The sequence below is a fragment of the Pithys albifrons genome, chromosome 16, assembly GCF_047495875.1.
Source record: "Pithys albifrons albifrons isolate INPA30051 chromosome 16, PitAlb_v1, whole genome shotgun sequence".
NCBI lineage: Eukaryota > Metazoa > Chordata > Aves > Passeriformes > Thamnophilidae > Pithys > Pithys albifrons.
Window position 1 is genome coordinate 1,873,389 of NC_092473.1, and position 136,221 is coordinate 2,009,609.

At 53.8% G+C, this 136,221-nt stretch overlaps 7 protein-coding genes across 13 annotated transcripts in view; 6 read left to right on the top strand and 1 right to left on the bottom strand.

Moving 5' to 3' along the window:
- The window catches only part of ATP6V0C (ATPase H+ transporting V0 subunit c), an 11,987-nt gene extending 6,247 nt beyond the window's left edge, over positions 1-5,740 (top strand). The window contains exons 2-3 of the mRNA XM_071571268.1: positions 3,362-3,545; positions 4,898-5,740. Coding sequence (XP_071427369.1) covers positions 3,362-3,545; positions 4,898-5,102 — 389 coding nt within the window. The 3' untranslated portion in view covers positions 5,103-5,740. The remainder of the gene's footprint in view (positions 1-3,361; positions 3,546-4,897) is intronic.
- A 6,954-nt stretch (positions 5,741-12,694) lies between these two features.
- On the top strand, positions 12,695-23,660 carry AMDHD2 (amidohydrolase domain containing 2). Its single transcript, XM_071570907.1, has 11 exons — positions 12,695-12,891; positions 13,911-14,047; positions 14,731-14,870; positions 15,212-15,266; positions 15,890-16,102; positions 18,297-18,385; positions 19,402-19,546; positions 20,061-20,168; positions 20,950-21,018; positions 21,435-21,536; positions 22,028-23,660. The coding sequence occupies exons 1-11, from the start codon at positions 12,809-12,811 to the stop codon at positions 22,114-22,116; spliced, it is 1,230 nt and encodes a 409-aa protein (XP_071427008.1). The 5' UTR covers positions 12,695-12,808; the 3' UTR covers positions 22,117-23,660.
- Positions 23,661-24,891: 1,231 nt separating this feature from the next.
- Positions 24,892-34,307, top strand: C16H8orf33 (chromosome 16 C8orf33 homolog). 2 transcript variants are annotated; one of them, XM_071571452.1, is made up of 7 exons: positions 24,892-24,949; positions 26,487-26,574; positions 29,198-29,335; positions 29,514-30,139; positions 31,548-31,635; positions 31,735-31,881; positions 32,715-34,307. In XM_071571452.1, the coding sequence occupies exons 1-7, from the start codon at positions 24,932-24,934 to the stop codon at positions 32,909-32,911; spliced, it is 1,302 nt and encodes a 433-aa protein (XP_071427553.1). In that variant the 5' UTR covers positions 24,892-24,931; the 3' UTR covers positions 32,912-34,307. The 2 variants fall into 2 exon arrangements, with proteins under 2 accessions (XP_071427553.1, XP_071427554.1); XM_071571453.1 differs by lacking the exons at positions 24,892-24,949; positions 26,487-26,574 and adding an exon at positions 26,633-27,998.
- Positions 34,308-59,046: 24,739 nt separating this feature from the next.
- On the top strand, positions 59,047-84,580 carry LOC139679424 (uncharacterized). Of its 3 annotated transcripts, none has more exons than XM_071571170.1 (14): positions 59,047-59,245; positions 61,279-62,625; positions 67,122-67,338; positions 69,590-69,747; positions 70,083-70,184; positions 70,886-71,083; positions 71,808-72,367; positions 73,772-74,045; positions 74,715-74,925; positions 75,298-75,434; positions 76,460-76,573; positions 77,341-77,544; positions 78,375-78,468; positions 79,397-84,580. In XM_071571170.1, the coding sequence occupies exons 2-14, from the start codon at positions 61,755-61,757 to the stop codon at positions 79,458-79,460; spliced, it is 3,204 nt and encodes a 1,067-aa protein (XP_071427271.1). In that variant the 5' UTR covers positions 59,047-59,245; positions 61,279-61,754; the 3' UTR covers positions 79,461-84,580. The 3 variants fall into 3 exon arrangements, with proteins under 3 accessions (XP_071427271.1, XP_071427270.1, XP_071427272.1); XM_071571169.1 differs by having other exon boundaries at positions 61,512-62,625; XM_071571171.1 differs by having other exon boundaries at positions 59,227-59,245; positions 61,634-62,625.
- LOC139679425 (uncharacterized) lies at positions 80,496-90,787 on the bottom strand. 4 transcript variants are annotated; one of them, XM_071571172.1, is made up of 5 exons: positions 90,638-90,787; positions 84,382-85,369; positions 83,997-84,248; positions 82,785-82,945; positions 80,496-81,345 (listed from the first exon to the last, which is right to left on the bottom strand). In XM_071571172.1, exons 2-5 carry the CDS (start codon positions 84,788-84,790, stop codon positions 80,968-80,970), a joined length of 1,200 nt encoding a protein of 399 aa, XP_071427273.1. In that variant the 5' UTR covers positions 84,791-85,369; positions 90,638-90,787; the 3' UTR covers positions 80,496-80,967. The 4 variants fall into 4 exon arrangements, with proteins under 4 accessions (XP_071427273.1, XP_071427275.1, XP_071427274.1 ...); XM_071571174.1 differs by lacking the exon at positions 90,638-90,787 and adding an exon at positions 90,384-90,631; XM_071571173.1 differs by lacking the exon at positions 90,638-90,787 and adding an exon at positions 90,353-90,631.
- A 4,901-nt stretch (positions 90,788-95,688) lies between these two features.
- On the top strand, positions 95,689-111,796 carry RNPS1 (RNA binding protein with serine rich domain 1). The gene is made up of 7 exons (XM_071571333.1): positions 95,689-95,744; positions 100,604-100,759; positions 101,781-101,972; positions 103,123-103,225; positions 104,164-104,317; positions 105,834-105,975; positions 111,593-111,796. Coding segments are annotated over exons 1-7 (855 nt in total). The 5' UTR covers positions 95,689-95,742; the 3' UTR covers positions 111,699-111,796.
- A 1,851-nt stretch (positions 111,797-113,647) lies between these two features.
- On the top strand, positions 113,648-134,952 carry TELO2 (telomere maintenance 2). Its single transcript, XM_071571520.1, has 20 exons — positions 113,648-113,979; positions 114,446-114,720; positions 115,259-115,327; positions 116,463-116,610; positions 118,220-118,322; positions 119,075-119,143; positions 119,982-120,123; positions 121,620-121,756; positions 122,497-122,585; positions 123,825-123,935; positions 124,525-124,610; positions 125,148-125,239; positions 126,118-126,234; positions 127,580-127,651; positions 127,734-127,904; positions 128,600-128,691; positions 129,434-129,533; positions 130,037-130,101; positions 130,691-130,806; positions 134,348-134,952. The coding sequence occupies exons 1-20, from the start codon at positions 113,648-113,650 to the stop codon at positions 134,449-134,451; spliced, it is 2,490 nt and encodes an 829-aa protein (XP_071427621.1). The 3' UTR covers positions 134,452-134,952.
- The last annotated feature ends 1,269 nt before the right edge of the window (positions 134,953-136,221 follow it).

Consider the following 136,221-nt stretch of genomic DNA (forward strand, 5'->3'; position numbering starts at 1 on the left):
TCCCTCAGCTGCAAAAGGCTGATTCTGATGCTGGGACTGGCACTTGATGTGAAGAACAAGCTGCTCCAGTGCTGATTGAGTGTTGGAGGCAGAGCCCTACTGGAAGTCCTGGCAGTGGCAAGACCATGACTAGTCCTCAGTCTTTGACACTGCAGTCTACATGGCAAGGGACTTTCTACTTCCTCCTTGACCCTGGAGCTGCACAGCCTCACTCCCTCTGCCACCACTTTGGGCTATGAAGCCACAGCTGTGCTGAGGTGCCAGGCAGCATCTCCCCAGCCCTGAGGGAGGGTGAGTTGCCCCCAGGAACAGTACTAAGTCAGGTCTGGCTTGTGAGTTCAAGGAATAACTCAGGGTATTTCAAAATGCTGTTAACTTCTGAAACAGGGTTACTGGGAGTAAGTCTTGAATGGTGTGTAAAGCAACTTCTGTGTTGTACCACCACTGAACTTCTAAATGGCACAGTGTCTGGTTAGAGACCAGCATGGATTCCCTCTCTGGTGAGCTAAGGTAGGCAGGTAGATGTTCTGACAGTTCTCTGGCAGCTCTACCCTTTAAAGGTGGTGTTGGAGCTGGATGGTGTGTATGGGACAGCTTAGGGAGCTGCATAGTCTGCCACAGAACGTGGAGTCCAGGTGTGTAGCAGTGGTACAGCTCTTGTCCCATTTCCATGGCCTGCCACAGATCTCCTCAAACCCTGCCCACAGATGTTGGAAAACGTGTCCTCCCAGAGCATCAGGGATATTTAAATGTACCCTATGAAGCACATGAGCTTCAGATGTTCAGAGCTGCCACAGGGTACAACTGAAGGTGTGCATGAACATTGTCCTGAGTGCCCATAGCCCAGAACTGGGGCTGTGCCACTGGAGGCTGGGTCAGACTGGGAAGCAGGGGCTGCCTTTGCCACCTGGGCTGTAACACTGAGATACTGCCAGAGGTGCAAGGAGAACTTGTCAGGGTGGTGAAGGGCAGGTAAAGCTGCCTTGTCAGACCAGCAGGCTGGAGGTGCCTGTTGGTCAGGGTGCTGGTGAGGCTTCCTCGGGAGCAGGTGTACCAACCCAGCTCCGTGTGTGCCACTGGTGACTGTCCCAGCTTCAGTGACACCTGTTATGTGAAAACTGGCACACATGGCTTTCTCTGTAACTGTCTAGACCAAGTTCAAGGCATAAGGTCCTGCCTGTTCCTGGGGTTTTAACTGGGAACTGACAAGCTCCTGTTGCTCTGCCCTTCCACAAAGCTTGGTCAGGCTGACTTTCTGTAAATGGGGTTACAAAATCACCTTCTGTAATCCATCACTGCATTCATTGCAACACCTTGGAGTGGCTTCAGGCTTGGAGGAAGTAATGGCTTTTCCAATTTTAAATGAAGTTCCCTCATGAGCCTCTACTTTGCTGGAGAGGTTTGTAAATGATTACAGAGAGGGGAAGTGGCTTCTGCAAAATGCTGTGGCCAGGGGAGATAGTGGAACCAGGATCCAGCTTCATCCAGCAGAAAGGGTTCCTAATTCAAGAGAGTGATTTCTTTCTAGACTTCCTAAGGGCCAGACCTTAAACAGAGCCACCACTGAAATGGCTGGTTAAATCCATGTGATGGTTCCCAGGCTCAGCTTATGTTTGCAGGTAAAACCTGCTCCTGGCTCAGGCTTTCTAAGCTGAGTTCAAGTTCTGAATTGCCCTCAGCAGCCCCTGACAAGTCAAAGTTCAAGAGCTTTGCTAGTACAGAACAAATTAATATTTGATAACGAGGCTTTCCCTTCAGGTTTTTGAAACTAAAACTCAGCTTCCTTCTGAGGATGAACTTTATGTTATGAATGGTGTGGAGATTCAGTGCCAAGCAGGAGGGTGACTTCTCAGAGACAAAATTTATGGGAAGGCTGAGCAGGAGAGCACATATATCCAAATACCTCCCAGCAACTCTGGGACAAGATGCACCACTTGGATGCTGGTGTAAGGCAGCTACAGATCTTTGTAGAGAAATCAGCTCTCCCTTGGAGAAACCTTAGGTTTTATATGGCAGGAGCAAACTCGACTAGTGAGTCTCAGAACAGTATGAAGATTTTAAATCCCGATGGTTTAAAGACTCTACAGGAGCCTCTTAGAGAAGGCAAGAGTGTTATGTTGCTAAATAGGACTGTTAATTCTGACTGGTGTCAGAAAATGAGAGCGTCTCCCCTTCCAGTGCCCTGCCCTGCTGCTCCAGGGCCTTGCTCCTGGCTGGCAGCTGAGCTGCATTGCTGTCCCCGGGGTGATGGTGAGTGCAGTCTGAGGTTACAGAGTTCCCAGGGTACTCCCCAGTAGGGCTGGAAGGAAAGAGGTCTTTTCAAGTACTGCAGAATCAAGGAATGAGGTATTCATGGAAGCTTTTGTGAGACTCAGACAAAGCTTTTAAGGCAGAAGTTAGTTTTCGGAGTAGTGCAGGTGCAGGTGATAAGCCCGTGCTCTGCTTTGGATCCTGTGTGGGTCTCTACATGCTCAGGTGTTGGGACAGGTGATGAAGAAACCTTTGGGGTAAGGTGGTTGTGGTCTTCTATAACCCACAAACCAAACTGTACTTTGTGGTTCCAGTGGTTGGATTGACAAGTGTTTGGACCTGAATCCTTCACAGGTGAGGTTCTGGCTGAGGGCACCTTTCTCCAAGCAATGACATGGAGCAGCAGTGGTTTAGTTTGTTGCTTATCTCAGTGTGTCTGAGGAAGCTGCAGTGGCACATTTAACCCCAAGGCTGAAGTGTAGGCAAAGGGATTCTGGGGGAGAAGAGGCCCCATGACTGACATTAGCTCAGCTGGTTAAAACTTGGCTGTAATAATGCCAAGGTCATGGGTTCAATCCCCTGTGTGGGCCATTGACTGAAGAGCTGGACTTGATGATCCTTGTGGGTCCCTTGCAGCTCAGAATAGTCTGGGATTCTGTGATGAAGGTGACTTGTGCATCTGAACTCAGCTCAGGTGTGTCAGAGCTCTGCAAAGCCCAGCTCTGAGCTGTGTTCTGCTGGGACAGACAGCTCTGCTTGGCTGAGCCTTGCAGTGTAGAGCCTGGGAGGGCACAGTGAGTGACTTTGGACCTTGGGGTTTGGTCCCTCAGCAGGGATGTCTGACTGCTGGGGGTGTGCCCTGCTGTGGAGCTGGCCTGGAAAGGCTGCTCAGTTATCAGTAGTGTTTGAACAGCACCTTCTTGGTGCTCTTGCTTTGATCTAGGATAGGTCACTTCCTCATCCCTTAGGCAAGTATTCCTGGCTGTCAAGTGACCGGGGATAATTTTGCACAATCCTTCCTTGTGCTGGCTCAGCTGTTCTCACACCACAGCCTAGTGAAGGAAGTGGTATTTCAGGATGTGCCTAATGCATTTCTTTTTTTCTCTTCCAGCCTTGGGAGCTGCATATGGAACAGCAAAGAGTGGCACAGGTATTGCAGCCATGTCTGTCATGAGGCCTGAGCTGATCATGAAGTCCATCATCCCCGTGGTCATGGCGGGGATTATAGCGATCTATGGCCTCGTAGTGGCAGTGCTCATTGCCAACGCCCTCTCGCCCACCATCACGCTATTCAAGTAAGTTGCTGCACGTGGCACTTCTGTTTCAGGTGGTCCTGCCCCCGTGCTGGTGCCCTGAGTGTGGGTGGGCTTGGCTGGAGGTCCCTGGAGGGGCTGTCCGTGCGCAGTGCTGGGCTCAGGAGCGCGGGCTGCGTTCCAGCTGTGCTGCCTCAGCCCGGAGCGCTCCCGGCACAGTTGGCTGTGCTGGCTGGCACAGATCGATCGGGCTGCAGCTCCTGCCGGGGGCTGAGAGAAGCCACGGACAGGCAGCACTGGAACAGGAGGCAAAGCCTGTGTCACTGTGCCAGACTCCAGACCTGGAGTGCGTAGGCAGGACTGTCCGAGTTCTGCTGTTGCCTGGGAGATGCAAGTGAATAATTAATATTGCTTCTGCTTTATGTGATGGTAAATCAATCCTTCAGCTATACACTGGGCCTTACAGCAGGTACAGTCTGAAACTCAATCTGCTCCTGGCTTCAGAGAGTAGCTGGAACTGGCTTGGTTGAGACTTCTTGGAATAAAATGGTGCTGCTGAGATGTGACAGAGATCTGTGTTGCTGTACATGATGAGCAGTGTGCTTGTCTGAAACAGCAGGTACAAATGCTCCTTTGCAGTTGCCAGGTGGGCAGATACTGATAGAGGGACTGCTCCTCAGGTATCCTACCTGGAAAACCATTCTTGCCCAACTACTGCAGAGCAAGACACCTGATAATGACCTGGATGTGCTGTGGCTGTATGTAAGGTTGCTAAAGATTGGAGATGAGCAGCTGCTATCAGGCCACACAGCACTGTGGGATGGGCATTGCTGGAAGTGTTAGTGCTGCTCTGACAGCACACTGAGCCTGCACTGGCCACAAACAGGCTGATGAGTGGCCATGTGTACTCCAGGCCGAGTAGATTAGCGTGGAGTATGAGTCACACCTGAATAGCAGGTGAAGATCCTCCACTGCTGCCCATTTATAGAATCATAGAATTGATTGGGTTGGAAAAGACCTCCGAGATCATCAAGTCTGACCCTTGGTCCAACTCCAGTCCCTTTACCAGATCATGGCACTCAGTGCCACGGCCAAGCTCAGTTGAAAAACATCCAGGGATGGGGAATCCACCCCCTCTCTGGACAGCCCATTCCAATGCCTGAGCACTCTCTCTGCAAAGAAGTTGTTTCTGCTCTCCAACTTCAATTTCCCCTGGCAGAGCTTGAGCCCATCGTGCCCCCTTGTCCTATTGCTGAGTGCCTTATGAAGTGTCAGAGCAGGGAGTGTCAGGAAGCACCTGCTTTGACAGGCACACCGGGCTTGTTGGAAGAGCCAAGAGCTTACGGCTGCATGTCCTGTTCTTGCCACTGAAAGTGTGCCCCTCTGTCCCACAGGAGCTTCCTTCAGCTGGGTGCTGGCCTGAGCGTGGGCCTCAGTGGGCTGGCTGCTGGCTTTGCCATCGGCATCGTGGGCGATGCGGGTGTCCGGGGAACAGCACAGCAGCCCAGGTTATTTGTGGGCATGATCCTCATCCTGATCTTCGCTGAAGTCTTGGGTCTCTACGGCCTCATCGTTGCCCTTATCCTCTCCACGAAGTAAATGTTGCGGTATGATGTAAAGAGATGTAACAAATCCACCTTTAACAAAACAAAAAAGCTCCAGAATGAAAATGGTCTCTCCAATGTGTACAGTTGTCCCAATTTGGTAGTTGATCTCTTGTAAATGCGCAATGTATGTTAGTGACTCGTCTGTCCTGTGTGTACTTCAATATTAACTTGGATGGGCTGCTCCAAGCCTGCTGCATGGCTTGGGGTGGCCCGTGTGCAATTTTCCACCCATTGCTGTTAGTATTTTATGTATAAATATGAACTAGAAATGTAATTTTTTCTCTTCACTGGATGTTTATTTATAAAAGACTTGACATGTTCATACATCTATGGAGCAAGGATTTTCAATTTCCCATGCTATATATATTAATCTTATATATAGGTAGATTACACTGTGGGGTCAATTGTAAGTGCAGAGAATTCCTTGGATGTAACTTTGATTCTAAAGGTTGCTGTAGTGTCCTGGTATTGGAGTATGAGAATTTCGTGTTTTATTACAGCAATTGTCCGAAACACTCCCGTGTTTCAGTAGTAACTGCGTATGCTCCGGCATCAGAGTCGTGCACCCAGTGTTGGGTTACAAACTTCTACCATGTTTCCAAATAAAACTTCCTCACTACATTGCTGTAACGAGTCCTCTGGCTCTGATTTCAGGCTGTGGCTGCTCCTTTGGGAAGAGGAGGAGGGGTTCCTGGGAGGGGACACAGGTGCCTGGAGTGACTGAACCCTTTAGGAGAGGTGCTGCCAGCACTGCCACTCCTTCCCTTTCTCCTGGGCGGTGCAGTTCCTTTCCCAGCTCCTGCTGTGGGCTGCACTCCTGGTGAGCAGGGATGCAGGGCTGTGTTCACCCTGATCAGCACATCCGGCTCCTGGTAATGCTCTGTCAGAGCCTGCAGGGAGGGTCAGGGTGTGAGGGTGCAGACTCCAGCCTGAGGCAAGGAAAGGAGCTGCCTTGTCCCACCCTCGTGCTGGCCCTGCAGAAGCTGAGCTGGTTGGAAGCTGGCTCTGAGCAGTAATTGCCTCTGAAGTACCTCAACAATAGTCTCATCAACAAAATGGCTTCAGTCAAGAACTTGTATTTTTAACTCAGTCAGGACCATTTGAGTTGGGATGTTCTGCTGCTGCAGCTACGGAGTGCTGGAGCAGCCTTCTCTGTCCTGAGAGTTTGAGTACTGCAAAGCTTCTGTGGGAAATAGGTGTTGGACCCTTCCCCTGGGGAGCACTTCACCCTAATCCCACAGGTACAGCTTGGAGAACAGGCCAAGCTCTACCTTGTTTAAGCCAAAGTGTTCCTATTGCACAGATGCCCAGTGTTGGCAGGGCCTTTGTGGGCAAACTGAGTTGCTGACTGTGGAGGGGTCTCCCACCCTGGGTGGAAATCGAGGTGTGCTGTACATGAGTTTCATCCAGTGAGTGGTGCAAGTACCATGAAGAGCTGTGGCCAGAGCATAAGGAATTCACTGTAGCTTTGGAACTGGGGTGTTCCACAGGGCTGGGAGCACCTCGTGCAGCTTCTGGTTCTCCAAATGGGACCACTCAGGAACCTGGCTCTGAGCCAATCATTCTACTGGGATGTATTTTCACAGACTTTGGTGAAGGTGTAGTGTTAACAGTTGTTGATTAACAATAGTTATTAAGAAATGCATTAACTTATTTGCTAAAGCATTGATCTCTGCAGTCACCTGCCAGCTGCCCAGCTCTGGGGTGGGCTGGGCTGGAGTTGCTTGGGAAGAGCTTTTGCCTCATGGCAGTGTGAGCAGAGATGATGCTGGGGCTGTACCAGAGGCATAAGCTGACCAAAGGAAAATCCTGGATGATGCTGAAGCAGGGCCAGGAATAAGGGGAATTCCCCAGTTGCCATGGTGTTGGTCATTCTTCAGCAAAAGGAGTAGACTCTGAACCTCTGATTTAGGCTTTCCCCAGGAGTCATAAACATTTATGGAATCTGCAGCTTACTTGTGTCTCACTCAGTGCAGTGGGGGCAGTTGTGGGGAGAATCCTGAATCCAGGCCCTCTGGAGAGTGTGCCAGGTACAGCTTTGGTCCTGGTGAGAGGAATTGCATTTGGTTTGTTCAGCAGGACAGGAGAGGGTCCCGGCTGGGGCTGCAAATACGCTTAACTTGTGGGTTTACCTCCTCTAGGGGAGCCTGGTGCCAGTCTCTCTGCCAGCTTAGAAGGACTGGGGTGAGCTGCATTTAGGAGAGCAGCTGAATGCTGGTGGTAGCTCTCACCTCCGAGGGCACCAAGCAATTGAAAGGCCCCGTTGTAGGCTGGTGACACGGTGCAGAGGCAGTTAATGGGCTCAGGAGGGCGATGGGCACTGAGGGAACCAACCTCATGTGGGGACAATCCCTTCAGTGGCATTTTGCTTCATGCCTTTGCCATTCCTATACAAATCCACGCAAGAACAGAGCTGGGGGGAGCATGGGTGGGGAGGATCACTTTGTGCCAAGGACCTGCAAATACACCCGGAATCAAATTAACAGTCTGCACAAACTGCCTTTGCCAGGCATTTTCTGACAGCCTGACAGCGATGCTCTGGATCCTCTGTGATGACTCCCAGCTGAAAACTCGAATTTCAAGTCCTTCCCTGGTGCTATTGCATCAGCAAATTTCTCAAGTGATTCGAGGCATTAATAAAATGAGGGACCTTTTGGGTTTTCGGAATTCCTTCACTGCCAGGAGCAGGGGAGCTCGGAGCACAGAGCCAGGTGGCAGGGAGGGACTCGTGTTTGGTTTGGCCGAGGGGAACGGGCAGCCTCGGAGCCTGGAATGGCTGTGAGGAGGGAGGGAGGGTGGTGTGAGCTGGCACATCCATCGCTCCGTGGTGCTCCGTGCCGGGAGCGCTGCGGAGCGAGTGAGTCAGCCCTGCGGAGGGAGAGCAGAGCGAGGAGGGCTCTGCAGCAGCAGCGACAGCAGCGCAGGGACGGGGCCAGCAGCGCTCGGTGCGGGCTCGGGGCTCCGCTGCCAGCACAGACAATGCCTCCACACAGCCTGCTGACCTTGCTCTTTGTTAACTCTTTCACGCTGAGGTTGCGGTTTTTTGGTGGTGGTTTTTTTTTTCAAAGGCTGCAGATTTTTTTTTCTTTTTTTCCCCCCAATATGTTGGAATCATAGAATGGATTGGGTTGGAAAAGACCTCGCAGATCATCAAGTCCAACCCTTGGTCCAACTCCAGTCCCTTTACCAGATCATGGCACTCAGTGCCACGTTCAGTGTCACCTTAAACACCTCCAGGGATGGGGAATCCACCCCCTCTCTGGGCAGCCCATTCCAATGCCTGAGCACTCTCTCTGCAAAGAATTTGGAAATGGAGAAGCATTATTAAGTATTGGGATTTTATCTGGTTCCCCAGGGATTGGCTTTCCTAGGGAGATCTGGCTTACAGAGAAGGACAGTAACCTGGAAAAGTAAATAAGCTTTGGGGAAAACGTCCTTATGAGAAACTGATCCCAGAAACCAAGTTGCTGTTTTCAGCTACAGAGTAACAGCAGAGCTAATGACCCGGAGCTCTCAGTAACCCTTGTTTCCTTCCCAAGCTGACATGGGGATACTGATTTTAGGGCATTCTGCTGTTTCCATCCAGCCTTACTATCCAAACCATTGCTGTGCTCAGGTGAGAGATGATTGTCTCTGCCACACAGGACTGGCCACCTCTGCCCTTAATTCTACAGCTATTGACCACCTTGGCATAATTAAACCAAACCCAGAGTAAATTTTCCCAAAGCCACTTACCCCAGAGTGGGAATTTTCTGTTTCAGGGTCAAAGGGGTTTGCCATTATGTCCCAAAAAGCTTCTCCATTTTTGTTCCTGTTCCAGCTAATGAATGCTGTTCCTCTCTCTGCAAGCCACGCTTCAGTGAGCTCTGACAGCCACAGCCTTGCAGCTCCAATCACGGGGTTTCTGCTGAGCTGGTTCCTGTGTCACGACACCAGAGCACAAAGGGAAGAATCCTGCCCTGACCTTACAGGGCTGAGGCTTCCCGGAGGCCACAAGGGACCTGCAGACCCCTGACAGCTCTCACTGACCCGAGAGAGCATGAGCTGGGCAGCTCCTGGAGAACCAGTGGCTCCTGTTTGGCATTTTCCTGTTGCTGAGGGGACAATATGCCCTCTCCACAGGCTCAAGTCTGGCCCTTCTGGATTGACCAAGGGGCCTCCAGGGGCTGTTTCAGTCCTGGAGCCTTTTTTGGCACTTCAAACAGCCCTGTCCATGCTGCTACACTTGTGCTTTCCTCCTTTGCCTTCTGGGGAGGGAAAAGGAGTGGCTTAAGTGGCAGAGGGAGAGTTCAGCCACCTGCCCCTCCTGGCTTTGCTGAGGTAAGCTGAGGACAAATCTTGGGAAGTCGTGTGTATTCCCAAGACTGGCAGTGTGTTCTGAGCCTCCCCAGCTCTTGTGCCTTGGAACAATTTCTTAGACCTCCTTGTCAATGCCTGTGAAAATCAGAAGCCAAGGCTGCATTTCACCAGCCCCCAGTGCTCCCTGTGGACACCCAGCCCTGCTCCCACAGCTGCTCCATTCACTCCCCTGCTCCTCCCAAGAGTGCAGGTACAACTGCTCCTGCTGCCAGGCAGTGAACCTGATCTGGGAATTGGGCCAGGTTAAAAATAACTCAACCTGGAGAGAAAAAAAGCCACATTTGCTAAAGAAAATGCAAGTGAAACTACAGCCTGTGATTCCCTCAGCCTGTTACTGGGGCAGTGGAGAGAATGACAGAATGACAGAATGGATTGGGTTGGAAAAGACCTCTGAGATCATCAAGTCCAACCCTTGGGCCAACTCCAGTCCCTTTACCAGATCATGGCACTCAGTGCCACGGCCAAGCTCAGCTGAAAAACCTCCAGGGATGGGGAATCCACCCCCTCTCTGGACAGCCCATTCCAATGCCTGAGCACTCTCTCTGCAAAGAATTTCTTCCTGATCTCCAATTTCAATTTCCCCTGGCAGAGCTTGAGCCCATCGTGCCCCCTTGTCCTATTGCTGAGTGCCTGGGAGAAGAGACCAACCCCCACCTGGCCAGAACTTCCCTTCAGGGAGTTCCAGACAGTGCTGAGGTCACCTCTGAGCCTCCTCTTCTCCAGGCTAAACACCCCCAGCTCCCTCAGCCTCTCCCCATGAAAGAACATGGAATTCTTATTAGAGAAATGTGCAGTATTGGCAATGCAAGACAGGGTTTATTTAATGCTGAGAAATAAAAGAACATCCAGAGGGGTCAGGCAGGACAGGTACACGACACAGGTGGGGCTGGGTGACGTACCTGCAGCCTCCATGAGCAGATTCCCATCCCTTTCCCTCCTGGCACAGGCTGTTCTGCTCTCCCAGCAGTGCAGAGGGAGGGCTGGGCTGGTTTCCAGTGCTCTGATCCAGGGCCTGGCTGGGTGCTGGCAGGCTGGAGCAGTGTTGGATCTGTGGCTGCAGGAGCTGTCCCTGGGGTGGGCCCAGGGCGGGCGGTGCTGTCTGTGCAGTCAGAGTTTGCCTTTCCCTCGGTGTCCCCTCCACTGCCAAATAAATTACTGTCACAGCACTGTGTGTTCCTGTGGAAAGGCCCTGTTTTGGCCACAGGCATTCTGGGTGCCATATGTGCCTTTTGACATCCAAATTCAGTTTAGCAGCTTGGACAGGTCCTTCCATCCTCACTCACAAGTAAGACAGAGATGCCTTCAGCACTCATTTCCTAAATTATAGTTTGGAGTCTCCTCAGTTCCACATGTACGAAGCTACAAATCATTCCACCAATACCATCCTGGGTGTCCCAGATGTGTGTAATTTAATGAGGAAAACCTTAAAGTCCATCTCATTCCACCCCTGCCATGGGCAGGGACACTTCCCACCAGCCCAAGTTGCTCCAAGCCCCGTCCAACCTGGCCTTGGACACTCCCAGGGATGGGGCAGCCACAGCTTCTCTGGGGACCTGTGCCAGGGCCTGCCCACCCTCTCAGCCAGGAATTTCATCCCAATATCCCATCTATCCCTGCCCTCTGGCAGTGGGAAGCCATTCCCCTTGTCCTGTCCTTCCATGCCTTGTCCCAGGTCCCTCTCCAGCTCTCCTGGAGCCCCTTTAGGCACTGGAAGGGGCTCTCAGGTCTCCCTGGAGCCTTCTCTCCTCCTGGCTGAACACCCTGGAGCATCTGCATGGCCTGAAGTCATTCTTAGCCTGAAATTCCCAAAAGGATGCTGCACATGCTTTTCCTGACCTCATCCAGCATCATTCCCATCTCTGCCTTCCAGGGCCCTTTCCCGGCATCCTGTGACAGTGAGAGCAGCTGGTAGTGTTGGATGAGCTCTGACATCATGGGAACGACCAGCACGGCACAAAACCTCATCACAATCCACTCGCTGGCCAGATGGGATGTTGCATTCCTGCACAGTGACATTCCCCTCATTTGTCTTTCCTGGGAGTGATTCATCAGCGGAGCCACCTCAGCCCAGCTCCCTGGAACCTCCTCGGGCATGAGGAGGGCAGAGACCCACCCGGGTGGGCAGGATGGGGGTCCCGGGATGGGGGTCCCAGGATGGGGGTGCCGGGATGGGGGTCCCGGGATGAGGGTGCCGGGATGGGTGTCCCAGGATGGGGGTCTTGGGATGGGGGTCCCAGGATGGGGGTCCCGGGATGGGGGTCCCAGGATGGGGGTCCCGGGATGGGGGTCCCAGGATGGGGGTCTCAGGACAGAGGTGGCAGGACGGGGGTGGCAGGATGGGGGTGTCAGTTTGGGGGTCTCAGGACGGGGATCTCAGGATGGGGGTCTCAGTCCGGGAGTCTCGGGACAGGGATCTCAGGACAGGGGTCTCAGGATGAGGGCAGCAGGCCGGGGGTGAAAGGCCGGGGGTGACAGCAGGGGTGTGCAGGGTGGGGGTAGCAGGATGGAGGGCCCAAAATGGGAGTCTCAGGATGGGGGTCCCAGGATGGTGGCAGGATGGGGGTCGTAGGAAGGGGGTTTCAGGATCGGGGGGGGTCTCAGTTTGGGGGACTCATTTCGGGTGTCTAAGGACGGGGGTCCCAGGGCGGCGGTCTCAGCTGGGGGGTCTCAGGATGGCGGTCTCAGATCGGGGGTGACAGAACGGGGGTCTCAGTTTGGGGATCTCAGGATGGCGGTCTCAGATCGGGGGTGACAGGACGGGGGTCCCAGGACGGGAGTCTCAGGGGTCTCAGGATGGCGGTCTCAGATCGGGGGTGACAGGACGGGGGTCTCAGTTCGGGGGTCCCAGGACGGGGGTCCCGGCACAGCACAGGGAGGGAATCCCCGCCGACCTTCCCAAGATGGCGGCGCGGCGGGGCCGGTCACGTGGGACGGGGCGGGGCGGGCAGTCCCGGCGCGTGTCCGAGCGCGCTCACGTGACCGGGAGGGGCGTGGCCATGGCTCCCGGCCCCGCCCAAGCCCCGCCCCCGTGTGGCCGGGCCGGGGTCGCTGCTCCGCCCCGGGACCCCCGGCGGGGCTGAGCGGGGCTGAGCGGGGACCGTGCGGGGTCCGTGCGGGGCCTGTGTCCCACAGCGCCGGCCCGCAGCGCCGGGAACTCCCCCGCCGCCTGCCCCCGGGCGGGGCTCCGCTGCCCCCGCCCCTCAGCGGCTCTCGGTCCCGCAGCACCGCCGGCCCCGGGGCCGCGGCCTGGCCCCGCTCCGCCACGCCCGGGCCCCGCCCCGGCCCCGCCCCGGCCCCGGACACCGCCGCGGTCGCTGCTGCTGCCGCTGCTGCCCCGCGATGCCGTCCAACAAATCCGTGTCGGACGCGCCCATCGTGCAGTTCACGAACTGCCGCATCCTGAGGGACCACCGGCTGCAGAGGTGAGCACGGGGTACCGGGGCTACGGGGGTAGCGGGGCCGTGGGGTGCCGGAGTTATTGGGGTACCATGGCTGTGAGGGTACCAGGGCTATGGAGTACCAGGGTTATGGGGTACTGGCTCTCTGGGGATGCTGGGACTATGGGGGTACCAGGGTGGTGGGGTACAGGGGTTATGGGGATACCGGGGCCGTGGGGTACCGGGGCTGTGGGGTATCAGAGTTACAGGGTACTGAGGCCATGGGATACTGGGGCTATGGGGGTACCAGGGTTGGGGGGGTACCGGGGCTATGGGGGGTACCGGGGCTATGGGGGGTACCAGGTCTATGGGGGTACCAGGGCTATGGGGCTACCGGGGCTATGGGGGTACCAGTGCCATGGGAGGTACCAGGTCTATGGGGGTACCGGTGCTTTGGGGGTACTGGGGCTATGGGGGGTACCGAGGTTATGGGGGTACCAGGGCTATGGGGGTACCAGGGGTGTGGGGGTACCAGGGCAATGGGGGTACCAGGGCTCCAGGGTCTCTGAGCTTAGCCGGGGTGTGGGTTCCCAGATGGGTCACAGGGCTGACCTGGCACCTGCAGTGCCCAAGGGGCTGTCACCACGTCCCCGTGTCACCAGCTGCCCCATCACTGGGTCCCCCAGCTGGCCCTCACCCCCGTGCCCTCCATGCCACAGTCCCCTGCCTGCTCTCAGAGGGAGATGAGCTGTGTGTGGGGCATGGCCCCCTCTGCTCCCCTCTCCCTTTGCCTCCCCTGCCACCCCATGACCCTTCGGCCATCGCCACCACCTTGGAGAGGCAGCCCCAGAAAATCCCGTTCCTGCAGGTTTTATAAAGCCAGAGGTCAGGCAGAGAGTGCCATGACCCAGCTGGAAGAGCAGCTGTGCCCTGGAAGACACCTGAGAGCCCCTGGAAGGAGGTGCCCGTGGGTTCTGCTCTGCCCAGGGCCACTGTCACCAGGGCCACAGCCACCTGCTCTGAGTGACAGCACCAGAGCTTGCTGTGTGTGGTTGTCCCTTCAGGGAGGACCTGTGGGTGCGAGAGGGGAAGATCCTCAACCCCGAGAAACTCTTCTTTGATGAGAAGGGCTCTGCTGATGTCCAGCTGGACTGCAAGGGCAGCATCATCGCCCCCGGCTTCATCGACGTCCAGATCAATGGTACGGGGAAGCCACGTGTGCTCACACAGGGGGCTCCTGGCTCTGTCCATCCCTGTCCCCCAGGCTCCTCTGTGGGTGTCCTGCCCATGGCCAAGGGTGTTTCAGCTGCTCGAGGGACATGTGAGTCACCCAGCTAAGGACAAAGAACTATTTTGCCCCTGGTTGCTGCTGTCGTGTAACTGATGCCCTTTGGCTGGGTGAGAGTTTCCTCTGAACCTCACTTTTATCATTTTTCTTATCCTGCCCCTGCACTGGCAGGATGCCCACACTGCCCTTTCCAGGATGTGGGAGGACAGAGCAGGACTTCCCAAGGGAACAAACATTACCTGCAATAGCTCTCTCCCAAGGGAGAGAAGGGCTCATTCTGTGGTGCCTGAAGTTGGAGGTCAGATCCCTCTTCAGCTGGGAATCCTCACATTTTGCCCTGCAGCAAAATAAAAAGGTTGTGTTTGCAAAATGCTGGGGTGCTGTGGGGAAGAGCACTTCATGGGGGCACTGATGGTGGGACTGGGACTTGTGGAGCCTTGGAATGTAGGACTGAAGTGCTGGTGGAGCCCTTTGTGTCAGTGCCTTACAAACAGAACGTCTCCATCCAGGCACACAAAATGGTTTTTTGGCATTTCTGAGTGGGAAACATCCCCTGGGGAAACTGTGGTTTCACCTCTGTTTTGTTGGTGGTGCAGGAGGCTTTGGGGTGGACTTCTCCCTGGCTACTGATGACTTCAAATCAGGGATTGACCTGGTCAGTCAGAAAATCCTCTCCCATGGAGTGACCTCCTTCTGTCCCACCCTGGTGACTTCTCCTCCATCTGTGTACCACCAGGTAAGGGACCTTGTCCCCTCCCACCCGCTGGGTGATCAGGGCTGAGGTTGGTACCAGGAGGTGGGAGAGCCAAGGCTGGGCCTCCCAAAACTGGAGGCATAGGCATGAGGAGCTGGACTCTACCCCAGGTTTTTTGCCCTCAACCTTTAGACTGCTGTGGCAGCCACGTCTCCCAGGCAAGCTCTGCACAGCTGGGCTTGCAGAAGGCTTCTTCTCTGTGGGCTGTGATGGTTCCAAGTGGCCCAGCTACAAATCTCCCTTCAGACCCAACATTTGAGTCTGATTTGGCAGGCAGGGGGGCTGTGTCTGGGGTGCCATGTCTGACAAACCTCTTTCTGTAGGTGCTCCCTCAGATCAGTGTAAGAAATGGTGGAGCCCATGGAGCAGGTATCCTGGGTAAGTGGATTTGCCCCTCTTTGGTGGGCAATTATCTCGTTTGTTGTTGAGAGGAAAGGAGTTACTGAGAGGCAGCACAAATAGGGGCTGGAGCTCTCTCGATGGGAGGGATGCACAGGTGGGCACAGACCCACCTTGCCCCTCAGCCTGTGCCTGACCTTTGCTGTGGTCTCTGCCATTGTACACACACTGCTCCAACCCTTTTGAGCCCCCTGAATCACAGAATCATAGAATCAATTGGGTTGGAAAAGACCTCTGAGATCATCAAGTCCAACCCTTGGGCCAACTCCAGTCCCTTTACCAGATCATGGCACTCAGTGCCACGGCCAAGCTCAGTTGAAAAACCTCCAGGGATGGGGAATCCACCCCCTCTCTGGGCAGCCCATTCCAATGCCTGAGCACTCTCTCTGATTGCTCTCCCTGGGCCAAAGGCAGTGGGATGGTTTGGCCTGCCCAGTGCCCAGCAGTGCATCTCCCACTGTGCTGAGCTCAGAGGTACCTGAGCCAGGTGTTTTGCTGCAGAAAAATGGCGAGAGCTCGACTGGAGCGGAGTAGACAGAGCAGGTTTCTTGGTCCCTGGTGGGGAGAGGAAGAGTCATGGCTATTTGTTGCTGTTTGGACAGGGGCCCATCTGGAAGGGCCGTTCATCAGCAGGGAGAAGAAAGGGGCCCACCCTGAGCACTGCCTGCGCACCTTCGAGGCCGGGGCCTTCCAGGACCTGCTGGCCACCTACGGCTCCCTGGACTGTGTGCGGATAGTCACGCTGGCCCCCGAGATGGAGCGGAGCAGCGAGGTGATCCAGGAGCTCACCAAGAGGGGCATCTGCGTCTCGCTGGGTGAGGGCTGGGGGGCCCTGGCAGTGCCTCTCTGGGGCCTTGGGGGCCCTGGCAGTGCCTCTCTGGGGCCTTGGGGGCCCTGGCAGCGCCTGTCTGGGGGCTGGAGGGCCATGGCACCTCCTCTCTGGGGACTGGGGGGCCCTGGCAGCGCCTGTCTGGGGGCTGGGGGGCTCTGGCAGCGCCTCTCTGGGGGCTGGGGGGCCCTGGGAGTGCCTCTCTGGGGGCTGGGGGGCCCTGGCAGCGCCTCTCTGGGGGCTGGAGGGCTCTGGCAGCGCCTCTCTGGGGGCTGGGAGGCCATGGCACCTCCTCTCTGGGGGCTGGGGGGCTCTGGCAGCGCCTGTCTGGGGGCTGGGGGGCTCTGGCAGCACCTCTCTGGGAGCTGGGGGGCCCTGGGAGCGCCTCTCTGGGAGCTGGGGGGCCCTGGCAGCACCTCTCTGGGGGCTGGAGGGCTCTGGCAGCGCCTCTCTGGGGGCTGGGGGAGCCTGGCAGCACCTCTCTGGGGGCTGGGGGGCTCTGGCAGTGCCTCTCTGGGGGCTGGGGGGCTCTGGCAGTGCCTCTCTGGGGGCTGGGGGAGCCTGGCAGCACCTCTCTGGGGGCTGGGGGGCCCTGGCAGTGCCTGTCTGGGGGCTGGGGGGCTCTGGCAGCGCCTCTCTGGGGGCTGGGGGGCCCTGGCAGTGCCTGTCTGGGGGCTGGGGGGCCCTGGCAGTGCCTGTCTGGGGACTGGGGGGCCCTGGCAGTGCCTGTCTGGGGGCTGGGGGGCCCTGGCAGTGCCTGTCTGGGGGCTGGGGGGCTCTGGCAGCGCCTCTCTGGGGGCTGGGGGGCTCTGGCAGCGCCTCTCTGGGGGCTGGGGGGCTCTGGCAGCGCCTCTCTGGGGGCTGGGGGGCTCTGGCAGTGCCTCTCTGGGGGCTGGGGGACTCTGGCAGCGCCTCTCTGGGGGCTGGGGGGCTCTGGCAGTGCCTCTCTGGGGAGTGGGGGGCCCTGGCAGTGCCTCTCTGGGGAGTGGGGGGCCCTGGCGGCACCTCTCTGGGGGCTGGGGGGCCCTGGCAGTGCCTCTCTGGGGGCTGGGGGGCCCTGGCAGTGCCTCTCTGGGGGCTGGGGGGCTCTGGCAGTGCCTCTCTGGGGGCTGGGGGGCCCTGGCAGTGCCTCTGGGGGGTGGGGTGGGCTCTGGCAGCGCCTCTGGGGGGTGGGGGGGGCCCTGGCAGTGCCTCTCTGGGGAGTGGGGGGCCCTGGCAGTGCCTCTCTGGGGGCTGCAGTGTCTCTAACAGTGTCTCAGCGGGGCTGGACAGGGTGGGATTTTCTTTTGCCTGGTCTGTATGGAGGTGACAGACCTGTCACAAGTGGGGACTTCACTTGTTGCTGTGAATTTGTCATGGCAAGGGCTAATTTTGTATTAATTATGGGGCCCCTACAGCAAACATAAGGTGCTGTTTGAACATAGGGAAGTCTTACTTGAGGAGTTGGTGACGTGGAAGGTTCAAACTCTGAAGTTCCATTGCTTTAGACCTTATTTGACAGGAGAAATCATTTTCCAAAGGTTACTGTTGGTTTGATAACTCTGTTTTTCAACCAGATGTGCTGTAGGAACCTCTCCCTCCAATATCTGGCTGGTCACTGAGTTAAAAGTACCTGCATTTTTCTTTTTCTTTGGTTCACAAAATCTTCTTTGCCTCAGATCATTGAGGAAATCTTTTTTTTTTTTTTTAAGGGGAGGAAATTATTCAGGGTAAAACACAACCTCAAGTGAGCATTCTCTTATCCCACAGCCATAAAGAACTCCAGAAAGGCAAGGTTTGTCCACAGAGCACAGGAGCTGCTGTCCTGTTGAAGAAACAGAATTTTCTTTCTGCATAATTTCTTTCCTGGCAAAATCCCCACTGTCTCTACTCCCCTGATCCCTCTCTACAAAACCTTAAAGGAGAAAGCAGAAAGGCATGTCCTTGGACCTCAGACCCAGCCTGAAGGCAACCCTTTGTGAGCAAGACAGCATTTGTGGCAGTTGTGATGTGAGCAGCAAAGGTGTTCAGGTGAAACACCCAGCCCAGAGTCCTACAGGTCGTGGCCAGACAGTTCCGTGCCGAGGCTGCCCCTCAGGCCTCAGCCCAGCGTGGGGATCAGAGCAGAGTCTGGTGACGGAGTGTCTTAACCTCTGTGGGGAAATAATGGGCAGAGCAGTCATGGTTGTCTGTGCTCCCAGGTCACTCGGTGGCCAATCTGTCCCAGGCAGAGGAGGCTGTGCAGAACGGTGCCACCTTCATCACTCACCTCTTCAATGCCATGCTGCCGGTGAGTCCCTGCAGGCACCTGCCCTGCACCTGCCTGGGGTTTGGGCTTTCTCTCCTGCATGAAGGTTGTGTTTGGGTTTTCTCTCCCACTCTTTTGGGTGTTCTCCTCAGCTGGTTTCATACCAGGCTTTGTAGTGAGGTTTCAGCACTGAACCTCAGGCTTCATGTTGCTACTGCTGGGTGTGAAAGGGAGGCTGTAACAGATTCTTGAAACTCACTGCCAAGAAGGACTGGGGGTGCTGGACATGCCCAGGCCGTGTGCACTGGCACCCAGAAACCCTGAAGTGATCCCACAGTGTGGGCAGCAGGGCAGGGGGGCATTCTGCCCCTCTGCCCCCTCAGGTGAGACCCACCTGCAGAGCTGTCTCCAGCTCTGGGGTCCCAGCAAAGGACCCCATGGAGCTGCTGGAGAGAGTCCAAAGGAGGCTGCAGAGATGCTCCAAGAGCTGGAGCCCCTCTGCTCTGGAGCCAGGCTGAGCGAGCTGGAGGTGTTCATCTGGAGAGGAGAAGGTTCCAGGGAGACCTGGGAGCCCCTTCCAGAGCCTAAAGGGGCTCCAGGAGAGCTGGAGAAGGACTTGGGACAAGGGCCTGGAGCAACAGGACAAGGAGGAATGGCTTTACCCTGACAGGGGATGGGTTAGTTGGGATATTGGGAGGGAATTCTTGGCTGTGAGGGTGGGCAGGCCCTGGCACAGGTTGGGCAGAGAAGCTGTGGCTGCCTCATCCCTGGGAGTGTTCATGGCCAGGTTGGACAGGGCTTGGAGCAACCTGGGCTGGTGGAAGGTGTCCCTGCCCATGGCAGGGGGATTGGAACAAGATGAATTTTAAGGTCCTTTCCAACTCAAACCATCCTGTGACTGATTCAAGGCAATGCCCAGATTGGCCCAGTAAGGCTCTCAGGCACTGTGTGATAGAGGTGGCAGCTGCATCCCCTGAGGGGAAGGGTCCCAGCCAAGGAGTTGCTGCACAGCTCCCTGGTGTTGCTCCCCAGCTTGTCCCCTCTCTCCCCTTGGGCAGTTCCACCACCGTGACCCTGGCATTGTGGGGCTGCTGACCAGTGACAAGATTCCTGCTGGGCGGAGGGTCTTCTACGGCATGATCTCCGATGGCATCCACACCAACCCCGCTGCCCTGCGGATCGCCCACCGAGCCCACCCCAAAGGTGAGCCACGCCAGTGCCACCAGCCCCTGCCAGCACTGCCACCTCCCACAGGACACTCGTGCTGCCCTCACTGCCCAGAAGGGCACAGCCACTCTGCCACCTCCCACAGGACACTCGTGCTGCCCTCACTGCCCAGAAGGGCACAGCCACTCTGCCACCTCCCACAGGACACTCGTGCTGCCCTCACTGCCCAGAAGGGCACAGCCACTCTGCCACCTCCCACAGGACACTCGTGCTGCCCTCACTGCCCAGAAGGGCACAGCCACTCTGCCACCTCCCACAGGACACTCGTGCTGCCCTCACTGCCCAGAAGGGCACAGCCACTCTGCCACCTCCCACAGGACACTCGTGCTGCCCTCACTGCCCGGAAGGGCACAGCCACGTGTGCTGATCCCCTCCCTTTGATGGGATGTGTCTGGGCACACTGTGGCCCCTCTCAGGGAGGGCACAGTGCCCTGAGCTGCAGCACAGTGAGCTGCAGAGCTGACAGGGCCCCTTTGCTCGTGTTCCTCAGGGCTGGTGCTGGTGACGGATGCGATCGCGGGCATGGGGTTGGCACCGGGGCGGCACACGCTGGGGCAGCAGGTGGTGGAGATCGATGGGCTGAACACCTACATTGCAGGTAAGGGCTTCTGGCTGGAGGGCTGGTGACAGCACTGCCACTGGTGCCCATTCCTGGACAGCTCAGCACACCTGGCTGGTCCTGTCGGTGCCACCCTCGGGTTTTGGTGCCTGCTGGATCTGCAGTGACTTGGCCCTGGGGGGAATGAAGCACCTGGTAAAGAGGGGAAGTGCCCCATCTCTGTGGAGTGAGGAGGAATCTGTCCATTTGTAGCTGTCTGCAACACCTTTGAAAGCCTCTTTGCTCAGTGTCATGATGTCATGGGTGCCAGAGGTTCCAGCAGGGCCAGAAAGGACAGAGAAATCTTAAGAGAGATTTATTGTCCCTTTTTTTATTGTATCACTACCACTTCTTGCTAACTAAATTACTGAAGTTTCAAGTTCCCAAGCAGTTGGAGTTGGAAATACCTGGGAAGGTATTTCAGAGAAGGATCATTTCTTTCTCCATTGCCTTCCTCTGACAGCAGATACCTGTGCTGTGAGCTGGTTTCACCCAGTCCAGCTGGTCAGTGGGTGGAGCTGGGGGGTGACACCCCAGTACCTCTCCCTGCCCTGCCAGCACCTCTCCCTTGCCTCAGTCTGTCCCTTGGGAGCAGTGGCTGTGGGCCCTTCAGCTTGCTCCTCCTACCACCCAGGAATTCTGCCCTTCTGGTCCCATTGTGCTTCCCCACCGCCCCCCTTCTCCTTGCTGTGAGCTGTGGGAGCTGCTCAGTGCCATGCTCAGTGCCATGCTCTGTGCCATGCTCAGTGCCATGCTCAGTGCCATGCTGTTCCTCTCCCAGGCACAAAGACCCTCAGCGGCAGCGTGGCGACCATGGACACGTGTGTGCGACACTTCCAAGAAGCCACAGGTAAGGGAGCCTTGTCCACAAGCTGGTGCTCCCTGCGTTGACATTGCTATTGCCAGCTGAGTCCGTTCCACCAGGAGCATTCCCTCTCACCTGAGGCATGAGAGGGACCAGGATCAGTGGCCTCAGATGAGCATCTTTTTGAGTGGAGGTGTCACTTTAACCCACAGCTCTACTGAGAGGTGAACTCTCCTGCTCCTTCCTCACAAAGCTGAATGCTTTTCCCTGCCCCATACCCTGGGTGTTCAATTCTCCTATTCCCACTGTCTCCTGTAGGGATGTTTCCCTTCCCAGCATCATCTGGCTGTGATGAGGGTGTTCCAGCTCGGGTCTGTGCCTGTCTGACAGTTGCCTTGGCCAGGGCTGCTCTGGTAATGGGGCTGTGGCTGCCCTAACGTCTCCCCAATTCTCTGTGCAAGGGTGCTCGGTGGAGATGGCGTTGGAGGCAGCATCTCTGCATCCTGCCCAGCTCTTGGGGATTGAACACAGCAAGGGGACCCTGAATTATGACTCTGATGCAGGTACTGGTATGGGGACAAGAAGGTGTTGGTGTGGGGACAGGGAGGTGTTGATGTGGGGACAGGAGGTGTTCGTGTTGGGACAGGAGATACTCATATGGGGACAAGAAGGTGTTGGTGTGGGGACAGGAGGTACTGGTATGGGGACAATGGTGTCAGAGCTCCCAAGTGCTGGAACAAAGCAGGGGCTGCTGTACATCTTCAGCCCCTGTTTCAGTGGGAGCCGCAGGGAGACTCGCTCTGCCTGGGATTTGCTCTGGGATTTTGCTCCAGTGGTTTTTCTCTGGGATGCTGGTGGTGTTTGGGAAACACTCTGGAGTGCCCCCCACACCTCAGCCAAGCATGGAGCAGAGCTGCCATAACCAGGATGGCACTGCACTGCCATCCCACTGCTGTGTTTGGGGTGGGGAGAAGCTCTTCCTTCCTGAGCTCAGCTCTCCCCAGGCAGCTCCATTCCTCTGACAGCTGCCTCCTTTCTCTCTTGTCCAACACAGATTTCCTAATGCTGAATGACAGCCTGTATGTGCAAGCCACGTACATCGCTGGCCAGGAAGTTTGGCGACAGGACACATCGGGCATGTGACACTGGACTGTCCCGGTGCCCTCCGAGGCTCCCTGGCACTGTGGTTAGCAGCTCTGGTAACCACCCCACTCCTCTCGTTTTTTGTTTTAATTCCCAAGTCCTTCCTGCAACACCCTTGAAGGAGCCTCATACCAAAGAGCTGCGTTTTCCAGCTTCCAGTTACAGCCATGCCTGCCACAAATTTGTAGGTGCTTAGTTGGTGGTGTGGGGAAAGCAGGCAGCTCTGTGCAGTCCTGGAGTGACCTGAGGGACTGCATGGCTGTCCTGCCCCCAGACAGGTGCTCCTGTCACCATCTGACAGCAGTGAGGAGCTGTCCCAGCCTTTGCACTGTTTATCAGCACACACTGACCTGCCCCATGCCCAAGGCAGGCTCAAGCCATTCCCATTCCTCTGCCTGCTCTTTGCCTCGCTCCTGGGCAGCCATGGCTTGTTGGACATCATCTTCCACCAGCCCAGCTCGCAGCTCTTGCCGTGACAAGGTTCCTGTTGTGTCAGCAGAAGCTGAGGATCACGTTCAGGTGTCGCGACAGGCGCTCTGTCGTGTGTCCTCGGAGCAGGGCTGGCACCACTCGCCGACTCGGTGCCGGTGTGGGACTGAATCCTCAGGGCAGAGATCAAACCCAGGAAAACCAAGGCATCGCTGGTCCTTTGTGCCTTTTCCCTGCATGGGCATTGAGTCCACAGCACTGGAGACACGGACAGCATCCTGCCACAGAAAGCAATGCTCCTTTCACCCCTTGCTCTGGCTGGATGGGTCCTGTGCCAGCCATGTCTAGTACAGCCTGTGCATCACGGATGGATTTGTGCATTCCTCAGGCCACGGACAGGAAGATTTGCTTTAGGGGATGCATCCAGACTGGTGGTGATGGGCTCATGAACCCTTGGTCCAGCTCAAGGACTGAGGGAGAGCAGGACTGCGGTGGGATGCTGGCCTTTCAGGACAGTTGTGGCAGCTCATTATTCAGTGCTCATTATTCTCCAATACTTGACTGTCAGCTCTTTTCCTGACACTTGGACACTTGTATGCGAGGAGTGATGCTGATTTCAAACCTACCACAGTCAGAAAAAGCCTTGAGATAAGTCTTAGACAATCTCTGATAAGGCTCAAACCAACAGGATGGATTTGTAGTGAGGGGAGGGCTTAGACAATGGCTGAGTCTCTGCAAGGGTGGAGGTTGTAAGAAATCTGGTCGGGATTGGCACAAGTGTGCTGATTTTTCCAGTACCATTTTATAACCTTTAACAGCAACATGTGGAAGTGCTTTCCCAGCACTTCAGAGCCCTGCTGGAATCGCTGGCAGCCTTGGAGAATGCGTAACATCAGCTGCCAATGTCAGCAGAAATTATAACCTCCCCTGTTTGAAGCATTGAGAGAGACATCAGCCCGTGCTGTGACACGCGCCAGCTGCTGTGCCACCAACCTCAGCAGGATCTGGAAACGGTCCAAGGGGAAAAAATGCACATGAAACAAGGTGTCTAACTTTTTATTTACAAAATTAAGTGATCAAAACGAAATCTAAAATAGAAACAGGATGAGACAGTACCTGTGGGTGTGTTTTGACCTTTTTTGTCCACTGGCAGCAAGCTGTGCCCTGCCCGCCGAGGTGGGAGGGGCAGGGGCTGGCGGGGGTGCTCCTGTTGGGATTTGTCCCAGGAAGGGGGATTTGTCCCAGGGAGGGAGACACTGCTGGGCATGTCGTGAGGAGCATCAGGCCCAGCATGGCCGAGCCAGGGAGGGGATTGTCCCGCTCTGCTCTGCACTGGGTCAGCATCACCTGCAATGGGGGGACAGTTTGGGGGGACACAATGGAAGAAAGACATTAAACCATTAGAGAGAGTCCAAAGAAGGGCAATGAAGATGGTTCAGGGCCTGGAGGGGCAGCGTGTGAGGACACTGAGGGCCCTTGGTGTGTTCAGCTGCACAAGAGGAGACTGAGAGGAGACCTCATTGCAGGTCCAACTTCCTCGGGAGGGGCAGAGGAGGGGCAGGCACTGAGCTCTGTCCTGCGGGGACCAGGGACAGCACCCAGGGAATGGCTGGAGCTGTGTCAGGGCAGGGACAGCACCCAGGGAATGGCTGGAGCTGTGCCAGGGCAGGGACAGCACCCAGGGAATGGCTGGAGCTGTGTCAGGGCAGGGACAGCACCCAGGGAATGGCTGGAGCTGTGTCAGGGCAGGGACAGCACCCAGGGAATGGCTGGAGCTGTGCCAGGGCAGGGACAGCACCCAGGGAATGGCTGGAGCTGTGTCAGGGCAGGGACAGCACCCAGGGAATGGCTGGAGCTGTGCCAGGGCAGGGACAGCACCCAGGGAATGGCTGGACCTGTGTCAGGGCAGGGACAGCACCCAGGGAATGGCTGGAGCTGTGCCAGGGCAGGGTCAGGTTGGATTTCAGGAAAAGGCTCTTCCCCCAGAGGGTGGTGGGCACTGACCAGGCTCCCCAGGGCAGTGGGCACAGCCCCAAGGCTGCCAGAGCTCCAGGAGCGTTTGGATGATGCTCTGGGGCACAGGGTGTGACTGTAGGGGCTGGGCCTGTGCAGGGTTGAGGGTTGGACCGGATGGTCCTGTGGGTCCCTTCCAGCTTGCCACACTCTGCGATTCCCGGGGCAGCAGCGGCCCGGCAGCACACACGGGTGTCCCACAGGGCCCCGCGGGGGCTCCGGGCAGCGGGACAGACCCCAGTGGAACTACCTGCCCCTCCTACCCCTCCGGGCCGGGGCCGCTCCCTCCGGCCGGGCCGGGCGGGCCCACACGAGGCCCTGCCCCGGAGGTGGGCGGTGCGACCGGGCCGCTTCCTGCGCGGCATGGAGGGACATGGAGCGGCGTGGAGAGGTACTGAGGGGCATGGAGTGGCAGGGAGTGGTATTGAGCGGCAGGGAGCGGCACGAAGCGGTATTGAGAGGCTCGGAGCGACGCGGAAGGCCATGGAGCGGCTGAGGGCCCCGCGCCTCCCGAAGGCCCTCCCGGGGGCAGCACCGGGGCCTGCCCGGTCCGTCCTGGCTCCTCACCCTCAGCCTCCCTTCCTGCTCCCTCCTCACCCTCAGCCTCCCTTCCTGCTCCCTCCTCACCCTCAGCATCCCTTCCTGCTCCCTCCTCACCCTCAGCATCCCTTCCTGCTCCCTCCTCACCCTCAGCATCCCCTCCCTGCTCCCTCCTCACCCTCAGCATCCCCTCCTGCCCTGCTCCCTCCTCACCCTCAGCATCCCCTCCCCTCTCCCTCCTCACCCTCAGCATCCCCTCCCTGCTCCCTCCTCACCCTCAGCATCCCCTCCTGCCCTGCTCCCTCCTCACCCTCAGCATCCCCTCCCCTCTCCCTCCTCACCCTCAGCATCCCCTTCCTGCTCCCTCCTCACCCTCAGCCTCCCTTCCTGCTCCCTCCTCACCCTCAGCATCCCTTCCTGCTCCCTCCTCACCCTCAGCATCCCTTCCTGCTCCCTTCTCACCCTCAGCATCCCCTCCCTGCTCCCTCCTCACCCTCAGCATCTCCTCCTGCCCTGCTCCCTCCTCACCCTCAGCATCCCCTCCCCTCTCCCTCCTCACCCTCAGCATCCCCTTCCTGCTCCCTCCTCACCCTCAGCCTCCCTTCCTGCTCCCTCCTCACCCTCAGCCTCCCTTCCTGCTCCCTCCTCAGCATCCCTTCCTGCTCCCTCCTCACCCTCAGCATCCCCTCTCTGGTCCCTCCTTCCCCCTCAGCATCCCCTCCCTGCTCCCTCCTCACCCTCAGCACCCCTTCCTGCCCTGCTCCCTTCTCCCCCTCAGCATCCACTCCCCTCTCCCTCCTCACCCTCAGCATCCCCTCCCTGCTCCCTCCTCACCCTCAGCATCCCCTCCCTGCCCCTGCCCTGTCCCCAGTGAGACACAACGGGAGACTTCCACCCTCTCAGCAGGAGGAGGCAGGGTGGAAACACAGCCCAGGGTGTGCCAGGGCTGGTGTTCAGCCTAAAGGCAAATGCTGTGAGTTGCCAAGGCCGTGCTAAAGGGGAATTTCTTCCTCTGGAGACATTATGCCATAATGAGCTTCAGGAAAAAGGAGGAATTTGGAGGGGCCTTTAAAAAGGGGCAGGAGGGGAAAAAAAGGCAAAAAGTCTGGGAAGTGCTGGCTTGCCACGAGTAGGGGTTCCTGCCAGTAAGAGTTTGTTGCTGGTCATTGCAGAGGGCTGGTTTGATGTTCTCCAGGCAGGACAGGTGTCCCTGTGCTGTGCTGGTTTGGGGTGTAAAATAAGTTACACAGCCCACCTCCAGTGCACAGCCAGGTCTGATCTCCTGTGAGAGGGGACAGGGCTTCAGGACACTCTGGTGTGCAATCAGTTTGGGGGTGAGAGATTTGTGCTGCTTTTAAACATTCTGCTTTCCCTACCCCATGTCCAAGGCTCCCCAGGGTGTGTTCCAGGAGGAGCTGCAGTGGTGCATCTCTCAGCTGGAGGCAGATCTCCACCTCATCCCACCTCCAAAACCAGGTACTTTCCTCTTTCCCAGCCCACACATCCCATATTCCAGCCTTGGGTCTGATTTAGCAGATCTGGACATTTTTCTGTTTCTTCTCTCTCTTCTGTTCACTGTTGTTTTGTTATTTGGGATTTATTCTAAACACAAAGCAACTTAAAGCATTAACCTTTAAGGACTGTCTGTCTGCAAGCAGCTTTATCTTTCATTCCTGTTTTCTGTATTCTTTCTTATTTTCCTGTCTAATGGCTTGTTTGGTCCTGCTACAGCTCTGCCTTTCTTTTCCTTCTTAAGCAAATACTGTGCTGTGTCTGGCCCTTAAATACCAGCAGGTTTATTTTGGTGAAGCTCGTTCCAGGGAGAAATTACATGGAAGATAAAATCCTATTAAATGCTTTTCATAAGGTCACAGTTTGATCTCATCAGTCCAGCTTGTAAAGCAGTGCAGACACATGTCCTGCTCCTGCTCCTGGCCACTACTAAAGCTGTAGAGGAGGGGTGTGAACCCTCTGTAAGGTGCCCAGGGAGTGTTTCAGGGGCACCTGAACATGTATCAGTAACTAATGTGTGCCCACACAAGGTACTTGAGCATCAGGCTCTGGGATGAATTATGGCTGGGGGAGCTGGGATTGGTCAGCCTGGGAGAAGAGAAGGCTCTGGAGAGATCCGAGAGCCCTTTCCAATGTCTAAAGGGGCTCCAAGAGAGCTGGAGAGGACTTTGGAGACAGGTCTGGAGGGACAGGACAAGGGGGAATGGATTCCCACTGCCAGAGGGCAGGGTTAGATGGGATATTGGAAAGGAATTCTTGGCTATGAGGGTGGGCAGGCCCTGGCACAGGTTGGGCAGAGAAGCTGTGGCTGCCCCACCTCTGGAAGTGTCCAAGGCCAGGCTGGATGGGGCTTGGAGCAACCTGGGCTGGTGGGAGGTGTCCCTGCCCATGGCAGGGTCTGTATGAACTTTAAAGTCCCATTCAACCCAAACTATTCTATGATCAGACCATTTTGTTACAGCTGTGTCCTGGGCTGGTTCCTGGTGCTGAATCACAGACTTCAGACCATTCTGAGCTGGAAGGGACCCACAAGGATCATCGAGTCCAACTCTTCAGTCAATGGCCCACACAGGGGATTGAACCCATGACCTTGGCATTATTAGAGCCAAGTTTGAACCAACTGAGCTGGTCTCAGTGATCTGGCTCAGCAGGTCCTGGAGAGGAGGCAGCAGCCAAGGCAGCAGAAACAGTGGCCTGGCCAGAAAAGAGCCCCTTTGCACAGTAGCTGAGCCAGGAGAGCAGGGCAGGCCTGCTGGTGGTCCCCAGGCTCTGCCTGGAGTCCCAGTTCCTGGAGAGGTCTGCAGTGAGGAGGCAGATCCAGGCTCTAGCCAGGAATTTGGGGTCTGGATCAATGAGTTTTGTGGCTGCTTGAGATCCTTGGCTCACAGGTGAGGGAGGTGGCCCCCCTGGAGCTCTGCTTTGTGAGCCTGCAGGCCTGGACTGCAGCCAGCCCAGCCCCTTGAAACAGGGGGACACATGTGCTTGAGACCCTGAGACTCACGTACTGTGAGGAGACGTCCCACTTGTGTCCCACCATGTCCTGGGGGGCATCAGGTCCAGCATTGCTGGCTGAGTGAGGGAGGGGATTGTCCTGCTCTGCTCTGCTCTGCTCTGCTCTGCTCTGCTCTGCTCTGGGGCAGCCTCACCTCCAGTGCTGGGTGCAGTTTTGGGTGCCACAATGTAAAAAAGATCTAACGCTATTAGAAAGCATCCAAAGGAGGGACACGAGGGTGGTGAAAGGTCTGAAGAGGTCTGAGCTCCAGCCACAGCAGGAGCTGCTGAGGGCACTTGGCTTGTTCAGTTGGAGGAGACTGAGGTCAGACCTCCACAGGGTCTGTGGCTTCCTCAGGAGGGGCAGCTCCAATCTCTGTTCTGTGTGACCAGTGACAGGACCCAAGGGAATGGCTGGAGCTGTGTCAGGGCAGGATTAGGCTGGATATTAGGGAAAGGTTCTTCCCCCAGAGGGTGGTTGGACACGGCAGCCTGGAGAGGTGGGATGTGTCCATTCCATAGCACTAGTGCAGTACATCAGGCTGTTCTGTGGCTTGAAATCAGTGAGACAAATGCTTAGGGTTCCCAAACTGAGGTCTTGGGGGCCACTGGCACAGAACAATTGTGCTTTTGAGAGAATTTGCTCTGACACAAAAAATTTTGATTCCTCTTGTGGTCAGGCTGGTTTTAATAAGAGTCAAGCAAGAGTCCTGCTTTTCAGGATGTGCTCTCTACTCAAGATTTTTTCCAGAGAAGAGACACAGAGCTGGGCTCTGGGATTTGTCTTTGCCTTGAGGGGAGATTTGCTGAGCCTGTGTAACTTCTGTGCCATTAGCAGTGCACTTACTGCAGTATAAGATTCTGACTGTATGTAATAAGCAGATTTTTTTCCTCCCTCTAAGAACATTTCACAGTATTTCAGCTTCCAGAAGCACTTGGAGTTCCCTTTCAACCGAGTGCCAGTTGTGGATTAGTCAGAGGTTGTATGAGCACAGACCACATTCAGAGAAGACTCAGTCATCAGCATCCCACAGTGGGGGTTTTGAGGCCCAGCATAACCTGTTTCTTGTCTCTCTTGCTGTTTTCCCGAGTGCAGCAGAGGAGACCCAGCACATTCTCAGGGTCCTGCGCTCCCCTGAGACTCCTCTTGCAAAGAAGCAACGAGTGATGAGTGATGTGTTTGGGGATTACCATCTCAGGATGGCTGAGGGTCAGGAGAGCGTGGAGAAAGCAGGTGAGCTTGAGCTGTCCCTCAGGGCATGGTGAGATTTGATTCTTTTCTGTACATTTCTTAGGCTGCAATTTTTGATTGAGTCACCTCTGTGGGCTTTGCCTTGCAGAGGGAGCTGCAGTGGCACCCCCATGGTGGAAACTGGTGTATTGACAGAAACAATACTCTTTTTCTTCTCTAGGCATGGAACCCAGTGTTGTGGCAGTGCAGCCAAGCAGTGGGCAGAGTGCAGATGGTGTGGGGCAGTCTGACCCAAGCCCTGAGGCAAAGCCAGAGCTGTTCACATCATCTGGCAGCAGCTTCCGATTTGACTTCACGCTTTCCGAGACCGACCCGGGAGCAGCCCCTGGTGATGGCAGAGCTGAGCAGGAGAGCTGGAATGGAGCCTTGAGCTTTGCTGCCTCTGGACAAGAACCCACGTTTGCTTTCAACTTTGCCATCCCAGATAAAGACTGTCCTCAGCCTCAGGTACTTCCTTCAAGCCAACATACAGAGCATACACTGCCTGCTGAACCAGCGGCCTTGCAGGAGCCTGGGGGGACTCAAACCACAAAGAGTGCACCCAACAAGGATAGAGAACCTGTCAGAGCAAAGATCCCCCAACCAGAGACTGCTCCTGCAGATGAGGCAGTGACAGAGAAATCAGCAGGAGATGGAGCTGCCCAGAAGAAGAAAAAGAAGAAGAAACAAAAAACACCCGTCAGTAAAAAGGAGACAGAAGAAACTCAGACCAGCAGGAAGGCAAAGGCAGAAGCAAAGAGCTATCAAAATACAGATGCTTCCCAACAAGCTGAGAAGGCCTCTCAGGTAGTTAAATATTGATGGGACCCCATAATTTATAAACCCCTAAGCTAAAGAGGCACTTTATCTCTTTGCACAGATGAACAATTAACATACTGCCTTGAGATGAAAGCCAAAGAGCCAGCATTGCTGCTCACTGCTCCCAGCAGCTGTTTGCTTTCCCTGCTCCACAGCTGAGGAACCTGACTAGTGCAGTGGGAGTTAGTGCTCCTTCAGACTTGGGCTGAAACATTTCATGCTTAGGCTTGTGACAGCTCATCCTGGGGAGCTGAATGCCATGTTTTCTTAAGAAAATGTAAATAAGAAATGCAGGTAACTGCCCTCAGTCAGTGCCAAGCTGGTGCCTGTGGGTGCTGAACCAGGCCCTGCACCTGTTCCCAGGCAGGATGAATTGTTCACACAGTGCATGTGGCAAAGCCAAGCCACAGAGCTGGTGTAGCCAAAGGTCTGGGGCAAAGCTTAAGGTGTTTCCCAAAAGGTTTCCAGTGTAGGGCATGGCCCACAAATCCACTGAAGTTGCAGGTTATGTGTCAACACACCATTAAGGCACACCCTGAGGTTTTCTGTTCTGCTGAGGGTTCAGGTCTTCATTTTATGTTATTTCTCAGCACTGGTGTAGGTATTGTTAACAAACAGTGCCAGCTGAGCAATACTGGAATTGAACAAACCCTTTCTTTGGAAAGAAAGGAAATTGCACTGTGTTCTCCTGCCTCTGGAACATTATACAATAAACACTGCTGAGTACAGGAGAGATAGGAGGATTTGAAGGTGAGGTAAAGCCCTCCCAGTCCTTTAGAAGGAGGATGTTGTAGGTGAAAGGAGACAGTGTGAGGGCTGTTGTGTTTACATGTACATAACAGTTAGGAATTGCTGCAGTCCCAGTGTCCCTGTGTCCCTGTCCCAGTGCTGAGGTAGCCAGCTGGCTCTGCTCAATGGGACTTGGCTTCCTCCATCTCCATGGTCTTCAGCTTCCTTCTCCTCCTGCATTTCTGGTTTAGAAGCACACAGGAGCTGAGAAAAAAGACTCAGCTTCTGACTTTGTCCATTGTTTCTTTTTTTGATTTTATGCAGGTTTGGGGATAGGGTTTTTTTGTGGGTAGTGCTTCTTTCTCCCATCTTTTTGACAGCTTCTTTCAGAGGAAAGGCACTGAACAGCTTTCCAGAAAATATCCTCTAAATGGCAGCCACATATTAAGTCCATCAAATAGGGACAATGAGTTGCAGCTAAACATTCGTGCTGTGCTTTTAGTTTATCCAGTGAAAAACATTAGAGGGAAGATGTCATGGAGTCTGTAAACTGATCACCACAATATGGTGTTGGGAACAGCCCTGACTTTATCTTGGGTAGCAACTGCTGCTTTAATTTTTGGGTGACTTGTTTCCTCTTGCTCCCTGTGCCCCATGTTGATGGCAGTCAGATGAGCAGCTGCGGAAGGAGCTGGACTGGTGTGTGCAACAGCTGGAACTTGGCTTGAAGACACAGAAACCCACTCCAAAGCAGGGTAGGCATTCAAGTCAAGGAGAGCTCTGTCCTGTGGGCAGGGCTGGCAGGAATGCAGGGGCAGAGCCTTAACCTGGGTGTTGTTTCTCCTCTGCTGCAGCTGAGGAGGCTCTCCGGGCCATCAGGACACTGCGCAGTGACAAAGCTGCTCTGGTGAAGAAGCGTCAGCTCATGAGAGCCATGTTTGGAGACTACAGGAGGAAGATGCAGGAGGAGCTGTGCAGAGAGCTGAAGCTCATGGAAACAGGTGGGGGAACTTCTCTTGGTGAGGAGAAGGAGAAGAAAGGGATTCCCTCCTGCCCTGCCTGTTGCTGTGCAGAGTGGGGTGTAATAGGGTGGGTTCTACAATTGCTGGAAAAAAAATGAGGCTGAGCACCACAGAGAGTTTGAAAAAAAAAAGCCCCAGTATTTAAAAGTCCCAGTATTTTTATTAACAAGAGTAACCAAACAGCAAGAACCCAAAGAGAAGAGAGAAAGAGGGAGACTAAAAACAGTAAGCCCAAACATGCAAGCACTCCAGTCACCAAAGAGTTACTCACATAAGCTTGTCCCACCAACTCCAGACACTCCCCCAAAGGCAGGGGCTACATCTTCCAAGCATTGGCAGACAGCAGGCATCCCTGCTGGGGTTTTTTGGGGAAAGAACTACCAACACAAAGAACATGAGCTCTCTCACCTTTTTTACTGAGCCCCCTGGAGGTGTCTGCCTGGGGGGATGAGGCCTCTGCCCCACCCCGGGAAGAAGTCACAGACTCTGCTGCTGCTCTCACTCACTTTTTCTCTCTTTCTCTCTTTTCCTCTTTGCTCCCTCTCCCCACTACCTCTCTCCTCCCAGGGCAGTCCATCCAATAGGAGAGACTCAAGTAACTGTAGTTTATGCAACGTCTCTCTTCAAGGATGAAATTTTCACTTTATCAGCTTTTGTTCCCTAGAACTTGGCAGGAAAAGGATAAATCTTTTCACAGGTGGCAATGGCAAAACCACAGACCAAAATGTCAACAATTGTAATTCCTGATACATGTGGCCTCACTGTGTGAGATGACCAAACATCCCTCATGGCTCTTTTCTCCCACCTTCAAGCTGCCAGGTCTGCCAGGATCGTGGAGGTGCCAGGAAGCGTCTGCAGGAAGCATGGCCAGTTCATCCGGAAGAGCTCGGGAGCCTGCAGGGAAAGCCAAGGCTCAGAGGGATCCCCTTCAGAGCCACCCAGGACACTCTACAGAGGCCTATTCAATGACACACCTTCCAAAGAAGAATTTCGCTTTAATTTCTTCTAGGAAAGCCTCTTAGACTAAAACTGTGGCATAAAACCCCTGGGCCAGATCTCCTGTAAACTGCAGAGTGATGCAGACATGCTGTGCAGTAGGACATGAATCTTTGGATCCTGTTCCAGAGTGCCTTATCTGGAGGTTTCAGCCAGATCTGCCTTACACCATGTGACCCCAAGGCTCAGCCTGCATGGTGCTCCTCTGTGCTCACACTGTAGAGAGGCACCTTTGAAAGGGTCAGCAGTGCAGGGATCTGGTTTTCTTCCTGTAGAATTGACATGAACTGTAAAATCTGACTTTTATACCACGAGATTTTCCCATTCTCCTGTTGATTTTAAATAGAGCAGAGCTTTCCCAGCAGCTGAGGTGGCCATGCATACAGAGGGGAGTGAAGAACCTGCTTCAGTGAAGATCCAGGAGAGGATATTTGGATGCTTCCACTCCCTGAGTGTGTGAATGCAGCTTCTGGCACCCAGCAGACACCAGCAGTGTGTCATCACTGCCATGGAGGGAGTGGAGCTCGGGGTGTGGGGGTGGAGTGACTGAGAACCATTTCTGCTGATTCACCTCTTTCAGTAACAGGTACAGGCTTAGAATAAAACTGCAAACTGATTTATTCCAGCCTGGGGATGTCAGGTCAGTTGTTTCCAGACAGGGAAAGGTTTCTGTTGCTGAAAGAGGGTTCTGGCCAGCTGGGAAGGGCGTACAGTCAGTTCTTAAATAAAGTTTACTTTGTAAGTAATCCAGTTACAACCACCAGTGACTCAGAGGTAAAATGCCAACCTTGGGTGGTGGTAAAATGAACTGTCAGCCCAAAGATTCCCTTCCACTTGATTTGTATTAAAGTTTGACATTTTGAATGTGTGTCTCCAGTGTTTCCATATTGCTTCAATCACTGAAGCACCTCCTACACTGGTGCAGAAAATCCTCCCCACCAAGCCTGGAGAAGCTGAAGGAAGAGAAGTGCTGTAAAAGGCTGTGTGGTGTCAGGTGTCCCTGGGGAGCAGTGCTGGCCTCCCTTTTATAGTCCAGCCAGCCTGTGTGAGAAGTGAGGAATGGGAGAGTGGGCAGATTCCAGGGAGTGCTGAGAGCAGCTGAGAGGTGGTGGAAAACACTGACTGGCAAAGACTTTAAAAAACCTGATGTTGGCTCAAAAAAATTCATGTTGTTACTGATGGAGGCAGTTGCATCCGAGAATGGGTTTTTTTTATTTTAAATATTTTAAAAGAATATTTTAAAGAGTTCCTGTCTGGGCATAAGGAGAAACTGAACCTGGGTAACATCTATGACAGGGAAAAATACACAGAGATCACTTTGTGTCTTCTCGAAGTCAGTGGGGGAAAACTGGAGATCAGGGTTGGCACATTATTGTTTTATTTGCCACAGAGCACAGCTTTGACTGTATGGAACAACCTAATACAGTTTTTTTTTAGTTTTGATTTCCATAATTTTATATTAAACATTCAAAAGCTGAGCCTTTGTCAAACTTTTGGAGTTTTCATGCCATTTACTGAGATTGAGGAGCATCTTGTACGTGACCTTGGAACTAGAGCTATTTGTTTTCCTGGCTGGTTATGCAGCAGTTATCTGGGAAATGGTTATTATTTTTGTCCTTTTTCGTGTCTCAGGTAAAGCTAAAGCTGCTAAAATGTTCTAAAATCCTTGCTGTGGAAGTCTGCAGGAGTATTCTGGGAAGCCTTTTACATAATTGCCTCCTGCTTATGCTGTTCGTTGGGCATTCACAATGGGAATAAAGAAAGCAGTGAGGTGTGTGTTTGGTGTAACCTGATCCAGCAGTTTATCTTCAGATAAAAGGAGGTCAGAGAAAAATACATCCTGATATGAGAACAGCTCCTGTGTATTTCCAAGGCCTGGATAATGCTGACCTGCAAAGGCAGCCCACATTCTTTTTCCTGTGCTTTGTGAGGTCTTACAATATATGTGTATATGGGAAGGCAAATGTTCATTGATGTGACTCCTCATATCCCTGAGTGTCAGTTCCACAAGTCACCCATGGGGATCTTGGACAAGCAATTTGCCTTTCTCTGTCCATTCCCTGTTTTCATACTCAAGGTGATGCCTCCTGAGTTTCTGACAGATGTGCCCAAGTTTCTTCCTTAGTGATTGTGTGTTGAAGAGCCAACACTGTGGTGTTGTGCATCTGAACCTGCAGCAGTCTGTGCTTGACTTTGAAGCTTTGCAATGCTTGAAGTATCTCTGCTGTGCTAGATTTGTTTGAAAGGAAACAGGCAATGTCATTAGGAGTTAGGAAGTGCTGTGGGCTGCTCCATCCATCCTTCCATCCATCCATCCATCCATCCATCCATCCCTCCCTCCCTCCCTCCCTCCATCCCTCCCTCCCTCCCTCCCTCCCTCCCTCCATCCCTCCCTCCCTCCCTCCCTCCATCCATCCCTCCCTCCATCCATCCCTCCATCCATCCCTCCCTCCATCTCTCCCTCCCTCCCTCCCTCCCTCCCTCCCTCCCTCCCTCCCTCCCTCCCTCCCTCCCTCCCTCCCTCCCTCCCTCCATCTCTCCCTCCATCCCTCCATCCATCTCTCCATCCATCTCTCCATCCATCTCTCCATCCATCCATCCATCCATCCATCCATCCATCCATCCATCCATCCATCCATCTCTCCCTCCATCCATCCATCCATCCATCCATCCATCCATCCATCCATCCATCCATCTCTCCCTCCCTCCATCCATCCATCCCTCCCTCCCTCCCTCCCTCCCTCCCTCCCTCCATCCATCCATCCATCCATCCATCCATCCATCCATCCGTCCATCCCTCTTTCCCCTTCAGAAGAGCCACAGTGCAGTCTTAGTGACATTTTTGTGAATTGTGTTTTCCCATTTTAGCACTCCCTTTAGGATTTCAGTGCTGATTAGTGTTTCAGTGATCTCTTTTATTGCAGCAGTGGCAGATTTGGGTCAGGGCTTTGCTCTGCCAGTGACTGTAGTACCTGTGGCTGAGGTTTGGTCCATTCCCCGGGGCATTAATGTTGTGCAGCAGTGAGGGAGAAGGGACATTCCCTTCTGCCCGGACATCTCTGTCCCACTGTTGTTGCTTTAAGGAAATGTAGCTCAGTTTTGATAGAAAACAGCTCAGTTCTGACCTGCCTGTCTCTGCATCCTTTCCTCAGCTTTGTGCCTGGCATTGGAGTTTGGTGCCAGCGGTGTGACTGGATTTGGGATGCTGGATGTCTTTGGTGACTGCTCCCCTAAATGTAGGGCAGCAGTGCCAGGCCCAGGATTCAGGCAGCAAACAGGAGATTCCAGCAGGGCTGTGACGTCGGGAATGAGTTGAGGACAAGGCAGAAGGGAATGTGAAGTACCACAGTGCCTCTAGAGCCAAACTTGCTTCATAGCATCGATCCTGAGAGACTAAAGGATCAGCTTCCAAAGTGAGTAATGGGATAAAGGAACGCTGTAACCTGGCTCAGGCCGTTCCCTGTAGTAAAGCAGGGGAAAGGTCTCACTTTTGGGAACAAAGTGAAGAATTTTGGGGTTATTTCTGTGGCACGGTGAGACCAGGAATGTTCCCACACAGGCAGCAGAAACCTGGGTGTGATCTCTGCTGCTTTTGGGCTTGGCACCCTCCTCTGTAAACAGATCCCCCAAGCAAAGGGTAGGAAAAGCAATCCTGTTCCAGACAGACCCTGCCTCCAGTTGGAGAGAGCAGGGGCTGGCCAGCCTCCCCCTGCCATCCCTGCTGGCACTTTGGCCGGTAGCCTGGATGCTGGGCAGGATCAGTACATTTGTCCAGCCCCTTCTCCTGGGCTGGGTCAGTTGAAATGTATCCATTGGTCCTTGGGCTGCCCATCTTTGAGTAGTTGGGGGCAGAGTTACCAAGGAGCAGCCCACAAAGGATCTTTAAGGGATCCCCACAAAGTTCAGCTGGAATTACCTCCAGAGTCCCAGCAGGCAGTTCTAGGAGGACTCCCTCTCCAAGACCACCAAAGACAGAAGTCAACAAACTGGTCCTACTGAACCTGTCACTCAGGTGACTGATACTACCTTGTCTCACTTAGATCTTTAGGAGTGCTGAGGGTGGACTGTGGACTCAGCACCTAATAACCCCCAAAGGATAAAATATTATCTTCATTTGGGGAGAGAAACCCCAACCCTAACCTGTCTTTCCTTTGAAATAGAAAGAAGAAAAGCTTGGTACTTCAAGCAAGGCAACAACTGGAACACTGTAACAGAAGGCTGAAGAGTGAGGAGCACTGAACCTGCAGCTCCATAGCAAAAAAAGAGGAGATGCTGCTACTTTAAGATCACATGAAGCCGTGACAGATGACCTGGTATCTTCCTGCTGCCTGACTCTTTTTTTGCTGCTCAGTTTGTGCTGCTTTTCATGTTTAGAACTGCAGAAGGTTTGTAAGACACACTGCTTTAGAAAATCCAGCTGTGACAGCCGCTCCCACAGTGGGTTGGTTACTGGCACCAGTGGGCACTGCCAGCTGGGCAGTGCTGGCCACTGGCTGGGTTTGGGCCATTTGACTCCCTCCCTGTGAGTGCATCACCAGGCACAACCAGCTCCTGATACCTCACCACCAAGATGGAAGAAATCTGGGCTGTGTATCTCTGCCTGATCTTGATGATCATCGTGCTTGTTCTGATGAAGCAAAACCCACATGTGGAAGAGGCCAGGAAGGACAGGGAAAGCAAACCCACCCCAGCATCCCCTTCCTTTTACCCCAGTAATGCTGGCAAACAACTGGAGTACACTCAGGAAGAGCTGGATAAATGTCTGGAGAGGCTAAACCAAGTCTTGTTTGACACAAAAGCCAGGGAAGGGGGTGACCACCATGAGCAGAAGTCCCACCATCACAGAAATGCCCATGTTGTGTCAGAAACTGAGGAGCACTCGGAAAAGGAGGAAAGACACTCTCAGCATCTGTCAGGCTGCACAAAAGTCCAGGTATGAGCCTTAGAAAGACTGTCAGACTCAGCCAGACTTAGAGGTAGTGAATCCTGATGATTGCATGAACTTGGATGGGGAAGAGGTGGGGGGAAGTCTTGCTGTTTTGGAGGTAATACAGTCCTGGTTTTGCACTGTTTATTTCAACATTAAGCAGTCATCCAGAGACAGCTCTCTGTGACAGCTGTGGTATGTATGTTACCTATGAAAGATGTAAATGTTGGCATTGGCATCTCTGCATCTGTGTGTCTGTTATGTAAATTATTCCTTCCTATAGAAATAGGCATCATTTTTCACTTCAAGAAATGATTGTGCAGCTCTTCAGCTGTTACAAGTCTCCCACTTTCTCCACATCCAGCAGCATTTTGCCAGTTTGCCCAGCGAAGGGTCTGGCCCAGGAGGGTACAGGAGCTCTGCAGACTCCTATCTAGATATCACTGCTTGGTGCTGAGCCATGGGAAATACTTCTGGAATTTTATTTCTGTGCATGATGATCATGCACAGTGTACTATGTGAACATGAAAGTTACCATTGACAACCTGCAAAAATTCCCTTGCCTTGGCCAAGGCCCTTTTTTGGGGGCTGAAATGATGCAGACCTTTATATTTTTATCATTAACCTCATTGCAATACATCAGATTTTGCCCTTGAGTTGACAGCTCTCATGGCAGCTCTGCAAGGCTGTGTCACTTCATGCTGGCAGCTGTTTGTGTTCTTCATTCCTGGGACATGGACCTCCCAGTGCCACGTCCTGGCTCCGGGTGGGAGCTCATGGACATCCCAGTGCCACGTCCTGGCTCCTGGTGGGAGCTCATGGACATCCCAGTGCCACGTCCTGGCTCCAGGTGGGAGCTCATGGACCTCTCAGTGCCACATTCTGGCTCCGGGTGGGAGCTCATGGACATCCCAATGCCACGTCCTGGCTCCGGGTGGGAACTCATGGACATCCCAGTGCCACATTCTGGCTCCGGGTGGGAGCTCATGGACATCCCAATGCCACGTCCTGGCTCTGGGTGGGAACTCATGGACATCCCAGTGCCACGTCCTGGCTCCAGGTGGGAGCTCCAGCACGAGGGGAGGAGACCCAAGTCACTAATGGTGCCCTGCCCAAGAACCAGAAGAGATTCCTTGGTGAGGAGGGCACTGCTGTGAACAACCTTTGCAGTGAGCCAGGGCATTGTAACTGCTGAATTCTTCTGGAGCTGCCTGAGCTGTCTGAGGGAATCATTTCAGGCAGGTGAAGGCAGAGGGGCAAAATGTGACACTTGTTCAGAGCACATGGGTGGGAGGAGTAATTCAAGTTTACTTAGTACCTGCAGTTTATTTAGTGGCCAATTTCATTTACTGCAGATCAAACAGTAGCAATGAATTTTCACTAAGGAGATGAATCATGTTGCACAACAGCAGTGTTGGCTTATTTTTCTGCTGTGGTTGATGGTGGCTGTGTGGCAGAATGCAGACTGGGGAGAAAAGGTGCAGTGGTCACTGTTTTTACACAGTTTAATTTAATGATTGTTACCTTCAGGGAACTTGCTCACCAGTGTGCCCAGGTGGCCAAGAAGGCCAATGGGATCCTGGCTTGGATCCAAACTAGCGTGGCCAGCAGGCCCAGGGCAGTGACCCTTCCCCTGGACTCTGCCCTGGGGAGGCCACACCTTGAGTGTTGTGTTCAGTTCTGGGCCCCTCAGTTGAGGAAAGAGATTGAGGGGCTGGAGCAGGGCCAGAGAAGAGCAACGAGGCTGGAGAAGGGACTGGATGTGGCTCTGAGTGTCCTCTTAAACACCTCCAGGGATAGAGAATCCACCATGTCTTAATCCAACCCCACTGTGATCACCAGCCCGGGGCACTCTGTGCCATGGGCTGGTGATCACAGTAGGGTTGAATCAAGGTTTGGACTTGATGATCTCGGAGGTTTCTTCCAATCCAACTGAGAAGGGAAGAGCAACGAGGCTGGAGAAGGGACTGGAGCACAAGTGCTGTGGGGAGAGGCTGAGGGAGCTGGGGGTGTTCAGCCTGGAGAAGAGGAGGCTCAGAGGTGACCTCAGCACTGTCTGGAACTGCCTGAAGGGAAGTTCTGGCCAGGTGGGGGTTGGTCTCTTCTCCCAGGCACTCAGCAATAGGACAAGGGGGCACGATGGGCTCAAGCTCTGCCAGGGGAAATTGAAGTTGGAGAGCAGAAAAAACTTTTTTGCAGAGAGAGTGCTCAGGGATTGGAATGGGCTGCCCAGAGAGGGGGTGGATTCCCCATCCCTGGAGGTTTTTCAACTGAGCTTGGCTGTGGCACTGAGTGCCATGATCTGGTAAAGGGACTGGAGCTGGACCAAGGGTTGGACTTGATGATCTCACAGGTCTTTTCCAATCCAATTGATTCTATGATTCTATGAAAGGGGAGGACACTTTTCACACACAGAATCACCAAATTGTTCAGGTTGGAAGGGACCACAGAGTGGGGCATCTCATCCAACCTCCCTGCTCAAGCAGGAGCATCCCAGAGCACATGGCACAGGATTGTGTCCAGACAGTTCTGGAATATCCCCTGTGAGGGAGACTCCACACCCTCCCTGGGCAATCTGTTCCAGTGCACAGGAAAGTTCTTCCTCATGTCCAGGTGGAACTCCTTGGGCATCAGTTCCTGCCTGTTCCTCCTGTCCCATTGCTGGGACCCCCAAGCAGAGCCTGGTCCATCCTCTGCCCCTCCCTGCAGACACTGATGGACATGGGGAGGTCCCCTCTCAGTGTCTCCTCTGGAGGCTGAACAGCCCCAGCTCCCTCAGCCTTTCCTCATAAGAGAGATGTTCCAGTGCCCTCACCATCTTTGCCATGAAAACAGATGTTTAGAAGGAGACAGGGATTTTCCAATCACTTGTTGCACTCATCTCAGCTTTACCTAGTAGTGTAGAACCCATATTTTCTTAAGAATTCCTATTTGTTGCTATACATTATGACCTAAAAATGATTTCTAGATTTCCCCCCGTTTCCCACTTACTCTCTGTTCCCATGGAAATGGGCAGTCCACTCATTACAGCCAAAACAGGAGGAAATGAATGGATTCAGAAGAGCAGGAGGGGTAAGATGGGTGAAGACAACGGGTGTGACAGAGCAGGGAGAAGATTATTGGGAAAAATGCACTCAGAGGGTTCCCTCCTTCATGAAATTCAGTCAGAGCAGGGTTATTTTTCAGGTTGTTTCCAGGAGCAACGAGAAGTGATTGGTGGCAGATGGCAGAGAGGTGTGAGCCTCCCACACGCTGAAAAGGAGTTTGCCAGCCAGGCTGTGGGACAGGACATGGGTGGCACAGCTTGTGGGGCTGTTGGGGCAGGGTACAGGGTGGCAGCCCTTCATGTGGCCATGGTTTTAGAACACTGTGCTGGTTTAAAGGGAAACCGGCAGGAGAAACGAACCCAAGACAAAAGAGATTATAAGTCAGAGTTACAATTTAATAACAATATTACAATAAATGCAATGGCACAAACAGAAATTGGGTTTAACCCACAAACCCAGCAGTCTAACCCAGCCCCCTGGGGCACAAACACAGGGGGGTTTGGTGGCCCCTGTGCTGAGCCCCACGTGGTTCCTCTGAGTCCAAAGGAAAAGGAAGGGACAAACCTGTTGGTGCAGATGAAGGCACAGTCTGGTGGAGAGTGGTGGGCTCCTCCTGGCCAGGGTCTGCTCCTCCTCTGGATCCAGTGAGTGGTCCCAGAAGTCCCCAAACCCCAAGATTCTCTCCCCTCAAGTGCAGGTGGGAGCACCCAGTGCCTCCCCCAGGGCAGGGAGTTCCACACTGGGGGATCTGACTCTGGCAGTCACGGGGGATTTTGGAATCGTTGCTGGCCCCTGAGCAGAGCTGAGCCCTCAGGTGGGTGTGGAGGTGCCAAGGACTCCCTGCAGGGCAGTTCTCCCAGCTCCTCTGCCAGGCTTCTTTCCCAGCCAGCTCCCAGCCTGAGGGCTCAGCTGTGCCCTGGGCAGCTGCTGCAAATGGTCCATTGGGAACAGTTGCTGGGCAATGGCCCAGAGGGTTTAGAATGCACAGCTTTGGTCACACCCACACAGGGATAAACTGGTCCCACCTGCTGAACTGGGACAAACACCCTCAGTGCCAGCTCTGAGCCCAGCTGGGGGAAGGTCAGTGCGTTGCCCCAGCTAAGGGTGAGTCAGGAGTCCTTTCCAAAGGGTGTGTGTCCTGTGGCAGCAAGGATTGGAGTTCAGAGGGAGCATGCCAGGAGTGTCTGTCATCAGGGACTGGGATAGACCCACTGGGAAAATTGATGGTGGCTCACCCAGATCTGATGGACTTGTAATTGGATATGCAGAGTCTGACACAGGACAGGAGTGCCTCTGCTGGAAGTGTTCCCATAGTCAGCAATCTCCAGGGATGTCCCTAACCTTATTCAGTCACAGAGTCACAGCACAGCTTGGGCTGAAGGGGACATTAAACCTCATCCAGTTCCACCCCCTGCCATGGGCAGGGACACCTTCCACCAGCCCAGGTTGCTCCAGGCTCTGTCCAACCTGCCCTTGGACACTTCCAGGGATGGGGCAGCCACAGGTTCTTTGAGTTGTCCCCATGGGAATCCTTGTGGTGACATATTGGTGGTAGCACAGCCATGACTCATGTGAGTGCAGCAGAACAGGCAGAGCTGTGGGGAAGAGTAGTGGTTACTCCCTCACTCACACAAGGTTGGCTCCTGTGGTGTGGTACTGGGCCTCCTCACTTCCCCAGATCTGACATGAACAGCAGGCTTCCTGCAGGGCATTCCTGGTGGATTTGGGGTGGTTTTATTTATGCTGCAAGAGCCTTTACACCTTCAGTCCATCACCTGGTTCAGTCTGCTCCCTCAGCCCACCACAGGCCCTGGAAGTACAGAGTGGCTAAGACAGTCATAGGATCAAATCTCTGTGGATCTCCTGCTGCAGTGACAGACACCTTGAATGCCATTACCTGAGACACTGTTGGGGTGTCCCTCTCCAGCTCTCCTGGAATCCCTTTACACACTGGAAGGGGCTCTCAGGTCTCCCTGAAGTCTTCTCCTCTCCAGGTGAATCCCCCCAGCTTTCCCAGCCTGGCTCCAGCCTTTGGAGCATCTCCCTGACCTCCTTCCTGGCTGCTCTTGTTCATCTTCTGCCCTCAAGCCATGGCCATCCCCTCTGAATGGTGTTCCCAGGAAACCCACAGCTCTTGTTTGGAAAAATCTTGGAAAACGTGTGTTGTTTGAAACCTGTCTCTGTCCAAGCATCACCCTTTTGTTGCTGCTCCCTGCCCTCTGCCAGGGGTGTTCCTGGGTCCCACCTTCCAGCAGGAGCCATGGGCTTGGATCCTGCTCCTGAGGGAGGATTGCTGCAGGAGATGGAGTGCTGACCTGCAGGGTTGAGTTACAGTCAGCCCCCCCCAGGAATGCAGGACTCTGCCAGTAGGACCAGTTCAGCAATCCCAGCTGAGAGCAGGAGCTCTTTACAGCAGAGAGGTCAAATTAATGTCACAGCACACCTTTGTCAGAAGGAAAGCTCCTGAATGTGCAGTCTGGGAGATAACTGGATATGATTTGCCCATCTGTTCTGTATTTTTCCATTCCTTTGTTTGCTCCCTCTCACCAATCAGGCCTAACCTGCTGAAAGGATCATGGTTTGGATGCCAGGGGATGGCAGTGAAGCCTTTCCCTGGGGTGGCTCCGGTGGTTTCCTGGGGTGATTTCAAGCCCTTGGATGGGTGGTGCAGTTCAAGTACACCCCTGGAGGGCAGGCAGCCCTCAGCAAAGAGCCCGTGGAGCAGGTCCACAGCAGGGCTTGCCTTCAGAGAGGTTTGCACCCTGACCAGTTTCCTCAGCTGAAAGATGAGGTCCTGTCCAACTGCTTGGACTGGCCATTCCAGTATGAAACACAAACCCTTCCTCCAGCTCATGTGAGCCACAGGAGCTCCTCTGAGTTCCTTTACAGGTGGATGAGAAGGGATTCCAAGGGCACCTGCTCACAGGAAAGCCTTGTCTGTGAGGTGACCTGAAACGCAAACCAGCTGTTGGCAGCACCAGTGACCAGGCACAGCATGAGAATCACAGAAGGGTTTGGGTTGGGAGCAACCTTAAAGCTCACCTCCTTCCATGACCCAGTTGTGTCCTGCCCCATGGACAGGGTCACCTTCCACTATCCCAGGTTGCTCCAAGCTCCATCCAACCTGGTCCCAGGGATGGGGCAGCCACAGCTTCTCTGGGCAACATGTGCCAGGGCCTGCCCACCCTCACAGCCAAGAACAGACAGCACAGGGCACAGCAGGCAGCACAGGGCACGACAGACAGTGGCAGCAGGGGCTTGGCACAGCACGGGACTGCAAGTGGCATCTTTCCCCTGAGTCAAATCAAGCCAGAGCTTTTTAAATTTCCCCTTATGGCCATTAAAAGGGTTCTTTATTATGATTTGTTTAAAGCTTCTTTTTTTTTCTCTAACTTTTTTTTCTTAGTATTTAAGATCCAGTGCTGCTTCATGGACTCTGTGATGTGATTTCCTTTGTTGTCCCAAATATAAGAAAGCACCCATGGGATCAATGTAGTCAGTGTTTCACTGATATTCTCTGAACCTCTAAGGAAATTCATAACGTCATCTCAACCTATTTCCTTTACTCATTCCCTTCTTTCTGGGCAGACTGGGGCTGCTGAGTTGAATAGATTAGAAAATGCCATCACGTTTGAGGTATTTACATTCATCATTCAGGGGAGTTAGGAAAGCCTGATCAGGCATTACAGGTCCAAGTGAGCAGGTTCCTGGCTCTGTTCTTTGGGTGTAGGGAGGTGACATCCAGCTCCTGATGTTTAGCCTGGAGAAGAGGAGTCTCAGAGGTGACCTCAGCACTGTCTGGAAGTTCCTGAAGGGAAGTTCTGGCCAGGTGGGGGTTGGTCTCTTCTCCCAGGCACTCAGCAATAGGACAAGGGGGCACGATGGGCTCAAGCTCTGCCAGGGGAAATTGAAGTTGGAGAGCAGAAAGAAATTCTTTGCAGAGAGAGTGCTCAGGCATTGGAATGGGCTGCCCAGAGAGGGGGTGGATTCCCCATCCCTGGAGGGTTTTCAGCTGAGCTTGGCCGTGGCACTGAGTGCCATGATCTAGTAAAGGGACTGGAGTTGGCACAAGGGTTGGACTTGATGATCTCAGAGGTCTTTTCCAACCCAACTGATTCCACAAGGACCTGAATGTGTCCTCAGGCAGCACTGGTGGAGCTGCAGGGGGTCAGTGTGTGTTTAACTGGGTTTGAGTGCCAGTGGTTGTGTGTTGTGAGAGTTTAGTCCTTTTATATACACAAATCTCTAATGTTTGCTTATTCTAAACATACCACTTGCAACTTCTCCTTTCCAGGTTTGGGGGCAGCATTGCCCTTTGTCTTTTCTCTGTTGCATGTCAGTCACTCAGGGTTGTTTGTCAGGAGGATGATGGGGCTGCTCTTGCTCTTCTTCCCAAACTCTGCAGCAAACAGTGCCAGTTTGCATAGTTATCTTTTAAGGAAAGTTATCTATTTTAATTAAAGGGAAAGAACATCCTGAGGAGAGGAACTCAGTTCTTGAGGTGGTTTCACAGCAGCATGACTGCAGGACTTGGGGTGGGTGGGATGGACACTGTGCCACAGGGAGGGGTGGCTGAGGACAGCCCTGATGGTGCTGAGGGCAGGAGGGTGGCAGTTCTGTCCCTTTGGGGCTGGAGTCACTCCCAAGAAAGCCCCAGAATCACAGATTCATAGAATGTAGAATCACTAAAGTTGGAAAAGACCTTTAAGACCATCAAGTCCAACCACTCCCCCAGCACTGCCAAGGCCACCATGTCCCCAAGTGCCACATCCACAGGTCTTTTAAGTCCCTCCAGGGATGGGGACTCCCCCACTGCCCTGGGCAGCTGTGCCAGGGCCTGACCACCCTTTCCATGAAATTTTCACAATATCCAACCTGGCACAGCTTGGGGCTCCCTGGGAGCAGAGCCAAGACAGAGCTCTTGGATCCCCACCCCAGCTCCCCACTCTTGTCACCCTTCTGAGCAAAAAGGTCCCCCCCTGAGCCTCCTTTTCTCCAGACTGAGTCCCCCCAGCTCCCTCAGCCCCTCCTGCTGCTCCAGCCCCTTCCCAGCTCCATTCCCTACCCTGGACATGCTCCAGCCCCTCCAGGTCTTTCTTCTTCCTCTCTGAGAGCCCCAGGGCATGTTGAGGAACATCCACCTGAGGTGGTTTTTGTTTTCTTGTTTTGTTTCTGCACAGGAGAAAACCAGTCCTCCTGGAAGCACTGAGAGTATTGTGGAAGAGATTGGTGAGTTGAGCCAAAGTGGGAGTTCTGGCTGCAGAAATCTCCCTCTCCCATGCAGGCATTTGCTTTTGCCACTTCAGCCCAGACTGATGGGAACAGTGCTCCAACTTTGCCATCTCATGCATGACTATCCCAACCCAGTATTCTGTGTTCTTCTCAGCACCCAGAGCCCAGCTCTGAGCTCTCAGTATCACCTGTCAGGCCAGGTGGGCATCTCCCTGTGGCTGCTTTTTGTAGGAAGCAAATCTACAGAGAAATCCCTCCAGGACCTGTCTTTGGGCACTGGTTTCATGAGGGACAATGCCCAGGGATTGTTCTCCTCAACAGTGTCTGCAGAGCCCTGAAAAGCAGTCAGGAAGCTGAAGCTGCTCCCACTGGCCTGGCAGATAATCCTGGGGTGGTGTGGCTGGCACGCTTGGCATGTGGCACCATGGGGGTCCATGGGATGCTCTCTGGCTGTGTCGGGGGTCACAGACAAAAAGGAAAGAGGTGGTGCTTCTCATCCTGAGCCACCAGGAACTCCCGAGGCTACAGATGCTCCTGGTCTTGCCTTCCCTTTCCTCCTGTCAGTCTCCTCCAGCCCAGCCCACTCCCCACACTCTGGATCCCTTCCCGAAGCTTTCGCTGCTCAGTCTGATTTGCAAATATCAGTGACTTTAAAATCAGATATAACGTTCTCCCCTTACAATCTGCCCTTCCTCCACAGCCCAGAAGTTCAGCTCCAAAACTGCCCTCCACAAACCATCACTGCCAATTACTCCTGTTGGAAGCTTTTGGAAGCTTTTACCACTTCTATCCACAACCACGACAAGCATTTTTGACCAAAAAACCCCAAAATTAAATCCATGCTTTGTTTTGCCACACACACATTGCCAAAACCTGATTTGATCAGCCACAGAGTATTGTGTGCTGAAGGGAAGAAACCTTCCTAATTTTAGTCTCCTCTGTTACATCACACCCAGGTAAAGCTGCTTTACCAACTTCCTCATCCTGCAGATTGAAGTTTGGAAAGCTCAGCCTATTTATATCCCACAGCTTATTTATATCCCTCCTGCTGCTGCTAAATGCACATATATTTAGGCTCATCACTGTGTTCCCAGTGGGCCCTGAGACACAGAGAGATCCAGGCCAGCATTCCAGCTGCACCAGCTGCATGGGAGGGACTGAGCAGCAACAGGATGAAGCCAATTCTCCAGATGGGAAGGGATTTGGGGGTTGGCCATTTGGGTTTGTGCTCTTCTGAGCTGTCTGAACCTGCCTGAGAAAGGCAGCAGGTGATGATGTGCTTCCCATGAAAGGTATGGGATGCCAATGCACTGCCTTCCTGAGGTGTAAAGGCAGCCCTGTCTGCCAGCCTGGAGAAGAGGGAGGTCCAGGGGGTGTCCATGAAGTCACTGGGGGCCATTGTTCAAGGTTTGTGCTGGAAAGCAGTGACTGCCTTGTGCTGGTTTAAAGGGAAACCGGCAGGAGAAATGAACGTAACACTAAAGATATTTTAAGTCAGAGTTACAATTTGATAACAATATTACAATAAATGCAATGGCACAAACAGAAATTGGTTTTGCCCCCCAAACCCCAGCAGTGTAACCCACCCCCTGGGGCACAAACACAGGGGGATTTGTTGGCCCCTGTGCTGAGCCCCCCATGGTTCCCACGAGCCCAAAGGAAAAGTCTGAAATGGAAAACTCGTTGGTGCAGCTGAGAGTTGCAGTGTGGTGGAGAGTGGTGGGCTCCTCCTATTGAGGTTCTGCTGCTCCTCTCAATCCGACGAGTGACCCCTGAGGTCCCAAACCCCATGATTTCATCCCCTCAGGTTTGGGTGGGAGCCCCCAGTGCCTCCCCCAGGGCAGGGACTTCCACACTGGGGGATCTGACTCTGGGAGTCAGGGGGGATTTTGGACTCGTTGCTGGCCCCTGAGCAGAGCTGAGCCCTCAGGTGGGTGTGGAGGTGCCAAGGAGTCCCTGCAGGGCAGTTCTCCCAGCTCCTCTGCCAGGCTTCTTTCCCAGCCAGCTCCCAGCCTGAGGGCTCAGCTGTGCCCTGGGCAGCTGCTGCCAATGGGCCATTGGGAACAGTTCTTGGGAAATGGGCCAGAGGGTTTAGAATGCACAGCTTTGGTCACACCCACACAGGGATAAACTGGTCCCAGCTGCTGAACTGGGACACTGCCTTATGCTGGTTGTGTGGGCCAGTGTGAGCCCTGGCTGGGAGGTCCCTCCTGCATCCTCAGAGGACACTGATGGTCCCTGGCACTGCAGCAGTTGGGACCTTCAGGAGCTCACTGTGCTGGGTTTCTGTCACGACACTGATCTCCACAGACTCAGTTCTCAATTGAGCCTCTTGGGGCTTTTCAGGGGCTGCAACCCCAATCGTTAAATAAATCACTTGACTGCATCTCATTTTATGTGGGTTTCTGGTAGTTTATTTCTTGTTCCCCTTCATCACGAGTTACAGAAGTGGTGGAGAGAAGGGAAGAGGAGCAGAGAAGGAAAAAAGGGGGAAGGGTGCAAGGGTGCAACTGTGTTTACATAAACAATATTTAAACTAAACTTGCACAAGGAAATTCAAGTTTCAGGAGGGACTGTATTCAGAACTACTTTTTCACACAGTTACACAGAATCTTAAAACCCACACACACCATGCAAACCATCCAACATCACACAGCCATAACTGACCATTAAGTAATACATATTTCCTAAAAATTGCTAGATCTAAACAGTCTCAGTGCAACTTACTTTAACTTTATAAAAGAGCTCTTTTAATGTTACTCCAGGGAATTTCTGGAGGCTTCATTTCTCACTTCTGCACCAGCTCAAGGTCTCTGGACAAATTCCATTCTTATCTTCGCAGCACCTGCAAATTTCTCTTTGGTTTGCCAGCCTGAAAATGTAGGAATCCCAACAGGTTTCCATACACACCACCCAAAAAAGGCACCAAACTGAAGCAGCTCTATCAGGCATTTTCAGCTGAGGAAGGGAGGTGGGAGGCAGCACAGGTGCTCTGGAGCACTGCACCAGCTCCAGGGCTTGGGAATGCCATCCTGACAGCCCACCAGGGCTTGAAATGACATCCTGACTGTCCACCAAGGCTTGGGAATGCCACTCCTGATGGCCCACCAGCTCCAGGGCTTGGGAATGCCACTCCTGACTGCCCACCAGGGCTTGGGAATGCCCCTCCTGACTGCCCACCAGCTCCAGGGCTTGGGAATGCCATCCTGACTGCCCACCAGGGTTTGGGAATGCCCCTCCTGACTGCCCACCAGCTCCAGGGCTTGGGAATGCCACTCCTGACTGCCCACTGTGCCCAGCCCCACCAGCAGCTGCTGCCCAGCAGCCTCCTCAGGGCTTCTCACATCTACAAGGAGCTTGTCCTTGAGGTGCAGCTCTCTCTGTTCTCCTTCCAGAGCAAGTGGTTGAGGAGACAGTGGACACAGAGCTGCATGAGAGGAGAAGACAGCGCCAGTTTGGGTCCAGGAGACACCACGAGGGTCACTGGTAAGAGCTGCTCCCCAAGGGCATCTTGTCCTGCCTGTTGCTCTCCTTGCCTTCTTTTTCCTGTCCTTCCCTGCACCTCTGGGCTGTCTCTGCTAAGCTCAGCCATGTCCGTAACGGGCTGGGGTGACAGGACAACTGCTGGCAGCTCCTCATAGTGTTGGTGGCTCCCCATGGGAGGTGTCTGTGGGGCAGCAGTGGGGTGGGGATGGGAAGCTGTGGAGATAGGGATGTGAAGGACCACAAGATGGTTCTGGGATATTTTCCGTGCTAGTGTGGGGCAGGAGCTCTGGCCATGTGGAGAAGAGCTGAGGAAGAGGTGGCAGCATTTCCTCCCTGTTTGAAGGGGGTGTCTCATGAGTGCTCTGAACTGTTTGGTGTGTTGGCAAAGCAGCTTCCATCACACACCTGGTGTCTGTCTGAGGGATGGGAGCATGGCTTGTCTTAGGAACCTCCATGGAAATGGGGAGCCTGTCCCCAGTGTGTGGTCCTGGGGTGGCAGTGGAGCTCTTGGGTGGAGCCCAGGGCCTGTCCAGCACCCCAGTACCCTGCAGCAGCTGTGCCAGGCAGGACCTGGAGGCAGCACTGCAGCATTGCCTGAGCTGCCCTCAGGCACTGTGCAGGGACTCTGGGGTGAGGAGAAAGGTTTTATTTCTGTTGCTGAGCCACTTGGCAGCAGGCTCAGACCCAGAATGAGCCATGCTGATGGAGCAGAGCCCAACAGCCATGGCACTGTGGGCTCAGCCAGCTCCAAAGTTCACTGTGACCTAAGTGACAGGAAAGGGAGAAATGGCACCTCTGAAAACTCAGTGTGAGGTCCTGCTGCCAGGCAAGGAGGAGGAAAAGAGGAAAACAAGGGGGGTCTAGGGTTTATGGAAAAAGAAAGGGGTTTATGTTCTTTGGCCATAAAAGAGCACCTGCTTTGGATTTTATTTCTTTTTCATTTCAGTGGTGGATACTCACACAGTCTGAGAGTGGGCCTGAAATCCGTGGCTTGTAGGAGCTTGTTTCACACCTTGTAGCAGCACTCTGTGCCCAGCAGGATGCACAGTGCAGGGAGGAATGGATGTGCACATATAGATCTCTGTGTGTGCATTTATCTCAAGCCCCCTCTGCCCATTCCCACCTTCTCCAGCACAGGTCTAACATTTGTGCTGGTTTCATGGAATCAGGCACAGCTGAAGAAGTACCTTTACTCTGTTATTTATTCTGTATGTGCTGACATGGTTTAATCTTGCTTTGGCTGTGAGGGAGGCCTGCCAAGTGCTCTGTCACAGCAATTTAAAGCTGACCTGGGGTCCCCAAGCATCAGGTTTTGTTGACACATGAAATAACCCCCTCAGGCATGTGAAGCATCTGCTGGTTTATAACTGGAGCCCTCTCCTTGGCAGCTGAGGTTCAGAGGAAAATGGAGAGCAGGGAGGAGGGATGTCCCTGCCTTGTGGACCCTGGTGAAGCCCATCAGCTCCTGCCCACCACAGCAGGGAGAGGCTGGATCAGTAGGACCCACTTCTCCAGAGCACAACTGCTGGCAAAGCCATGTCCTGAGGCTCAACAGGGACTCAGGGCCCAGCCCAGCCTCTCCATGGGAGATTCTCAGCGGTGTTCAGGGCCAGGCACCTTCCCCTGTTTGCCCTGAGCACAGAGTGGAGGAGGGAAGTAGGTTCAGAGTCCACCTCCCAGGAGCTGCTGAGCAGGGAGGAAGGTGTTCTCTTCTGTCAGGGCCACAGGCAGCTGAATATTGGGGTCCCCAGGTGTAGGGGTAAGCCCCTTAATCCCGAGCAGGGGCACAGCGTGGATGGTGGTCAGAAGAGCTCAGGCACAGCAGCATCAGAAGGCTTGATCAGAAGGCTCACAACTTAGAGAGTTTATTCAAGATAGATAACAGACAGATCCTCATAGCTCATAGTAGTAGTAGATAGTTCTGAGAAGTTTCTATTACACCATCTCTCTCCTAGTAGATCTAACTCTCACTCAGTAACATGCACACTTCTTATACCCTCTCACATCCAACATGCCACTACATAATTGGTTAACCAATTCACCTTACACACACCACAGCCTCTCACTGGCTACAAGCCACACACACACCCCACAGGTAGCTCTCATCTCTTTAAAGTGCACTCCAAACAGCTTTCCTTAAGGGATGCACTCACTGTTACCCCCCACAGCTGAAAGCAGGAATGCTTCGTGCTTCCTGGTGCCAAGGATTCTGTGCATGTGTCACCCCCCTTTGGAGTCTGTTCAAGCACTCAGTGGGAAGGCTCAGCCTTTCCTAGCTGGGATGTCCCTCAGCAGTGGGCACCAGGCCCTGTGTGCTGGAAGGGCCTCAGACAACTGATCTGCAGCTGCTGCTCACCCATCAGTGCTGTCAGTGCTCACTGCTGTGACCTCCAGCTTAGGGCACTGAAGCCTTTTGGGCTTTGCATCAGTGCAAAGATGAGCATTTGGGCTGGAGCCAGAAGTGTGCAAAGCACTCTGTGACTGGCTTGTCCCAGACTTTGCTCCCCATTCCTTGGTCTGATCTGCTGCATCCTCAGCCCATGAGCAGCCTCTGAGGTCCCACCAGGCTGAGAGCACTGCTCTGTCCCACTGAGTGTCCCTCCCTCCAAGGGTGACACCACTGCAGGTGCTCCTTTCTTCAGGTTGTGGCTGTGACTCCCACTGACAGACTGCTTTGGTTTGGTTCTTTTCTTGCAGGCCTGAGGCGTTCCAGCCTGAGACTGATGCTGCTTAGAGCAGTGGCTGGTGAGTGTCCCTCCAGCACCTGTTTTATGTGGCTCCATCAGCTGAAGGAGTGAGGTGGCCACAGCCAGTGACACCCGTGTGCTGACAGTCCTGTCCATCCACCTGTCCATGGATCAAGGAACTGCAGAGCATGAGGGCTGGGCTGATGTCCTGAACCTCAGGCTGTGCTTTGCATTCCACTGTATGTCCTGGTGGGTTGGAGTCCCATCCCATGCCTCTTCCTGCCCAGCTTGTCCCTGCCTGGAGGTGCCAGAGGACAGGCTGGACCCCCCTGCCTGCACTGCCCACCCACAGGGGTCCATCCCACCCCAGCCCTGGTTTGGGAGGCTCTGTGGGTTTGACCTGTCCACCAGCTTGAGACCCTCGTGGTGCTGCCAGGTCACAGCCTGGAGCTCTGTGAGAGCTGCAGGGCTGGCAGAGGCTTTGCTGAGCTCAGGGCTTTCTGAAGCCACTTGGACCAGCATTCCAGAAGTAGTCTGTGCCACCACTGTTGTCCTCTGCCTTGAAGTGACACTGGCACTGAGTAGCCATGGCCTGTCAGGGCTTATTGCTGCTCCTCCTCCTCCCAGAGTCACTGCCTACATCCCACTCCTGCAGTCTTCAGACAGACCTCACTCCCTTTTCCTTGAGTCTCATCCCTTTTTCTTTCTGTTCCCTGACAGCTCCAGCTCCCAGTGTGGCAGCAGCACTTGCAGCACCAGTGCCATGGCATCCTCCTGGAGGGGACCTGGAGTGACCCAAGGGGTTTGCTGGGGTGGGGTGGGGTGGGATGGTTATTGGGGTGTCTTTAGGGGCTCCCATACCCGTGGGTAAAGGGAGCACTTGGTGTTGCAGTTCTGTTGTGGCCAAAGCAAAAAGCTTTCCCTGTGCCCAGGCCAGGCCAGGTACCTTTGCTGCTTCTTGAGGAGAATCATCTCTGGTTTTTAGGACAGCTGCAGTCCTCAGCCAGCCAGGCCCTCTCTAGCTGGAGACAGACATGTGCTCAGCAAGCCCTTCCCTGCTCTTCCTGGCAGCCATGTGGCCCTGGCAGCCTCCCACAGCACTGAGAGAAGACACAATGCCAAAAAAGAGGATGTAGCATCTCAGGAAACACCAAACCTCTGGGCTGCCTGGTCTCTTTGGCCACATCAGCACAGTGGTTGCCCATCCTAGGCCACTCCAAAGCTATTCCATGGCCTGGGACTGCTGGTATTGATAGCTGGGGGCTGCCTGGCTTGGCCTTTCTGGCCAAGGGGACACAGGGGTTGTGTGAGCACTGGTGGAACCAGGGGCTGGATGGGCTTCCCGCTGTTGGGGTCCAGCCCAAGGCTGTCCCCTGTAGTTCAGTTCCTGCCTGTGAACAGAGAGCACAGCCAGAGTGTGCTGGGGCTGAGCACTGCTGCACATCCTCCCTGTTCAGTGGCTTTCCAAAGCCCCCTCCCACATGGCAGCACGTGGCAGTCAGGGGGGCTGGCTGTGAGGCAGGGGCAGGGGCTGAGTGGGGCAGAAGAGCCAATGCAGATGGTAGAAGTGTTCTGGGCTGCTGATCCACCCCATCCCACCTGCTGAACCCCAAGTGCCACATCTACACGTTTTTGAACACTTCCAGGGATGGGGACTCCTCCACTGCCCTGGGCAGCTGTGCCAATGCTTTATAACCCTTTCAGTGCAGAAATTTTCCCCAGTATCCAATCTAAAGCTCCCACAGTGCAACTTAAGGCCATTTCCTCTTGTCCTGTCCCTCATTCCCTGGGAGCAGAGCCCGGCTCCCACCTGGCTCCATCCTCCTGTCAGGGAGTTCTGGAGAGGGAGAAAGTCCCCCCTGAGCCTCTTTTAATCCAGGCTGAGCTGCCCCAGCTGCCTCAGCTGCTCCTCATCACACTTGTGCTCCAGGCCCTTCTCCAGCTCTGCTGCCCTTCTCTGGACATGTTCCAGCCCCTTGAGTTCTTTCATTACAGAATCACAGACTATTCTGAGCTGGAAAGGACCCACAAGGACCATTGAGTCCAACTCTTAAGTCAATGGCCCACACAGGGGATTGAACCCATGACCTTGGGTTACAGCCAAGTTTGAACCAACTGAGCTGATCTCATGTCCCAAGGGATCCCTCTATTTGATGTCCTCAGCCTTTCTGGCTCTGTGCCATGAGCTGGCAGAGGGAGCAGAGCCCTCCTGAAAGGTGCCACATTGATGCTCCCCCAGGGATGAACACAGAGGCTTTGGCCGCTGACATGGAGTCTCTGCTTGGCCCCTGGATCTCCTTGGCTTTTGCAGGCCGAGGTGCGAGTGCTGTGGGAGTTCCACCCTTGGCACAGGTGGGTGGGAGGTGAGAACTCAGCCAGTTTAACATCCCTGCTGCTGGGCTGGCAGAAAGAAAGGTGCACAAAGGAGCATCTGGCATCCTTCCTGTGGTCCAGGTGCCCTGGAGAGCCCGTGGGAAGCACAGCAGCAATGAGTGTAGTCTGCTGAGAAAACAACTCCCAGCAGAGCCCTCAGTTCATGGCCAGGGAAGGAAGAAGGTTGAAGTGGATAAATAGTCAGGATTTCCTCAGGATTTCATCTAGAGTGGATGCAGGTGAGCAGCATAAAGATGCTGAAAATAACCTCAGCCAGACAATAACAACTCAGGCTCAAGAGTTACCAGGACAGAGCTGTTGGGGCAGGAGGGATGGGTTCAGCAGGAAGGACAGGTAAGAGCCATGCTCTCACCTGGGTCAGCACATCCTACTGGAGGGACAGTGTGTCTCAGAACCCGGCTGATCAGTTTGGGAACACCCCTGCCCTGTGTCCCATGGGGCAGGATCAGTCCCAGCTGATCAGTTTGGAACATCCCATGTGTTCTGTGGGGCAGGATCAGTCCCGGCTGATCAGTTTGGGAACACCCTCTGTGTTCCATGGGGCAGGATCAGTCCCGGCTGATCAGTTTGGAACACCTCCTGTGTCCCATAGGGCAGGACCAGTCCCAGCTGATCAGTCTGGGAAACAACCTGTGTGTGTCCCATGGAACAGGATCAGTCCCGGCTGATCAGTTTGGGAACACCCCTGCCCTGTGTCCCATGGGGCAGAATCAGTCCCAGCTGATCAGTTTGGGAACGCCCCTGTGACCCATGGGGCGGGATCAGTCCCGGCTGATCAGTCTGGGAACTCCCCCTGTGTCCTATGAAACAGCATCAGTTTGGGAACACCTCCTGCGTCCCACGGGGCAGGATCAGTCCCACGTTTCCACTGGTTGCATTCTCTCATCCCAGCGCCCGTGGCTGGCAGAGTCAGCCCGTGCTGGCTGTTGTCCGTCCGGGCAGGATGCCCAGGCACTCACAGCCACCTGTCACCCCCTTGCAGAAGGGAAAGGGAGCAGCGGAGGCTGCAGCTCACCCAGCTCTGTCCCTGCGGCTCCCCGGGCCCCGACAGCTGATCCCAAGGGTGGGAGCATCTCCTGGTGGGTGCTGCAAAACCCCACAGCCCCCTCACGGGTGCATCCCCCGCCCCAGATGTGAGTGCCTGGGCTTTTCCAGCCTGCAGGGGACAGGTCAGCAGCGCCAAAAGCGCTTTGCTGCGGGCAGCGAGGGGGGCTCCGGTCTGGGAGGGCAGCACGCGTGGGACTCCGTTGCAGGGCAGCCGCAGTGGCAGCGCTCGCTGCTGGGAGGTGTCGTGCACTGTAGGGTAGCATAGAATGGAATCGCCCTGGACCTGCAGGGCGGCAGGTCAGGAGCGGCTCTGTCGGGACAGCAGCGACAGCCTGGGCAGTCCTGCTCCCCACGCCGAGGGACGGGGCTGGTGGTGGCTGCGGGGGCACAGCCCGGACCCCCCGGGGGCACAGCGCGGGCACTGCCGGGGGCACACGGGCACCACCGGGGACACAGCCCGGGCACCGTCGGGGACACAGCCCGGCCCCCGCCGTGGCTGAGCGCGTTTGGTGCAGCCCCACCAGGCAAGGGGGGGTCCCCCTGCCCGCGGAGCCGGGAGAGCGGCCGAGGGTGGGTATTGTGTGTGCAACTGGTTTATTCCTTGTCCCAGCTGTCTGGAGCAAAGCCAATAAACACTGGGCACTGTGCCTGCACTCGTGACTGAGCCGACCCTCCCACTGCCCTGTCCTGCACCGTGTGCCCGGGGGCACCTCACAGAATCACTGAGTATGTCGAGTTAAAACAGACTCACAAGGAGCATCCGGTCCAACCCTCAGCCCTGCACAGACTCATCCCCAGGAGTCACACCCTGTGCCCCAGAGCATCATCCAAACACTCCTGGAGCTCTGGCAGCCTTGGGGTTGTGCCCACTGCCCTGGGGAGCCTGGTCAGTGCCCACCACCCTCTGGGGGAAGAGCCTTTTCCTGAGATCCAACCTGACCCTGCCCTGACACAGCTCCAGCCATTCCCTGGGTGCTGTCCCTGCCCTGACACAGCTCCAGCCATTCCCTGTGCCCTGTCCCTGCCCTGGCACAACTCCAGCCATTCCCTGGGTGCTGTCCCTGGTCCCACAGGGCAGATATCAGTGCCTGCCCCTCCTCTGCCCCTCCCGAGGAAGTTGGACCTGCAATGAGGTCTCCCCTCAGTCTCCTCTGGTGCAGCTGAACACACCAAGTGCCCTCAGTGTTCTCACACGCTGCCCCTCCAGGCCTGAACCATCTCTGTTACTTCCTTTGGATGCAGCAGCAGAACAGGGACCCGTGGGCACAGCTGACCATCTGGGTGTGACGTGGCCACAGGGAGCTCTCCACACCCCCCAGTGCTGCTGGGCAGTGCTGAATGCCCACAGCTGGGCACCTGCCTCATGTTGGGTCATGGTGGCTCTGTCACTGCAGCCACTGTCCTGGCTTGTGCGGGGTCTGCCTACATCCCTGCCATCCCCCCAGCCCAGCAGTGACCCCCCACAATGCCCAGTCTGCCCCAGGGGTAGGAGTGTGGGGAGACCACGGTGCACCACGCTGGGCATGGACTTGGCCAATCCCCCCCAGGGGCTTTGCTGGAGGTGGTTCTGCCCCAGCTGGTCCTGCACAGGTCCCACCAGTGCCCCACAGCCTCAGCAGCACCAGCAGGTGCTCCTGCTTGCCCTCCATGCACTTGGACCAGCCACCTCTGACCTCCCCATAAGAAGACCCTCTAACCCAGGTACAGACTGGCCACAGTTCAGTGCTTGAACAAAGCAGCTTCCTCTGCTGAGAGGGTACTCCTGTCGTGAGAAAACTTTGCCCTTGTACAGCCTTCCCTGGGGTTTCCTGCCTTTAACAGCCTGACCAGCAGAGCTCATTCAGAACACAGGTAGGATACACATCCCAGCACTCAGATGTGTTGTCCTAGTGAAGGAGTTAAAGGTTTTGCAGGGTTGTACATGCTCGACCCTCTGAGCTCTGCACTGATGCTCCCTGAAGGTTTGGAAAGCACAGCCATGGCTATGCCCAGCCCTCCCAGCAGACACAGACCCCCAGAGCAGTGAGACCTGCAGCTTTGCCTCTGGTGCCTCCATGGCCTGGAGCTGCTCAGCCTGGCAGACCAACCTCCCAGCCAGACTGGACACAAAGGGAATTTTGGCCTCAGCCATGTGCCTGAGCACAGTGGCCATGGACAGGAGGTCCTCCCCATCACCCCTGATCATCATCCCTCCGTGGGCCCAGATCTCCCCCACCAGTCCCTGCTGGTTGCATGAGCAGCAGCCCCTCAGGCAGCAGCTCCACAGAGGCTCCTTTCACCTCGTGGCAGGATATTTGGTCTGTCCCCAGATCCCACCTGGCTGTGCCTCCCCACAGGCTGCTGGGCCATGGTGTGGATGGAGAAGGCACAGATGGGAGGAATGAGCTTTCTGGGGGTCCAGGAGCTCCCCACCAGGCCATGAGTGTGTTGACACAGAGCAGCAGTGGGTGAAGGGAGTGGGAGCACATCGGGAGTGATCCGAGTGTGTCTGGGACCTGCCACAGGCATGACAGGGAGTTACTGAGTCCTGACTTCACCACGTGGATCCAGCAAGGGATGAGTCAGGGCCCTTCGGAGAAAGGGTGTTTCCTTTCCTCCACCCTTTGTCACTTCAGAGCCTCATGATTGCAAAAGTGCAATGGCTCCAAAATGTGATAGTTCAACTGAACAAACACTCTCAGAAGGATTATTGGCTTCGCTGCCCTGTCAGGGAGAAGCCCCACAGAGCACTCAGGGCCAGCACTCAGCTCCCTGTGCTCAAGGTGTTCCATTTACTCAAATCTGGGGTGGGAACTGCCCCAGCACCACCCAGACATCCCCCACTGCCTGGGGCTGCACTGCGGGCACTGGGAAAGCTCAGCCTGTTCCTCCCTCTCTGGGATCAGATGCCTTTGCACTGGTTTATACTCCAAGGAGCATTGTAGGAGCTTATTCTGCCTCTTGTGACACACCCTGTCCTCCAGAAACAGCTTTGGATCCCATGAAGGCACCGAGGCTGAGGTGGCACAGGTGCCCCCAGGCCCGATGGCAAGATCTGGGGCAAACATGACCCCTCTGGCAGAGCTCCCCCCTCGCTCTGAAGCGCTGGCTTCCAGTTAGAAAGAGGAAGGCAGGACGCTGCTGAGTCACGAGCAGGAGGCAGAACAGGGAGAGCTGCAGGAGCAGCTGCTCATCGAGTGGGTGTTTGGTGTTTGGCACCAAATCCGGCCCCGAGCGGGACCCGCGGACCCTCCTCCTCCCACCGAGTCCCCGCAGAACGAGGCAGTGGCCACACACGTGTTCGTTCCCATGTGGGAGAGGGCTGGGCAGCCCCTGAGCAGATCTGGGGTGGCAGGACCTGAGAGTTAAGCAGAGGAAGGCCAGGCCTGTCCCCTCCTCATCTTTCATGGAACGGGATCCCAGTGCAACCTCACAGAGTCCACTCACTCCGGGAATGGAGCCCGTGAGAGGGTCGGCCCTCCTTCTTCTTCCTTTCCTCTCCCCGCCCCGCCCTCCCCGGCCGGCCCCATCGGCGGCGGCGAGCGGCGGTGAGTGCCGGCTGAGCCACGGGGGAGCCTCGATCCTGTCCCCGTCCCCCTCCCGATCCCCTTCCCCATCCCCGTCCCCATCCCCATCCCCATCTCTGTCCCCGTTCCCGTCCCCGTCCCCATCCCCATCCTCATCTCTGTCCCCGTCCCGAACTCCATCCCCATCCCCGTCCCCATCTATATCCATATACCCGTTCCTATCCCCGTCCCTGTCCCCATCCCCGTCCCCGTCCTCGTCCTCATCCCCATCCCCGTCCCCGATCTCCACCCCAGTTCCGATCTCCATCCCCATCCCCGTCCCCATCCCCATCCCCATCCCCATCCTCATCCCCATCCCCATCCTCATCTCTGTCCCCGTCCCGAACTCCATCCCCATCCCGTCCCCATCTATATCCATATCCCCGTTCCTATCCCCGTCCCTGTCCCCATCCCCGTGCCCATCCCCGTCCCCGTCCTCGTCCTCATCCCCATCCCCGTCCCCGATCTCCACCCCAGTTCCGATCTCCATCCCCATCCCCGTCCCCATCCCCATCCCCATCCCCATCCCCATCCTCATCCCCATCCCCATCCTCATCCCCATCCCCATCCCCATCCTCATCCCCATCCCATTCCCAGCCCCAGCCCCATTCCCATCCCCGTCCCCATCCCCATCCCCATCCTCATCCCCATCCCCATCCTCATCCCCAGCCCATTCCCAGCCCCAGCTCCAGCCCCAGCCCCAGCCCCAGCCCCATTCCCAGCTCCAGCCCCATTCCCATCCCCGTCCCCAGCCCCATTCCCATTCCCATCCCCGTCTCCATCCCCATCCCCATTCCCATCCCCATCCTCATCCCGCTGCCCCTCCCCTCAGGAGTCCCGCCTTTGCCCTCACAGCCGGCCCAGTTGTGTGGGGTTTTTTCCCTGCTGTTTCTCCCGTTCCTGGTGGGTTTCCCTCCGTCCCACACCCAACCCTGGACAGGAGGACAACCTGTGTGTTCCTCCTCTGAAATATGGAGAGATGGTGAAAACTGGGCACATTGTGGGGGTGTGTTTGGGGAGAGAAGCGTTGCTTGTCCTTTGGAGGCTGGGCAGGAGCCAGAGGCTGCCAGAGGGGCATGTTACACTGATTTGGGGCATGAACTGTGCCCAAAAGGGAATGGGGGCCTTTTGGATAGTGCCCATCTAAGAGAAGGGAGGGCAGCCCTGGGCTGGGTTCAGGCAGGGAGGCAGGAGGGGTGTGGAGGTTTGTCCGTGCTCTGTGGCTTGAGAACAGCACACAAAGGGCCGTGGGGCAGAGCAGACAAGGATGGCATTTCGTGGTGGGGCTGCTCAGGGTCACCTCTCCATCAGAGCCTGTTCTTTTGTGGATTTCCTGTCAGCTTCATTCTCTGGAATTCTCATCCTCATGTTTGTGAGGAGACACCTCTGCCCTGGCACCAGCTCAGGTGGCCACAATGGGGTCACAGACTCACCTGCATGGGTGTTTGCAGCCACAGCTGGAGGATGTGATGCTGTGCTCTGCAGCTGGCCCTCACCTGGGACAGAGCCCAAGTGTCCCCCCTTGGGTCTGCTGTGCTCAGCAGCCCTGATTTTAAGCAGCTGGAGGGTTGGGTGCATTCTTAGTCTGTCCACTTCGTGTGGATGTGGCCCTGCAGCACAGGAAGGCAACAGGTCCCTGGTGTCTGTGCTGGTACCATTGCATGGGCTGGAAACCACCCATGTCTGACCTCAGCTGACCCAGGGCTGCAGGGAGGTCGTCCAAACTCAGCAGGTGATGACATGGATGTTTGGGAAAACAGCTCCAGGAATGGGAAAACAAATCTCCCTTTTCCCCCAAATACCTTAAATCGCTGGTTCCTCCCCACTGTACAGTCTGCAGGCTCTGCATCTGCAGGAGGCACAGCCAGGGTGGTTGGTGTGGAGGGCAGTGGAGCTGCTCTGCCATGTGTGACAGGAACCCAGCCAATCCCACCAGTTTTCTCCCTCCCCACCCTCACCTCGATGGACAAGATGGTCACTGTCATCTTTGTGCCATTTTGTGTTAATTCCCACAGAGTAAATTGGACTCAGGGAAATGACAATTGACATTGACACCTACAATTTCCAAAGTTCACCCAAGTCTCAGGGTGCTGAACATCTGCAAACATCTGGCTTTGCCCCGTGGCATCTTGATAAACCTCTGAAGAAACAGAGGGAACATGATGGGGCTTTAAGGCTGTTAAATGTCCCCAGTGTGTTTCTGTGTTTCCTAACAGGATTATTCTTTCCTGCCACCCCTTCCCCCCAGTTTTTAAAGGAGCTGAGCTGGGAAATCTCATGTAAAAAGCCTTCTCAGTCAGGTTTTTGTGGGATTGCTGCTTTGTTTGGCAAACCAGAACTCCCTGAAGAAGGTGCCTGCTTCGTGCCCAGGTGGGAGCCCGCCTGTTCCTGTCCTGCATAGCCTGTGGCAGCTTCTTCCTGGGCTCTGTTTGTGGCTGTGAGAAGCACAGGCTCCCTCTCTGGATCTGTGACAACAATCCCAGCCTTCCCCATGGCAGGCACCTGGCCCATTGGATGGGTGGTGCTTGTGTCCATCTGCTTTCCCAGGGGTGCTGCTCAGAACCTCCTAAAAACCCCCAGGGAGCAGGAAACCGAGCACACCCTCCTGATCAATGAGGTCAATGCTGACAGCCCAGGAGTGGACACAGCTGAGTTTGTGGAGCTCTACCACACCAGTGGGCAAACAGCCCCCCTGGATGGCTACCACCTGGTCTTCTACAACGGCAATGGGAACCGAGCCTACAAGGTGCTGAACCTCCAGGGCAAAGTGACCAACAGCCAAGGGCTCTTTCTCATTGGCTCCCCCTCCGTGAACCCGGCCATGGTTATCCCCAAGAACACCATCCAGAATGGCCCTGATGCCATTGCTCTCTACCATGGCAAAGGGAGCTACAAGGAGGGCATGAGTGTCACGAGCCGTGGGCTCGTAGATGCTCTGGTCCACAAGACTAAGAAGACAGACAGAGCAGACACGCTGGTGAGGGTGCTGACCCCTGGCAGAGAGGCCTTCCTGGAGGACCCCACCTTCAGGGTCGTGGATGAGTCAATAGAGAGGTGCCGTGGGGCCGATTCCCGGTGGATCTTCCAAGTGGCCGTGCCCACGCCGGGCACAGCCAACCACTGCGTGCTGACCCCTCAGCTGAACTCCTCTGCTGTCCTCATCAGTGAGGTCCTTCCTGCTGCTTCTCCTGGCCAGCTGGAGTTCATAGAGCTGCAGGGCCCCCACGCCACCACCCTGAGGGACATTGTCCTGGTGCTGATTGATGGGCACACCAAAGACATTTATCTCAGCATGGATGTTTATGGCCAGACCTCACTGGATGGGCTCCTCCTGGTGGGCCCCACACGCAGCGACACCCCAGGTAAGGACTGTAAGGGGCTGGGGAGTGATCAGCCAGGCTTGGGGCTGGATGGTGCTGTCTGTGTGTCTTAGTGCTTGGCATTCTGAGAGATCAGTGAAAATGTGACTCAGAACTCAGTGGCAAAGAAAAAAGCAATGTTAGAAACTACTGAAAAAAGAATTATATAAAGCAAAGTGAATAACAGGAATTATTATGAAAAGAGGAAAGAACAGAGAGCATCTTTTATGCCATTGTACAAATTCATGGTTTGTTTGGATCTTTAATTTTGACTTGTGTTGCTCAATATCTCAATCTCAAAAAAAGATATATTAGAATTGGAGGCATTCAAAGGGGTCAGCAGGGTGGAAAAGCTTCCCCAGAGGAAATAACTAAGAACACCTAGAAAAGGGAAAGCTGAGGAGGGCCCTGGCAGAGGTGGTAGAGGTGTGAGCAGCCTGAAGAAAGTGGACAGGGCTTTATTGCTTACTTTTCCTCCTGGTACAAGAGTGTGCTGTTTTTAAAGGTAAACAGGCAGGAGAAACAAACCCCACGATTATAAGTCAGAGTTACAATTTAATAACAATATTACAATAAATGCAATGGCACAAACAGAAATTGGGTTTAACCCACAAACCCAGCAGTGTAACCCACCCCCTGGGGCACAAACACAGTGGGGTTTGGTGGCCCCTGTGCTGAGCCCCACGTGGTTCCCTTGAGCCCAAAGGAAAAGGAAGGGAAAGAAAAACCTGTTGGTGCAGATGATGGCACAGTCTGGTGGAGAGTGGTGGGCTCCTCCTGTCCAGGTTCTGCTCCTCCTCTGGATCCAATGAGTGGTCCCAGAAGTCCCCAAACTCCAAGATTCCATCCCCTCAGGTTTGGGTGGGAGCCCCCAGTGCCTCCCCCAGGGCAGGGAGTTCCACACTGGGGGATCTGACTCTGGCAGTCAGGGGGGATTTTGGACTCGTTGCTGGCCCCTGAGCAGAGCTGAGCCCTCAGGTGGGTGTGGAGGTGCCAAGGAGTCCCTGCAGGGCAGTTCTCCCAGCTCCTCTGCCAGGCTTCTTTCCCAGCCAGCTCCCAGCCTGAGGGCTCAGCTGTGCCCTGGGCAGCTGCTGCCAATGGGCCATTGGGAACAGTTGCTGGGCAATGGCCCAGAGGGTTTAGAATGCACAGCTTTGGTCACACCCACACAGGGATAAACTGGTCCCACCTGCTGAACTGGGGCAAAGAGCTAAAGAGCAGCAAAAGGAGGCAGAAGGAGGTGGTTTCAGGGTGGACAAGAGGGGTGATGTGACAGTGGTTGACCTGCAGAGCCCCAAATGAGTGACTTAATGGAGTTCACAAGTCCATTTTTGCTTTTCTTCTTGGGAAGACACAGTTCTGCTCCCAGCCCTGTGGCCACCCTGCTGCAGACCCTGGTTGTGTCACCTCTGAGAGTGTCCCCCTTCTCTGTGTGGCACTTGGTGGTCACCCACAGCAGATACACAGCACTCTCCCCCCAAAAACTATGGGGGTTTTCTTCCACACCCTGTGTGTGCCAGCTGTGTGAACCTGCCATCTGAACTTCCTCCCAGTGCCCTCAATTTCTTCCAGGCCACCAGAGAAAGCAGAAATATCTCTTTATTTGGGCACCTCAAAATAAGATTTTGGCATTTGGAGATGCTGACTCTGCAGATGTCTTGTGTAACTCACTGACTCATGATTTCTGGGAGTGTATTCAGCCCATGCAAAGCTGGTTCCCATAAAAATACTTCGGCAACTAGAACTTCTTTTTAGGCAGTTACACTTATAATTCAAATATTCTCTCCCTCGAAGAGCTGATTGTCCACTTCAGCTCTGCTTTTCTCCCCAGGAAAGGTGCTCTGATTTTCCCTCTCATGAGCTGAGCTGTGAGCAGTAAATAGCCAAGGCAAGTGATGTGAAATCACAACCAGTTTTCAGACTAAGCAGGAAATTTGTAAGGATCATGTTTAGTGCTTCCTCAAGACTCTTACTACTCAAGGAGGTGACTGGAGATAGGCTTTGGCATTTTTTTCTGATGAGGCTTTGTCAAGGTGTCTCAAGCATATTTGCACACTCATTTTTGGCAAAGGTTTTCCCCCTAAATATCCAGTGACACTCTGTGATTGCATTTTTAAAGGTTGCTTTCATAGTGACTTCATGCTGAGAGCTCTGTGAGAAGCTCATTTAGCCAAGTCACTTCAGATTTGGGACAGAAGGTCCTAAAAAGGTCCCAGCTGCTTGTCCTGCCTTTGTGTGGCTCACCTGCCTGACACTGAGAGAACTGAAAGCTGTGAGAGCACTGGAGCAAAAGTCCTCCCTTACCAGATGCCACTGTGAAAACTTTCCATTGAATCCCTGAAGGGTTGAGTTGGAAGGGATCTTAAAACTCATCCCATTCCACCTCCTGCCATGGGCAGGGACCTTTTCCACTATCCCAGGTTGCTCCAAGCCCTGTCCAGCCTGGCCTTGGACACTTCCAGGGATGGGGCAGCCACAGCTTCTCTGCCCAACCTGTGCCAGGGCCCCACCACCCTCATCATAAAACTGTTATTCCTTATTCTTCTAATCTGGATCTACCCTCTACCAGTTTAAAACCAGTGCCCCTCATCCTGTCAGCAGGGCTGAAAAGTCTGTCCCCTTTTAAGTACTAAAAGGCCACAATAAGATCTCTCCAGAGCCTTCTCTTTTCCAGGTGATCCCCCCAGCTCTCCCAGCCTGGTTCCAGAGCAGAGGGGCTCCAGTCCTGGGGCATCTCTGTGGCCTCCTCTGAACTCATTCCAGCAGCTCCACATCCTTCTGATGTTGGACCCCTGGGCTGGAGGCAGCTCTGCAGGTGGGGTCTCACATGAGTGGGGCAGAGGGGCAGAATCCCCCCTCCCCTGCTGCCCACACCCCTGGGATGAGCCCAGGGCACAGAGAGTTGGGAGTACCAGTGCCCATGGCCAGATCCTGTCTGATTTTTATCACACCAGTGTCCCAAGTTCCTTCCCCACAGGGCTGCTCTCAATCCATTCACCCCCAGGCTGTACTGACACTGCTCATTCACAGAATCCCAGACTATTCTGAGTTGGGAGGGACCCACAAGGACCATTGAGTCCAACTCTTGAGTCAAGGGCCCACACAGGGGATTGAACCCATGGCCTTGGCATACAACTAAGTTTTAACCAACTTTGCCCTGCTCCAGGCCTTGTGCTTGTCTTTGTTCCACTTCCCAAGGTTCCCATGGGCCCACTCCTCCAGCCTGGCCATGTCCCTCTGGGTGCCATCTCTTCCCTCCCGTGTATCACCTGCACCTGCAGCTTTTGGGGTCATCAAACACCTGCTGGGACTGCCCTCAATCCCCCTGTGTGTCATTAATGAAGATCCTGAACCACATCACAGAATCCCAGACTATTCTGAGCTGGAAGGGACCCACAAGGACCATCGAGTCCAACTCTTCAGTCAATGGCCCACACAGGGGATTGAACCCATGACCTTGGTGTTATTACAGCCAAGTTTGAACCAACTGAGCTGATCTCAGGCACCTCTTGCTGCTGATCTCCATTTGAGGATAGACATGGTGACTGTCACCCTTTGGTTACAGCCATTCAGCCAATCCCTTATCCATGTAATTGTCCATCCATCAAATCCTGCCTCTTCAATTTAGAGACAAGGGGATTGTGTGGGACACATCAGGACAGGTGACATCAGTTGCTCTTCCCTTGTCCTCCAGTGCAGTAGGAGGCCACCAGACTAGTCAGGTAGGTGAAAAGCATGGCAGGGAACAACAGGACTGAGGCCCAGGGCTGTCCCTGGGCATGCAGGTGTCCTTCCCAAGGAGTAACCACTTCTTACCCTCCTGTCTCATGTGATTCTTCCTTGAATGGTTGTTCCCTGGGGTTATTTCAACACAGAGAAGTACTGAAATACCAGCAGTCTGCTTCTGAATGTCCTCAGCAGTTCCTCCTGGGGCTGGAGAAACAGCCTGGGAGGGGAAGAGTAAGTACAAGGAAAGAAATTAGGAAGCTTCATGAAATTGCCAAACAACCTTAATTTTGTGTGCTGGTGTCCTGGGCCTTGGCTCTGTGTGTGTGTTTGTAGTTGGTGTTTGTAAAAACTGCAGACTGTTAAAATCTAGAATAAAATGTAAATTCTTAAGTACTTTGAGTACCAACAGCTGCCTGAAAGGTCAGTGGAGTTTGTAGGTCTCCTTTAGAATTAAAAACTGACTTTACTGTAGGCAAAGCCAAAGCAGTGCTGGCTTTCCAGTTCTCCTGCTCATACATGGATCAGCTCCTCTCCTCACAGAACCAAACCAGAACAAACTGCTCAGACTTCCCCCTCCAGCCACCTCCACACATGGGGAAATTCAGGCTGAGTGAAGTGTTAGTGAGCAGAAAGCTGGGCAAGAGATGCCAAATTTGTATTAACCAGACAACTCCAGGCTCTCCAGGACCAAGGAGATGCTGTTTCCTCCATGGGGAGTATCACCCAGGTGTTGCTCACGTGTCCTTGTTGTTCCTTCCCTTGGTGTGCAGTGGACTTGCCGTTCCCAGAGAACACCACCCACCCTGTGCTCAGGGCTGGCGCCAGTGCCATTGCCCTCTACAGAGGCCACAGCAGCAGGTTTGTCCCAGGGGAAGCCCTGCCAGAGTCTGGGCTGTTGGATGCCTTCGTGTACACGGACAGCGAGGGACCGGCCCCGGAGCTGCTGCAGGCCCTGACCCCGGGCAGAGCTGCCTACCTGGCAAAGAGGTGAGAGGCTGCTCTCTGGGCAGGGTGGCAGGGCAGTTTGGCACCAAAGCTGCTCCTGCCCTCTGGGGTCACCCCAACCTCGTGTCTCAAACCCCCTCAGGACTGAGAGGGAAGTGCCACCTCCAAACCAGGGTCTCCTCATGGCAAGGTTGAGTCTCAGCCTGGGCTAAGGCTGTAGATGTTCCTCTTTTCATATTGGTCCTGGTGCACCTACAGAAGAAAGTGCTTGAGGAGGAATTTCTTGATCAAACTATTGCTGGTTATTAATTTATAATTTTATTGGTTTAAAAAATGTGACTGTCAACATCATAAATTTTCCAGTGCCACTTACAAGAGATTTTCCTTAGTTTCAGGATGGAATTTCAGGTGAAAATGAGGGTGAGAGAGGGACTTCAGCCTCACTCACCTTACCCAGGAGGAAATCCCTGCCCTGTTTCACCCAGACCAAGAACTGTTCATTCTGGGTTCAGCCACTTTCTTTTTCTTCTTTGGGTTTCTTTTTGTCTTTTTTGAGGGTTAAAGGAAGTGTTGGAAACCTCAGATTTTGTGAGATGTGAGAACTGATTCCTTCTCATTTCAAGCATGTCCTACTAATGGGAGGAAGAGGACACACAGTGGTCCTGCCCTTTGGCCACCCCAAGCCCTGCAGCGCTCCAGGCTGGGCACAGAGTGGCTGGAGAGCAGCCAGGCAGAGGGACCTGGGGGGACTGAGGGACAGGAAGCTCAACAGGAGCCACCAGTGTGCCCAGGTGGCCAAGAAGGCCAATGGGATCCTGGCCTGGATCCAAACTAGCGTGGCCAGCAGGCCCAGGGCAGTGACCCTTCCCCTGGACTCTGCCTTGGGGAGGCCACACCTTGAGTGTTGTGTTCAGTTCTGGGCCCCTCAGTTGAGGAAAGAGATTGAGGGGCTGGAGCGGGGCCAGAGAAGAGCAACGAGGCTGGAGAAGGGACTGGAGCACAAGTGCTGTGGGGAGAGGCTGAGGGAGCTGGGGGTGTTTAGCCTGGAGAAGAGGAGGCTCAGAGGTGACCTCAGCACTGTCTGGAACTGCCTGAAGGGAAGTTCTGGCCAGGTGGGGGTTGGTCTCTTCTCCCAGGCACTCAGCAATAGGACAAGGGGGCACGATGGGCTCAAGCTCTGCCAGGGGAAATTGAAGTTGGAGATCAGAAAGAAATTCTTTGTAGAGAGAGTGCTCAGGGATTGGAATGGGCTGCCCAGAGAGGGGGTGGATTCCCCATCCCTGGAGGTTTTTCAGCTGAGCTTGGCCGTGGCACTGAGTGCCATGATCTGGTAAAGGGACTGGAGTTGGACCAAGGGTTGGACTTGATGATCTCACAGGTCTTTTCCAACCCAATTGATTCTGTCATTCTGTGATTCTCAAGGGCAGTGGAAGGGTGGAGGGGCAGAGGCAGGGAGGGCCTTGTGCCTGAAGGTGGGTGAGGGGTGTTAGAAACAGGTAATAAAAAAAACCCATCTGGGCACACTCTTGTCTGTGGTTTTCATGGCCAAGAACCAGACCTGAGCTCTGGGTGGAACTGTCACCTGAAGACCAGGCTCTGTGGCTGCAGGACCTTCCTGGATGGGCCTGTGGAAAGACAATGGAGACTACAGTGGAGTCCACATCAGGAGAGGGTGTATTCTATACCCATGGCAGGGTCACCACTCATCCACAGCACATTCCTACTGCTCTGCTGCTCTTCCTCCCACAAGTGAGACTCAATCAGCACTGGTGCCATAGGCATGGTCTCCTTCCCCGGGGACTCTGAGGTCCTCTGCTCTGTGCAGCTGCTCACAGTGGGGTCCACAGAAGAGTTTGTGTTGGGAGGAACCTTTAAAGGTCACCTAGTCCAACCCCTAACCATTCTCTTCACCTTTGAATTGAGGGCTCTTTTTCAAGCATTTCATCCTCAGGTGTTGACTTTCCAGCTTTTCCAGCTGCATCCAGTGCTCCTCCCAGTGCTGCCAGGCTGAGCATAAGTGTGTCTGTACCACCTTGCCTGGCTTCAGATGACTCAAAAAGCAGCCAGTTCTAAGAGAGAAAGGGTTGTATGAAGCTCATGCTCCTCTTCTTCGGGTTTTATTGAACTCCTGTGTTTATTTTTTTGAGACAAGAAGGTACTGATGATGGTGGGATATCTCTCCAAACCTTATGAAGGGAGAGGCCTGTTCACTCTCTGGTGGAGGCAGGTGTGACTGGTGGGTGAAGGGCACTCAGGGAATGTTTTCTCCCATTTCCCTGCCTGTCTCTTGCAGAGCTCAGGCAGGAGATGTGTCCATGAGCCGGTGCAGCTGCTGCTCCATGACCCGGGACTCCACGTCCTTCCTGCCCAGCAAACCCACCCCTGGCACCTTCAATGACTGCCCCAGCACACGCTTCAGCCAGGCTCTCTCCCTCTGCCTCCGTGGAGCAGGTGGGCATTGGCAACTCCTGTAGGACCTCCCGAGGGCCAGAGTGTGTGCACAAAAGCAGAGCCACCCAGGGAGGCCACCCAGAGTCCTGCTGGGTTGTCTGAATGAACCCCAAAGGAAACACACCCAGGACATCTGACTGGTCTGCAGTAATTTCATGGCAGCCCATGCCAAGCTGAGCTTTGCCTATCTTTATTCTCAGCTTCAGCTGGTTGGGTGAAGAGAAGCCTTTTGGGTCCTCTAGGTAATAAGGAGGAGCAGAACTGCAGCCACCCCAGATGAGCTGTGTCCCATGGCCAAGGTGGCACTGGGTAACAATGGGCTCTTTGTTTTCCAGATTGCCAGGAGTGGCTCCTGAAGCCAGAAGAGATTCTGCTGACTCTAGTTCAGGCCCTCAGTGAATCCTCCAGTGGTGAAGTCTCTGTTGCCTACTTCAGAGGTGAGCTGGGCAGCCCAGGGCAGTCCAGGGACCTCCAGGGGTTAATGCCCACCTGCTCCTGATTTTCAGCCTGGTGTTCCATCTTGCATCGTGTCCTCCTGTCTTGGATGCAGCTAATTCGATCTTGGTGCTGATGACAGAGATGTCCAGGGTTGGGCAGAACATGGTGCTGTTCCTCAGAGCAGCCCATCCCCAGCTCCCCAGCACACACCAGGGCTCACTGCACACCCCCAGCTGGCCTGGCCTGGCCTGGGGCATTGGCAGCCACAGAGGTGGCAGCAGGGCTGACATCTCCACTGGGAGTTTGTTGTCTGCTTGACCTTATGATCCATGTGAACTATGGATCCTGCCCATGGCAGGAGGGCTGGAACTCCATGATCTTGAAGGTCCCTCCCAACCCAAAGCATTCCAGGATTCTAAGTCACACAGTCACCTCCATGGCCTCCTCTGGACTTGCTCCAGCAGGTCCATGTCCTTCCTGTGCTGGGGACCCCAGAGCTGGGCACAGACTTGGTCTCAGGGTGCCCCTTGGCACAGGCAGAACTCCCAGTGCCACGTCGTTGGGATGAGCTGCTCTGAGTCAGTCTGACCATGAGGACAGTTCTGGTACAGATGAGCTGCTGAGCTCGTCTTTGCCAGGAGAAAGTGGGTCTTTGGTGGCATGGGGAAGCTGAGGCAGCTCTCTCTGCTTGCCCCTGCAGAGCCAAAGGCAGCCTGCCAGGACCTGGGGCTCGTGTTCAGCACTCTGCTCACTGCCAGGTCGGAGGAGCAGCTGGGCAGCCTGCTGCTGGCCCTCAGCACCTTCCTGGAGACACCCAGGGTTCTGAGCTTTGGTGGAAGGAACATCACAGTAGAAAGCTCCTGCTTCAGGGATACTGACATGCCAGACTTGCCTCCAGGTACCAGTGATCCTTTTTGCAGCATGGGGGATACAGTGTGTTTGAGGTGGACGTGTGGATCTGGCTCTCCTAGAGGAGGGAGATGTCCCTCCCTCCATTTCCCCAACCCTGCCAAAAATTTCTTCCACCTCCATCACATCCAGCTGCAGGAGCCCAGATTGCTCATTGTCTGCACTAACAGCAAGCTCTGTTGTTACAGCTGGTGTTAACCAGTGTGTTCCCAGGGCTCTTCTAAAGACATGGGTGATTGAAGTCTGAGCCAGCATCCTCAGTCCTCTGCTAAATGTGGTCTGATCCCAACAAAACAGTGTGCAAGGTTGGGTTGTTTTCCTGAAGCTTATGGGGGGTTAACTCAGCGGGTCTGCAGCCCCCCAGTGTCTGAGGTAATGATGAAGAGATTGATATAGAGCAGTTCAGAGTGTATTCTTGAATGAAAGCAGTTTGGAGTGCACACTTAAGGAGGAAGAAACACCTGCAGAATGCAGGAGACCTTTTGGCCAGTAGAATGTTTCCATGTGTGCTTGGCTGAGCTGACAGACCAATTATGAGGTCACATGGTGTGGAAGAAAGCAGATAAAAGTAAAGTTGTAACTAAAAATAAAGTCCTTTGTCTTTGGTGTAAGCCTTCTGATCAGACTGCAGACTGAGTTTGTCTCTGCCTCCTCCAACCACTGCAAATCTACTTTACCACAACAAAGCTCAGTGGGACATTTTTGCTTTCCAGGTGTCCCATCAGAGATCCCAGAAGGGACTCCAGTGCCTCCTGTGCAAGTGACCAAGCTACTCATCAACGAGGTGAACCCAGACAACCCTGGGGGAGGAGAGGATGCAGAGTACATTGAACTCTTCTACACTGGCCGGACACGCTTCCATCTCCAGGGGTACTGGCTGGTCCTCTACAATGGCAAAACCAACCGTGCCTACCGAGTGCTGGACCTGTCCGGGCACCACACGGATGAGAGGGGTTATTTCCTGGTGGGGAGCAGCAGCCTGAGCCCGGCCCCCATGGTCAGGCTGCCCCCCAACAGCATCCAGAACGGGGCAGATGCTGTGGCTCTGTACCACAGCAGCTCCCCTGGCTATGCCGTGGGCACGGCAGTGACGGCGCAGGGGCTGGTGGATGCCATCGTGTACACAGCCCGGGCGCCCGAGAGGGCAGAGCAGCTGCTCAGGGTGCTGCTGCCAGGGCAGAGCATCCTGTATGAGAATGATTCTCACAGCACTGAGGACGAGTCTCTGAGTCGCTGCCACAGCCTGAGCCCGAAACTCCAGAGCAGCTTCCAGGTGGGAGGATTGGTCTGTTCTCCATCCACAGTCACGGGGAGGGCAGTGGTCATGTTTGAGGATGTCCTTTTTTGGGGAGAGCAGGGTGTTCTGATGAGCCACGTCCCCCTCCTGCCATCTCCTGGTGCTCTCACCAGCCCTCCCTCACCCCCCTGCCCTGTGCACCTCTTTCATCTCCCTTTTGGTCATGCTCCCTTTTGGGCAGCATCCTGGACTCTCAGGTTACCCCGAGCCAGATGTGGAGCCACCTTGTCTTTGGTGCCACCATCAGGGTGTGTGGCACAGCATGTCAGGTCCTTTAAACCCAGCTTGCTGCAATATGTGAAGGATGGGCCTTCACCACTGGTGTGATTGATTTGCATTAATTTTTCTGAGCTGCTCCTTTTTATTTCAAACTATAGTTTCAGACAGTCCCCTGAAGGAGCATGGCAGAATGTTCTGCTTGTCCTGCACAAAGCTGGGCTAAGGGAGGGCTTTGCTGCTCCACTGCTGATGCCAGAGGGATGTCCAGAGCTAAAGCAATAAAACCACTCCAGGTGTAGATGTCTGCTGGCAGGAGTGACATGGGAGAGGACCCCAAGGAAGTGATGTCATGGACTGTAGACACAAGTGTGGAAGTGCTTCTGACAGTAGAGATTGTTCGTAGACCTGAGGGTGGGGGTAAAGGTGATGGGCACATGTGGTGATGTGGCCCAGCAGTCAGGACAACGCTTGAGCTGATGGTCAGAGTGAGGAGCAGTTGGTGTGAGGCAGAACCACCACATCCTGTACTGCATCCAGGGCTGGGACCTCAACATGAGAAAGACATGGACCAGTTGTACAGGTCCAGATGAGGCCACAGAGATGCTCTGAGGGCTGGAGCCCCTCTGCTGTGGAGCCAGGCTGGGAGAGCTGGGTGGCTCACCTGGAGAGAAGGCTCCAGGGAGACCTGAGAACCCCTTCCAGTGCCTAAAGGGGCTCCAGGAGAGCTGGGGAGGGACTTTGAAAAAGGGCCTGGAGTGACAGGACAAGGGACAGTGGCCTTAGCTGAAGGAAGGTAGATTTAGGCTGGGTATTGGGAAGGAATCCTTCCCTGTGAGGGTGGCCAGGCCCTGACACAGGTTGGGCAGAGAAGCTGTGCCTGCCCCATCCCTGAAAGTGTCCAAGGCCAGGTTGGACAGGGCTTGGAGCAACCTGGGCTAGTGGAAGGTGTCCCTGCCCATGGCAGAGGGGTGGAAAAAGGTGAGCTTTAAGGTCCCTTCCCACTCAAACCTTCCCAAGATTCCATAATTACATCCTCTTGAGGCCTCACCAGGGAGCTGTGGGAGGTGTTCAGGTGAACAGGAGGGAACTGTGAGCAGCCCTCGCTCCACCTGAAGAAACGGGAGCAGCAATGGTGGCAACAGCTTTTGTGTCTTCCCACAGGTGACCGTGGTGACACCACTGGGGGAGAACTCCTGCGGCAGCTCCTCGGTGCTGGTCCCTCCTGCTGTCCACATCAGTGAGCTGTGCCTGGCCAGCAGCACTGCCCCTGCCCGCTTCCTGGAGCTGCAGGGCAAGCCTGGCACCAGCCTGGCAGGGCTCAGCCTGGTCTTCTTCTCGGGGAAGGAGGGCAAGGCACGTGGCAGCATCCCACTGCAGGGCACCATTGGAGCCACAGGGCTGCTGGTGTTGGTGCTGGATGGAGGGCACGGGCACGGTGAGGCCGATGGAATGGACCTGGTCTGTCTTCAAACACCTGGGCAAGGGGTTGAGTGGCTTTGAGGAAAGGGATGGAGGAGTGTGCACAGCTTGGGGAACAACTCTCAGTTGCCTTTCCTGTCCTTTATTCCTGCCTTTTCTCTGTTTGTTCTGCCTGGGCTGTTCTGTCCTACTCCAGCTGAGAAGATGATGAATCCTCCTCTGTGCCTCTGCCAAGCTCCCCGTGCAGGAGAGCAGGAGGACTTAAAGCTGGTCTTCTCAGTCAGAGACAAGGGGATTTCAGGAGAAACAGGGGGGCTGTGGGTCATTCCTGGTGCCATGTTCACCGATGCTCACTGAGCCCTGCAGTGCTGCTCCCTCCTCCTGGGCCTCAGCTGCTGCTTCCTCAGCACATTCCTTTATCTTGGTTTATTTCTTGTTCACCTTCATTTCTGGCTGGGCTGCATGAAGAGGACTCTGCATTTCAGAGGAACTTTGATCTTTTTGCAAACCTGTGTTCACAGCAAGCAGCTTCCTTACAGTTTTACTTGGCCTCAGTCACGACCTTTCCTTTGTCTCTCATTTCTATTCTTGGAGTTCTCCTCATCACCAGCTTGTCCTGTCAGGCTCCAGGCTCAGCCTAACACCATCTAGATGTTCACCCCACTAATTCCCCTGCCATTTCCAGATGGGACAAACCTGACCCTCAAGGATATCTCTGCTCCCGTTGAAGGCTCTGGTGCTATTGCTGTGTACAGCACCAGCACAGTTTCTGCTGGTGGGAAAGCAGTGCCAGACAACTTGGTGGATGCCTTGGTTTACTCCTGTGAGCCTGGCACAGCTGGAGGACCCTTGGGCTTCCTTGGGCCATCTTACACTCTGCCCTGCAAGGGTGACAGGTGAGGACTTCTCTGGGAAGGTGCCTCGTGTGAGGAGGGAACAACAGATTTGTGAAATGAAGGGCAGGAATTGTGTAGCCTGGAAGAGTATCTTGGAGGACAAACTCTTGGTCCTGGGAGGCTGCCTGTAATGAGGCAGCAATCAAAGCCAGTCAGATCAAATAGGTTTGCTCTGGCCAAGCCCAGGTCTTCTGGGGGGTTGGCTGGACCCATCTCCATGATGGCTCTGTGAGAGCAGATTCCAGCTCCAGCTCCAGCCTCCAGCCTCCCCAGCAGCACCAGGACCTGGGGCCCAGGGTGGGATTTGTGGTTGGAGGTGGGAAGAAAGGTGTGTGACATGTTGGTGAGCTCTGACTCTTCCTCTGGGAACAGGCCCGTGTCCCTGAGCCGCTGTGGCAGTGCCAGCACAGGGCTGCAGTTTGCCCTCTCAGAGCCTTCCCCTGGACTGCAGAACAGCTGTCCCCAGCAGGCCTTTGCTGTGGAGCTCCACCTCTGCCTCCTGGCACCCAGTGAGTGGCACTGGGCACCCACCAGTGCGGGCTGGGAGCACTGGGATGAGCGCTGGGAGCACTGGGATGAGCGCTGGCCCGTGGGGCTGGTGGGCAGCCTGCTGCTGTGAGAGGGCACACAGGGGGGAGAGCTGGCACAGACCCATGTGTGGGTGTGGCGCTGCCATCCCAGGAGGGCATCTGCACCCACAGCTTCAGTGTGGGCTTGGCACAGGTTGTCCAGAGAAGCTGTGGCTGCCCCATCCCTGGAAGTGTCCAAGGCCAGGCTGGACAGGGCTTGGAGCAACCTGGGCTGGTGGGAGGTGTCCCTGCCCATGGTAGGTGGTTGGAATGAGAGGAGCTTTCAGGTCACTTCCAACTCCAACCAGTCTGTGATGATTCTATGATATAAAGGTGGCCATATGTTTCGTTGGAGTTGTCTCTGCTCAGACAGGCCTGAGCCCTGATGGAGATCTCCTCCTGCAGCCTCAGACTTGCAGCACTGGCAGGAACCAGACCCCCCAGGTCTCTCATGGTGGTGGGGGCACTGAGGGAAACCCTCTGGTCTCAGCCTCTCCATGGGAACACATTCCTGTGTTTCAGTCCTGACCCAGAGCCAGCAAGGAAAAGCACAGATGGGTCTCCAGCCCCTGCAAAGGCCACACTTGGATCAGCTTGGGGCAGCCAAGACCTGGCAAAAAGGAGGTTCTTCTTCCTCCTCCTGAGAGGGGCAGGCAGTGGGTCTCTCCCTCCTCTCCCAGCCTGAGACCATTCTGTACTGGCCCACGTGGTGGGACGTGTGGGGCATGCCCTTCCCCATCCCCTGGGGGGCTGGCAAAGGAGCCAAGCAAGGAAAAGTACATGGTGGCAGAAAGCCAGAAGTGAAGACTCATCCTGCAGGGAAGGGCAGAGGAGGACAGGGGGCAGAGGAGGAGGGGGGGCAGAGGAGGAGGGGATGAAGCCAAGGGGTTTGGAAGGGGCACATATCCAAGAGCTTATTAGCAATCCTTAGCTGCACCTAGAAAACCACATCTCCTCTTCCCTAGACTGTTCCACATGGACCCTGCACCACAGGAGGATGCTGGAGGCTTTGGGAAAGGCCTTGGTGAGCTCTCTGGAGGAGGAGTGCTCCTGTGGTGTCTCTGAGCTCTACATGCAAGGTTGGTGGCCCCTTCAAGTGCCCCCCTCCTTCTAATTGCTCATCCACAGCTGCTGTCACGGTCCCTCCTCCAGCCCACCCTGCAGGCTGGCACTGGAGGGAGGGCACCTGGAGGGCAGTGGTGAGCACAAGGGATTTCAGTGAGGAGAGCCAGAGAGAACCTGGCATGGGCTGCACAGGAGGAAGGGCAAGCTGGAGGGACTGTGAGGAATGGCAGTGTCTGGTGATGCCTTGTGGTGTCTACCACAAAAAGTGGACACCCTAAACCCACAAAGCAAACAGCCCTTTGCATGCTAAAGGACTCTGGTCTCAACTCCTTCAGTGTCCCACACTTATTCAAAGCACCTGGACCAAATATTCTCTTCTGGAAGCCTTAGGGACCATTTGAGGGATGGGAAGAAATGTGTTCTGGTGTTTGTTTGGTTTTGTAAGGAAGGGAAGACTTTGCTGCCATGCTTTGTCTCCCTCACTCAAATGTCTTTATGACCCTTTGAACAATTTCAGACAACTCTGACCAATGGGTAGAGGTACAAAATGTAGTACAAAGTATTCTGCTGGGTGGGAGGACAACTCCAAGTCCCTTTTGTCCCCAAAAGAAGAGTTGAGCATGTGCTCAGGTTCCCTGTGATACAGCATGGCAGCATTTCAAAGCAGAGGAGAAGGTGGTGAAGAGCATGGGAGCAGGAGGGCACAAAGCCATGGCAGCAACGTGTTCCCCAGCACCAGAGGGTTTCTGACCACCCAAGACCTGCTGTTGTTTCTTGACAGAGCTGAACCTCACCTGTGTGGGCTCCCTGGTGGAGGTGTGGGGCCAGGTGTGGGCTCGGCAGCCAGAGCAGGAGCAGATCATCAGGACCTGGCTGAAGGGACTCCTGGGCAGCCCCCACCCCTTCTCCGTAGATGGGAAAGTGCTGAGAACCAGCCCCGAGTGTGTGACCCCCAAAAATGTACCACTCATGTCACACAGTGAGGGTAAGTAAGAGGCAAATATAAGCACCAGGCTCTGCTTCCAGTGCAGCAAGGAGGGCTGGGGCCAGGTCAGGCCACACCTCCACTGGAGTGGGGCCATGCAGGGAAAACCACCAGCCTGGGCTTCACTGGGGACCTCCTTGCCTTGGGAGCTGTTGGTCACATGGCCCAGGACCCCCAAAGCCAAATTGCTGAGAGCAGCCACTCCAGGCTGAGATGGCACAGAGGGAGCAACCACTCCAGGCTGGAGGTGACACAGGGGGAGCAACCGCTCCAGGTTGGAGGTGACACAGGGGGAGCAGCCACTCCAGACTGAGGTGACACAGGGGGAGCAGCCACTCCAGACTGAGGCGACACAGGGGGAGCAGCCACTCCAGGCTGGAGGTGACACAGGGGGAGCAGCCACTCCAGGCTGGAGGTGACACAGGGGGAGCAACCACTCCAGGCTGAGGTGGCACAGGGGGAGCAGCCACTCCAGACTGAGGTGGCACAGGGGGAGCAGCCACTCCAGACTGAGGTAGCAGAGGAAACAGAATGTCTCTCCAGGCTGGGAGGCTGAGACAGACTAACCTGTTGATGTCCAGAGAAGCTGTGGCTGCCCCATCCTTGGGAGTGTCCAAGGCCAGGTTGGATGGGGCTTGGAGCAACCTGGGCTGGTGGAAGGTGCCCCTGTCCATGGCAGGCAATTTGGACTAGATGGCCTTCAAAGGTCCCTTCCAATTCAATCCAACCCAGCCTGTCCCAGTCCAACCCATACCGTGACTCTGATTCTGTGGCCCCCATGCTGGGGAAGGCCATGACTGCAATGCCCCTTCTCTGTCTTGTTCCCTCAGCTTCCTTCCAAGGCTGGCAAATTGCCCTGTTTGTCGTGGGATCCCTCCTGCTCCTGCTCTTATTGGTCAGCCTGGCATTTTACTTCATCAAAAGGTGAGAATCCACCCTTCTCTCTGCTGTGCATCCCTCACCCCCTCCTTCCCCAGGGCCTCCTCTCCCACACTGGACAGGGACCTGTTCCTTCACTCAGGTAACACCTACCCTGCATCCAGACACTCCAATATGTTGATCCTAATTTTTGCAGCAAAGTCCCTTTCCTTTTTGCAAAGCCCCTTCGTTCCTGACAGAGCAGACTGTGGGTTCTGCAGGAGGTTGAGATAACACCAAAATACCCTGGATGATGCTGGGCATTGTCAGTGGGCACAGTGTAAGGGCCATCAGTGGTCCTGACATGCCATTGTGTGAGAGCAGAGAGCTGCTGGCACACAACAGATGATGCTGAGGCCACAGGGAAAAGCTCTTAGAGCAGAGTGGAAGGGACAGACAGCTTAAGGATTGGTGGGAAACAGCTCCCACATTGTAACATGTGACACCACTTTCAATAATAACTTGGTGGTCAGCAGACAAACAGAGCTGGACACTCAGGATGTGTGTCTGCCTGAAATAAATGTGACAGTGGTTGGGTTATTTAACCACCCCAGGTGATTTATTTTCATTCATTTTTGCTGTTCTTTCAGCACTGGGTAAGGGGCTGATGTGCAAGAGTTAGAAATGAGGGATGTTCTTAGAATACATTTGGGGAATAGAAAACCCAATATCAATATATTTTAAAGGAATTTAAAAAAAAACAGCCTTGGCCAGATTTAGGGAAGCTCTTTCAGAAAGGATGGGTTTAAGTTAATGCAGCTGTTCTGCTCCTGTTTTTTTGAAACATTGATAGCCATCCCAGGAAACTCTGCCTGCTGAGGGCTGATCATCCAGCTGCTTCTTTTCAAGTGCAAAGCTGAAGTGCAAATTAGCTGCTTTGTGCAAAAGAGCAGAGCGACTGATGGTGTGTTTTCCTTCATCTGTTGCTTTTCAGACGTCCCCAGAGTTACACCAACATCGAAATGAACGACTGCAGGGAGATCACAGCAGACTTTTAATGCTCCTGGACACAGCTGGGGCTGCCAGCCTTGGGCCAGGGCTGTGTCTCAGGGGGCACAGTGGTTGGGGAGCTCCCCCACCCACTGGGGCTGCTGCACAGACCTGCACAGTGCCCAGGTGGGCATGCACCTCCAGCTGTGTATGTGTGTACAAACACCTGTATTGTTTCTTACCCTTAATGTTGACCTCAGACTCCAGGAGACCAAAGGAACAGGCTGAGAATTTCCTCTAGGGGATTCCTTCTAGACACAGGCTGTGCTAAGTGTGGTGCCCAGACACAGAAACCTGCTTGGCTGAGGGGAAGGAAGGATGTGCTCTGACTCCTCTTTGGATTCACTGCTGGGTGATGAGCCAAGGCCACCCCCACCAGACCTTCCCCCCTGGCAGGCAAGGCCAGATCTCACCCCTCTGGACTCCACTGCTGTAATGAGGGTACATGAGCCTCCCCTGAGCCCTTCTGGTCCAGGCAAGGGGCATTTTCAGTATCGTGCCCCTCTCTGCTTGAGCAGCCCTGCAGCACCAGCAGAGCCTGCTGCAGGGACAGCCCTTGCTGCTGTGGGTCACACTCCTGCCCAGGAAAAGGGGTGGGAGGAGAGATAACACCCAGTTCATCAGCTTTTGCCCAAGTGTAGTCCTGTCAGACAGTGGGCACAGCAGTGCCAGGCTCTGGATCTGCGGAATGTGGGGTGAGGAGGGTGAAACCTGCTCACTAAGAGTGTTTCCCACACACTGATCTACCCCTAATGCAGCAGCTGCTGCCAGGCTCCAGCAACATCCTTCATGTGTAGAGTGCTGGTTTCACCTCGTGGTGTGAGCACCCTGTGCAGCTCCACACATGGTCACAGTGACCACGTGCACCCTGTGCAGCTCCACACATGGTCACAGTGACCATGTGCACCCTGTGGGTGTGAGTCTGAGCACCCTGTGCAGCTCCACACAGGTCACAGTGACCCAGACACATCCAGCCTGCTCTCTGCTGGGGTGAGGGGCAGGGACAATGCAGACAGAGATGCCACACTGGTTCTGATCATGGTGTAGACAGGTTTTTACTGCACAAGACTCTGCAGAGCAAGGGCAGGAAGCATTCCTGTGATTGACCACCACAGCACTGACAGAATCACAGACTATTCTGAGTTGGAAGGGACCCACAAGGATCATCGAGTCCAACTCTTATGACAATGGCCCACACAGGGGATTGAACCCATGGCCTTGGCATTATTACAACCAAGTTTGAACCAACCGAGCCAATCCCGAGAAGGAAGCCTCGTGTTTCCTTGGAGTCCCACCTCCCTGCTGTGTCCCTCTGAGGTTCCCCAGCCAGCTCCAGCACCAGCTGGGATGCGCAGCACAGGAGGAGCGAGGCCTCAGCCTTCCACTGCCCAGGCAGCCCCTTCCAGTCAGCAGGGCTGAGAACATGAGGCTCCAGGGACCTTCCCTGCTTGGTGCCACCTGTAATCCTTGGGCAGCCTCTGAGTTCTTCCTCCCAGTCCCATCCTGAGCTGCAGCTCAGATCAGCTCTATCTTGAACTGGCTGAAGTCGGGCATGGTGGGCGAGGGCTCGGCCACGCTGCCGAAGGGGCCACAGGGCTGGTTGGCTGGCACTGCCCCGTGGCTCACAGTGGAGCTGAGCTGCTGCAGGGTCACCAGCACCTCGTGCTGCAGCCGCTGCTGCTGCTCCTGCTGCCGCTCCAGGCGGCACTGCCGCTCCAGCACCACGTGCAGGGCCTGGCTCAGCCTCCGCACCTCCGTCTGCACAGCGTCCAGCTTGTCAGCCAGGGCCTGGGAGCTGGCAGCACAGGGGGGCACGGGCACATCCCAGGCAAGGCTGGGGTTTTCTGGACCCACAGGGTTCAGCAGGGCAGTCTGAGTGCTGGCATCTTTGACCTGGGGTAGTGGGAGAGAGGGGAAGGTGAAACATTATCAGCTGCCCCTTTGATGACATTTAACAAGAGAAAGAGTCATTCTGCAAGTAGATCTCAGAGAAACTCATCACCTTGTTGCAGACCATGAGCTGCACTTCACCCCCACCCAGCTGCTGCTCCACCTGTGTCCTGTCACCATGTGCTGAGCCACCCAGTGGGGATGCTGCTGGACAGCAGTGGGGCTGCCCGTGCCAATGCCAGGCTTGTTTGCTCTCTGCAGGGACACAAACAGCACCTCCTGGGTTTTGCTTTCTAACCCTTCCATTTCCTGTATTGCACCCTGAGGCAAAGGGCTGTTCTGCTCTCCATGAGGGATCACAGGCTGGGTTTGAACCCCAGGGGAACCTTATCCTGAAAAGGTGTTGAACAATGCACGTCCTCTCAAGCATCTGGCAAGGGGCTCTTGGCAAACCCCTGAGTGGGCTAGAGAAGGCACTTGCTGTGTCTGAGCAGATTCAGGGTCATGGGTGAAGGCACAGCCTGGCTCACAGCTGTTTTGTACATAGGATGCCATGGCAAGTGCCAGCATCCTACCACCTCCATGTGGCAACAGCATGTGGCAACAACACTGCCCATCAGTGAAGCCCCTAGAGGTCAGAGATGCTCTGAAGGGGTAAATGTAGAGCACTGGGACAGCCACACAGCCACAGTGGCACCTGCCTGGGGTGGCCTTGGGACTGCTGGGTCATGGAGGTTTGCCCTATGGGCACCACTGCTGCCAGCAGAGCTGGGCATAGCCATGGGGCTGGCCAGGTGGCTGCATGCTCACCATGGCTGCAGGATGGCCACAGGGACAAGGACCTGCTGGGACAACATATGTGTGGCCACATCCTGGGGGTCTTGTGGCAAGGCAGGGCTGTACACACTAGGGATTATGGCAACTGGAGGGTGGCCATGCTGGCTGTGGCACTCCATCCTGGCTATGGCACTCCATCCTGGAGTATCCACAGCCCTTCATCTCCTGCTGTGGCACCAAGCCACTCAGCTGCTGGTGTCCTTGGGTGGCTGGGAGAACCTCCTGAGCTGGAGATTCTCCTTAAGGCCTGGTGTCAGGCCTTAAGGAGAGGTCTGTGGGCTGCAGGTTGGAGGCCAAGGTTGGCAGCCACTGGCATCCCCATGGCCAGCACCAGCCAAGGGCAGCAGCAGGCAGTGGGCAGCAAGCCCATGGCATCAGCCCCCTGGGAGGGGCCTCCCAGATACACTCCCCAAGTGCCAGGGTCAAGCATTGCTAGGGAAAGCAGCTAGCAGAGGCTGGGGGGCATTTCTGGGAGCCGTCCACACCCAGCAGCTGCCCCACTACACGGTGCAGATGCCCCAGGGTGCTGTGCAAGGCTGCCCAGGTGGCAGCACCACACCAGCTCCTGCCCAGAGCAGGTGGGCTCTCCCACCCTGCCAGCCTACCTTGTCCTGCAGGAGAGCAGCCTTGTCCACAGTCACTGCCTGCACCGTCAGGGCTGGGCTCCTGGGCTGGGGTGTGACCTGCTGCCCTTGGCCAGGCACGGGCTGGGGCAGGGTGGCCAGGCCCCCTGGAGCCACGGGGGTGCCTGTGGAGCTGTCATCACCTGCAAGGCACAGAGAGACAAACACCTCAAAAGGAGACCTTTGGGGGCTTCATGGTGGGGAACGGGGCCCTTGCCCTGTTGGTACTGAGAAATTAATGTGAACAATTCACATCTATATGGGCCCCTTGAGAGTGGAGCAGATATCAGCTAAGAAGCAACAAGAGCACAGCTGCTGTTGACTGTTAAAGGAGAAATCACTCCCTGGGACTTCTCAGATACTCCCCAGAAGTTTCTCATGAGAACTCTGCAAGCTTCCCACAGGACCCCAGAGATGTAACTGAAAACAGTCAGGATGAGTTCATCTAAACATTGGACTTGTGAGATATGGATTATAACCCCTCAGTTCAGGAAAGAGATTGAGGGGCTGGAGCGGGGCCAGAGAAGAGCAACGAGGCTGGAGAAGGGACTGGAGCACAAGTGCTGTGGGGAGAGGCTGAGGGAGCTGGGGGTGTTTAGCCTGGAGAAGAGGAGGCTCAGAGGTGACCTCAGCACTGTCTGGAACTCCCTGAAGGGAAGTTCTGGCCAGGTGGGGGTTGGTCTCTTCTCCCAGGCACTCAGCAATAGGACAAGGGGGCACGATGGGCTCAAGCTCTGCCAGGGCAAATTGAAGTTGGAGATCAGGAAGAAATTCTTTGCAGAGAGAGTGCTCAGGCATTGGAATGGGCTGCCCAGAGAGGGGGTGGATTCCCCATCCCTGGAGGTTTTTCAACTGAGCTTGGCCGTGGCACTGAGTGCCATGATCTGGTAAAGGGCCTGGAGTTGGACCAAGGGTTGGATGTGATGATCTTGCAGGTCTTTTCCAACCCAATCAATTCTATGATTTGATGAAAGCTTGTGGTTTGATGGTGTGAGGTTCAATTTAGCCAAAAGAACGTAGCCTTAACCCTATATAAGCTGAGTGCTGTGTGTACAAAATGGTCTTTGCACCATAAACCTCATAGGCTTGTTGCATGAAGTCCTTTCCCTCTGCAGGGGATTGTTTACTTTATTGCCCCAGCCCAGCACTGCCAGGGGGTGGCCACGGTGCCCCCCTCAGAGAGTCAGGCCTTACCATTGCCAGGGGCCATCCCCACGGCCTGGGTGTCCCCAAGCTGCTCTTCATCCTTGCAGAGTGAGACCACACTGAGGATCTGGATGCCCTCCTTGGTGTCCGGGGTGCCAGCAGAGCAGGGTGAATGGCTGCCCGTGGCATCCCCGAGGGGCACTGCAGGGGCTGTGACCTGCTGCCCTTGGCCAGACAGGGGCTGGGGCAGGGTGGCCAGGCCCCCTGGAGCCACGGGGTTGCCTGTGGAGCTGTCATCACCTGCAAGGCACAGAGAGACAAACACCTCAAAAGGAGACCTTTGGGGGCTTCACGGTGGGGAACGGGACCCTTTCCCCAGCCCAGCACTGCCAGGGGGTGGCCACGGTGCCCCCCTCAGGGAGCCAGGCTTTACCATTGCCAGGGGTCATCCCCATGGGCTGGGTGTCCCCAGGCTGCTCTTCGTCCTTGCAGAGCGAGACCACACTGAGGATCTGGATGCCCTCCTTGGTGTCCTGTGTGCCAGCGGGGCTGGGTGCGCGGCTGCCCGTGGCATCCCCGGGGGGCACTGCGGGGGGCTCGGGGTCCAGCAGCCTGGGGGGCTCAGCCTCCTGCGCCTGCAGTGGGGGCCAGGGCTGGTCCCCATCCCAGCCAGCTGCCACTGCCCCGGGCTCCACGGTCCGGCGCTTGAGGAAGAGGTACACGGCCTGCGGCGTCACGCGGATGTTGTCCAGCTCCAGCACGTCCTTGATCTTGCGGAAGCTCAGCCCGGCCTTGCGCAGCTCCACGATCCTCCTCTTGGCATGGGCATCCAGCTTGCCCATGGCTAACAGCCCCTCCTGCTCCTGGCACCTACATCCCTGGGGCAGGGACACCAGCAGCCCCCCGGGCAGCTCCGAGCCCTGGGATGGTGCCCTGGCTCAGCTACAGCCCTGCTGCCAGGCTGCTGGCTCTGGCCCTGTGCCCACGGGGTGCCATTCCCAGCTTTGAGCAGTGACAGAGGTCCCAGATGGATAGCAGGAAGGAGGTGGTTCTTCTCACCAGAATGAAGGTGGACAGCCCCAAACTTCTTGGTGCCCCAATCTGCCAAGGGCTCAGAGGGTGGTGATGGGCTTGGCTCTGCCCCGTGTCCCAAACTGGACACCAATCCCACCCTGCCAGCACCACAGTGAGGAACTAGAAGCAGACAGGATCCCAAGTAGCAGCTCAGTGTCTCAGGAAGCTTGGTCCAAGTTCTGGCAACTGGTGGGTCACCACACAAGGCTGGCAGGTCCTCTTTGGAGCCTCATGTCTCCTTGGTGGTCTGGGAGGTCACGGCAAGCAGAACAGGGGATGCACACGTAGAAACCCCTGCATGGGAACTGCTCTGCCCTTGGATCTGGAGATGGCACTGTCCTGTAGCTCTGGAAGAAGCAAAAGCAAAGAAGGCACAACTGTAAATGTGATGGCTGCATGTTCACCCCAGGTACACACTGTACTGCACGAGGAGATACCTATATGTGAGTGCATGTGCAATGTATGTGCCTAAACTACAGTGGAGGGATTTTCCCATTTCCTACCAAATTCCTTAATCTCCAGGCATTTTGAAAGAGAAAAGAGACCAAAAAACCCCTAGTTTTGTGAAATTTCTAATTCTGCTTTGCAAAATGTTGCTTGCACAGCAAGGTCTCTTAATAGCATGAAGTAATAGGGTCGCTTTGTCCTGGTACGTACCAATTAGTAATTATAGAAATTAGGGTACCACGGGTTAGAAGCCATAAATTAAAGTAAGCTGGACACTTCAATAGGATGAAATGGTAAAGATCCAAGATTTTGGAAGTTGTTAAGCCAAGGTTTTACAAGTTTGACAGGTCATGTCACTGAACAAAGAAAAGGCAGAACAGAAGTCCAACAATGATGAAGACACTTCAAGACCAGCTGAGGGATGAGGTCAGGAGACCACCACCCAAATTTCAAGCCAAAAGGGAAGCTCTGCCCAAGATTTTGCCCAGTCATTCATATAGAAATTAGAAGGTGTTAACTATGAACTTAAGACTATAAATGGCTTATTTTACACAAACAAGTCAGGCAAGTTTTTGCCCAGTCTGAACTGGCTTTGCCTCCAACGTTGTCAATAAATACCTTTGCTGCTAAATAAGACAAAAAGCTTCTTAGCAGTTCTTTTGTACAGCATTTTCACTTATCACATTTCTTGGACCCTCAATGCTGCAGCTGCTGCCTATAGGACCTGCTTTTTGGGTTGCACCTCACTGAAATATGTATCCTCCAAGAACTCCCATCAGGCAGCAAAACACTTTCATATTAGCAACAGAAGCTACATCAAGTGACTGCTGCCAAATAAAAGTGACACAGGAACCCTTCCCAAGCCCCACTTCCCTGGGCACATGAGGATCTTGAAAAGGACACCACCATGTTGTGTTGGCCAAGGAGGCACAGAGACATCAGGCTCAGGGAAATGGAGTCACTTAATCTGACAGGGGAGTTGTGTCTCTCTTCATTCTACTTCTCCTATGGCAAAAGAGAGACTAACTCCAGAGATGTTACACTTTGATCCAGCTCTGTTTGCACCTGAAGGCCACCCCATGCCCTGCTGTGTGCATGAGGGACTTTGTAGATAAGAGCTGGGGGAGTGGATGTAGGAAAACAGAAGTCCCTGGATGCAGACACTCCAAATGCAGAGCAAGAGAAAAAGCTCCGAAATTCTCAGCATTCCCCATGCCAAGGAAAGATGCTCCAAGGACACCACCACCTTGAGGCTGCAGGTATGAGGAGCTCAGGCCCAGGCAGGATAGCCTGCCCTCCTCCCAGGGTGTTTCCAGACATGGCCAGAGGACACCAGAGCATCTGAGCAGCTGGGGACAGACACATAACCCTGAGAGCAGCTCAGTTGGTTCAAACTTGGTTGTAATAATGCCAAGGTCATGGGTTCAATCCCCTGTGTGGGCCATTGACTTAAGAGTTGGACTTGATGATCCTTGTGGGTCCCTTCCAGCTCAGAATAGTCTGGGATTCTGTGTGATATGGTTTCCATCAATGCCAGGAGCACCCCCAGCTGCACCTTCATCCAGCCTCCCCAGGGAAGGAGATGATGAGAGCACCCTGGAGATGTGCAAACTCCATGCAGCACCTTCCCCAGCTCCCTCTCCACTGAGGATACCACCCCACTGTGTACCACCCCCACGTCCCAACTCCCTCCTTCTTCACATGCTCATCCCCTCCTGACCTTCCCAGCCCTTCACAGAGCTCCCACCACCCAGCACTGCCTTCCTGGGCTTAGGGACAGCTCTGAGGAGGCACAGACCACGCTGACCCACTAACCCCATGAAGCTCAGCATTCCCAAGGCAGGGTGTTCCCACAGCCCCAGTGACTGGAGGGGCAGCAGCAGGGGCAGTTTGGCCAGTGTGGCTGCAGGGCATGGCTGTGGGCAGGGCAGCAGCTTCATGGAGACCCCACCAACACTCAAGACTTCACCCAGGCTCCTTATGCTTCAAGCACAGCAACTCCCTCTGCAGCAGAGGTTTTTAACAGAAACAGGCTGGATTACATATCCAGGCTCCAAAATCCACCTGTGCCCTCACACTGGGTTTGTCAAGAGGAATTTAAGTACTCAGACAAGAACAATAAATGCCAAGTGTCTCACTGCCCTGCCTTTACCTGTGCCTCTCTGTAAAGCATTATGCACTTTGTGTCACTGCTCTGCAAAGATGTGGCCCTTCCAGCAGAGAGAACTGCACCAGCTAAACCACAAGCACACCGTGAATTTCTTGTGTCTTCCACATGTGAAGAGGCAACAAAGAAATTACTGTGAAGTGTAACATGGTGTTTGTTCCTTAGGGTGAAACCAGGGATTTGACCAAGTTTAACAGTGCACAGGCATGTTCCTACAGCATCAGGACATACAAATGTTGCAGGAAAACAGAGGGAAAAGGGCATCTTGTGAGAGTTTTTGGGTTAAGAGCACTGAAACACACAAATATATGCAGTGGCACAGCCAGGGGCAGACAGTCCTGAGATTCTGAGCCATTTCAAGGTGCACTGCAAGAATAGCCTCAGACTTCGAGAGAGAGGGCAGGCCAGATGTTCAGAGACTATGGCTGAAGGCTTAATTCACCTGTAAGGATTTCAGCTAAATTGCTAAATTTAATTCTGCAAATTACAGAGGAACCCCCAAAATCTCCTATTTTTGCTGTTTCAAACCTACACAGTTACTCAACAGCACAGCCATTGGGAATTCTCTCAATTCTCTGCAACAATAACAAAGGCTGTTAATACACATTAGGCTGAAAGGTTTTCAAGTCCTCAGAAGACAAAAACCCTGTAATTCCTCTAAGGAAGCCACCCACTGTATCCTGAGGCCAGACACACATGTACCCCTACTCTCATGCAGGTGCAGGAGTGACAGACTGAACAGGGAGGGAAACAAAAGGTCTTCCAGCACAGGGGAAACACCAACACCCAGAGGCTGTGACAGGCTGAGCCAGGGCTGCAGTGCCACCCTCACAGGTGCTGAGCCATGCCTGGCACGGGGTGCTCACACCCCACCGTGACACATGAATGCCAGTGTCGCTGTGGGCAGAGGGACCCACGGGTCACCTGGAGCTCAAGGAGAGCTGCTGCAGCCACACCACCACAACCCAGAGCCAAGGAATGGGAAGGGCAAAGAAAGGCAGCTGCAGCCAGTGCAACACACAGGACAAGAACCCTCAGCCTCAGGCAGCGTTTGGAGACACTGTGCCTGTTCACATACAGTTTGCTGTATTTTCAGTAGTGTTATGCTGGCAGATGAGATCCAATGTTTGTTCAGCCAAGAAGTCACAGAAGGTTTACAAATACAGCTGAGGAAATGCAGTTCATGCACTAGGACACTTATTCCTTCTAATCTCCATTCCAGCAGTCATTCCCTGTTGTCTATTCTGATGGTTCCCAAATGCTGATAATCTGTTTCATTCCCAAATTACCCTTTCTCATTCCTTATTTATTAACTTTAATTACTCTTCTTTCTTTTCTCTCTAGTTTTGACCCATGTCCTTTCTTTAGTATCTTTAGTTTAGCCTGGAGAAGAGGAGGCTCAGAGGTGACCTCAGCACTGTCTGGAACTGCCTGAAGGGAAGTTCTGGCCAGGTGGGGGTTGGTCTCTTCTCCCAGGCACTCAGCAATAGGACAAGGGGGCACGATGGGCTCAAGCTCTGCCAGGGGAAATTGAAGTTGGAGAGCAGAAAGAAATTCTTTGCAGAGAGAGTGCTCAGGCATTGGAATGGGCTGCCCAGAGAGGGGGTGGATTCCCCATCCCTGGAGGTTTTTCAGCTGAGCTTGGCCGTGGCACTGAGTGCCATGATCTGGTAAAGGGACTGGAGTTGGACCAAGGGTTGGACTTGATGATCTCAGAAGTCTTTTCCAACCCAATCAATTCTATGATTCACTTTTTTTATGTCCTATCTTTCTACTTCAATTCCCTCCAAACTGCTTTTGCTGAGTCCTCTCATCCTGTGACACCTCACAATTCCCCAGTAGCCCCCCTGTTGCCAAATGTTTTGTCCCAACCACCACCTGCACCATAAGAGAGCAGTTTCCCTGCAGAGGTGGCAGCAAACAGCCTGTCCAGGGAAGCAGCCTGGGAGTGCAGGAGGGAAGGGACAGAAAAACAGAGGTAAGAGCCAAAAGCAGCCCTCGTGGAGCTCTGTCCTGTCCTGCCCTGCCTGTCCATGGTGACTTGGCCGAGGAGCTCTGTGGTTATCTGCTGCCCAAACCCATCATGAGCCTCTGCCTAAACCCACCACCCAGCCTCTCACTGCCCAGACCCACTGCCCAGACCCTGCCCAAACCCACCGACCATCCCTCTGCCCAAACCCACCGTCCAAACCCACCGACCATCCCTCTGCCCAAACTCACCGTCCAAACCCACCGACCAGCCCCTGCCCAGACCCACGGCCCAAACCCACCGACCAGCCCCTGCCCAAACTCACCGTCCAAACCCACCGACCAGCCCTCTGCCCAAACTCACCGTCCAAACCCACCGACCAGCCCCTGCCCAGACCCACGGCCCAAACCCACCGACCAGCCCCTGCCCAGACCCACGGCCCAAACCCACTGTCCAGCCCCTGCCCAGACCCACGGCCCAAACCCACCGACCAGCCCCTGCCCAGACCCACGGCCCAAACCCACCGACCAGCCCCTGCCCAGACCCACGGCCCAAACCCACTGTCCAGCCTCTGCCCAAACCCACCGCCCAGGCCCTGCCCAGACCCCCTGCCCAGACCCACTGCCCAGTCCGTGCCCAAACCCACCGCCCAGCCCCTGCCCAGACCCACTGCCCAGTCCGTGCCCAAACCCACCGCCCGAACCCACCGCCAGCCTCTCTCTGCCCAAACCCACCACCCAAACTCACCGCCCGCCCTCTGCCCGCACGTGGGCACCACCTGAAGTATCTGCACTTCGCCTGGGCAGCCGCTGCGCAGGTGTCTGAGTTCAGGACGCCGCTGGCACAACCCTCGAGCTCCGACCCTGCCCATCAGCGCAGCTCCATCCTGCGCATCGCTGCCCGACCTCGCTCTGCGGGCCGACACCGTCCCGCTGCCACCCCCGCTCAAAGCCCCCTGCCAGGAGCTCCCCGTGCCCTCCCGCACCCACACCAGCTCAGGGCACGAAGGGAATGGGCACAGCACCCACGTACAGGACTCCCAGCGCTGCCCGCTCCTCCCGAGCGAAGGCTCCGCCGCCGCCGCGCCCGCCGCGCCCACCCAGGCACCGCCACTGCCAACTTTTGGGGAACTGCCGCTGTTTGAAAAGCTCCTGCCCTCTTTGTTTGGTTGCGGCACAGCCAGCAAAGGCTGCTGGGAAGGTCACCCAGGAGGAGACCACGCACCGGGAGGGAGGAGCCCTCTCTTAACTCTTTCGGGGCAGCCCCGCTTCGGAGCCGCATCACCTTGACGGCCGCGGGGCACAGACCTGTCCATCCTGTGAGAAGTAGGAGTGTGATTCGTGTCGGTAATAACGACTGGGTTATTGGGGCTCCTATAATGACATGAGAGAAAACATATGGCCAGCCAATTAAACAAAAATTCCAACTTAGACCCACATGGAGAGATAAACAGGATAGTGTTAAATCACTTTATCTCCTATAAATTTGTCAAGGACCACATGAATTGTAACAGGAAGGTTGAAGAGTTAAACTTTCCCATATCTAAGGGGAACAGAATTTATGGTGGGGTTATCACTGGGGTTGTAAAAGTAACTTAGCTATAGTAGTGTATGTTAAACTGCTTAACAATGTACTTAGAATGTTTTTGCATGAGTTGAATGAATATGTATGTAGAGACTAAATAGATGTTAGAATTACACTGTTTGGTGTGCCATGGTGGGCAATGCTGTGTCCATCATACCCAGCATGCTGAAATTGCTTTTATCATATAATAAACTTGAATTAAAAACCTATGACATTGAGACTCTGTTTCTCACAATCCCATCCCAGAGCACAGCCCAGACATGGCCAGTCAATCTGTGCCAGGGATGGAGGAGAAGCCCCACACGAGGCAGGAATGTAGTCCCATCCCTGAAAGCACCAGCTCCGTGCCCGGGATTGCCGTGAGCTGCTGGCACAGAGCAGAGGGGCACAGCAGTGCCATTGGCTCTGGGATTGAAGCTGCTCCGACCTGTTCTCACCTGTGCCCGTGCCCCTCAAATATCTCTCCTTGGCTGTAAGGCTCAGTCCTGCCACTGGTGGCAGCCACTGGGAGGGGACCAGCCACCCCTCACTGTGCCACCAGTACCCTGGGGCTGGCCCTGCTACTCACAGCTCTGCAGGAACCTTCTTGTTGAGGGGCTGGAGCGGGGCCAGAGAAGAGCAACGAGGCTGGAGAAGGGACTGGAGCACAAGTGCTGTGGGGAGAGGCTGAGGGAGCTGGGGGTGTTCAGCCTGGAGAAGAGGAGGCTCAGAGGTGACCTCAGCACTGTCTGGAACTGCCTGAAGGGAAGTTCTGGCCAGGTGGGGGTTGGTCTCTTCTCCCAGGCACTCAGCAATAGGACAAGGGGGCACGATGGGCTCAAGCTCTGCCAGGGGAAATTTAGGTTGGAGATCAGGAAAAAAATCTTTGCAGAGAGAGTGCTCAGGCATTGGAATGGGCTGCCCAGAGAGGGGGTGGATTCCCCATCCCTGGAGGTTTTTCAACTGAGCTTGGCCATGGCACTGAGTGCCATGATCTGGTAAAGGGACTGGAGTTGGACCAAGGGTTGGACTTGATGATTTTGCAGGTCTTTTCCCCTCAATCTCTTTCCTGAACTGAGGGGCCCAGAACAAGAAATGCCACTGGATGATGCTTCATTTTAAGTCTTTCATTCTCTTCACAATTTTCTTGCAGCCAAGTCCCTTTCTGCTCCTATTCCTTTCTGCCACCACCCCAAAAGAGAGTTTTTGTGCTGGGAATCTGCCACCTGCACAGGGGACAGGGCCAGCAACTACCTGGGCTGGCTGGGCAGTCAAGTTCCTGGAAAGTCAAGAACTGAAGCCCCAGGTGCCACTTTCATTTTTATCACTATGCAGGGCAGGGTTTGTAGGAAAACTTAATTTTTATGACACCAGTAAGTGTAGCTGCACAAACCAGACTTGCAAACCTGGCACAGCTGGCAAATATTGCCCCAGTTTTTAAGAAGGGCAAGAAGGAAGACCCTGGAAACTACAGATCTGTCACTCTCACTTCAGTGCCTGGTAAAGTGATGGAGAGGATTATTCTGGGAAGTATTGAAAAACACCTGAAAGACAAGACAGTCACTGGTCAGAGCCAGCACAGCTTCACGAGAGGAAAGTCCTGCTTATCAAACCTGATTTCCTTCTGTGACTCACTGTAGGGGTACAGAGCTCTTTTCCAGAAGATATTGCTGCCAATGAGGCAGTTATTTTTCACCAAGGTATCTTTCCTGCCTAGGGCAGTTAAATGCCTCCCTGCCATCCGATCCCGTCAGATCTCGGAAGCTCAGCAGGGTCAGCCCCGGATTAGTACTTGGATGGGAGCCCTCCTGGGAAATGCCGGGTGCTGTAGGTTCCAGTCCTGAGGACTTCACTGGCACTGTCCAAGCTCACTCGGCCGTGGCAGATGAACCTCAGGACTGAAACGGTGGGGCCAGTTCTGCGCACGCTGAGCCTCACCTGAAATCCACTGCGCAGGCTGGAAGGGCCCAGCCACGTGGGGACAGCCCTGCCCAAATCTGCGTTGGCCAAGCCGAGCCACACACACACATCTTTCCTGCCTGGCTGAGGCATCTCTCCCAGACACAGTTTGGGATGTTTCTCTGCATGAATTCCACAGGAGGTGACTCCCCAGGCACAAGAGAGAACACACAGATGTGCTGCAGGTCCTTGGCAGCCGCGGGGGAGCCAAGGGAGGGAAGTGATGATAAAGCCTGAGGAGGGAATGAAAGCCTCTCCTTTTTGCCTTTGCTCTGAGCCCAGTGCTGCCCTTAGATAAATTTCCAGCATTGTCACCTCTGAAATAAGCCTTGGAATCCTTTCCACTGCTCTGCCATTCTTTTGGGGGAATAGCTGTGCATGTTTTGCTTTACACGTGGTGACCCACCTGGCTGACCAAGGGAACACAGATGGGATCTTTTGGGATTTCAGCACAGCTTTTGGTCCTGACTCTCCCAGGATCCCTCTGGACAAAGCTGGATAAACCCACCCCATGGTGGGTGAGCAACTGGCTCATGGGTGACAGTGACTGGGGTGACATCAGACTGTCCCTGTCACCAGTGGGTTCCACAGGGCTCTGTTCCTGGCCCTGTGCTCTTCAACATCTTCATCAATGACTTGGGCACTGAGCAAGTTTGCAGGTGATCCCAAACTGGGAGGAGCTGCTGAGTCCCCCAAGGGCAGTGACTCAGGGACCCCTCAAGAAACTGGATTTTATCCCTTCTCCATAAAATCACAAGGTCTTTACTAATTTTTAATCAGTCCTGTACTAACTTTATATTTTATATTATTTTTTTATTTTAGCTTGTACCTTAGTCTGTCAGTTCTCTTAACCATGCAGAGCTTTAGACAAAAAGGAATTTAAACCTGTAGCTGGAAGATGAACTTTAAGAAATAAACCAAAAACTCTGTTTTGATTAGAAGCTGAGCAGTAAGAAGGAAATTGGAAAACATGTCTAGATTAGGACCTGAAGCTGTAACGTTGTTTAGTTAAAAGGAAATATTGAGCTGCAGAGATAAGAGCAGCCCATTAGAGCTGTTAAAAGTCACCCAAAATATCCTGCTGAACTTTGGGGAGGGGTTATCAGCTGTAACTAAGTATATAAACCTGGAAACACAAAAGTCTTGTTGAACATCTTTGGTGGAATATCCCCCATGTTCCCAGTGCTGAATAAAAGGAAGAATTTTGTTCTATCCTATTGGATTTGATTGTTTCTTAACTCAGCAGGGAGGTCCTGCAGAGAGACCTGACAGAGCAGAGGGTTGGGAATCACCAACCATGGGAGGTTCAACACAGGAAAGAAATGGATCCTGCCCCTGGGATGGGGCAATCCTGGATGTATGAACAGAGTGGGGAACAAGATGCTGGAAAGCAGTCCTGGGAAAGGGACCTGGGGAACCTGGTCAGTGACCAGTTGGCCATGAGTCAGCAGTGCCCAGGGGCCAGGAGGGACATCCCTGCCCTGGGGGGCATCAGGGCCAGCATGGCCAGGCCAGTGTGGGGATTGTCCTGCTCTGCTCTGCACTGGGGCAGCCTCACCTGCAATGGGGGGCAGTCTGGGGGGACACAATGGAAGAAAGACATTAAACCATTAAAGAGAGTCCAAAGGAGGGCAACAAAGATATGGAAAGAGCTGGAGGGGCAGCATGTGAGGACACTGAGGGCACTTGGTGTGTTCAGCTGCACAAGAGGAGACTGAGGGGAGACCTCATTGCAGGTCCAGCTTCCTTGGGAGGGGCAGAGGAGGGGCAGGCACTGATCTCTGTCCTGCGGGGACCAGGGACAGCACCCAGGGAATGGCTGGAGCTGTGCCAGGGCAGGGACAGCACCCAGGGAATGGCTGGAGCTGTGCCAGGGCAGGGACAGCACCCAGGGAATGGCTGGAGCTGTGTCAGGGCATGGACAGCACCCAGGGAATGGCTGGAGCTGTGCCAGGGAAGGGACAAGGCACAGGGAATGGCTGGAGCTGTGTCAGGGCATGGACAGCACCCAGGGAATGGCTGGAGCTGTGCCAGGGCAGGGACAGCACCCAGGGAATGGCTGGGGCTGTGCCAGGGCAGGGACAGGGCACAGGGAATGGCTGGAGCTGTGTCAGGGCAGGGACAGCACCCAGGGAAGGGCTGGAGCTGTGTCAGGGCAGGGACAGCACCCAGGGAATGGCTGGGGCTGTGCCAGGGCAGGGACAGGGCACAGGGAATGGCTGGAGCTGTGTCAGGGCAGGGACAGCACCCAGGGAACGGCTGGAGCTGTGCCAGGGCAGGGACAGCACCCAGGGAACGGCTGGAGCTGTGTCAGGGCAGGGACAGCACCCAGGGAACGGCTGGAGCTGTGTCAGGGCAGGGACAGCACCCAGGGAACGGCTGGGGCTGTGCCAGGGCAGGGTTGGGTTGGATCTCAGGAAAAGGCTCTTCCCCCAGAGGGTGGTGGGCACTGACCAGGCTCCCCAGGGCAGTGGGCACGGCCCCAAACTGGGGCTGGCAGAGCTCCTGTCCCGGTCCCGGTCCCCTTAAGCGCCCCCGCCCCGCCCCTGCCGTGACGCCATCAGAGCGCGCGGCCCGTTCCCGCGCGCGGCGGGGATCGCGGCGGCGGCGCCGAGATGTGAGTGCGGGGCAGGGTCGCGCCATCCGCGGCCATCGGGGCCCGGCCCGCCATCCCCGCCATCCCCGGCATCCCCCTCCATCCTCCGCCATCCGCCCGGCCCGGCCGCCGCGGCGAGCGCAGCGGGGCCTCCCGGGGGCCATGGCGGGTCCGGGGGCAGGGATGGGGCCGCGGCCTCCCGGGGGCGGGCAGGGCTCGGAGGCGGGGCCGGGGCCTGCGGGAGCCGGGCCGGGGGGTCCGGCCGGGGCGCGGGGGGAGCGGGCGGGACGCTGAGCCGGCCCTGCTCGGTCGGGGCTGTTTGGCAGCCCCAGGGCGCTGTCGCTCGCCCGCCCTGCCGCGGGACCGCGGCCCTTCCGCCCCTGCGGAGCCCGGAGATCCCTCCCCCGGTTGCAGCCGTGCCCCGGGGCGCTGCCGGGCAGCAGGGCAGGGTTCGCTGCCTTTGCGGCAGAGCTGCGGCTCTAAAACAGAGGGGGGTGTGCGAGTGATCGCCTGGGCTGCGTGGGTGGGTTTTCGACTCTGTTTTTGGGGCGGGTGCGCCAAAACCCTGATTTGCGAGGGCGGGAGAGGGGTTTGATGGTGAGAAAGAAGAGCGTCTGTACAAGTGCGCTGTTGTACAGCCTTGTGTGAATTCTGCAAGTTATTCTTTGCACGTTTCCTTAGTAAAGGCCTTCACTCATGTAAGTGAAAGTGCCCACGATTGGGCTGAGGTTTCCGACTGAGCTTGGCCAGTGGTGTTCCTGAGAAAGGGATGTGACCCTGAGATCAGCTCAGTTGGTTCAAACGTGGCTCTAACAATGCCAAGGTCATGGGTTCGATCCCCTGTGTGGGCCATTGACTTAAGAGTTGGACTTGATGATCCTTGTGGGTCCCTTCCAGCTCAGAATAGTCTGGGATTCTGTGTGTATTTGGTGGAGTGGAGACACTGCTTAGTTTGGAGGCAGCTGAAATGCAGCTTCATGTGTTGAATCCCGTCATTTGCTGAATGTTTCAAAGCCATGTGGCTCATTTGCCTGGTGAGTGCCTGTCCCAAGCAGTGCCACGGTGACTGTCCCCTGACAGGAGGCTCAGGTGGGGCTCAGGCTCTCCTCCCAGGCAATCAGGGAATACAGGACAGCTGGACCAGGGAAGGTTTGGGTTGGACATTAAGAAGTTCTTCACAGGAGGGGTGATCAGACATGGGAAGGGGCTGCCCAGGCAGGTGGTGGAGTCGCCAACCCTGGAGGTGTTTAGGCAAAGACTGGACATGGCACTTGGTTGACATGTTGGTGTTGGGTCAGACGTTGGACTTGCTGATCTCAGAGGTCTTTTCCAACTTAATGAGTTCTGTGATTCTATTCCCTGCTCCAGCAGCAGGCTGGGTAACAGCAAACATGCTGGTCCTTCATTCATGTTCTCTCTTCCCTCCTCCCAGAGGGGGTAAAACCAGACCAGCTGTCAGACACCAACAGGTAGTTCTGCAAGGCTGAGCTGATACATCAGGACTGTGGGAATCCACAGGTGCAGGGGGAGCTGACAGAGATAACCCAAACCTGGCTGTGGGTTATTTAGGAGAGAAAAGTGGGCCTTGGGGTGACTTGTGACCTTCCAGTACCTGAAATAAACCTACAAGAAGGATGGAGGTAACTTGGACAAGGGCCTGGAGTGCCAGGATAGGGGAGAATGGCTTCCTACTGACAGAGGGCAGGGTTGGATTAGAGATTAGAAAGGTTTTCTTCCCTGTGAGGGTGGGCAGGCCCTGGCACAGGTGCCCAGAGAAGCTGTGGCTGCCCCATCCCTGGAAGTGTCCAAGGCCAGGTTGGACAGGGCTTGGAGCAACCTGGGCTGGTGGGGGAGGTGTCCCTGCCCATGGCAGGGAGTGGAAAGAGATGAACTTTGGGGTCTTTCCCATCCCAAACCACTGTGTGATTCTGTGAAAGGAAAATGTTAAGGTTTTTGATCTTGTGAAATGGAAACTTCTGTGTTCTGTGCTGCCCAGTGACTCAGCTGGTCTCATGCAGTGGCTTTCAGCCTGAACTGCAGCCCCCTCACACCTTGCACTAGAGCAGAGAGCTGGATAGAAGTGCCCTAAAGCTGAGGGACATGCACAGGTTGCTTTTACTTGGTGCCCTTTGCAGCTCTGGTGTGACAGGAGACATTTGCTCTCCCCCTGGGCCCTGCCAGTGTCACGTCTCTGGTGGGATCTCCTGTTCTCCATGCAGAAAGCTGTGAGTGTTTCCTGGTTTCTCAGGGATCTGGGTGTGCCAGTCTTCATTTGTGTTGCATTTTGGAGTTGGTGTGTCAGGGAAAACTGAGGCTGAAAATCAGGAAAGCCTGTTTGGCTGTTTAGGAGTGATCTCTTCCCAAACATAAATTTAATTACAATTCAGACAATAAAGTAATTGCTTACCAGAAGCAATAAGACTGTTGGATGCTGTGAACTGGAAAGGATTTTTCCCTGTTATCTGAGTTTGCCTGTGATACATGTGGAGATACAGGGGTTTCCACCATCCCACAGTGCTGTGCATTGTGTTCAGTTCTGGGCCCCTCAGTTCAGGAAAGAGATTGAGGGACTGGAGCGGGGCCAGAGAAGAGCAACGAGGCTGGAGAAGGGACTGGATGTGGCACTGAGTGTCCTCTTAACACCTCCAGGGATAGAGAATCCACCATGTCTTGATCCAACCCCACTGTGATCAACAGCCCAGAGCACAGAGTGCCAGAGTGATCCCAGTGGGATTGGATCAAGGATTGGATTTGATGATCTTGGAGGTCTCTTCCAACCCAACTGAGAAGAGAAGAGCAACGAGGCTGGAGAAGGGACTGGAGCACAAGTGCTGTGGGGAGAGGCTGAGGGAGCTGGGGGTGTTTAGCCTGGAGAAGAGGAGGCTCAGAGGTGACCTCAGCACTGTCTGGAACTGCCTGAAGGGAAGTTCTGGCCAGGTGGGGGTTGGTCTCTTCTCCCAGGCACTCAGCAATAGGACAAGGGGGCACGATGGGCTCAAGCTCTGCCAGGGGAAATTGAAGGTGGAGATCAGGAAGAAATTCTTTGCAGAGAGAGTGCTCAGGCATTGGAATGGGCTGCCCAGAGAGGGGGTGGATTCCCCATCCCTGGAGGTTTTTCAACTGAGCTTGGCTGTGGCACTGAGTGCCATGATCTGGTAAAGGGACTGGAGTTGGACCAAGGGTTGGACTTGATGATCTCAGAGGTCTTTTCCAACCCAATCCATTCTGTGATTCTGTGATTCATTTCCAGTGCAGGTAGGGCTGCAGCTCCCACACATTGTGCCCACACTGCATTCCCTGAACCTTTTTTCCTTGGTAGTTGAGGGTGTCACACACACATTAATACAGGCTGAGTTACTAATAAGTTGAAGGCAGGTCTGTAGTGCAGGTGTTAAACAATCCCCATGGGACAGAGTGCAGTAACATGATTGTAGATGCCACAGACTGTGTGATGGATGCAGAGCTCACGTGGGAAAGATCAGGAATTCAATTAATGCCCCCATTTCAGTGCTAAATAGTGGGGTGTTAAATTTGTCTCCTTTTGGATCTAGAGCAAAGAGGGAACTGATGTGGGTAGCTGAGGTCAGAATCCAGTTTGAGCTTTCTGCTGAGAATCATAGAATGGATTGGGTTGGAAAAGACCTCTGAGATCATCAAGTCCAACCCTTGGTCCAACTCCAGTCCCTTTACCAGATCATGGCACTCAGTGCCACGGCCAAGCTCAGTTTAAAAACCTCCAGGGATGGGGAATCCACCCCCTCTCTGGGCAGCCCATTCCAATGCCTGAGCACTCTCTCTGCAAAGAATTTCTTTCTGATCTCCAACTTCAGTTTCCCCTGGCAGAGCTTGAGCCCATGTTTAAGTTGAAGGGAGAGCTGCTGTGGCAGCACTGCAGCAAACTCAGCCCCTTCACCTGCTCTTTCTGAGGCTGACAGTGCTTTGGGAGCAGCTGGTTGAGGCTGGAACCAGCCATAGCTCAGTGAGGGTTTGTTCTCAGCTGCCCTTCCCTCCTGCCAAGTATGTGCTGCATGGAGAGAGCTGGTGCTTCTCCAAAGCCAGGGCTGTGTCGAGGGGCATGAGCTGCCTGTGTGTCTTGCAGAGAACATTGATGTCTTCTGTCTGTCAGTTTTTTGGTTGGATAATGAAGGTGTTTTGTACTTGTGTGAACGTTGGCAGCATAGGATTAAATGTGGCTGCAGTGTCAGGTGAGGCCCCGTTGCCCATGTGAGCCCTCTGTCCTGCAGGGTGAGCAACTCAGGGCTCTGGGGGAGGCAGTGGATGCCCAGTGTGTTGCAAGCAGGTCTGCTGGTTTATCCCTAATTCTAATTTCTTGTTTGTGAACCCTTTTATCTTGTCACTTGGCTGTTCTTTGGGGTTTATTGAGCATCAGTTCTTGGAGTGGAGGACTTAGAAGTGAGATTTGAGACAAGTGGGGCCCATTCGGTGCTGCTTTGGTTGCCTCCAAAGGGGAAGAGGAGTTAGCAGGATTGAAAAAGAAGAGTTTTCTAGGACTCAAAAGAAAATAATAAAAAATCCAGCACTAGATAATCATGCTGTCCAAATTTACCAGGCTTAACAAAACTGGGGATGTTACAGGGTGCTTGGGCTCTCCCAGTGAGAGTGAGGAATTGGAAATGCACTTCTTCCTGAGTGAATTTCTGTGTGCTGTGGCTGTCTTCCTCAAAGCTGCTCTGGAATGAGAAATACTTCCCTTTTTCTAACCCATGTGGACTTGCCTAATTAACTCTGCAGTCACAGTGATCCTGCCTGGCATTCAAAGTTCAGTGTTTTGTCTTGCCTTCTGTTCTTTGTTTGGGTGTGGGGCTGCTGTTGTCTGTTTCTCTGCATTAAGCAATACCTTTTGCAATTTGTCCTTGAAGGGCTCCCTCACCCACCAAGCGCAAGGACAGGTCTGAGGAGAAGTCCAAGGACAGGTCCAAGGACAAAGCAGCCACCAAGGAGTCGGGGGAGAAGGATCGTGGTCGGGACAAGACGCGCAAGAGACGCAGCGCGTCCAGTGGGAGCAGCAGCACCAGGTACCTCCTTCGGATGGGGGTCACAAAGAAGTGTTTCCAGAAATCTCCAGCTTCATTTCTGGTAGTCTTGGGCCTGTTGAAAGCTTGTGTTGTGTCACAGTGTAGTTTTGTCTGACTTGAGGGGGTTTATCTTTTTGATGGGAATTGCTGTTGTTGTCTTGGGAGGTGTAGCCCCTCAGTGTTCATTGTTCTAACTCACAGTTGCTCTCTCTGTATCAGTTTTTCAGATGTTTTTCTGGGTATTCCACTCATTTTTGTTCTTCTCCCCCTCTCTAGTTCCATTTTATGGGGAGTCACAAGTAAGTGTTTCCAGAAATCAGCAACTTCTTTTCAGGTAGTCTTGGCCTGTTGAAAGCTCATATTGTCTCAGTGCAGTTTTATTTGACTAGAGGGGGTTTATATTTTAGATGTGAATTTTTTTGGCTGTCTTGGGAGGTGTAGCCCCTCAGTGTTCATTGTTCTAAATCATAGTTGCTCTCTCTGTATCAGTTTTTCAGATGTTTTTCTGGGTATTCCACTCATTTTTGTTCTCCCTTCCTCTCTAGTTCCTTTTTATGGGGAGTCACAAAGAAGTGAAATCAGCATCTTGATTTCTGGTAGTCTTGGGCCTGTTGAAAGCCTATATTGCATCACAGCGTAGTTTTGTCTGACTTGAGGAGGTTTATATTTTAGATGTGAATTTTTTTGGCTGTATTTTGAAGTGTAGCCCCTCAGTGTTCATTGTTCTAACTCACAGTTGCTCTCTCTGTAGTTATCAGTTTTTCAGATGTTGTTTTCTGGGTATTCCACTCATTTTTATTCCTCTCCCCTCTCTAGTTCCTTTTTGTGGTGAGTAACAAAGCTTGTGTAGTTTTGTCTGACTTGAGGGGGTTTATATTTTAGATGTGAATTTTTTTGGCTGTCTTTTGAGGTGTAGCCCCTCAGTGTTCATTGTTCTAACTCACAGTTGCTCTCTCTGATCAGTTTTTCAGATGTTGTTTTCTGGGTATTGCACTCATTTTTGTTCCTGCCCCCTCAACAGATCCCGTTCCAGCTCCACCTCCAGTTCAGGGTCCAGTTCCAGCACTGGTTCCAGCAGTGGCTCCAGCTCCTCGTCTGCCTCGAGCCGCTCCGGGAGCTCCAGCACCTCGCGCAGTTCCAGCTCCAGCAGCTCCTCGGGCTCTCCCAGCCCCTCTCGCCGCAGACACGACAACAGGAGACGCTCCCGCTCCAAGTGAGTTGGATTTCCCTGCTCGGAGCTGCCAGATGGCAGGTTCATTTCCATGCAGAACACGAGATTGGGATCAGAACGGGCTGTTCTCGGAGCACCATTTGCTTTGTCCATAACTTGGAGATCTGAACTCTGTTAGAAATGGGTGTGCTCCATTTCCTTACCACCCAAACAGACACCCTGTAGGAACAGAGAGTAAAAACCTCATTTTAAAGGGTGACTTTAAATATTATATTTTGTGAAGGCAACCTTATCAAATGTTTCCCCAGCAGTATGGACCTAGAGCAGAGTAGAGCTCTTCTGTTCCTGTAAATTACAGCCAAGACTAACAGCAAAGCCAGGACTAAAACTGGGATATGTGTATGCATGTGAGTGTGTATTCCTATGTATAAAAAATTAAATGGAAGCATTTTCCTGTAAGGGTGATGTGGGACTCAAACTATCTTAATATCTGCAAAGTTTTTCCTTTGGCTGAAGTGCTGAAGGCTGATAAAAATCTGCTTAAGCCACTGTGGGTTTTTTAGTGTATCACTCAATTTGTGGACTTTAATTTAAGATCAGGAAGAAGCATAAATTTCCTAAATACTGATTTTTTTTTTCCACAGATTAAAATTGCATTCCTGATATTTTTTAACTGCAAATATGCAGCTACTTATATATCTTTTTTTAGCATTTCTGGATCTCTGTAGTGAACAGAAGATCTAGAAACACAAATCACTGGATCTGTTAATTTGCTTGGTTGTCATATGGGGTGGTGTTTATGGCCTCATTTTACCTCTTTAATTGTTGAGGCACAGAAAGTTGTTTGTGTTAATAGCTGGGAAATGCTTTCACTATGGCCACAACTTCATGGAAGTGTTGCCTGAATTTCCTGTTCGTTACCCCAGTTGTAGTGAAGTTGAAAAAGTTGCAAAAAAAAGCTCTCAGATTCCAGAAGGTTCTAAAGAAAAGCAGACAAGGCAAATGCAAGTCCTGAGGTGTTTCTGAGTGGAACACCTTCACCACCACCCCAACACTTCCTAACCTGTAACTTCCTCAGAAAAAAGATGCCCTTCCAAGAAAACTGATACTTTTAATCATGTGATAATGACTGGCTTTTTGCTTTTGTCTTGCATGTTCCCTTGAAACTCTGAATGTTTTCTATTCCAATCAGGTCCAAGCCCCCCAAGAGAGATGAAAAGGAGCGCAAGAGACGGAGCCCCTCACCCAAACCCACAAAGGTGCATGTTGGAAGGCTCACCAGAAACGTGACCAAGGTAAGGGCATGTTCCTCTGTAGTATCAAGCATTGGTGCTCTTCTGTGAGAATGTGTGAGTGGCTCTTTCAAAGCTCTCAGGCTGTTTTGGTGACTAGAGAGCTGCCAAGACATCACTGTTGGAAATTGTTGCTTTGTGTCCAGATTGATAAGAGAAGAAAATTTTAGTAAGGTTTTACTGAGTCAAATATACCATGAGGGCTCCTGACACTGAGGTCTGCCCACTTTATCAATATTTCACACCTTCATAGAATCATAGAATGGATTGGGTTGGAAAAGACCTCTGAGATCATCAAGTCCAACCCTTGGGCCAACTCCAGTCCCTTTACCAGATCATGGCACTCAGTGCCACGGCCAAGCTCAGCTGAAAAACCTCCAGGGATGGGGAATCCACCCCCTCTCTGGGCAGCCCATTCCAATCCCTGAGCACTCTCTCTGCAAAGAATTTGTTTCTGATCTCCAACTTCAATTTCCCCTGGCAGAGCTTGAGCCCATCGTGCCCCCTTGTCCTATTGCTGAGTGCCTGGGAGAAGAGACCAACCCCCACCTGGCCAGAACTTCCCTTCAGGCAGTTCCAGACAGTGCTGAGGTCACCTCTGAGCCTCCTCTTCTCCAGGCTGAACACCCCCAGCTCCCTCAGCCTCTCCCCACAGCACTTGTGCTCCAGTCCCTTCTCCAGGCTGCTTTACTAGGAAGAAAACTGTAGAAGTTGGAGCAACAGCTGAAATTAGCTTGGAGTTATTAAGGATATCTGGCAGTTTCTGATAAAGGATCTACAGAGAGCTGGGCTGGCTTGAGTTGTCTTTGCTGGAATGTCGTTTAAAGGTCTTCAGGGGTAAAAGGTTGAGGCTGCTGAAAAAATAGTGTGCTGTGGATTTCCTGCTCTGTGTCAGCCCATGAGTGTGGCCTGTGCCCAGAAGGTTTGCTTTTTCTTTGCAGGATCACATAATGGAAATTTTTTCCACTTACGGAAAGATTAAAATGATTGACATGCCAGTTGACAGGCTAAACCCACACCTCTCCAAAGGTTATGCTTATGTGGAGTTTGAGAATCCAGATGATGCTGAGAAAGCCCTGAAACACATGGATGGAGGTAGGTATCATCCTGCAAGGAGCCTGAGGGCTTCTGAAATCTTCAGAGCAGATGGATTTGATCTGAAAATGATTTAGAGGTGATAGGGATATCTTTGGGAAACAGATCTGAAATACTGTCAGCTTTCATCCCAAATGGCTTTTGTGTGGTTTAGGACAGATCCAAAACATCACAAAACTGTTAAAACTCATTTTTGTGGGTTTTTTTTTTGAAACAGTTATAAAATTCATTACCCTGTAAAGATTTTCACAGAAACTTAAAATCTGAACTGCAGTTTGGTGGGTGTGGTATTTTTGGCTTTAGTTTCAGCTGGCCTTTAGTTTCAGCAGGCCCAGAGAGTCTATGTAGAATAGAGGGAACAAACATCACCTGACTTAAGCAACCAAAGAGATATTTCATATCATTTGGACATCAAAATCAAGTATAAAAGAAGGTGTAGGCAGTGCCTGGGGCAGTCCTTTGACGGCCTGTGCAGAGCAGACCTGCTCTAACCCTTGCTGGGGGTGTTGGGCCTCATTCACCACTTCACAGCTGTTTGGTTTGGGAAGTACCTTTTGTCTTTGTTGTTGGTTTTCTCCTCTCTTGTTGGGTGTCCTTTGGGGGAGCTTGGAGTGTTTTTGTGAGCTGGGTTGGTGCAGGTCTGTGCTGTTTGCACGGGCAACTCAGTGGTGGTTGTTGTTGGTTTGGGTTTTTTCCACATTTGTATATATATATATATTATATCATATTCTGTTTTTAATTGTCTCTCTTTTGTATAATATAAAAGGTTTGTTATTTCAGAGTCTGGTTGGGGTTTTTTCCCTTTTTTTCTCCTCTCTCTTTTTTCTTCTCTCCTCTTTCCTTGGTGGGGGTATGAGAAATAAATAAACAGGATTTTTTCAAGCAAATGAATTAACCAAAAGTTACTAACAACATGCATTTTAAAGTGGTTTTTCCTTTTTTACTAACCTATAGGCATATGATGGAAATGTAGGGTCGGGAATCAGGGCCACCATAGAAATAGCCATCTTAATCAAGACCCTGCCTCTTAACATAACATATCCAGTCAGAGGCAAGGGAATGCCCTTTCTGTTACGTGGATGGGGTGGGATTTAGAAGCCTTTAAAGGAGGCAAATTTGATTTTGGGGGAGTGGAATTAGCCAGGGCACCACAACACGTGTTTGTAAGTAAACCTTTCTGATTGTTACTTTCCTTTGTTTCACAGACTCTGTCTTCATTGGAAAATTCAATAAATAGAAATGTTTCTCACAGGGGGATGGGGGGGGAAGTGGATTCTCTCTGTGTGTTGGGCAGTTGGCATCTTGCCAGCTCAACATAACAGAGGGGTATTAGATGAACAAATCTAATATATGTGTGAGCTTGGTCACCCTCGGCGGGCGGTGGGGACAACACCGTGGGCTGATCCCACTGTTGCTTCAGCCGCTGGTGACAGAGCTGTGGGTTGTGGTGATGTGCTGTGTGTGTGTGTTGGTGCTGCAAACACTGACTGCTCCCCGTGTGTGCCGTGCCCCCCAGGCCAGATCGACGGGCAGGAGATCACAGCCACGGCCGTGCTGGCCCCGCGGCCGCGCCCGCCGCCCCGGCGCTTCAGCCCCCCCCGGAGGATGCTGCCCCCGCCCCCCATGTGGCGCCGGTCCCCCCCGCGCATGAGGAGGAGGTGAGAGTGGCACGGCTTGGGGTCCCTCTAGGTGTGACAGCATGGCACTGCTGCAGCACTTGGCGTGGGGACAGTCCTGTTGGGTGTGACTTACCCCTCTATAGGGGTCAACAAGGATAGGGGTTAGACCCTCAGTCCCAGGCAGGGGGGCACCGTGGGTGATGGTCAGAAGAGCTCAGGCACAGCAGACATCAGAGGGCTTACAACTTAAAGAGTTTATTCAAGATACTTAACAGACAGTTTCTCAGCTCATAGTAGTAGTAGTAGTAGATACTTTTTGAAGTTCCTATAAGATCATCTAATCCTCAGTAACATCCACACCTTTTATGTTCTCTCACATCCAGCATGCCATGACATTATTGGTTAACCAATTCACACCACATACACCACAGCCTTTCATTGGCCACAGAACCCCCCCCACACCACAGGTAACCTCTTCTCTTAAAGGTGCACCCCAAACAGCTTTTCTTAAGGGATGTACTCACTGTCACCCCACACTCCTCCAGGTAGGGCAGTCCCGTGGTGTAAAGGAGAGCAGTCCGGACTCCGAACTCCAAGGTCCTGAGTTTGAGTCTCAGCGGGACCGTCCCCTGGCAGTTCAATCCCTCCCTGCTATCCCATCCTGTCAGATCTCAGATGCTCAGCAGGGTCAGCCCCAGTCAGTACCGGGGGCTGTGACAGTCCCGAGGACTTCCCTGTCACTGTCCAAGCTCGCTCGGCCGTGGCAGATGGACCTTGGGACTGAAATGGTGGGGCCAGTTCTGTGCACGCTGAGCCTGACCTGAACAATACACTGTGCAGGCTGGAAGGGCACGTGGGGAGAGCCCTGCCCAAATCCTCATGAAGTCTGGCCATACACACATACACACACCCCTCCAAGTGACAGCAACACCTTTTGGGCACCAGTTGAACTTGGTTGCAGTTCCCAGCTCTGATCTGGGTGCAGCCAGTGGGAAAGGTTGGGTGCTTCCCAGCCTGTTCCCTGGAGCCCCTTCTGCATGAAGGCTTTGAGGTGAAGTGGGAACAGACTCTGGCTGCAGAACACTTGTGGCAGCTGAGCCAGCTTGTTTTTTGGAAGTCCTTGTACCTCCCTCCCTTATTTCTGAATGGGCACATGACCAAAAGCAGTCCTGTGTCAGGTGAGCAGAGTGCACTGGCCCCAAGATGTGACCTGAGATGCTTGTGCTGGTTGTGTGACTTGGAGCTGCCTGCTCATGCTCAGACAAGTTGTTCTGAGTCTTCTTCAGTGTTTACACAGGCTCCTCTGTCTTGCAAATCTGCTTAAACTCTAATCAGCTGAACAGCTTTGAGCCACAGGTTTAAAAATGAGCACTGGTTACCCTGGCACAAAATCCACTGCCTGTTGGTCCTCCTTTAAACACACCTTTTGCTGAGCTCTGCCAGTTGTTGGTTTCACATTTCCTCCTTTGGGTTTTTCCCTAGTCCCAACTTTTACTGTCCTGTTAATATTCTGTGCCTGGAACCCTGGTGTCATAGCAATGGCCATACAGGTTGATTGTAGTATTGAAGAGCTTGAAGCTAAACTGTTTCTTGAGTTAACTTCCTCTAAGGAACTTCCCTGGAATTTGAAAGGGCTTGGATAAATCCTCCTGAATATCACTGATTCAAAAGTCAAACTGATCAGGCAGAATCAGATGAAGAAGTATCTGATGTAGAATGAATATCAGATTTTCCTCATTTTCCTTGAGGAAGAAAATAAATTTCTTGTCTGTTTGGATATTCAACATTCCTTCCAGTTCCTGAAGCAGAGGGAGGATAGCTGGAATATTCCTGCTGTGCAGTCAGTGTTTGAGTTGCTGTTTTCCTCTGTGGAGAACTCACTCGAGCTCTTGTGTGGGAGAGATTTTGGAGGAACTCTGGGAAGTGTTTAAGAGCTGACCAAAGCTCAGTTGGTTCAAACTTGGTTGTAGTACTGTCAAGGTCATGGGTTCAATCCCCTGTGTGGGCCATTGACTTAAGAGTTGGACTTGGTCATCCTTGTGGGTCCCTTCCAGCTCAGAATAGTCTGGGATTCTGTGTGAGATGTTGCAAACACTGTTGTGACACCTCACATTCCTTGAGGTATAACCAGAAACCAGCTACACACACCAGCAGCTGAGGATACTCTGGAACACCTGGTTGATATTTGGGCATCCTGACATCAGCCCCTGCTCAGGATCACAGTCCTGTCTTGTTTGCCAAGAACATGCTTGTTCTTCCATGACCCCGGTGGTTCTCACCTGTTCTCAAGGGTGCCACCAAAGATTCAGCCATTTTGACTGTGAATGTGACATTTTCAGAGCCCTACAAGTCAGATTTGTTAGGCACGACTGATAATATTAAGGCTTTCAGCATATACAAATAAATTGAAAGATTTTGTCAAATATTCTGGTACTTCCCATATGGGAACAAATTCTGAGTAGGCTATAGAGGAGTTTGTGACCTTGCAAAACATGGTCAAAAGGACCTCAACAAGGAGGGCACAGGATGGGTTTGGTACCCAGCATTTTGGCAAGGCCCATGGTGTGGGAGGGATTGTGGAGGGAGTCAGGGAAGTGTTTAATTTAAAGAGCTGACCAAAGATTAGCTCAGTTGGTTAAAACTTGGTTTTAATAATGCCAAGGTCATGAGTTCAATCCCCTGTGTGGGCCCTTGACTTTAGAGTTGGACTCGATGATTCTTGTGGGTCCCTTCCAACTCAGAATAGTCTGTCTGTGAATATAAATGCTCACCCCCTCTGCTCCTGTGTGCTGATGTGCTGTCCCCATTGCTGCTCTGTGCTGATGTACTGGCCCCTCTGCTGCTCTGTGCTGATGTACTGGCCCCTCTGCTGCTCTGTGCTGATGTGCTGGCCCCTCTGCTCCTGTGTGCTGATGTACTGGCCCCTCTGCTGCTCTGTGCTGATGTACTGGTCCCTCTGCTGCTGTGTGCTGATGTACTGGCCCCTCTGCTGCTGTGTGCTGATGTACTGGCCCTTCAGCTGCTGTGTGCTGATGCGCTGGCCCCTCTGCTGCTCTCTGCTGATGTACTGGCCCCTCTGCTGCTGTGTGCTGATGTACTGGCCCCTCTGCTGCTGTGTGCTGATGTACTGGCCCCTCTGCTGCTGTGTGCTGATGTGCTGGCCCCTCTGCTGCTCTGTGCTGATGTACTGGCCCCTCTGCTCCTGTGTGCTGATGTACTGGCCCCTCTGCTCCTGTGTGCTGATGTACTGGCCCCTCTGCTGCTGTGTGCTGATGTACTGGCCCCTCTGCTCCTGTGTGCTGATGTACTGGCCCCTCTGCTGCTCTCTGCTGATGTACTGGCCCCTCTGCTCCTGTGTGCTGATGTACTGGCCCCTCTGCTGCTCTCTGCTGATGTACTGGCCCCTCTGCTCCTGTGTGCTGATGTACTGGTCCCTCTGCTCCTGTGTGCTGATGTACTGGCCCCTCTGCTGCTCTGTGCTGATGTACTGGCCCCTCTGCTGCTGTGTGCTGATGTGCTGGCCCCTCTGCTGCTGTGTGCTGATGTACTGGCCCCTCTGCTCCTGTGTGCTGATGTACTGGCCCCTCTGCTTCTCTGTGCTGATGTACTGGCCCTTCAGCTGCTGTGTGCTGATGCGCTGGCCCCTCTGCTGCTCTCTGCTGATGTACTGGCCCCTCTGCTGCTGTGTGCTGATGTACTGGCCCCTCTGCTCCTGTGTGCTGATGTACTGGCCCCTCTGCTGCTGTGTGCTGATGTACTGGCCCCTCTGCTCCTGTGTGCTGATGTACTGGCCCCTCTGCTCCTGTGTGCTGATGTACTGGCCCCTCTGCTGCTGTGTGCTGATGTACTGGCCCCTCTGCTCCTGTGTGCTGATGTACTGGCCCCTCTGCTGCTCTCTGCTGATGTACTGGCCCCTCTGCTGCTCTCTGCTGATGTACTGGCCCCTCTGCTCCTGTGTGCTGATGTACTGGCCCCTCTGCTGCTCTCTGCTGATGTACTGGCCCCTCTGCTCCTGTGTGCTGATGTACTGGTCCCTCTGCTCCTGTGTGCTGATGTACTGGCCCCTCTGCTGCTGTGTGCTGATGTACTGGCCCCTCTGCTGCTCTGTGCTGATGTACTGGCCCCTCTGCTGCTCTGTGCTGATGTGCTGGCCCCTCTGCTGCTGTGTGCTGATGTACTGGCCCCTCTGCTCCTGTGTGCTGATGTACTGGCCCCTCTGCTTCTCTGTGCTGATGTACTGGCCCTTCAGCTGCTGTGTGCTGATGCGCTGGCCCCTCTGCTGCTCTCTGCTGATGTACTGGCCCCTCTGCTCCTGTGTGCTGATGTACTGGCCCCTCTGCTGCTGTGTGCTGATGTACTGGCCCCTCTGCTGCTGTGTGCTGATGTGCTGGCCCCTCTGCTGCTGTGTGCTGATGTACTGGCCCCTCTGCTCCTGTGTGCTGATGTACTGGCCCCTCTGCTCCTGTGTGCTGATGTACTGGCCCCTCTGCTCCTGTGTGCTGATGTACTGGCCCCTCTGCTCCTGTGTGCTGATGTACTGGCCCCTCTGCTGCTCTCTGCTGATGTACTGGCCCCTCTGCTCCTGTGTGCTGATGTACTGGCCCCTCTGCTGCTCTCTGCTGATGTACTGGCCCCTCAGCTGCTGTGTGCTGATGTACTGGCCCCTCAGCTGCTGTGTGCTGATGTACTGGCCCCTCTGCTGCTGTGTGCTGATGTACTGGCCCCTCTGCTGCTGTGTGCTGATGTACTGGCCCCTCTGCTCCTGTGTGCTGATGTACTGGTCCCTCTGCTCCTGTGTGCTGATGTACTGGCCCCTCTGCTGCTCTCTGCTGATGTACTGGCCCCTCTGCTGCTGTGTGCTGATGAAAGCCCTCCCTGTGCTGTTGCCACAGAAAAATGAAGAGTGAGCAATTCAGATCTATGTGGGATCTTGTGAGACTGAAGGCAGCTAAGAAGCAGCAAGGAGCACAGCTGCTGCTAGGTGGTAGGGAGGAGGTTACTCCCCAGGAATTCACACAGTAGTTTCTCACAGGACTCTGCAGGCACCTGAAAAGGTCTAGGATAAATTCTCCAAAACATTGGACTTGTGAGATCAGGGTTGTTCAGCCTGGAGAAGAGGAGGCTCAGAGGTGACCTCATCACTGTCTATAACTACCTGAAGGGAAGTTCTGGCCAGCTGGGTGTTGGTCTCTTCTCCCAGGCACTCAGCAGTAGGACAAGGGGGCACGATGGGCTCAAGCTCTGCCAGGGGAAATTGGAGTTGGATATCAGAAAAAAATTCTTTACAGAGAGAGTGCTCAGGCATTGGAATGGGCTGCCCAGAGAGGGGGTGGATTCACCATCCCTAGAGATTTTTAAACACAGATTGGACGTGGCGCTGGGTGCCATGATCTGGTAAATGGACTAGAGTTGGACCAAGGGTTGGACTCGATGGTCTCAGAGGTCTTTTCCATCCCAATCGATTCTGTGATTCTATAACCAATGGGGATTTGCAGCTCTATGGTGTGAGGTTCAATTTAACCAATAGAACGTAGCTTTTACTCTATATAAACTGTGTGTGGTGTGTAATACAGGGGGCGTTCCCTGGATCACGTTGACCTGTGTGTGGTGTCCAGTTCCCCCACCGTATATTGACTGTTTTCCGTACCGTGCCCAGGTCCCGCTCCCCGCGCCGCAGATCCCCCGTCCGCCGGCGATCCCGCTCCAGGTCTCCCGGGCGAAGGCGCCACCGCAGCCGCTCCAGCTCCAACTCCTCCCGATAAAGCAAAAGGACTGGACAGCTTTGTATTTTTTAACTTAAATCCCATCAGACTTATATATTGTACATTTTTTTTAAAACAGCTCTGGGTGAGGAGTGAGAGGGATAACCTGGCAGTGCAGAGAGCACCAGTTCCTCGCCAGGAGCCTTTGCCACTGGGGTTCTTGGCATTGAGTTGAAATTAGTTCAAAATGGCTTTGATTTTAAAGCATCTTTTCCAGATAAAGGACAGGAAAGATGTTTCAGTCTCTCTCCAGTTAGCAGGCTGCTGCTTGCTCGTTGTAAATGCTTAGCATGCTGTACAGACCAGCATGTCAATGTTGAGCTATTTCAGAACCCCAGTGACTAAGCCAGGGGGGACATTCACCTTGATCTCTCGGTGCCAGCACAAGATTTTTCTGGGCTGCTGAAGTCCAGACCTGCCCAAAATTTAATTAAGTATAGCACTGTTGCATTATTCCAGTTCCCCATGATGATTAGTGTGTCTGCAGAGTAATCTCTTTTGTAATGCTGATACCAGGTGATCACCACAGAAACAGTGGTCACTGAACCTGACACTTTAAAGAAGAAGCTGGAAATGCTGAGAACTGTTCTGTAGCTTCCCCCTTCAGTGATTTCCTTCACCTTTCATTTGAGGGTGTTGGTGAAAACTTCCTACACAATCCTCAGTAAAATAATGTGAGTTCTTCTGCTTTTATAAATCCCAAGTGAGTGACTGAGGGCCAATCTCCTGCAAACTGCTGGTCAGAGAGGCTCAGGGTCATGGTGCTGGCTGGGTTATCTGGGGTTCACACAGGGAAAAGCAAAGAATTTACCACCTATTGTACAGCCAATACTATACAGAGGGTTTTTTTGTTTTGTTTTGTATAACTTTGTAGCCTTTGGGGCCATGTTGTGTTTGTACTTGTGTAGGATGAGCAATTACTGAATAAAGCAGTAGGTTGAGAGTAGCTGTCCTGCCTCACTGCCTTGCTGTGGGGGTGTGGGGCTCTTCCTGGGGATTCAGAGCTGGGAAATGGCCCTGGGGGTTCTGGTCAGTGACCAGTTGGCCACAAGTCAGCAGTGCCCAGGGGCCAGGAGGGACATCCCTGCCCTGGGGGACAAAGCCAGCATGGCCAGGCCAGGGAGGGGATTGTCCTGCTCTGCTCTGCACTGGGGCAGCATCACCTGCAATGGGGGGGCAGTATGGGGGGACACAATTTAAGAAAGACATTAAACCATTTATTGAGAGTCCAAAGGAGGGCAATGAAGATGGTTCAGGGCCTGGAGGGGCAGCGTGTGAGGACACTGAGGGCCCTTGGTGTGTTCAGCTGCACAAGAGGAGACTGAGGGGAGACCTCATTGCAGGTCCAACTTCCTCAGGAGGGGCAGGCACTGATCTCTGCCCTGTGGGGACCAGGGACAGCACCCAGGGAATGGCTGGAGCTGTGTCAGGGCAGGGACAGCCCCCAGGGAATGGCTGGAGCTGTGTCAGGGCAGGGACAGCCCCCAGGGAATGGCTGGAGCTGCGCCAGGGCAGGGACAGCACCCAGGGAATGGCTGGAGCTGCGCCAGGGCAGGGTCAGGTTGGATTTCAGGAAAAGGTTCTTCCCCCAGAGGGTGGTGGGCACTGACCAGGCTCCCCAGGGCAGTGGGCACAGCCCCAAGGCTGCCAGAGCTCCAGGAGCGTTTGGATGATGCTCTGGGGCACAGGGTGTGACTCCTGGGGATGGGCCTGTGCAGGGCTGAGGGTTGGACTGGATGGTCCTGTGGGTCCCTTTCAGCTCGGCACGTTCTGATTCCGTGCCCGGTGCGGCCCCAGCGCAGCCACTCCCGCGGTCTCTTTAAGAGAGGCGGGGCTTGTCCCCAGGGTTACGGAGCGCTCGCCGCTGATTTGCTGATGCTGATCGTTGCCCACCTCTGATTGGCTGCCGCGAACGGGCGGGAGCGGTGGCGGTGCCGCCCCTCAGCGCGATGGCGGCGGTGCCGGGTGTGGGGCTGTGCGTGGAGCGCTCTCTGCGCGAGGCGGCGGCGGCGCTGGGCCGGGCCGGGAAAGGGAACGGGAATGGGAACGGGACCGGGGAGGGCCCGGCGGCGGCGCTGGGCGCGGTGCTGGCCGCTGTGGCGGCGGCGGGCGGCCCGGCCGCGCTCGGGGAGCGGGAGCGGGCGCAGTTCGGCGCCTTCCTGCGCGGCCTGGCCCGGGCGCCCGGCGCGGCACGTCCCGAGGGTCTGTGGCAGCGCTGCTTCCTCGAGGGCCCGCCCGGCATCGCCCTCCACGTCCTGCTCGAGACGCTCGGCGCCGCAGGGTCAGTCCGGCCTGGAACGGGTGGGGGCATCGGGATCCCGGGGCTGGGGCGGGCGGGTTGGGGGGATCGGGATCCCGGGGCTCGTCCTGGCCCTGGGGCGGGTGGGTTGGGGGGATCGGGATCCCCGGGCTGGACCCGGGGCTGGGGCGGGCGGGTTGGGGGCATCGGGATCCCGGGGCTCGTCCTGGCCCTGCGACGGGCGGGTCGGGGGGTATCGGGATCCCGGGGCTGGGCCCAGCACGCAGGGGGGTCCGGCGGGGCCGGAGGAGAGCGCGGGATCTGAGTTAAGAAACAGTGAAATCCAATAGAATAGAACAAAATTCTTCCTTTTATTCAGCGAGTGAAAAGCAGTATCATGCACATCTTACTCTGAGCATCGGACAGGGGCGGAATTCCGGACAGGGACGGGAATCCCGAGCGGTTCTGGCTTGCAGGGACAGGAGTTCCAAGCAGTTCTCTCTTGCAGGCCCGGGCCCGGCCCGCGGGAGGCAGCGGCGGTGCTGGAGCAGCTCCTGGAGCGGGGCGCGCTGGCGGCGCTGCTGTGGGACGTGTGTCAGCAGCAGGCACAGGGGGGCTGCCCCGAGCACGATGCCCTGCTCTGCAGGATCGTGTCTGTGCCCGAGCACGTGAGCAACAAACTCCAGGGGAAAACCCCCGCAGTGTTCTTCCCGCAGAACTACTTCCCTCTCCTGGGAGGTGCAGTTCTCCAGGTGCTGCAGAAGATCTCTGACTCTCTGCGAGGTAAGGAGGGACTGTGCTGCAGGGATGGCTTTTCTGGTGAAGTGTCTGTGCATGGACCCCTTGGCTGCTTTTGAAATACAGACCATGAGTGTTGCAGAGCCTGTCATTCCTCCTTCACATCCTAAAAGCATAAGATCCCCAGAATGAGGGAGATAGCTGAGGCCTTTTAAAATCCCACTGAGAGCAGCAATCCTACAAGTGATTAAACAGCTGCTTCTGTTGCTAAAGCTTAGTTGTGGTCACTTGGTGTGGGCTGAGGGAATTGTGAGAGAGATGTAAATGGTGCTGAATGAGCCAGTGGCTTTGTTACCATGGTGTCAAAGTGGAACTGAGCTGCTTTAGCTTCTGCCTGTCACTGTGTGTATATCCTACTGAGTGCTGGTTTGTGCCTGAAGGCAAGTGGTGGAGGGAAGAGACGATGCTTGAAGAGAAAAGGTTAATCTGTGTTTTCAGGCTTCAACACTTGCAGAAGTGTCTGCACTTCCTCCTGAAGTTGGTTGGGGGATGCTGCTTGTTAAGCTCCTGCCTCTTTTCCCAGGTGGCTCAGACTGCTCCATCTCTTTCATTTCTCATGTCCTGGGGAAGGTGTGCATTCATGGAAGGCAAAGTGAGTGTTTTACTGTGCTCTTTTGGGGAAAGTGTTGTAATGTATCAGTAAGGGAGGATGACAGTGATGATGGTCAGTAGGAGTGGGAGACTGACCAGTTACTTTGGAGCTGTCCTGAGCTTGGCTGCACAGTCTGCCCTCTGCTCCCCCCTGTCTGGCAGGTGTTGGTGCTTTTCTGCCAGTTCACTTCAGTGGGCCCTGTTCTCTCAAGAACTGAAGGGGAGAACATCCTTATCAGGATGTCAGATTCCTATTCTGCCATTTGGGGCATGACTATTAAAAGCTCTTCTAGTGCTTTTCATACCTGAAAGTGCCCTGTAAATACCAGTGTAAGTCCCTGCCTTCTCATGGGAGCAGCCACTGGGCTGGCTGTGCTTATGACTTTGAAGCCACTGAATGCAGAACTGGTTAACAGGGCTGGGGAAGAAGGAGAAAGATTTTCTGGCTCTTCACTGTGATGAGGAATGTTTGCAGTTCCTTAAGCTGCTTGGTTAGTTGTTACCACTCGGCTCTTAGTTCTCCAGTTCTTGCTGGGACGTGTCCAAAGAGGAGTGACAGAGCTGGGGAAGGGTCTGGAGCTCAAGTGTGATGAGGAGTGTCAGAGGGAGCTGGGGGGGCTCAGCCTGGAGAAAAGGAGGCTCGGGGGGCACCTTCTTGCTCTCTGCAACTCCCTGGAAGCAGGGAAGAACCTGGTGGGGTCAGGCTCTGCTCCCAGGGAACAAGGGATAGGACAAGAGGAAAATGCCTCAAATGTGCCAGGGGAGGTTTAGGTTGGATATTGGGAAAATTTCTTCGTGGAAATGGTGGTCAGGCACTGGCACAGCTGCCCAGGGCAGTGGTGGAGTCACTAAATCCCTGGAGGGGTTTAAAAGCTGTGTGCAAGTGGCACTTCAGGATCTGGTGGCATTGGGAGTCCTGGGTTATTATTGGACTAGATGATCTTAGAGAGCTTTTCCAAGCCAGGTGATTCCATGATTCTATTCTATAATTTCTACTGCAGGAGCAGTTTAGAACTGCAAACTGTGCATTGTATTTTTTCATGGTGTCAGGATCTTGACATTTGCACGCTGAACTCACGTGCCACTGCCCCAGCCCTGCCCTGCTGGGGTATTTACTGTTCTGTCTTCTGCTTCAGAGGAAATTCTGGGTGTTCTGGTGCCTGCCCTGACAGAGCTCACCAGGTCAGACTGTATCTGGCAGAGGATCTGCTGGCAGCTGGTGGAGCGTGTGCCGGATCGCTGCATGGAGCCAGTGGTGCTTGGCTTTGTGCAGAGAGCACCTGGGTAAGAGCTCTGCCTTCTGTGCTGGTTTAAAGGGAAACTGACAGGGGAAGTGAATGCAACAGAAAAGAGATTGTAAGTCAGAGTTACAGTTAAATAACAATATCACAATAAATGCAATGGCACAAAGAGATAAATTGGTTTTAACCCATAAAAACCCAGCAGTGTAACCCAGCCCCCTGGGGCACAAACACAGTGGGGTTTGTTGGTCTCTGTTCTGAGCCCCACGTGGTTCCCCCGAGTCCAGAGGAAAAGTCTGAAGTGGAAACTCTGTTGGTGCAGCTGAGAGTTGCAGTGTGGTGGAGAGTGGTGGTCACAGGCTGGTGGAGAGTGGTGGGCTCCTCCTGTCGGGGTTCTGCTCCTTCTCTGAATCCAAAGAGTGGTCCCAGAAGTCCCCAGACCCCAAGATTCTCTCCCCTCAGGTGCAGGTGGGAGCCCCCAGTGCCTCCCCCAGGGCAGGGAGTTCCACACTGGGGGATCTGACTCTGGCAGTCAGGGAGGATTTTGGAATGGTTGCTGGCCCCTGAGCAGAGCTGAGCCCTCAGGTGGGTGTGGAGGTGCCAAGGAGTCCCTGCAGGGCAGTTCTCCCAGTTCCTCTGCCAGGCTTCTTTCCCAGCCAGCTCCCAGCCTGAGGGCTCAGCTGTGCCCTGGGCAGCTGCTGCCAATGGGCCCTTGGGAACAGTTGCTGGGCAATGGTCCAGAGGGTTTAGAATGCACAGCTTTGGTCACACCCACACAGGGATAAACTGGTCCCACCTGCTGAACTGGGACACCCAGAGCAAAGGCTGCAGTTTTGTCACAATCAGTGTCTGAAAGGTGCTGTGTTTGTTGTGGGTAAATGCTGTAGGTCATGGTGGCCAAAAAGGAGAGGGGACACAGGTCACAGATGTCACACAAGAGATAGTTTATTAAATCTCTCCATGAAGAAAGAAAAATAAAAGAAAAAGGCAAGCAAGAAAGAAAAATATACACTCTAAGTACAAGTTACACAATATATATTGTAAAATCCCACCCATAGCCAAGTGCCATAGGTTGTATTGCAATGTCCATAAACTTTATTACAGCTTCTAACTGGATGTTACTTTCTGCCCAGATGTTCTTTGTTGTGTGAAAAATTTATCTCTTCAACATTCTTTTTCTCATGCCTGCTTCTCTCAAACCCTTCTCATCTCATTTTGGTTTTGCCAGTCTGCTGGTTTTTCTCACAGGACTAATTAAGTTTCAGTGGTCTCATTTCTGTACCAAAAGGTACCAGCTACAAGGCCTAACCTGCAGCTTCAAAACCCTTCCTAACTCAAAACCCCTTAATAATCCTCAGAGTTTGTGTAAGTGGGTTTTTTTTTAGTACCCTTTCCTGAGAGACTCAAGGGGTAAAGGAGCTGATTGTTGCCTCTGGGGCAGCAGCCACCCCATTCCTTGAGGATCTACATTGTGACATGCAGTGGAAAAGCAAATGGAAACATTTCTTGCCATTACTGGCTCACTGTTTGAGTCTAGAGGTGTTCTAGAGACTTGGTTGCAAACAGCTGCCCTTCCATTTTCCTATGATTAGCAGCAGCATGACAGCAATTACATGGATTCCTGATGTTTTGTTGCTGACCTGTCTTGCCAGGGCAGATGCCTTGTCCAGATTGCTGGGAAACCTGGTTGTGAAGAACAAGAAGGCTCAGTTTGTGGTGACACAGAAGGTGCTGCTCCTGCAGTACAGCCACACGGTGAGGACTCTGTGGGGAGCAGCAGTGCCTGGTTTTCCCCACTGCCAGTGTGGTTTTTTTAGCTAAGCTCTTGCTCTTCCTGGGTAAGATTAAACTCTTTATTCAAAAAGAACCCTCCATCTCTGCACGTGTGTGCAGCTGTTCACTGACAGCGAGTGCTGGGGGGAGGGAGTGGTGAGGGGTGTTTGAAATCATGGGATTCATGTGCTCTCTCAGAGTTGATGGTGATTAGCAGAGTTACTGTACTCCCTCTCTGGAACCAAGTGGTTCTTTGCATGTAGTTTCAGTGTTCTGGGGAGGTGAGACATTCAGTTCTTTAGAATCTGGAAGGAGAGACCAAAACATCCATGACCCACCCTCAGAGATAAGAATTAGATCAAAGAGTTGAGACAAGGAGTGTTGGGTTTTTTCCTGTGCACCTGTTTGTCACAAGGTGTTAGGAAGTGTTCTGTGGCTTGTGCTGCTTGTTGTGAGGGATGTTTTCCAGACTTTGTGAGTTCTGTGTTTGCCTGGGACTGTGCTGGTTTTGTTGGTAAAAACACTGTATTGTATTCCTGTCATGTTTTTCCACGTATTTCATCAGCAACAGCATATGTGTGTTTGCTTATTTTTTAAAATTGACTCACTTTTCTGTCTCTGGCTGTTGTCAGCCAGTGTGTCAGGATGAAGGTTAATGCAGTAGCAGCACACCCTGTCTCTGCTGGTGCCAGCTTTGTGCCCAGTCCGAGCCAGGGCCGTGGTTGTCGTTGCAGACGGCGGTGCTGCAGACCCTGCTGGGATACCTGTCCCTGGACGGCCTGCGGAGGGCGCTGCTGCTCACAGTGAGCTCCCTGGGGTCACGGGGGGTCTCGGGGAGGGCATTCTGCTCTGGGTGGCTGTGGGGACAGAATTCTGGTACTTCTCCAAGACTTTGGTTGCTGTTGATGGGAGTGAGGGAGGCCCTGCCGTATCACAAGTAAACAGTGATACACAAATCAAAGCTTTCTGCACTGCTGGCATTAGTTTTTAATATTTAATTGGTGAATTGTCTCCCAAGTAGCAAAACTAACGAGGCTTGACAGATGTGCCACGTCCTCCATCCTTCTCAGCTCCCTCTCATCCTGTTTGTGGGTGGGCAGCAAGGGATCAGGTTAGTGGAGAGCTCTCTGTGTGCCAAATGGTTGGTGATGCTTCAGCATCTCTCTCAGCTGCATTTTCCTCAGTGGAGATGGCAGATGTTTCCCCTCTCCAATTCAACAGTGTAATGGAACTTCTGTGAAATTTGTGTATTTGGAAATCTCTATCATTTCCTCAAATCTATTTTTTCCCCCTGATTACATGTTCTAAAATGATCTGGAATTACTGAAAGCTATTTAAAATTGGATTAAAAACAGATAAAACCCTGTGCTATCATACTATTTTTTGGCAATAATGCATATTGCTTTGCATATAATATTAATTTGTCAGAAATAGACATCACCTTTAAATTTAAACTCCCATTATATTTAATAATATCTTAAACAAAGGTCAAGTGGAGTTCTCAGGTGGTCAAACACAGTACGTTGTGGGTCCTGAAATACAAAGTTAGCTCTGTCTGTGGGGAGACTACAAATGTGCTTCAGAAAACTCTTTCTTTGTAGAAAAGGTCCATTTCAGGCCAAGCTGAGTTCTCTGATTCAGGTGCTGCAGGAGCTGTTGGACACCTGGGGCAGCAGCAGTGCTGTGAAACACTCCCCCCCTGAGCAGCAGCTGTACATCAGCAAGGCCATCCTCATCTGCCTCTCCCACCTGAAGGAGCCTGAAATCGAGAGCTGCAGACAAGGTGAGGTCGTCTGAGAAGCAGAGCTTAGATTTGTTTAGCAGAGTCTTACACTGAGTAGTAAAATGTCTTGTTTTGATGTGTGGGTAAGTGCAATTGTCCCACTCTCCTTGGCAAGCAGGGAAACCGGCTGGAACCCTCTTTAGCACTGGTATGATAGTTCTACGTGTAGAGCTTTAAGTTATGGAATTATGGAGAAGCTCATCTTTGCCCCGAGGTTCTTACCTGAACAGTGGTTTAGGAACCCCAAAGGTTTATCACAGGAAAACAGGGATTGACTCTGGGACTGAGAGGAATGGTGGAATTTGCAATTAAGAACCTTAACCTTGGAGTGTGGGTGCAGCTCCAGAGGGGATGGGGAAGGTGGCTGAGGGTTTGGTTGGTGTGTGACTGTCCATGTGCGTTTCTCTGTCACTGTTCCCCTCAGTGTGGGCTCAGTAGGGCACAGCCCTCCTGTGCTGTGTTCCCACACTGGGGTCCTGGCCTTAAATCTCTGCTTCTGTTGCAATTAAAACAAAGTGCTGTACAATGTCTCGAGTTACTTCTGTGTGTGTTTGGCTTATGAAGGTGTGAAGGCTGACTTCAAGACTTGCTCTTCTGTTTCATCCTAGAATTAATTGTTCTTTAGGTGAAGAAGGGACCTGATATGTACTAACAGTACTGTAGTTTTATAGTCAGTTTTTTGGTCTGACAGTTTTTGAAAAGGTAAGCCAGGTGGGGGTTGGTCTCTTCTCCCAGGCACTCAGCAATAGGACAAGGGGGCACGATGGGCTCAAGCTCTGCCAGGGGAAATTGAAGTTGGAGATCAGAAAGAAATTCTTTGCAGAGAGAGTGCTCAGGGATTGGAATGGGCTGCCCAGAGAGGGGGTGGACTCCCCATCCCTGGAGGTTTTTCAACTGAGCTTGGCTGTGGCACTGAGTGCCATGATCTGGTAAAGGGACTGGAGTTGGCCCAAGGGTTGGACTTGATGATCTTGGAGGTCTTTTCCAACCCAGTCCATTCTGTGATTCCATGACTCTATGATAAGCTTTCTGAGATGTAGGAGGTCAGTCTGACAGCAGTAAGTGTGCCTGGTAAAGGTGGCAATCAGCACCCTCTGTGGGCTGAGAAATACTTGTGTTATCTGCCTGTCTGAACTTACTCAGGGGGTTTGGGAAATCTCTCTCTCTGACTGTTGTATTGGTCAGAACTTGCAGGGTCCCCAAAATGTGACTTTATTTCAGTGACTTCGAAGCACTTTACAACCAAACTAAAGATTGACTTGACTTACTGTCCTTTTTTGTTTCAGTGAAAACCAAAATATTCCAAATCAGAATATATTGTAATGTTTTGTTGACTTTGCAAGGGTGTGGGTCTGCTGAAGGGCAGCCCTGCCCCTGCAGAGGGGGCAGGCACAGTTCCTGGGTGTGAGTGGGCAAAGCTGCCCTCAGGAAGCACACAAAGGAGGGTGTTTGTTTCTGTCACTGTTACATGCTCTGTTTGTGGGTTGTCTCTGCAGAGCTGCTGATGGGCATGATGGAGGGGGTGAAGTGCCACCTGGACAGCTCCCTGCCCCGCCTGCGCCGCCTGGGCATGGTGGTGGCAGAGGCCATCAGCTCCAGGCTCAGCACCCACGGGCCCGTCCTGAAGTTTGAGGTGAAGGTTTTGATGATGTTTATGACCTGTGTGTGGGGCTTAGAGGAGATAAAAGCTTTAAACCAGATGATCCAGAGCATTATAGCACTTTTTTATCTGGAAATAAGGAGAGGCAGCAACACCTTGAAAAAGAGAGGAGCTCTGTTTAGAGAAAACAGCTGTACAAGAGGTGGCTGAGTGACTGAGGGTGACCTCAGAGTGCAGTCTGCTGGCAGAGCTCAGGGTAAACTGCTGGTTTAAAGGAGGCTTATCATATTGCATGAGGGAATCAGAATCTGACCCATGAAGTTGAGAGGGAACTTCAAACCTAAACCAGCAGTGAGCATTTAGTCCCTGACACAATGGGAAGACCTGCTCTGACTTGGGATTTTCAAGAGTGACATGGAGATATATGCTCTGCTCTTCCCAGTAGAGTTTTTGTGACTTACCTGATTAACTTAATTAATTCTTTAAAAGCCTGCAGCATCCTTCATATCACATTGCCATTTATTAAGTGTTTTATAAGTGGAAATAACATTCAGGCAGGGTGTGGTCAGGTACTACTGTTAAATATAGGGGCAAGATGACATATGCAGCATAAATGCAGTGCTGCTGCCAGCACAGGGAGTGAAACAAATGGGGTTGGTGGAGGCTCATCTGCTCCTGATTCAGTTCATGTGCAGTACAAGGGGGAAATGTTGAATGCTGGGCATGTTTGCAATAAATAATAAAGTGCAGCAATGGTTACTCTGAATGTCCAGTATGAAGATGATGATGAAACAAGAGAATTGAAGTCCCTTCTGGTGCAAACTCCATCACTGTGTGTTGTCCCCAGCCTTCCAGATGATGAGTAAGTTATTGCTGCTATTCATGCCATCTTTCTGCCCTTCTCCATGCCTTTTTTGAGTTACAGGTGAAAACTCTGTGCAATATTCAAGATGTTTTACATATTGTTAAGCATTATAATGCACCTTCTTCTTACAGTGCAGTGTAGTTACCTTGAATTCATAATTCAAATGGTGGCATGTAATAAAATTGCTTGTTTGATAGCTGCACATGGTGAAACTTTGGGGTTTTGTGTGCCCCTGGGTGGAATCAAATGGGGATTTCTCTTTGCATCTTGGAAATGTGGCATTTGGGCCATGTGCCCCCAGCCTGCTCCTCTGTGACAAAAATCTCCTGCATCTGTCAGGCTACAGACTGGCTCTTTGGGGCTCTTCACTCCCAGGGCATCTGCTGAGGCTCTTGGGAGCTCTCAGTGTGATCAGCAGAGGAATGAAACACTTCATGCTATTGGCAGGTGAAGGTGTTCAGCACTCCAGGGAAGAACAAAAGATTCATTGCTCCTGTTCCAGGGGCAAGTCCAGCACAGGCAGCTGTTAGAGAGCTTTTGGGAAGCAGAGAGATGGAAGGACAGTGCCAAAGTCCACAGAAATAGATGGACTCAGAAAACATGCTCTCAATTATTGTATTCATCCTATTAGCAATAGTTAAAAATGGTTTTTCCTATTTCACAGAATCATGGGGTGGTTTGGGTTGGAAGGGACCTCAAAGCCCATCTCATCCCACCCCCTGCCATGGGCAGGGACACCTCCCACCAGCCCAGGTTGCTCCAAGCCCTGTCCAGCCTGTCCTTGGACACTCCCAGGGATGGGGCAGCCACAGCTTCTCTGGGCAGGGCCTGGCCACCCTCACAGGGAAGGATTTCTTCCCAATATCCAATTCAAGCCTACTCTCAGTACAGTTTCATTCACAGCTCCAAATCTGGTGCAGGCCAGTGTGATCCAGTTATCAGAGTCTTTCCTTAGCAGGCTCAAGTCCAGGTTAGTGCAGGGGAGCAGAACAAATGAGCCAGTTTAATTTTTGTTATTTATTGTTCTTCTTTTAAGAGATTCTGCTTCTCTTCTTCCTTTATCCCATTTTCCTTCCCAGGACATTGTTCTCTGTGTCAGCCAAGCTGGCTGTGAGGCTGCAGCAGGAATAATTACCTGCTGTTCTGTCCAGGCAGGGGCTTGGTGGGGTGGGCAGTCCCTTCCTTGTAAGTGAGGACTGTTACTGTGTTCATTTTAAAGCTTCTTGTTCCTCACAGCAGGAGTGAGGAAGCAGCTGCTGCTCAGCCACTGGTACCAGAAAATAACAAGAAATCCCAGCCAGCCGCCCCGGTGATGCCAGAAGAGGAGTCAGATGCTGAGCTTGACAGGTATGGGGCAAGAAACTGGGAGGAAATGGAAAATAAATGGCAGCTGTGGGGAGGGGGGAGCCATCAGTACCTGCATTTCTGGGAAAATGTGATTCCTGGCCTTGTTCAGCTGAGTGGCTTTGCATGGGAAATTGCACACCAGTTTGTTAGTCAGTAAATTAAGCAAATCTCACATTGTGTGCAACTACTCTATTTATTCCATTTGACTTCGATACCTGTTTCCTGGAAATTTTGTGTGTATTTACCCATTTTAATAATGGCCCTGCCTTATTCTGTCACTATATATGTCATATATGTCACTTTATAAAGAACTCTCAAGAGTCAGCTTCTAGTCTGTTGGTCACATGAGTCCTTCCTGCCCTCGACCAGGAGATCCAGTTCCAGATCTGGTCACAAAACTGTTTTTTCCCTGACTAATTCCTGGAACTCCTGAGGGCCCCTCTCAGGCCAGGCCCCAGCAGTGCTGCTGGGTCATGCAGGAGTGAGGGGGTTGGGACAGTGTGTGTGCTGGTTCTGTCTCTGTGGGTCACTGGGGAAAGCAGCAACATCTGCACCCCATAAAGAACCCCTGCCTTTATTTCTTTCCCAGTGATGATGACCTCGTCCCTTATGACATGTCAGAGGATAAAGAGCTGAAGACTAAGGCTCCTGTGTATATCCGAGACTGTATTGAAGGTAGGAGGTTTGGGGCTGAGTCTTCATCTGTTTCCTGCCAGGTCTGGGAGAGAGATCTCTGTGTAGGTTTATTTTTCTGAGCTAATTGGAAGAAGCTGTAAGATTTTTAAGTAATTTCAGTTTAGTTCCTGGTGTTGGTTGTGCTTGACCAACAGACTTGACTGATGATTGTAATCATGGAATCACAGAGCTGTTTGGGTTGGAAGGGACCTTAAAGCTCATCCAGTTGGCAGGGACACCTTCCACTGTCCCAGGGTGCTCCAAGCCCCATCCAACCTGGCATTGGACACTCCCAGGGATGGGGCAGCCACAGCTTCTCTGGGCACCTGTGCCAGGGCCTGCCCACCCTCCCAGGGGAGAATTTCTTCCTTACATCCAATCTAGAGCCATCCTCTGCCAGTTTAACATCTTTACCCCTCATTCCATCAGCAATACCTGCCTGTACTAAAAGAAGTGATTGGCAGCAGGAGGTTGGGGGACACACCCAGGCACAGCCATTCTGTTGATAACCTTTGTTTGTGTTTTGATTCCCTCCAGTTCTGACAGGCTGTGAGGATGTGGACAAATGGGAGGCCACAGTCAGGGCCCTGGAGGGCCTGATTCGGAGGAATCCAGCAGCAACACGAGAGGTGAAGTGGCATGACCCAGGTTACCACAGGGCTGTCCTGAGGACACTAACTGTGCCTAAATGTGAAAGCTTGGGAATGTGTACCTTAAATGCAGGTACACACTTTCAGCTTTCAGCTTGGGAAGGGAAATAGAAATAGTTGCCTTGAGGGTGAGGCTCTAGAGCAGACAGGAACAAAGAGGCAGCAAAGGTGCTGGCAGCACTGTGGCATCCAACAGCCCCTGCACTCCAAATGAAACAGGCTGCAAGCAGAGCCTGCCTGTGTGAGGAACATCCATGCTTTGTGCTGGGCAGGAAAAGCATGAAATGCACATTATGTTTTGGATTTTGAATTGATATTCAATATAATTGTTACACCCCAACAAAAAGGGAGGTAAAATCAAATGGGCTTTCCCTATTTTCTTGTAGAAGCATAATGTCTTCTGGGGGGAATAGTTGGATTATGCTGATCAAGATGAAATGCTCAGGTGAGAGGAACCTGGAACAAGGTCACTGCAAAGCAGGCTCACCAACACTTGTTAGTGAACACATGAAGGTGGCAGAGACAGGCTGAGAAAGAGAAGGGGTGTGGTACTGTACCCTCTAACACATCAGCTGTAGTGACAAGTCATCCTGTGTCATGGTGCCACCACTTCTCCAAAAGGCCCAAGTAAAAATGGACAGAAAATTGGCAGGCAGGGGGTTTGTTCAGGGTTTTGAGAGATCTGTCTTGATGTAATTTGGCTTAATGTGTTTTCTCTCCTTCCTAAATAATGGACATGTTACCTCTATGGAATGCCTCCTTGTCTTTGCTTAAACATTGGAAATGGTGTGTAAATCTGCTTAGGGGAAAAAACCCCACTATCAGGGATTTGATTCCTCTTTTCATGTTTTGAGCAGGTTAGTGTGGAGCTGGCAAAAATATTACTGCATCTGGAGGAGAAGACCTGCATTGAAGGCTTCGTGGAGCTCCGTCAGAGAGCTCAAGTAGCTGTTCTAACCACAGATCCCATTCCTGTGAGTCCCTCTTGGTGCTTTCCTTTTCCTGGTTGAGGCACAGGCAAAAACTGAAGCAGTTGAAGTGTCTTGCTGGTTTGATGGAGGCAGCTGTCATGTCAGTGTGGTAGAACAGGTAGTTCAGGTTCTGACAGTTATGCAGCTGGAGAATCTACAATGAATGAGTGAACTAACAGGGAAGGGAAACCCTGTCAGGCTGGAGGAGGCTGTTTGGAGATTGCTGGTCAGAGTGGACCTCAAAAGGCAGATTAGATAAGGACTTGTACTGAAGGGTTTCACATAGAATCATAGAATGGATTGGGTTGGAAAAGACCTCCCAGATCATCAAGTCCAACCCTTGGGCCAACTCCAGTCCCTTTACCAGATCATGGCACTCAGTGCCACGGCCAAGCTCAGTTGAAAAACCTCCAGGGATGGTGAATCCACCCCCTCTCTGGGCAGCCCATTCCAATGCCTGAGCACTCTCTCTGCAAAGAATTTTTTTCTGATCTCCACCTTCAATTTGCCCTGGCAGAGCTTGAGCCCACTGTGCCCCCTTGTCCTATTGCTGAGTGCCTGGGAGAAGAGACCAACCTCCACCTGGCCAGAACTTCCCTTCAGGCAGTTCCAGACAGTGCTGAGGTCACCTCTGAGCCTCCTCTTCTCCAGGCTAAACATCCCCAGCTCCCTCATAGAGGGGAGCTGAGGCACAAAGGTCTTCTCTACCCAAAGACTTGACTGATGATTGTAATCATGGAATCACAGAACTGTTTGGGTGGGAAGGGACCTGAAAGCTCATCCAGTTCCACCCCCTGCCATGGGCAGGGACACCTTCCACTGTCCCAGGTTGCTCCAAGCCCTGTCCAACCTGGCCTTGGGCACTTCAGGGATGGGGCAGTCACAGCTCCTCTGGGCACCTTGTGAGGGCCTGCCCACCCTCACAGGGAAGATTTTCTCCTTTACATCCAATCTAGAGCCATCCTCTGCCAGTTTAACACCTTTGCCCTCCATCCATCAGTGCAGGCCCTGGTAAAAAGCCTCCCTCCATCTTTCCTCTAACCCTCTTTTGAGTACAGGAAGGCCACAGTGAGGTCTCCTAGCTGCCATTGGAGGTGTTTGGGTACCTCTGCATAGGAGGGACAGAAGAATGACAAAGTCCCGTTTGTCATTTACTTCCTTTGGGAGCGTCTGGAATTGGAAGTGTCTGAATTTCCCCCATTTACACAGCATGTCTCTTCCCTTCTCTTGGAGGCTTGCTGTTCCTAACAGGAAGCAGGACCTGTGGAATGAAATGCTTTGAAGGGTTAGTGGGAAGGCTGTTTGCAGCCTGGGTCTGCACTCACTGTGCCTTCATTGTTCTGTTCAGGTCTCAAAGTACTTGACCTCCCAGTTCTACTCTCTGAACTACAGTCTCCGGCAGCGCATGGACATCCTGGATGTGAGTGCTCTCACCTGCCCTCGTGCCTCTTGCACCAGTGCTCAGGTGTGATGGGTTACCTTTTACTCTCTGTTCCATCCAGGTATTGGTTTTGGCAGCTCAGGAGCTGTCCTGTCCCAAATTCCATGGGAACACCAAGGATTCTGGTGCCCAAAAGCCTCATATCCAGCTCCTTCCTGGAAGTGACAGCTCTAAGGACTGGAGAAGAATTGTTGATGAGAGGATCAAAAGCAAGACTCGGAGATTTAATACGGTGAGGCCAGGGCAGAAACAAACTACTGCCAAATCCAGCAAAAAAAGGGACACTCAGAGCTGCTGTAGTTCTGTCTGGAAAAAGCAAAATAGCCATGAAAGTGGGCCCAATCCAAAGGAAAGACTCTCTAACTTCAGATGTAGATTTATTTTGCTACCTGGCTGAATCTTTTGTTGCAGAGTACCAACTCCTTTAATCCTCTCCCAGCAGGGAGAGGGAGATAAACCTGGAACTTCTTACCTGGCTTTGAGGGATAGTGGCTGTTCTGTGCCTGCTCTGAGCTTGTGTGGCCGCTGCAGGGAGCTGTGGCTGCACCTCACAGGGCCCAGCCCAGCTGCCTCTGGACTGGACTGTCTCAGCCTTCCTGTTCTCAAGGGAGATAAACTGATGGCAGTTTCCTGGTTCCCAGAATTCCCCTTCAGAGTTTGCTTTCCAAAATTCCTTTATCCCTTGTATGTTGTTTTTCCTTATATCTAACCCAGCAGGACTGAGCTATGTTGTACTGAAATATTTAGATGTGGAGAGGATCTGAAGTGGGAAGTGGGCAGTCGAGTTGGAAACTGTTAGACATGGGTGTACAGGCAGTGGCTGATGATGGGCTGGCTGCAAGGGGTCTGTAGTCATGACAGTGTGCAGGGAAGTGGGAGAGCTGGGAGCTGCATCTTGTGTCTGGACTTCATGTTTGTCTTGGACAGGGTCACTGTCACGTGGAAGTGGCTTCCGGCCCAAACGAGTTCAATTCTGTTGCTGGGCATTTCTTCTTCCCATTGATTCAGCACTTCGACAGGTGAGTGTGAGCACCTTGGCATGTGGGTCTGGCAGCTGCCAGAGTGAACCTTCTGTTTGTTCTCTTGCCTCAGAGCAGCAGGCTAAGCCCAGGAGCTGTGCAGAGCCCAGTGACACTGCATTGACACCTGGGTCACTCACAGAGCTTGGAAAGTCTTCTGGGGCAGGAGGGTGTGGGACCCTGCAGAAGTGAGATCCATCACGAGGATAATCTCACAGACAGCACCACACCAGCTGTCTTGGCTGAGCCTCCACTGTGGGAGGTTCACAAAAACCACAGAGCTCAGACTGCAGCCTTGAACCAAAGTTAACTGTCTCAGGTTGGGCCTGTCACCTGCACTGGTCTTTGTGGTTACAGAACAGAGCACAGGACATAGTCAGTCCCTTAACTTTCCTAACCTAAGAAAGCCAAGCAATTTATTCCATGATAATCAGGGTTATTGTAATACCAGTTGTGAGGGTATGGCAGTGGGGGCAGGTTTTGCCTGCAGGTCTTTCTGAGTAAAGCCTGTTGGCAAAATGTGTGATAGCTGCTGTGAGAGCAGGGGATATTGCTCTGGGAGATACTGGCCTGGGATGAAGATGCTGTGGGCTGTGTAACCTGGTAGTGGCTGTGCAGTGACTGTTGTTGTAGGGATTGAGGCTTTTGGGGAACAATTCCCCCTGCATAACTCCCCAGCTGTTCCAAAGGTGCACTGATCAGCCTTCTCACTGCTGCACAACTCTGTGTCTTGCACTTGCAGGCCTTTGACAACATTTGATCTCCTGGGGGAAGATCACTTAGTCCTTGGAAGGCTGGTCCACACTTTAGCAGTCCTGATGTACTTGGCTGTCAACACTGTGGTAAGGAAGGGCAGGGAGTGGGGGAGACTTCCAGCCTGGGAATTGTGCCTTCTGGAATTGCAGTGTGCTCTAGGCTGCTGCACTGGGCTGGCAGAAGGTTGGAGTTGTGTGGGCTGAGCAGCTCTGAAGGGCTGGGAAAAACTGGTCAGAAAAGAGACACTGGGTTTAAGTCACCCCTGAACTATTTTTTGCTTCTTGTAGAAAACTTCTCAGCTTCTGTGGGAAGTTGGGCACATCATTTCATTTTACTGCCAGATTCCTCATCTGTAAATAAATTAATTGTAGCCCTGATTTTACAAAGTCTTTGATGAAGGAGTGTTTGGACAGGGCTCTCAGGCACATGGGGGGATTGTTGGGGTGTCTGTGCAGGGCCAGGGGCTGGACTGGATGGTCCTTGTGGGTCCCTCCAGCTCAGGCCATGCTGTGACTGTGAGCAGTGTGTCTCTGTGGGGTGATGTGGATGGGAAGGTGCTCAGTGGTGGTGTCACAATCCTCTTTTGCAGGCAGTGACAGCAATGGGAAAAGCTCTGCTGGAGTTTGTTTGGACTCTGCGTTTCCACACGGACTCGTGAGTGACTGCAGTTTACACTTTCCTTTTTAAAGCTCAGCTGTGGGCCATGATTTGTGTGTGTCCAAGACTAGCTCCTGACTCAGGGTGTGTGTCTTAGTGCATTAACTCTGTGCTCTCCTCCAGCTGTGTGCTCTTATGGCTGAGTTTAATGCCAGACTAACACACGGAGTTGGCTGTTGTCTTCTGGTGTGGCAGTACAGCCATTACCTGTAGAAAGCTTGACAAATTTCCTGACCACTTGCCCATGTGATAGTTTCATCTGTGTTTACTCAGGGAGCACAGAAAACCTTAGATTCAATCCCAGCATTCAGCCTTGGAAAGGAATTCAGACATGTATCCAAAAGTAAACATCCAATTTCTGGTTGATCTCAGACTTGTCCAGGGCTCTCAGTTGTGCTCCCCTCCTGCACCACAGAAGGGCAGGGCTCTGATTTGGGCACACTGCTGGCTGGTGTGTGTTACACCCCTAATCAGCAGGAATATGGCAAAAGTCACTGTACCATCTGACACTGGAGAGCCCCTGAGGAGAGGAAATGGAGGCCCAGCGTGGAGCTGCAGCTCTAACCAGTGCAGTGCTTCTCCACAGGTACGTGCGCCAGGGCCTGCTGTCCTGTGTCTCCTCCCTGCTCCTCAGTGTCCCTGCACAGCTGCTCCTGACAGACATGACAGAGGAGCTGCTGGAGGCTCAGTCCTGGCTGGGAGGTAAGACAGGCTGGGGTGCACCATTCAGTGGGGCAGTCTGTGTGCAGTGTGTCTGTCACTGGGAGGGCAGCAGTGGTGCCCTGGTGTGTGCACCAGAGAGCTGCATGATCAGCAGCTACCAGAGCACCCTCTGTGTGCTGCAGGGGTGCAGTACCAAGGTCCCCAAGGCATAAGGTGAGAGCTGTGTGTGCCATTTCAAACTGTGACTGTCCTCACAGGCCAACCAGAAAAATGCCCAGAGGTATTCTGTGCTCCATTCTCTGTCTGAACATCCAAGAACCCACCTCAAGAACTCCCTGAAGGGAAGTTCTGGCCAGGTGGGGGTTGGTCTCTTCTCCCAGGCACTCAGCAATAGGACAAGGGGGCACGATGGGCTCAAGCTCTGCCAGGGGAAATTGAAGGTGGAGATGAGAAAGAAATTCTTTGCAGAGAGAGTGCTCAGGCATTGGAATGGGCTGCCCAGAGAGGGGGTGGATTCCCCATCCCTGGAGTTTTTTCAACTGAGCTTGGCCGTGGCACTGAGTGCCATGACCTGGTAAAGGGACTGGAGTTGGACCAAGGGTTGGACTTGATGATCTCAGAGGTCTTTTCCAACCCAATCCATTCTGTCATTCTAAGAAGCTGCAGGAAGGATTGTCACAATTCCTGTAGCACCCAGGCAGGGTTGTTAGTGCTAAAAACAGGGGGTAGAGGAGCATGGCCCCATCTCTCACTTCCTGTTGCTGATGAAAACCAACAGAACACAGCAAATTACTTTGAATGCTGCACCCAAGGTCAACACAAGCTGTGTCCTTGGGTCCTGGCAGGCCAGAGCTGCACAGATCAGTGCTCAAGTAGTGCAGTGAGCTGGAGGTAACAGAGGCACTAATGTTGAAGCCTCCATTGTGTTCTCAGTGTGGCTCTCATGACTCCCTGGTGTGATTTCCTTCACCACTCTCTCTCTTGGTGAGTGGCTTCCCACAGGGAGCAGGCAGGAAGTGACACTGACCCAGGCAGGCTCTGATCCTGGCAGGTTGGGAGCTCTGTGCCCTCTGAAAGGAAGAGAACTGCCTTGTGGGGCTGAAGACTTGGCTTTTCCCATGACATGGTGTGCTCTCAGGAATCTGCTTGTGTCTGCAGTTAACACTGCAGTTACCAAGGGAAGCCTTTCAGGAATGTATTTCCAGTATGAGGGGCTGCATAATCTGTTTTTAGTTAGTTATTTGGGGGAGCAGGAGGAGGATGAGAGAACTGCTACCAGCTTTTCATGGCTGTAGGTGGTGTAATAACCATCTCTTTACATGTAGTGCTTTTGCATGGAAGTTGCATTGGTGATCATGGTGGGAATGGGAGCAGGATAAGGTCACAGTTGTGGCTGTAGCAGAGAGGGGAAAATTGCAGTAGGAGTCTTTCAGAAACCTTAAAGAATTCAACTCAGTTCCATGTCTCGTCAGATGTAATTTAAGTGCAGTTTAAAGGGCTTGTGGAGCTGCTTCCTGAAACACACCAGCTCCTTGGGCTGTGCCTTTGCTGTTTGTTGTAGGTTGTTGGTAAAATGGCTGCACTGGGAGGCACTGGGTGCTGCTGATCCAGCAGGTCAGGTCTGCCACTACAGTCCTGCTTCTGTGCCAGCATCACAGGTCTGAGCTCATGGACTTGCTGTTTCTCCATGACTCTTCCAGACAGGATTTGCAAGAGGTGTTGTGTGTTGGCTGTGCTGTAGCTGGGAGTGACCAACTGCCCTGCACAGGAGCCTTGTGGCCGCTTTGGGGCTCAGCTGAAAGCACCTGTGTGTCTCCTGCCATGGCCAAAGCACAGTGATGACCAGTGGGATAGGAGATGTTACCCATGAGGTGTTTAGTAGAAATCCACAAATCTGCTCCAGTTTGTTGTTTCATCAGGGCCTACACAGAGAGCTGTAGTGCACCCTGTGACTGTGTCTGCCCTTCAGCCTTTGGGCTGGAACCAGAGCTGCTCACAGGTGTGGGCCAAGAAACTGCTGCAGTCACTGTCGTGGCACTGTCTGCTTCCTGAGTGTTTTGGGATGTTTCACAGAATCATAGAATCAGTTGGATTGGAAGAGACCTCTGAGATCATGAAGTCCAAACCTTAATCCAACCCCACTTTGATTACCAGATCATGGCACTGAGTGCCATATCCAATCTCATCTTAAAAGCCTCCAGGGTCAGAGAATCCACCCCCTCTCTGGACAGGCCATTCCAGTGTCTGACCACTCTCTCTGTAAAGAACTTCTTCCTGATATCCAACCTAAACCTCCCCTGACAGAGCTTAAGCCCCTGCCCTCTTGTCCTACTGTCGGTTGCTTGAGAGAAGAGACCAATCCCCACCTGGCTACAACATCCTTCAGCTGGGGGAGAGATGAGAATCCACCTTGGGCTCGCCCATCTTTGCCCTTAGTGCCATGCTGAACCTACTGTTGAGCAGCCTGATCCTTCCCAGGGGAGAGAGGGAATACCTAAGCACTTCTAGGAAAGGGTTCCTTTGATTCCTCAGCAGCTGCCTTTGAGGGACTTCCCCACCTCTTGCAAGTGCTGTGGAGCTCTCTCATGGGTACCTGTGGTTGATGTCAGGACTCAGAGGGTTCTCTGGTGCCCTCTGCCTCCCCTGCAGTGCCAGCTCCAGGCTCAGGGAACAGAAACAGCACCAACAGCATTGAGCTTTTGAGCTTGTTCCAGTCTGCCTTGTGACCTCCCCTCTTGCCTTCTGTGAGGGAGTGTGGAAGCAGCTCTGCCTGTGTTATAAATAGCCCATCCCTGGGCATGAGTCATGTGTTTGGGCTGCCAGGGCCGGGCCCAGCACACGGCTCGTGCGTACAGGATATCCTCGCACAGGCTCCCTGCTCTTCCAGCCTGCCCTGCTCAGACATCCTGCGTGCATCCTGGCTGGGATCTGCCTGTCCAGGGCCCCTGGAATCACAGCTGCTGGAACAGCCTCGTGCTGCCCTAATGTGCTGCACAACGTGTGGAAGGACTCGTTCATCAGAGTCTCTCAGCAGGGAGAGTGTGCTGGACCTCGGGCCTGCCTCCTTTCTCCATTGGAATGGCAGCGTGACCCCAGATTCAGGAGGGAACACTGAGCATTGCAGATTGCAGGAATGGCAGAATGGAGACTTCAGGCTTTGGAGAAAGTGGATTTCTAGCTGCATCCATGCTTGTAGCTCAGCTGCACAAAGGTTATGTGCAGCTCGAGGGCACAAGTCAAGTACCAGTTCTGGCAGGAAGGTTATCCCGTGGAATCCAAGATCAGACAGTATCTATAGTGTTTCAATCCAAGTGACTGTGTCTGTCTCCTGCAAGACTGACCAGAGCACTGACCAAGTGGCAGTCAGGGCTTGGCTTGGCTGAGCTCTTACTGCTCTAGATAATCAAGTTTGTGCATCTCTGCCTTCTGACCCAATCCAGTTCCTGCAAGTGCTGATGTCCAGCCCATCCATAGGTGCAAACACTGTTGTGTTTATTTCTGTGATTGTCAGTGAAACAGTCAGAAGTCCTAAGGGCAGTTTTCCCCATTTTCCAACTAACAGTGGCTGCTTCTTTTGCAGATGTGGTGGAGAAAGATCCTGATGGGGACTGCAGGAGGTTGGCCTTGCAGAACTTGCTGCTAATGGAGAACCTGAAAAAGAAACTTGAAGCTGTCCCTTCCTAGCTGAGGGTAACAGAAACGACCTTTACCTTGCCCTCCTGCCAGCTGGATGTGTTTGGGCACTGCCTGGGCCTCCTGTGCAGTCACCTGGCTGGAGGAGAGGAAGAAGGGGGAAGGGTGCTGAGCTGTGAGCCAGAGAGCCTGACTTGACATCTGGACTTTGTAGTGGGGGCCAACTGAGCGAGCTCTGGGTATCCGGTACAGCGAGTACAGATGCAGGAAGGCAGCGAGCGCTGCCACCCCCGGCCCCCACCAGCTATTTATAACCTTGGCAGGCCCGAGCACTCGGCTAAAAATATGGGGAGGATCTCGGGGAGCTTTCTTGTCAGAAAAACAGGAGGGCTGGGAACAGCCACGTGGCACTCTGGCCTGCCCCTGGGAAAGGCCCCCACAGCCCTGAGCAGCTGCAGCTGGGGCAGCAGCTGTTGGGCTGTGCCCAGGGGGTGGCACTGATGGACGGGGTGGCACTGCTGAGGGGATGGCACTGCTGAGGGGGTGGCACAGGGCAGGGGGTGGCACAGGGCAGGGGGTGGCACTGCTGAGGGGATGGCACAGGGCAGGGGGTGGCACAGTGCAGGGGGTGGCACTGCTGAGGGGATGGCACAGGGCAGGGGGTGGCACAGTGCAGGGGGTGGCACTGCTGAGGGGATGGCACAGGGCAGGGGGTGGCACAAATGCAAGGGTGACACTGCTGAGGAGGTGGCACTGCTGAGAGGGTGGCACTGCTGAGGGAGTGGCACAGCGCAAGGGTGGCACTGCTGAGGAGGTGGCACTGCTGAGGGGGTGGCACTGCTGGAGGGGGTGGCACTGCTGAGGGGGTGGCACAGTGCAGGGGGTGGCACTGCTGAGGGGGTAGCACTGCTGGAGGGGGTGGCACTGCTGAGGGGGTGGCACTGCTGAGGGAGTGGCACTGCTGAGAGGGTGGCACTGCTGAGGGGGTGGCACTGCTGAGGGGGTGGCACTGATGAGGGAGTGGCACTGCTGAGAGGGTGGCACTGCTGAGGGGGTGGCACAGTGCAGGGGGTAGCACTGCTGAGAGGGTGGCACTGCTGAGGGAGTGGCACTGCTGAGGGGGTAGCACTGCTGGAGGGGGTGGCACTGCTGAGAGGGTGGCACTGCTGAGGGAGTGGCACTGCTGAGGGAGTGGCACTGCTGAGGGGGTGGCACTGCTGAGAGGGTGGCACTGCTGAGAGGGTGGCACTGCTGAGGGAGTGGCACTGCTGAGGGGATGGCACAGGGCAGGGGGTGGCACAGTGCAGGGAGTGGCACTGCTGAGGGGATGGCACAGGGCAGGGGGTGGCACAGTGCAGGGGGTGGCACTGCTGAGGGGATGGCACAGGGCAGGGGGTGGCACAAATGCAAGGGTGACACTGCTGAGGAGGTGGCACTGCTGAGAGGGTGGCACTGCTGAGGGAGTGGCACAGCGCAAGGGTGGCACTGCTGAGGAGGTGGCACTGCTGAGGGAGTGGCACTGCTGGAGGGGGTGGCACTGCTGAGAGGGTGGCACTGCTGAGGGGGTGGCACAGTGCAGGGGGTGGCACTGCTGAGGGGGTGGCACTGATGAGGGGGTGGCACTGCTGAGGGGGTGGCACTGATGAGGGAGTGGCGCTGCTGAGGGGGTGGCACTGCTGAGGGAGTGGCACTGATGAGGGAGTGGCACTGCTGAGGGAGTGGCACTGATGAGGGAGTGGCACTGCTGAGAGGGTGGCACTGCTGAGGGGGTGGCACAGTGCAGGGGGTAGCACTGCTGAGAGGGTGGCACTGCTGAGGGAG

Excerpts from the sequence above, each read along its gene's own strand:
- LOC139679425 (XM_071571172.1), bottom strand. The coding sequence starts at position 84,790 with ATGGGCAAGCTGGATGCCCATGCCAAGAGGAGGATCGTGGAGCTGCGC. Across the intron at positions 84,249-84,381 it reads GGGGATGACCCCTGGCAATG|GTGATGACAGCTCCACAGGC; the intron begins GTAAAGCCTGGC and ends TGTGCCTTGCAG. Across the intron at positions 81,346-82,784 it reads CTGCTCTCCTGCAGGACAAG|GTCAAAGATGCCAGCACTCA; the intron begins GTAGGCTGGCAG and ends CCACTACCCCAG.
- TELO2 (XM_071571520.1), top strand. The coding sequence starts at position 113,648 with ATGGCGGCGGTGCCGGGTGTGGGGCTGTGCGTGGAGCGCTCTCTGCGC. Across the intron at positions 122,586-123,824 it reads CCCAGCCTTCCAGATGATGA|CAGGAGTGAGGAAGCAGCTG; the intron begins GTAAGTTATTGC and ends TGTTCCTCACAG. Across the intron at positions 128,692-129,433 it reads TTGATTCAGCACTTCGACAG|GCCTTTGACAACATTTGATC; the intron begins GTGAGTGTGAGC and ends TTGCACTTGCAG.
- AMDHD2 (XM_071570907.1), top strand. The coding sequence starts at position 12,809 with ATGCCGTCCAACAAATCCGTGTCGGACGCGCCCATCGTGCAGTTCACG. Across the intron at positions 14,048-14,730 it reads CATCGACGTCCAGATCAATG|GAGGCTTTGGGGTGGACTTC; the intron begins GTACGGGGAAGC and ends TTGGTGGTGCAG. Across the intron at positions 18,386-19,401 it reads TCTTCAATGCCATGCTGCCG|TTCCACCACCGTGACCCTGG; the intron begins GTGAGTCCCTGC and ends CCCCTTGGGCAG.
- RNPS1 (XM_071571333.1), top strand. Across the intron at positions 101,973-103,122 it reads AGGAGACGCTCCCGCTCCAA|GTCCAAGCCCCCCAAGAGAG; the intron begins GTGAGTTGGATT and ends TATTCCAATCAG. Across the intron at positions 103,226-104,163 it reads TCACCAGAAACGTGACCAAG|GATCACATAATGGAAATTTT; the intron begins GTAAGGGCATGT and ends TTTTCTTTGCAG.
- C16H8orf33 (XM_071571452.1), top strand. Across the intron at positions 29,336-29,513 it reads GGAGAGCGTGGAGAAAGCAG|GCATGGAACCCAGTGTTGTG; the intron begins GTGAGCTTGAGC and ends TTTCTTCTCTAG. Across the intron at positions 30,140-31,547 it reads AAGCTGAGAAGGCCTCTCAG|TCAGATGAGCAGCTGCGGAA; the intron begins GTAGTTAAATAT and ends TGTTGATGGCAG.
- LOC139679424 (XM_071571170.1), top strand. The coding sequence starts at position 61,755 with ATGGCAGGCACCTGGCCCATTGGATGGGTGGTGCTTGTGTCCATCTGC. Across the intron at positions 70,185-70,885 it reads CTCTGTTGCCTACTTCAGAG|AGCCAAAGGCAGCCTGCCAG; the intron begins GTGAGCTGGGCA and ends TTGCCCCTGCAG. Across the intron at positions 72,368-73,771 it reads AACTCCAGAGCAGCTTCCAG|GTGACCGTGGTGACACCACT; the intron begins GTGGGAGGATTG and ends GTCTTCCCACAG.